This window comes from Populus trichocarpa, chromosome 9 (genome assembly GCF_000002775.5).
Source record: "Populus trichocarpa isolate Nisqually-1 chromosome 9, P.trichocarpa_v4.1, whole genome shotgun sequence".
NCBI classification, from domain to species: domain Eukaryota; kingdom Viridiplantae; phylum Streptophyta; class Magnoliopsida; order Malpighiales; family Salicaceae; genus Populus; species Populus trichocarpa.
The window spans coordinates 9,802,726-9,936,225 of record NC_037293.2 but is presented as its reverse complement, the minus strand read 5'-3'; the positions used below and the strand labels follow the sequence as shown (position 1 = coordinate 9,936,225).

The 133,500-nt window shown below is 34.6% G+C and overlaps 18 protein-coding genes and 1 non-coding gene across 27 annotated transcripts; 7 read left to right on the top strand and 12 right to left on the bottom strand.

Annotated features, from left to right (window-relative positions):
• Nucleotides 1-654: 654 nt before the first annotated feature.
• On the bottom strand, nt 655-3,085 carry LOC7464022 (phenylcoumaran benzylic ether reductase POP1-like). Its single transcript, XM_002313752.4, has 5 exons — nt 2,817-3,085; nt 2,246-2,380; nt 1,917-2,154; nt 1,336-1,539; nt 655-1,064 (listed from the first exon to the last, which is right to left on the bottom strand). Exons 1-5 carry the CDS (start codon nt 2,991-2,993, stop codon nt 898-900), a joined length of 921 nt encoding a protein of 306 aa, XP_002313788.2. The 5' UTR covers nt 2,994-3,085; the 3' UTR covers nt 655-897.
• A 3,582-nt stretch (nt 3,086-6,667) lies between these two features.
• LOC7464023 (probable pinoresinol-lariciresinol reductase 3) lies at nt 6,668-9,061 on the bottom strand. The gene is made up of 5 exons (XM_002313753.4): nt 8,789-9,061; nt 8,561-8,695; nt 7,729-7,966; nt 7,421-7,624; nt 6,668-6,979 (listed from the first exon to the last, which is right to left on the bottom strand). Exons 1-5 carry the CDS (start codon nt 8,972-8,974, stop codon nt 6,813-6,815), a joined length of 930 nt encoding a protein of 309 aa, XP_002313789.1. The 5' UTR covers nt 8,975-9,061; the 3' UTR covers nt 6,668-6,812.
• Nucleotides 9,062-10,463: 1,402 nt separating this feature from the next.
• On the top strand, nt 10,464-15,318 carry LOC7464024 (syntaxin-112). Its single transcript, XM_052455833.1, has 2 exons — nt 10,464-10,682; nt 14,692-15,318. The coding sequence occupies exons 1-2, from the start codon at nt 10,464-10,466 to the stop codon at nt 15,316-15,318; spliced, it is 846 nt and encodes a 281-aa protein (XP_052311793.1).
• A 475-nt stretch (nt 15,319-15,793) lies between these two features.
• On the top strand, nt 15,794-16,811 carry LOC7456369 (uncharacterized). Its single transcript, XM_002313005.4, has 2 exons — nt 15,794-16,360; nt 16,464-16,811. The coding sequence occupies exons 1-2, from the start codon at nt 16,031-16,033 to the stop codon at nt 16,650-16,652; spliced, it is 519 nt and encodes a 172-aa protein (XP_002313041.3). The 5' UTR covers nt 15,794-16,030; the 3' UTR covers nt 16,653-16,811.
• Nucleotides 16,812-17,978: 1,167 nt separating this feature from the next.
• LOC7456370 (putative pectinesterase 11) lies at nt 17,979-19,226 on the bottom strand. The gene is made up of 3 exons (XM_052455832.1): nt 19,101-19,226; nt 18,370-18,691; nt 17,979-18,280 (listed from the first exon to the last, which is right to left on the bottom strand). Exons 1-3 carry the CDS (start codon nt 19,224-19,226, stop codon nt 18,222-18,224), a joined length of 507 nt encoding a protein of 168 aa, XP_052311792.1. The 3' UTR covers nt 17,979-18,221.
• A 1,393-nt stretch (nt 19,227-20,619) lies between these two features.
• Nucleotides 20,620-20,694, top strand: LOC112328710 (small nucleolar RNA U30). The gene has a single exon (XR_002983899.1). It is a non-coding gene; the product is annotated as a small nucleolar RNA U30 (small nucleolar RNA).
• A 645-nt stretch (nt 20,695-21,339) lies between these two features.
• LOC7464025 (uncharacterized) lies at nt 21,340-23,291 on the top strand. Its single transcript, XM_002313006.4, has 5 exons — nt 21,340-21,983; nt 22,066-22,145; nt 22,658-22,776; nt 22,856-22,932; nt 23,020-23,291. The coding sequence occupies exons 1-5, from the start codon at nt 21,752-21,754 to the stop codon at nt 23,043-23,045; spliced, it is 534 nt and encodes a 177-aa protein (XP_002313042.1). The 5' UTR covers nt 21,340-21,751; the 3' UTR covers nt 23,046-23,291.
• Nucleotides 23,292-29,759: 6,468 nt separating this feature from the next.
• On the bottom strand, nt 29,760-32,686 carry LOC7456372 (transcription factor bHLH63). Of its 2 annotated transcripts, none has more exons than XM_002313461.4 (7): nt 32,001-32,686; nt 31,494-31,748; nt 31,238-31,372; nt 31,075-31,146; nt 30,749-30,964; nt 30,554-30,656; nt 29,760-29,948 (listed from the first exon to the last, which is right to left on the bottom strand). In XM_002313461.4, the coding sequence occupies exons 1-7, from the start codon at nt 32,502-32,504 to the stop codon at nt 29,911-29,913; spliced, it is 1,323 nt and encodes a 440-aa protein (XP_002313497.2). In that variant the 5' UTR covers nt 32,505-32,686; the 3' UTR covers nt 29,760-29,910. The 2 variants fall into 2 exon arrangements, with proteins under 2 accessions (XP_002313497.2, XP_002313791.1); XM_002313755.4 differs by having other exon boundaries at nt 30,749-30,961.
• A 16,235-nt stretch (nt 32,687-48,921) lies between these two features.
• On the top strand, nt 48,922-50,740 carry LOC7464026 (protein RADIALIS-like 4). 2 transcript variants are annotated; one of them, XM_002313008.4, is made up of 2 exons: nt 48,922-49,813; nt 50,547-50,740. In XM_002313008.4, exons 1-2 carry the CDS (start codon nt 49,539-49,541, stop codon nt 50,662-50,664), a joined length of 393 nt encoding a protein of 130 aa, XP_002313044.3. In that variant the 5' UTR covers nt 48,922-49,538; the 3' UTR covers nt 50,665-50,740. The 2 variants fall into 2 exon arrangements, with proteins under 2 accessions (XP_002313044.3, XP_024464935.1); XM_024609167.2 differs by having other exon boundaries at nt 48,947-49,813; nt 50,522-50,740.
• A 453-nt stretch (nt 50,741-51,193) lies between these two features.
• On the bottom strand, nt 51,194-53,638 carry LOC18102141 (uncharacterized). Its single transcript, XM_006379185.3, has 3 exons — nt 52,828-53,638; nt 52,293-52,459; nt 51,194-51,573 (listed from the first exon to the last, which is right to left on the bottom strand). Exons 1-3 carry the CDS (start codon nt 53,461-53,463, stop codon nt 51,447-51,449), a joined length of 930 nt encoding a protein of 309 aa, XP_006379247.3. The 5' UTR covers nt 53,464-53,638; the 3' UTR covers nt 51,194-51,446.
• Nucleotides 53,639-56,172: 2,534 nt separating this feature from the next.
• Nucleotides 56,173-58,555, bottom strand: LOC7456373 (uncharacterized). The gene is made up of 4 exons (XM_002313756.4): nt 57,777-58,555; nt 56,931-57,023; nt 56,615-56,694; nt 56,173-56,447 (listed from the first exon to the last, which is right to left on the bottom strand). The coding sequence occupies exons 1-4, from the start codon at nt 58,419-58,421 to the stop codon at nt 56,321-56,323; spliced, it is 945 nt and encodes a 314-aa protein (XP_002313792.2). The 5' UTR covers nt 58,422-58,555; the 3' UTR covers nt 56,173-56,320.
• Nucleotides 58,556-64,303: 5,748 nt separating this feature from the next.
• Nucleotides 64,304-66,552, bottom strand: LOC18102140 (uncharacterized). Its single transcript, XM_006379181.3, has 4 exons — nt 65,843-66,552; nt 65,376-65,468; nt 65,046-65,113; nt 64,304-64,664 (listed from the first exon to the last, which is right to left on the bottom strand). Exons 1-4 carry the CDS (start codon nt 66,452-66,454, stop codon nt 64,529-64,531), a joined length of 909 nt encoding a protein of 302 aa, XP_006379243.3. The 5' UTR covers nt 66,455-66,552; the 3' UTR covers nt 64,304-64,528.
• A 7,055-nt stretch (nt 66,553-73,607) lies between these two features.
• On the bottom strand, nt 73,608-75,668 carry LOC18102139 (uncharacterized). 4 transcript variants are annotated; one of them, XM_052455948.1, is made up of 4 exons: nt 74,969-75,668; nt 74,487-74,582; nt 74,170-74,237; nt 73,608-73,932 (listed from the first exon to the last, which is right to left on the bottom strand). In XM_052455948.1, the coding sequence occupies exons 1-4, from the start codon at nt 75,656-75,658 to the stop codon at nt 73,797-73,799; spliced, it is 990 nt and encodes a 329-aa protein (XP_052311908.1). In that variant the 5' UTR covers nt 75,659-75,668; the 3' UTR covers nt 73,608-73,796. The 4 variants fall into 4 exon arrangements, with proteins under 4 accessions (XP_052311908.1, XP_006379242.1, XP_052311909.1 ...); XM_006379180.3 differs by having other exon boundaries at nt 74,487-74,579; XM_052455949.1 differs by lacking the exon at nt 74,170-74,237.
• Nucleotides 75,669-83,531: 7,863 nt separating this feature from the next.
• Nucleotides 83,532-85,655, bottom strand: LOC7464027 (3-ketoacyl-CoA synthase 4). Its single transcript, XM_002313757.4, has one exon. It carries the CDS (start codon nt 85,343-85,345, stop codon nt 83,813-83,815), a length of 1,533 nt encoding a protein of 510 aa, XP_002313793.1. The 5' UTR covers nt 85,346-85,655; the 3' UTR covers nt 83,532-83,812.
• A 7,417-nt stretch (nt 85,656-93,072) lies between these two features.
• On the bottom strand, nt 93,073-94,645 carry LOC7464028 (protein RADIALIS-like 2). Its single transcript, XM_002313758.4, has 2 exons — nt 94,203-94,645; nt 93,073-93,462 (listed from the first exon to the last, which is right to left on the bottom strand). Exons 1-2 carry the CDS (start codon nt 94,459-94,461, stop codon nt 93,458-93,460), a joined length of 264 nt encoding a protein of 87 aa, XP_002313794.1. The 5' UTR covers nt 94,462-94,645; the 3' UTR covers nt 93,073-93,457.
• A 9,006-nt stretch (nt 94,646-103,651) lies between these two features.
• LOC18102138 (glycine-rich RNA-binding protein 7) lies at nt 103,652-104,684 on the bottom strand. Its single transcript, XM_006379179.3, has 2 exons — nt 104,495-104,684; nt 103,652-104,243 (listed from the first exon to the last, which is right to left on the bottom strand). The coding sequence occupies exons 1-2, from the start codon at nt 104,603-104,605 to the stop codon at nt 103,842-103,844; spliced, it is 513 nt and encodes a 170-aa protein (XP_006379241.1). The 5' UTR covers nt 104,606-104,684; the 3' UTR covers nt 103,652-103,841.
• Nucleotides 104,685-114,970: 10,286 nt separating this feature from the next.
• LOC7464030 (probable LRR receptor-like serine/threonine-protein kinase At2g16250) lies at nt 114,971-121,098 on the top strand. 2 transcript variants are annotated; one of them, XM_024608116.2, is made up of 5 exons: nt 114,971-116,845; nt 116,960-117,800; nt 118,253-118,381; nt 119,456-119,478; nt 120,124-121,098. In XM_024608116.2, the coding sequence occupies exons 1-5, from the start codon at nt 115,843-115,845 to the stop codon at nt 120,726-120,728; spliced, it is 2,601 nt and encodes an 866-aa protein (XP_024463884.2). In that variant the 5' UTR covers nt 114,971-115,842; the 3' UTR covers nt 120,729-121,098. The 2 variants fall into 2 exon arrangements, with proteins under 2 accessions (XP_024463884.2, XP_024463883.2); XM_024608115.2 differs by having other exon boundaries at nt 114,974-117,800.
• A 244-nt stretch (nt 121,099-121,342) lies between these two features.
• LOC7456374 (transcription termination factor MTERF2, chloroplastic) lies at nt 121,343-124,751 on the top strand. 3 transcript variants are annotated; one of them, XM_002313010.4, is made up of 6 exons: nt 121,350-122,209; nt 122,491-122,899; nt 123,086-123,301; nt 123,528-123,635; nt 123,829-124,103; nt 124,350-124,751. In XM_002313010.4, exons 1-6 carry the CDS (start codon nt 121,515-121,517, stop codon nt 124,666-124,668), a joined length of 2,022 nt encoding a protein of 673 aa, XP_002313046.4. In that variant the 5' UTR covers nt 121,350-121,514; the 3' UTR covers nt 124,669-124,751. The 3 variants fall into 3 exon arrangements, with proteins under 3 accessions (XP_052311662.1, XP_002313046.4, XP_052311661.1); XM_052455702.1 differs by lacking the exon at nt 124,350-124,751 and having other exon boundaries at nt 121,343-122,209; nt 123,528-123,714; nt 123,829-123,957; XM_052455701.1 differs by lacking the exon at nt 124,350-124,751 and having other exon boundaries at nt 123,829-124,107.
• Nucleotides 124,752-125,886: 1,135 nt separating this feature from the next.
• LOC7456375 (phenylalanine--tRNA ligase alpha subunit, cytoplasmic) lies at nt 125,887-133,123 on the bottom strand. Its single transcript, XM_024609062.2, has 18 exons — nt 132,860-133,123; nt 132,555-132,680; nt 132,365-132,454; nt 131,923-131,979; nt 131,581-131,636; nt 131,371-131,463; nt 130,184-130,274; nt 129,073-129,110; nt 128,948-128,986; nt 128,405-128,481; nt 128,241-128,325; nt 128,060-128,156; nt 127,468-127,576; nt 127,059-127,130; nt 126,608-126,674; nt 126,404-126,529; nt 126,220-126,274; nt 125,887-126,133 (listed from the first exon to the last, which is right to left on the bottom strand). Exons 1-18 carry the CDS (start codon nt 133,004-133,006, stop codon nt 126,080-126,082), a joined length of 1,479 nt encoding a protein of 492 aa, XP_024464830.1. The 5' UTR covers nt 133,007-133,123; the 3' UTR covers nt 125,887-126,079.
• Between the last annotated feature and the right edge of the window lie 377 nt (nt 133,124-133,500).

The following is a 133,500-nucleotide window of genomic DNA, read 5'->3' as shown; positions in this document are numbered from 1 at the left end:
ATCTGAACCATTCGTGACCCATTAGCAACTGCAGGAAATATAACCCTAAACGGGCCACTATCTTGTTAAAACTAAGGAATATAACCCATTATCTAAATATGACCCGCACTTTCCTTTGGGCCGTGGATAGTATATTAACAATTTTGGGCTGGCCCATAAGCACCAGTGGACAAAGTACAGCCCACTGCCGCAGATTACTTGCACCGAAACTGCACTTTGCACTTCTCATAAAACTAATGCAGCGACTACATCTTAATCCATGAACAGTGAACAATTCGTCACACAGTAACTGCTACCGATATTTTGTACTCTTTGTATAGCATTCCTGAAAGGTGGGTGATGCTAAACTCAATAGTCTATAAATCGACAGGGGATGATGGAGGGCTGAGACTCGGCGGTGCTGTGTTAGTCCCCATGATGATGGATCTTAGCAATGTTCCTGTATTATTGAGTGTTTGAAGAAGGGACAGCGAATTCACAAATTCCTGCGATCCAATATTTGCTTGAACTTGCAACACTTCCTAACATGGAAAAGCAAGAGGAAGGCACCGCTATTCTGGAGCACCACTTTATCTTTACGATTAAATGTGTCGAGTGGCATACTAAAAGAAAGTGAAACGTGAAAGTTTCCATGACAGATTAATACTCCTCCAATGGCCGAAACATGACTTCAATTTCGTGTAACTTAATAGGCGAAAGGGTGCTATTATGTAGAGAAACTTGATACATCACTGAGATCTAAACATGTCTCCAAGATGTCGAGTTCACAGATATTTTGATCAATTATTGAAGTGCAAAAGCATTACAAGCAACTAAATTCTCCCATGTAGTACTGTGAAGCATAATATGGGATCTGCTTGATTATTTATTTAGGTAATGCTGATTGGTGTAGAAGACTCAGACAAACTGCTTCAGGTATTCATCCACAGTAGTGTATTTGACATCAGGGTAAAGCTCCGAAGCCTCTACACCAAATGATGGTTCAATCTCGAAGTTGGTGTGATCTCCCTTTACGAACACCGAGTGCCCAATTGACAAAACCACGTTGACTGGAACCGAAGCTTCTGAAAAACAGAGAGACAAGCAATGTCAAACTTGCTAACTTTGCCATGCTACCTCTTAACAATTCAAACTCAGATCTGCTAACAATTATTTAAACTCGTTAAATATATTTAAACTATGTCAAGGGCAGAGATTTTTCTCGAAATTGTTTCTTGGAAAATCGACAGTACCCCCAGCTGACAGAGTTCTAAATAGATGCTTATAAACTGAAGAGATTTTCCTCTGTCAGTATTAAGGCTGTTTGCATAAAAGCTAATGAAATGATTTTCTTACCTTGGATATTTTTCAGAAGTTGCTCCTCTGGAACATAGATCCTTTCAAGGGTTTTCCCAATCTTCTTCTCCCACAAGGACACAAGATCATTGAATGAGATGGTGTTGGCTGGGGGTTTAATGTAGAGAATTTTGTTCAAGGTTCTGGGATCATCCACTGCTTTGATAGTATAGGTGGCAATGTCATCTTCTTTGTTGAAAACAGCTGTAGATCAAAACATGAAACTGTAAGATTCATGCAATTCAGTCAGCATCAAGCTACAAGCACCATCCTATTTGCGCATGCTTAAATATTGGAGTCCTTCTTGCTACAGAGAACACCTAACAGGCTAGTGAATACTTGCCTAAAACAGTCACATGTTTTTTTACAGTTTTAGCAGATAAAGACCGATAATGCTTGTGATAAAATCCAGATCATCATTCAAAATCCATGGAGGGTGTGCTCAAATAAACAGGATACTGAGCCTACTTAAACATTTGCAGTTCTAAACCACTGCAGTTGAATAGCACATAAATATATGAAAGTTATCAGGAATTTATTCCATAACAGGAAAATCTTCAACAGAATCTGTGAAACATTACCTTTAGGATTTCCATCACCCAAGATGACAACTTTATCTCTTGGAGGAGCTGTGGCTCCAGGCTGGTTAAAAGAAAGAAGGAAATAGCCAGAAAAAAAATTGGAAGATACATAGGTGTATGGAATCCCTTCAGCCTCAATAGCCCTTCTTACGTTCGCCTTCGTTGCAAACGCTGATTTTGCTGGTTCAACAGCATTCACTCTATCCACATCATTTCCAAACTCTGATGGGAAAAATCTCTGCAATAAAACAAACAATTTGCATTAACAAGCCTATGATTGCTAAAATTAGTAATTCTCAAACCCCAAACAAAATTAACTACATGTATACCTTAACATTTCCAGCTTCTTTAATTGCAGCAATGATCCTGTCTTGCTCAACTAACTGAGCATGACCAACTGTAGAGATAACAACATCCACTTGCTTTATAGCCTTCACCAAACTTTCATGATCAAACAAATCTCCCTTCAAAACAAAAAACACAAAAGCAAGTATAAAGAAATATTAAATCTTCTCCATTCACCTGTTTTTAAAGAAATCAACAAGGACCACATACTTGCGAGGAGCAAAACAGTTTAACTGCAGTTGATGCAATGAACCCTGTTATTATAACTAGCTAAGGTAATAACTAATAAATCAAGACAACGTTATTAGTTGATTAGCTCCAATGTCTTAAAAATCTGCCATTCACAACATGGATTTTTCTGAGATTTATCTCCAGGATACATAAATTTTCTTGTGCCACTCACTGCCTGTTCATGAATCAACGGTCCAACAACTAGTTAAAAAATGGGATAACTAACTGCTGGCACATGCCCTAATCCACGTCAAGAAAACCCTTGTACCATTTGTGTTTTCACTTTTTTAACCCCGAAAAAAAAGGGAAAAGAAAAGGACTTACAATAAGGAAATTGACCCCAAGATTCTTGAAGTTATCGATCACAACGGATTTAGCAGGATTAGAGAGAGTGGACTCTCTAACAAGAACAAAAGTAGGATGGCCTGCCTTTGCGCTAGCTTCCACTATGAATTTTCCTATGTATCCTGTTCCTCCAATGAACAGAATCTTACTTGCCATTGCTAATTAAACTTTCCGTCTAGAGTATACTAAAGAATGTCTGTTTTTTAGGGTAGAAAATAACAATCCAAAGCTGTGAAGGAGATTGAGTCACTTGATCACCATTTATAGTCAGAAATGCAGGTGTGAAATTACAGAAATACACTTTCCACTGTGAGGAGATTGTGACGTATGCATGATGGTGTTTCTGTATGGAGGCCAAGAATCTGTCTAGGGTTGTTTTGTCCTTGATGGGCGTTTATGGGGATTCCAAGAAAATTCTCTTACAAGGCAAGTTCGTAACCATGATCATCCATGGTCAATGATATTTATTAATAGGTTACGGAATTGCTGTTCCTAAGTTATGGGCATTTGGTCTGTTAATAGGTCTCGGTGCATTTGTAATCATGCACCTACCTTTGTTTTGAGAAGAATTATCTTTCCTTCTTCAGGACAAAATGTTAATTGAGGAATTATCTTGCAAATAATTAGATTTATTTAAATCATGTCCTTTTTATTTTGTTTTCTTTTCATTGCAAAGCTTTTTTTTTTTAACCATGGCTATCTAATTAATTTTAATTTAAATAATTAATGATACCAGCGTATGATAACATATGTATCTGTTAGAAAATTTCATTATATTTTTATTAAATATGAAATTATGTTATTGAATCTACTTTTTTTTTTTTTTTTAATTATTATGGATGGAAGGATAAGGTGGTCCAGTGGAGGGCCTGGTGATTTGCTATCTCCAAGTTTTAATTTCGAATCCTCCTGTTGATAAAAATAACTTTTGGGATCACGGGCCGGTAGGGGTAAAGCACACTTTGAATGAAAGTTGATTTGGACCTGCATATATATTTTTAATTTTTTTTTTATTAATATGGATATTTGAACCAGCTTGCGTGTATATTGATTAATTCTACGGATCCTAAAATTAACAATCATGTAAGCTTCCAGTGACCCTAAAGTTTGTGAGATTTAAATTAATGATTTTTAGAGAATAAACTCAGAGCCTGACTAATTAATTTGATGCGTGAAAGCTAACCAAGAATAATTTATGTCTATTATAATATAATAAAACAGTTTGGTTTTATTGACCGGATGAATGCTCCTAGCGTTAATTCCTCCTTTTCTTTTCATTGATGTTTGGTTTTATTGATTAGATCCTATTTTTATTTAATTATTTATTTGGTTCTATCCCAGTGGGAGTTCAGATTTTCTAGTTCTGGTTAAAGAATAAACATTAGTGTGAAAGAATAAAAAAGATTACGCGTCACCCTAAAGGCCTGCAACTGCTAAAGACACCAAAGAAAGAACAGACAGAACAAAGAGATTCCGATCATCAGAATAAATTAGATGTATAGAATGAACAATTCCAAGCATCAAAATATTAATCACCTAGTTTAAAAGCACACGTACAAATTAATATCTGGACAGTTGCCGATATGTATTTGATATATGGTGTTTTTAATTAAAAATACATTCAGATGATGATTTTTTTTTAAAAGCACACGTACAAATTAATATCTGGACAGTTGCCGATATGTATTTGATATATGGTGTTTTTAATTAAAAATACATTCAGATGATGATTTTTTTTTTTTAAAAAGATTTTCTGATATTAATATATTAAATTCATTTAAAAATATATTAATCTAATGTTTTTCTAAATTAAAAAAAAAATTAAAATCAGGTTGTAATGCATCATTCATTCACCTCGAGTGAGTCTACCACAATTAACATAATAAATTAATCTTCAAATTAATAATTACCTTGCATGGTGGGTCTGCCGAGTCCTACCAATCTATAGCCTAATCCAGGTAAGGTTGACTTTTAAATAGTTTAGGAAGTTGACTCAGTAAAAAATCAATTCATAATCAAAGTGATCTGGTTTTTAATTTTTCTTGTTTTAAATAATTTTTTTATATATTTTTGATATGTTGATATTAAAATAAATTTTAAAAAATTAAAATAATATTTTTTTAATATTTTTTTCAAATAAAAAATATTTTGAAAACCAATTACTACTACAATTTCAAACATAATCTTAGTTTTATCAATAACCTGACTTTATAAATTGCAACCATTTGAGATATTAATGTACCGGATTTTAGTTTCATTTTTTAGATTTATTTTTAGTTTTCATTATTTTTTATATTTCTAATTACAAATTTGAGATTTCATGTCGAAATATTCATACGTAATGAAATATTTTTGGTTGTGTTGCCACAGCTTTGCCGCCGGCCCATTCATAATCCATTGCTAGTTCGACTTGAATTTTAAGTCTCGGGCCCAAGACTTTCTTACAGGAGGCTGGAGATCAAGGGGTCCAGTAGACTGGTCTACCCAAATCACTGTAGTTTTTCTAGGCAAGGGAGAGGGAGATCAATGCCTTTGTGTGAACATGATGATTGACTTGGCAACAAGACCCCTAGAACTAGCAGGGCAATTTCTGGGAAGATGCATGGCTTATGGCTAGCTAGCTAGCTTGATGAAGAGAATTTTTAGCAATTCCTCATGGAACTAGTTGCTGGGCTAAAATGGCTAATTAGCTATATCCTCGCACCTCTATTAATAAGTACTCTCATGGCTAACTGGCTGATAATTATGGCTACTGTGAAGATGCATAATGCTAACCGTGAAGCTAGCTAGCTAACTAACTCGGTGACTGGACTGCCAATTATGTTCTTCATTTGGCTGCAGCAGGTCTGCATATTTGGAACAACAACCACACCTGAGTACGTACTGACACCAGTGTCTGTCTTGGTCTCCTTAATTTCGGGTGCTCTAAGAGGACAGACAGCGGTGTTTTTGTTGAGAAATGGCTCGACATTTCTGATTAAATAGCAGCAATGAGCGGTTGGCATGTCAAGAAAGACAACGTTCTGATGAGCTAGCCTTTCTTTTGCAAGCATCAAGTATCGATGTTAGGCAACATTTTCTGCTACCATCCTCCCCCAAAAGGCTAGCTAGCTAGACATGCATCATATTTGTTGATCGAGGTGCGCACGTGCTGGAATAGCCATGCATATGGAAAACGATTTCTTTTATTAATGCAGCAAAAATGACCAAAGAGCGCTTGGTCATTTGCAGGGACTCCAGGGAGCATTAGCAGCTAGCATGAGAGGGAAAATCAGAGTGAAGCAACAAATTACAAAACAAGAAGGACGCAAAAGAATAACCAAGACCCCTCCTGAAGAAAAGAGACAGCCTCAAGTCAAGCAGCAAAGGCAAGAGGTGAGAACCCACGAAATTCATAGCATGGGAGTCAATTACTCTAACTAGGCCAGGCAAACAATATTTGAATGTGTCCATATGTACTTAAATAAAGGTACTCAACAGCTAGCATGGTTTTATTTTCTTGTTACATGAATGATGAATGCAAACCATACTTTAAACCAAAGCACATCGGAAATTGGAAATAACAAGTCTAAGTACTACTGTAAAGAGAATCTGATCTCAACAACGTAGCTAGATTTTGACCACCCACAATAAAATTTCAACTCATCTTTCATGCCCTTCATTTCACAAAGCAAAGTACAACCGGTTTGTCCATATCAATTGAGCTCACAAGCGATCAATGAATCAGACATACTTGTGCGTTTGAATGACTGCTCAAAATATTTTTGTACGTATCACTCTAAGGTCTGAGCAATTAATGCAGTAGTGGAAAATGTGAATCGTCCTTCAGCTTTACCAAACAGAGCTAATATTTCCATTATGCAAATGATTCTTGTTAATATTTCAATCTGTTTCAAACAAAATACAAGCTGTGCGTGCCGAGATCAATAAGGGATCTAGCATGGAAAAAAACTATTAGTCAGATATACTTGCATGTTACAACAAGGTCTCCAAAAACTCGCTGATTGTAGCGTATTTCACATTTGGATATAGTTGTGTCCCTTCTGCTCCACTGTGAGAATCAATGTCAAAGTATGTGTGATCTCCTTTTACAAATGCAGAGTATATGAAAATCATCTGCATGTTGTCCGGATATGGAGTCTCTGAAACGAGAAAACATCACATACTTTTGTATCATCTTAATTTAAAGCAAGGTAAATCAAATAAACCAGACATGGGTTAAAGCAGAGGAACATAAAGAGAAAGCAAAGCAACAAGAACATTCTATTCTATCTCTTCATCCAAAAACGAAAAAGAAATTTTCTGCATGTTAAACTGGGAGCCAGTCCTACATGCGTCCACCAGAATTATAAAAAGATCCCAGCACAATTTCAAGCGTAGGCAAAGTTTCCAGACCAGGGAGATTGAAATTTGAATAAATATATGAAAAGCATATATGGATTTGATGATTTCAATAATTTATGTTCAAGCAACAAGAACGGTTCTTATCACATCTAAGTTTTATGGAATTTTAACTCAAGTTAAAGGTAATTAGTCTTCTAAATGGAAGCCCCAGGCATAAATAATGTAACCAGCTAACATACCTTTGATTTTCATAAGCAGCTCATCTTCTGGTACATAAATCTTCTCAAGCTTCTTCCCAATCTTACTCTCCCAAATCTCAACCAGCTCGTTCATCGAGTAAACATTTCCTGGAGGCCTCAAATATAGCACCTTGTTCAATGTACGTGGGTCATCCATTGAACATATTGTGAAGGCAGCAACATCCTGTTCCTTGACAAAGACAGCTGCAGACAAACCACAAGAAAAGAACTGCAAGTTACCACAATTCTGGCTTCCTATTTGGCTAAATAAAACATATACAAATAATTAAGGATCTTGGCCAGCAGACCTTTAACATTCCCATCTCCAAACACTCTGATCTTGTCTCTGGGTGGAGTCTTTAACCCCGGTTGAACTAACGATGGAAGTAAATAGCTTGTCAAGAAATTGCAGGAGATGTAAGTATAGGGAATGCCTTCAGCTTCGACAAGACGCCGAATCTCAGCTTTCCGCAAGTAGAAGTTGTAGTCCATGTCAGATATTTGAATTCTATCTGGATCGGCTCCAAATTCAGAAGGAATAAACCTCTGCAATGATTAACACATTCATCTATTTAATTCAACAAAAGAATCAGCTTTTCACAATGGTTCACGCATTTCTTTGTCTTTCGGTCCACACATTCTTCTTCTTAGCATACTTATCATTTCATATACCAGGATGCTAAAATACAAAATTCTTATTTAATTTCTTAATTGGTCACACTTGCTTCATTTTTGCAGTATTTTGCCACTTGGTGAACTGTACCTGTGAACTTGACAAACACCTTTTGTACAATCAAAAGGAACAATTTAGGAAACAAGAGCTATTCCAGTTTAGACTGAAAACAGAAAGCAGGTGAGGAAATTATCAATGTCTAGTACTAGCAACTTATACTGCAAATTCTGTCCACGGATGAAAAATACCAAAAGTTTCCTTATCCCTTCATTCTGGTTTCGTCACATGAAATTTATTACTACTACGGATGTGTAATCTTCCTATTTTAATTAACATTCCAAGGTCTCCAGTTTCCATTTCCAATGCACTATTAGTACAATCAAACCACAATTGAAGGGAATTAAGATGGAACAAAACCAATAAAAGCCCATCTAAACAGAAACAAATAGAAGTGAAAAATACACAACCTTGATGCACCCAGCTTCTTTAATAACTCTAATAAGTACCATCTGTTCAAGAACATGTTTTGATGGGATTGAACATATCACCACTTCTACTTGCTTCACTGCCCCCACAAGACTCTTCTCATCCTCCAATGACCCCTGGAGAAAATCCCAAACAAAAATTCAAAAACAGCCCAAAAAGAAAAGAAGAAATATTTACACCAACAAAACAAAACAAGAAGAAGAAGTAACCTTTATGAGTGTGGCACCACAATTGGACAAAGACTGAAGCTTTTGTGCTTTAACAGGGTCATTAGGAGCAGAGTCTCTAACAAGAACAAAAGTGGGGTGTGAGAATTTCAGGCTAAATTGTGCTAAATGGTATCCTAAATTTCCTGTTGCTCCTATTATTAGTACTTTGCTCTTCTTCTCATCCATGTTTTTCTTTTTCCCTTAAAAAATAGTGGCTGTGTCGTTTCAGTTTTTAAGATCTCGAAACTTTCGTTTTGAGTTCAGTATTTTTTGCGTCTAAAAAAAAAAAATAGCGTGTTTGGTAGTGTGGTTGTGGTTGCTTTTCAAATAACTTTTCGTGTTAAAATATATGTCAATGATATTTTTTCATTTTTTAAAAATCATTTTTGACATCAGCACATCAAAACGATCCAAAACATACAAATCATATTAAATTTTAACCAAAAAAAAATTCAAATTTTTTGATAACGCAGCCACAGCCACGTTCCCAAACATATTCAATGGAGAGACTTCACGTTCCTGGAAGTTGGGAGTGGCGTTTTGTGTTCAGCGCGTTGTCGTTTTTCAATCGATAGGAAGTCAATCGACAAATAGGCTTTTTTATTGGAGGGTTAATGGTGTTGTTGTTCGCTCTACTTTCAATTTGGTCCTTGAAATATTCTTCTACACAATTTGGTCCTTAATTGGTTCTTCTACCATTTGTTTCCCCTTTATCATCCTCCTCTTCCTTAACAACAACCCATGAAAAATACTATATCAATAAAAAATAGAAAATAATGGGATGAATCCATAAAAAAAAGATTGAATTCCATAATCTTTGCATTGTCAACAACAATATTCGACATCAATCGACAAAAAGATAATATCAATGGAAAATATTAAGAAATCTTTAAGTGCTACACTAATCTTGAATTTACAACTTAGCAATTATACATTTATATGTAAGACAAAATAATTATATCCCTAAATGGTTACAAAATATTTTAGTTAAATCCATCATCTTGTATGATTTGAGGATAAACAATAGAAGAGGGACTAAAGCAAGAAGAAATTAATAGAATAGAGACCAAATCCATCACCAACCCAGCCCCCAAACGACTCCAAATTGTAGAAACCTTTAAATTTGAAATTTGACAGGAAATCGTAACAGAAACCAAGCCATTGATGACCTTTATCTCTCTCTTGTATGATTTATCTTTATAAGCTGCAAACATTCTACCTTTCTCTCAAAACCCTTCAAACTTTCAATATTTTCTCTTCAATTTTGAAGTCTCTTCAGGGTTCTTTGTCTAAGTTATTCTAGGATTCTTTCTTTGTTCATTTCTAGTCCTTTTCTTTTATTATGTGTCTGTTTGTTAGATGCTGGATTATATAGTTAGAAAAACATAGTGCATCGTTTTATTTTTCAGATTAGCATTCAAGAAATCTCTGCCTCGTTAGGTCCTTCACTCTAAAGTTAGACCGAAGCCTGATTTTTCCTTTTGTGTTCAAGATTCTATTGTTCTTTATTTTTCAGAAAAATGAAAGAATTCAAAGTTGTTGAAGTTCAGATACACAGTGTTGTTTAATTAACTTATTCTGTTATTAGTGAGTTTTTTTTTCTTTGTGATTTTTCTTAGAGAGATCTATTTGATCTTGTTCTTCGCAGGTGGGTTATTTACAAAACATTGAAAAGATGAATGATTTAATGACCAAGTCGTTTCTCGATTACGTAGACCTCAAAAAACAAGCCATTGAGAACATCCAACCCGAACCAGACCTTGAGATGGGGAAATTAGACTCCACTGATGAGCGAAACCTCTCCAAATTCTTTGAAGAAGTGAAGGCTATCAAGATTGACATGGAAGAGATCACCAATCTCCTTATCGATCTTCAGGACTTGAAAGAAGAGTCTGTTGGGGATTCCGGCTCCCTCATGCACGGATCGGTGGTGTACTGATAGTTGCTCAAAGGAGGCTAAGCACACTGAGACACAATATTTAACGTGGTTCGGCAAAACCGCCTACATCCACGGGAGAGTCCATATTATTAGAGACATATAGAGAAAGGATTACAACACACACGGAGGAGGAGGATCACTTCACTCAATCTCAACTCCCAGCTCTCTTGCTGCACTTGCAGCTGCTGCCATTGCAGCCCTTCACTTTCACTCTACTCTCTTCACATTCTCACAGCTTTCTCTATCATTTTGCTCTCTCACGTATGCCTATAAATAGGCAAGTATGGTGGCTTCTCTTCTTCAACAACAGCAGCTGCACATGGGTTGATACATTTGTCAATGGTGGGTGCAACTACCATTGACAAATGGTAACCCTACTCCTTAGGGTAGGTTGCCCAATAATGGCAAATCCCAACAATCACCCCCTTTGACATTTATATGGGCAATTGTCCTCTTGCTTCTTCAACACAAACTTGTATCTTGCAGCTCTTCCAAGCTTACCATTCCGAGAGCGTCTGTGGCCAAGTTTACAGGTACTCGCCAAACCTTTCAATCACCAGAGTCACCAAAGCACACCTTTTCTCACACAAAAGGATCACTACAACCAGATGGTCTGCCACTTCACATCTGAAGAGTGTTAACGCTTGTCTCTGGGACACACTGCATTCCCCTTCGAGCGTATCAACCATGCTCGGTCCGGAATGATTCATCAAGCCTCACACCAAGGCTTACAACACCCCCTCAAACGGAAATTTCTATTTCCAAGTGCAACAGTCATTATCTGAGTATCTCAATATGATCACGAGCTCACCACTCTTCCAAGAGTCTACTCATTCAGGAGTTGCGCCTGCCCTCTGTTCCACCCTAGGAACCACGCCTTACTTCTCCGTGAGTCTCTCGCTCTTAGTCGTAAGAGTCTAGGTAGCTCTCCACCTTTAACCATGGGGGCAGCCCATTAAAGGTTGATCCATATCTGTCTTCATACTCTGAGTATTACAATGCCATTACCGAGCTCACCACCTTGACAAGAGTCAACTCGTTCCCGGAACCTGCGCATGCCCTCTGCTCCTTCATAGCAGCCACGTCTTAATGCTCCACAAGTCACACACTTATTGTCCAAGGCAAATGTCTTCTAGCTCATTGATCTTTAGCATGGGGGCAATATCCATGAAAGTCAATCCTGCATCTGTCTCCATACTCATCATAGCCACTTCATTGGCTATACACCTGTCCACTTATATCCAACCATCATTTTGGCTCTGGGGCGTTCTGAACTGGGCTCCTATCACGGCCCACACACCTTCTCCTTAGGTGTTTTCACTCGTCGTCATGCGGCGGTCTGAAATGGGGCTCTTATCGCGGCCCTCACACCTTCTCTAAGGCGTCTTCGCCCGTTGTCGTGGGGCGGTCTGATCTTGGGCTCATATCAAGGCCCTCACACACCTTCCATATAAAGTGTCTTCGCCTTTCATAGGCGGTCGCATCCTCCTTCAGTTGAGATTCTTCAAAGTGGCTCCAAAAATTCTCTACCACCATGTGCACTATGAGAGAGATTACTGCCACTGATTACATAGAAAGAGAAACTTGCGGTATACTCCTCGCAATCCTCCACCTCGATTTCTATGTTTGGAGCTTCTATGCCTTTTTGTTTGACAACTCCACCTACACCAACTCTCTTTGGTGTTTTCGCCTTTCATCATAGGCGATTGCCTTGTATCACAGGCATTTGCACCCCCTCAATTAGGTGCCTCTGCAACAGCTCTCTTTCCATCCTTGCATGCATTGGAAAGGTCTTCGCATGTTGTCTTCATCAAGAGCATAAGAGACTTCCTGTTGTATAAACTTTAACAGTCTCTGCTCTGAGCTTCATCTAGGAACACTTCTTCTCCTTGCACCTGTTGTCTCATTACAGTACCTCGTTGGATCCTACGGGTACTCTGCACAATCTCCGTGTGCCCTCGTGCAATTTTTGTTCTCCAGATTTTTCCCCTATTCCTTGCTTATGTTTGACAGCAGCTCATCCTGTCATAAACACCTATCCAAGTCAAAATAGGGTGCCAATCTTTATCCCCTTATTGTATTCCTCTTCCATTATCAGGGTCTTCATCAATTCTCCCCTCGAGAAATCACAGTCACCGAATCTAACTTCTTTGGAGAAATCACCACTTCATCAGATCCTTGATCATACGGAACCCAACTGTTCCCTTGTGCCGTCATCCTGCTAGTCTTCAACCGTTTCATTACAAACTGCTATATATACGAAAATAGTACCGTATGGATAATCCTTCCACTAAGCAAGTTCCCAGGAAAGATTGGAGGGGTCATGACCACTGGTCCCGCTTAAAACCCAATCTCCTAGACAGAACTTCTTAGGCCATATCTATCCATCGTACTGTCTTTCCGTATATACAACCATTTGCTAGCTTTGTTGCGGCTTTCCTTTACAAGTGATCTGGAATATACTGGTTTAATACATGATTTCTCAACATCTGGCGAGACTACCAGTTCTTAGACTCGTCAAGATTGGTCTTCATCAATTTCCACTCTTCACCTCAAATTGTCCACATGATCGGGTGTCCAGAGTGTCCCAATTTTGCCTTCCCTCAAGGCAATTAACATTTTCCCCACTTAGCAGTTCAGCACATGTAATTGGGTAAACATGTGCACCTTCTTCTTCTTCTTTTCAACGACCACCATGATGACCATCATATGCTTCCTAATCGGGCAATCTCTTTTTGTTAATTCACCACCGCCTTTTTGGTCTCAAATCTCAACGATCGGACCGTACCATTGCATCCGGAACGATCAAATTAGCTGGAAACAAGTCTGAAATCGTTCAAATCGCATTTCAGACGGCTAATATTTGATCAAAACAATTCTGGCCTGATGAGCGGCCCAGATTCAATCTCAGATCCGGTTGCACGTAGGATCAGCTACACTGGATCCTTTCCCTCGGCTCACGGCTCGGCTCGGCTCCACAACGGCTCGGCTCGAGGCTGGTGACGTGACAGGTGGACCCAATGTGATGACGTGTCAGCTGACTGGTCGCTGACATGGCACGCTGACTGTGCATGAGATGTCACACTTACATCATGCTGACGTCATCTGGGCATGCCTACTGTGCATGATGACGTCACTATTACATCATGTTGATGTCATCCTGGGCATGCCTACTGTGCATGCTGATGTCATTATTACGTTATGATGACGTCATCATTATCCGGGTCAGTCAAATGGGTCGGGTCAACTGGTATTCGGGTCGGGTCAACCCATCCGGGTGAAGAAGACGCGTGGGGCGCGTCTGTGCGCGTGGGCAAAACGCCTTGCCGGAGAGTGATGGAGAGTGCGGCCATGTCCGACGTCCGATTTTGACGCCGTTTTCACCAGTGGCTTCGTCTCTTCCTCCTCTACACGGTGGTATGGTCAAAACACAATTTTGACAACTTTTATTTTTGAGCAAAAATCAAACACCACTTTAAACCAGGCTCTGATACCAATTGTTGGGGATTCCGGCTCCCCCATGCGCGGATCGGTGGTGTACTGATAGTTGCTCAAAGGAGGCTAAGCACACTGAGACACAATATTTAACGTGGTTCGGCAAAACCGCCTACATCCACGGGAGAGTCCATATTATTAGAGACATATAGATAAAGGATTACAACACATATGGAGGAGGAGGATCACTTCACTCAATCTCAACTCCCAGCTCTCTTGCTGCACTTGCAGCTGCTGCCATTGCAGCCCTTCACTTTCACTCTACTCTCTTCACATTCTCACAACTTTCTCTATCATTTTGCTCTCTCACGTATGCCTATAAATAGGCAAGTATGGTGGCTTCTCTTCTTCAACAACAGCAGCTGCACATGGGTTGATACATTTGTCAATGGTGGGTGCAACTACCATTGACAAATGGTAACCCTACTTCTTAGGGTAGGTTGCCCGATAATGGCAAATCCCAACAGAGTCAAGATCCACCCACAGTGCAAAATTTTTGAAAGGAATTAGAGACAGAATAAACTCAGATATGGTTACTATTCTTCGAAAAGCCAAGAAGATTAAGTCAAGATTGGAATCGCTTGACCAGTCTAATGTTGCTAATCGTAGATTGTCGAAGGCTTATAAAGAAGGTAGCTCTGTTGATCGAACTCGGGTTTCAGTGACTAATGGCTTGAGAGTCAAGTTAAGAGACATGATGCATGATTTTCAAGCGTTGAGAGAAAACATTTTGAAAGATCACAAAGAGGGTCTTAAAAGGAGGTACTATAATGCGACCGGTGAGCACCCAACCGAGGAAATGATAGAGAGGATGATTTTAAGAGGTGAGAAAGAGAGAGTTTTTGAAGGGAAAGCAGAATTGGTGATGGAGAATCTAGAGAGGCATGAGGCCTTGAAGAAGATACAGAGGAGCTTGACTGAGTTGCATCAAGTGTTTCTTGATATGGCTATCTTGGTAGAGATTCAAGGTGATGAGATTAATGTTATTGAAGAGAATGTGGCTGGTGCTGCGAATCATATCAGTGGTGGGACTAATGGACTCTACTACGCTGACCAAATGAAGAGAAGGGGAAGCCATTGGGCTTGCTGCGGATAATATTTTTTTTATTTTTTAAAAATTATTTTTGATATTAATATATTAAAATAATTTAAAAATATAAAAAAATATTAATTTAAAATTAAAATTAAAATTAAAAAAATTAAATTTTTTTTAAAACAGAAAAAAAACATAACTTTAATATTAAAAAGTTTCCTAGCTTAAAAATTAAAAGTAAAGTTTGAAAACAAAATTAATTTAGCGTTTAGAATACGGATCTGAATCTAAAGATAACATGTTTTTTTTAAATAATTAAAATAATATTATTTTAATCAAAAAAAATTATAAATAGATCAATAAATTAAAAACTGGGTTTTACCGAGACCAATTTAATTATAAGTCGAATCTAATAAGAAATCAACCAAGTTTTTGATCACCAAGTAAAATTTTTGCTCTATTTTTTTAAACTCGAACTTGTTCAGTGGTTGAATGAGTTAAACTCCAGGTCAATTTTTAACCAGGCATAAAAGCAACAACCAATGTCAAAAGGATTCAAAACCTGCTAGGTTTTTTTTTTCCTTTCTACCGAGAGATTTTTATTGTTGTTGCCATCGCAGCTGTTTATTTTTATCCCTTTGACCCGGTTGGTCTCAGATCCATTCACGATCCGAAAGCATAGAAAGTCAGAAACCAAACACGATTGAACAAGACAAGATAGATCCCCATTTCTTACAAAGCAAAGCGAAACCTTCAGCTCTCAAAAACAACAACAATGGGTATGAGTGTTTTTTTGAAGCTTATAGACTTTATACTTTTCTTCTTCTTTCTGGTGATAGCAGTGGCTGCGCCATTAATTGATGCTCAGACTTGTCTGCCTCTCACTTTCTTCCCTGATTTCTTGATCAATCTTAAGCAATGGTACGGCCACCATTATGGTGACTATCTAATCATCGAGAAGCCCCATTTCTTCGTTGGTCTTGTCTGGCTCGAGCTTCTCTTTCAGTGGCCTCTTTCTCTCCTCAATTTGTACGCTTTTTTGGCTTCCAAATCCTGGTTTAACACCACTTGCTTGATCTATGGTTCCTCTGCTCTCACCTCCATGGTAATTTTAAAAGAAAACCCCAATATATATTATTAATTTGATTACTGGTATTTGTTTTCTTAAATTTATTTCTCGTTATGTAAATGAGTGTTTTACATGACAGGTTGCTATATTAGCAGAGCTATTGGGGTCTGGCAAGGCATCTGATGATTTACTGATGATGTACTCCCCCTTCCTGGGTCTTGGTGTGCTGTGCATTTTGCGTGGGCTAATTCAAAATTCTTCTAAGACTAGTGGTTCACGGTCTAAAAGTAGCAGGATACCTGCATTGGCTAGGAAAAAGAAAGCTTGATTTACTTTTTTTTTCTTTTATTGGCAATGTTGCTGAGCTTTTGATTGACTCTTCATGTTAGAGGTGCCATGTGAGGTAATGTGCACGATTTGACCTTTTTGTACTCTTGTTTTTTCAAATATTTGATGCCATTGATGAGTAATTCATTCATTGTTTCCAGATCCTCGTCAATTATAGATATTTTTTTCTTACCTGTTTGAATTATGTGGCCTTGAGCTTTCCTTTCATCGGTCTGATTCTATATTGGTTGTGTCAATCTTGTGTGCGTGTAGATAAAGGTGAGGGGTAGAGGAGAGGAGTTAGGGCCTGTTTTTATGAGTTTTTGGGACAGTTTTGGATAGCCTTCTATAATTATAGCTACCGAATTTTTCATTTGCCCATTATTTTCTGACAGGCCCCTGTGTTGTTAGACACCTGAAATGTTTTCTTTATACCATGAACTCGGCCTCATCTGTTAAATTATCCCCATGTTTTCGGAAAATCAAGTAAGAATAGGCCAGAAGATGATCACCCCCATCCCAGATAAACCTGTCTTTCCCAGGGATTGAGAGTGATTACTGCTATCACATACATTATACTAGGTTCTTTCAGGTGCATGGCTGGGGCCTTGGATTCAGCTATAAAGAAATTGTAACACGAAATTGTTAACTTGAAAGACTGTTTAGCCATCCTTTTCAAACATTCCAAATTGAGATGGTTGGTTCTAAATGCTAGCAGGGAGGGAGGTCTTTAGGTGGAGGCTAGATAAATTGATCTGGGCCTTGTCCATTCTCGATGACAAATGCTGTTTCAATCCCCAAATGACAGTGCATGAACCATAACCCTGAAAAGTAAGAAACCACTTTAGATGACTAAAACAAGAAGAAAAACCATATTGAAGTCCATATGGTTATGTCTGTGGTAAGTGGTGCATCCATGGAAGGCCTAGCAGACATGAAATATCAGTTTGGTGATTGTGTTGCTTGAACAACATTTGCGGTCTGTCCTGGGCAATTAGTATTGCTTGAATTGTAAAGGGCTTGATGTAAACCGCATCAATGTTTACCAGTTATGTTGTAAAGGGTTTAGAAAATTGTTTGATGCTAGACTGGGTTCTGGTAAAACTGTCTTTTTTATATACCCCATATCTGTGAGAATTTTAGAAGTCAATCCATTGATCTTAACATAGGACTATAAGATCAAAATATTTGCTCACGTTTCTCGGAACATGGGAAAAGTGGCCCTGGCTTCCTGTTAATTGTATGCGCGTCAGACATACTAGATGGCAATCCCAGTTTGTTCCCTTGTTTTCAATCTTATCAACATCATTGTTTCACCATTCTCCTACAAATTTTCAAGAATTGTACCAAAATCATCTGTATCAGAAGTGTAAACATCATAGATAATACAAGTTCATTTATCCAGTTAATTTTTGTCCCACCTAAAATTTTGTTTTCTTACCTGAGTCTGGGGGAAAGGAATTGGGGTCCCTGGTTTAGGCATGATAACAATGGCACCATATACAGTAGCCCCTAGCCAAAGATATGTGCACGCCACCATAATGTTCCTCTTTGCCCTGTTGCATTAAAATCATAGTTGTATCAGCAGGTCCATCTGCCCAGCCATTACGAAATTGCCTTGCTCCATGCCTGCAAAAACCAGCATTCATTCCATTAGCAAAATAAAATCTCACACAAATTCATAAGGTCACAAACACACATCTGTCTATTGATCATACCAATGAATATAAACGTTGTATTTTCGCATTGTTGGTGACATTCACTAGAACCGTCTCCTTCTCTAACATACACACTTGGCCCTGGTATAATTTTTTCACAAGAAAGCAGAAGTACATAAAATGTTGCGCTCACTTCAAAGAGTGAAGCAGCGTTTCCACATATGAAATCAGTGGCTCCTTCAATGTAACAAGTGCTGCAATAATGTGATCCAGTGCCGTCCAGGAGAGTATCCCGAAAAGAAAGAATCCCGCAACCATAGAACGCGGCTCTATCTCCTGACACCCTTTGCGCAGCAGCTTTGCCACCACTTGCAAATGTATTCTATTGACAATGATCAAGATAAAAAGAAATCAGTCAAAATTCCTTAAACATAACAATCTGAAGCTTTGTCAAGTTCTACCACGCAAAGAAAATAAAACATAAGACGAAGCAATTAAGTACCTGATTAGTAAGATATGGACCAACAAAATTAGAGGCTAATACAGTTAGTGGGGGGGTTCCGTCGTGTCCCCACCATCATTCCATGTAATTATAGTGCTTGAAGCTGTGTGCCACTCCATGTTACGAAGGGCTTGTCGGCAGGCACAGCAATATTTTCTCTGCTCAAGCACAAATTAACAGAAATTAAAAACTAATACAAAGACAGTTCATTAGAAATATACAGTATATATTTATCACATTTTAAGTACTACATGACTATAAAAGATCAATAAGCACATAAAACAAGCACTTCAGCAGAAACCCAAATGAAAACCAATTCAGGGTTATTAGAAGGAACAGAATCGATGGCATCTTGTATTTTCTTAAAATCTCCTTGACCGGACCGATCTACCCTTATCAGAATAGCAGTTGACATGTCTAATGATCCTGCGGTGGCGGTAGCGATGAAGGAAACTGGGCTAATATCACAACAATATAAGCATGAGCCTTCATGGTAGCAGAACCCATGGGCGCATGTGATTGATAACTTTTTTTTTTTTTGGTGTCCGGCTCAGCTTGCGCGTACCTCAATTAATTTCATGGACCCTAAAGTTAACGATCATGTAAATCTCCAGTGGCCATCATATTAGCAACCACATGACTCGAACCTGAGATCACAAGAAAAACAAACCTTTTAATCCCAAATTTTTATCATTAGACCACTTACTAGATGATTGTCTGGTGATGGTGAAGACAATTAAAATCTTACTAAACAATGGTTTAATTAGTTTAAGAATCACTTAATTTATATACTGTTTAGAGAATTTCAATGGTTCTTATCATATGTGTTATCCAAATGAAGGTAAATGAAACCGGTGGCCTGCTGCCGATTTCTTACTAAAATGCAGCTTAAAGAAGATGAACTTGACGTAAATGTGCTTGGAATGCGCGGATTATTTGTTCATGAAGTTGTACTCTAGCGTGTTACATGGCGGCCTAAATCAATGTTCAAATAATCCATCCAGTTTAGCAAGTTATTATTATATTTTTGAAGAATAAATTTCTCGCCTAAAAAGCAAGTTATTTGCCTAAAACTCAACCAGAAAGATTTTTAGTCCAATGAAAAAGAGCTGAAATTTAACAATTTCAAATTTTTAGTGTTTTAAAACTTAAGCTGAATCAATCTAGTAAGTTAACTGATAGGTTTGATTTTAATAAAGATAAAAAAGAATTAATCTAATATCACACAGTAAAAAACCTAAGTTGACTTGTAATCCGGTCAAGCTAAAATAAAAACAAATAAAAAACAATTAATTTGGTTTTTTTTTATTTTTTTAAAATAATATTATTTTTACTTTTAAAATAAAAAACAATCAAGCTTGAATCAACTCATCGGGCTGGGACTTGCCCTAGTTAACTTAGGGTACGGTTTCAAAATTATGAAGAATTCTAATTCCAATTAAAAAAGAAAAAGGAAAAGCATTAACACGCGTTGAATGGTGGGTTTTAGTAAGGCCCGAGTAAACTGCTTTTGCAAGCTCATTTGTCTGGGCTAGATAACGAGGGGCCTCTTTAACTAGATAGAGAGCTACGAAGGGCATTTCAGTAATTATGTCATGTCATCATCACTATAAATCAAAGTCAGGGTTCATTGTCAGCGAACCCTAAACCCTTCATCTTCAAGTATTGCTTTGAAAACGAAAGCAGGGAATTAGAGCCGTTTAAATCTCTCTCTCTTTCTGCAAAAGCATTGTAGTTTTTATCTTTCACATTTATGGGTTTTTCATTACATGTTTACACAGATCTGAGATTTTTCGAGAAAGAGAAGGTGCTGTGATGATGATATTATAATCTCGTTAATCTGATATTAACCATGAGGAAAAACCCTCTAATCCTTTCTGAGCACCTCCTCTTTGTTTATATATATATATATATATATTGTTCTTTTTTTTGGTAAAAACCATTTGATCTATTACATTTTTTTTGTTTAAAGTCCTTTCGAAGAAAATGGTTTGATGTATTATTTGATGGCACTTGCAGTAGTCCTTTCGAGTTCATGAAAAATAATTTGGCATGGAAGTCGGCGTCTACATTCGAGCCTATTACAAGGTTCGGAAGAAAAAGGCTCCATCGAGAAGCGCACGATATAAAAAGAAAACACTATTTTTGCTGTTCCCCCGTCAATTGTGCTTCTGGAAAGAAGAAAAAGTAGGAATGCGGTCGACATGCACAATTCAGACACGCAACTAGAGAAAGATCATAGTTGTCGGTTCGGGATTTAGCTTGGTTAAGTGTACGGATTATTAGGCAAATTTTCGTTTGCCAACGTTAAAAATGATTTAGGATAGGGTAGTGGTGATAGTTTAAAATATATTAAAATAAAAAAAATTATTTTTAATATTAATATATTAAAATAATATAAATTATATATATAAAAAAAATTAAATTTTTTTTTAATTTTAAAAAATACGGTTTCCACGTGTTTCCAACTGGGCCTTAAAATAACCCTGTTTCGGGTGAACAGATCGCCAAATTAATCGGTTGTGCCGAGCAGTGTTTTTATAAAGTATGAGAAAAATACAAGAAATCAACTCAGAAAGGAAAGACAAAACAACCTTTGAATTGTCAAAAACCAGCAAATTCTGCGTATAGAAACCGAACCAGAAAACAAAACTAATAACCCTGTTTTGGGTGAACAGATCGCCAAATTAATCGGTTGTGCCGAGCAGTGTTTATATAAAGTATGAGAAAAATACAAGAAATCAACTCAGAAACGAAAGACAAAACAACCTTTGAATTGTCAAAAACCAGCAAATTCTGCTTATAGAAACCGAACCAGAAAACAAAACTAGAAAGATAAAGAGTTGTAGCAAATTTGTACACAAGAAGATACAGAGAAAACTGTAGCCCCCCCCCCCCCCCCCCCCCCCCAACCAGAAGGAAAAAACGGCAGATAAAACAATGGAGGTACTGGAAGAAGATGAAGAGTACAACTGGAGAGAAGTGAGACTGCCTTCAATGACACGAATAGAACCCGAACCAGAGCTTGAAAGAGAGAAAGGGGAAAGAAGAAGAGGCAGAGACATACTTATAGCGATTGATCATGGGCCAAATAGCAAGCATGCTTTTGATTGGGCTTTGATTCACCTCTGCAGGCTGGCTGACACCATCCATCTTGTCCATGCTGTCTCTAGTATGTTGTGGATATCATAGTTGTATGTTTTGCATAATCGAGTTTTGGAATTTGGCTTGATTTCTTTTATGGGTTTTTTCAGGTGTGCAAAATACTGTTGTTTACGAGACAAGCCAGCAGCTCTTGGAGAAGCTTGCTGTGGAGGCTTTGCAGGTTGCCATGGTTAGTGATCCGCCTTTTATTTTTGTTTAAAATTTTGTTACTCCATTGTTATCATTCAAGAAAGTAATTATTGATTGCGAAATTAGAATAATTAGTATTTTAAGGAAATGTTTTGTTAATCAACTGTTAATTATCTTGATTTTGAATGATCATAAACATTGCGATTGGTTCATGATACATCTATGCATAAATTGCACCTAATATATGATCTGTGTGTTTAATTGCGCGCTCCCTTGATTTTAGTTATGACTTTGGCAATCAAACCATTTTTGCTTTTGTGTTTTGCTTAATGAGTAATGACTGACCAGACATCAAGCTTTTAAATACATAAGCTTTAGTTTAAAACGTTTTGATTCTTGTACTTGTCTTTAATTCGTACTCTTGAAGTGATATGTATAGTATCTCATTATTTTAAGTTCTAAAGTTCTTCAACTATTATCTAGGGGACAACAATCTGCGTTAAATCAATGTTTTCCGCCAATTTATTTTGAATGTTGATTGTTTTTTATTAGGTGAGTACTGTGGCTCGGATTGTGGAAGGGGATGCTGGTAAGATAATTTGCAAGGAAGCAGTAAGGCTAAAGCCTGCAGCAGTGGTGATGGGTACCAGAGGCAGAGGCTTAGTTCAAAGGTTTTTTTTTTTTTTTGCCCCCCACTTACTCCCACTCATCTTCTCTACTTGTGTGCTCATGTCTATCTTTTTTCTGCAGTTTTCTTCAGGGTAGTGCGAGTGAATATTGCTTTCACCACTGTAAAGTAGCACCTGTTATAATTGTTCCTGGGAAAGGTACTCCTACAAAAATGAAATCTTTTTGTTTAATTCACATCGTCATGGAATTTTTATCAAGTTAATCAATTTATTTATTTTTTCCAGAAGCTGGAGATGAATCATTGATATAACAGATTCAGCACTTGAAGGTCATGAAAATCGTTCGAGTGGTTGCATAGGCTAGCAAGGTTCCGAAGAAGTTGATTTTCAATATGTAACAAGAATGTTCTGTAATGCATGATGATAATTATCTGTGCTGTTTTATATGTAATAAGGTTGTGTATTATAGGTATAATAACTACACATTAGAATTTTGATTGATTATTTCAGGATTGCTGTATTATATGCGTGATGATAACTATTTGGTGGATACCTTACACGGCCGCTCTATTCCCAGAATTTTTCAATTTCTGTGGGACTGCATCAGTTAATGTCTAGTGTAAATTTTCAAGATTGCTCTTGGAATTGCATAACATGCTCGCTTCAGCTCTTCGGGCAGTCAAATTTTGAAAAATCGACAAAAATCTCAAAATCTCACCTTAACCTGTTTGAAATCTACTATAGAAGTTCCATAATTAATAGTAGTAGTTCACTGGGCCCAGAATTATCTGGCTGGTTGGTGGAATGGATCCTGATTCCAAATACGGGCCTAGCTGAGTCGGGCTAGGCCATAAAGGAGAAAGAGCTTTAAAAACCCAAACCAGCACTGGACTAGTGGCTCATGGTTGTTTGCAGCCTTGTCTACTATTAAATCTATAATGGGCCCTTCTGAATCAGGCTAATAGCCTATCAAGAAGAAGAAAGAAAAGCCTAAAATAGCAAAAGGCAAAGCCCCACTTCTTTTATACGCGTGGAAATTTTCGAACTTGAGGCACAAACTTCTCAACTGCCAAAAACAGAAACCAAAACCAATTTTACTCTTAACAATTTCTGTTTCATGCTTCTATTGGGTTTTGTTTCGTTCTTCTGTTGGGTAAGAAGACAAAAACATACGACGAAAGCGTTAGGAAACCCTTGAAGAGGGCGAAGAGTACAACTGGAAGGAAGTAAAGCTGCCTTCATTTATTCCTGTGGTACCAAAACCTGAACTTGATAGAGAAACAGGTCAAAGGAGGAGAGGCAGGGGCATTCTTGTAGCCATTGATCATGGGCCTAACAGAAAACATGCATTTGATGCGGCTTGGCTGACACCATTCATCTTGTACATGCAATTCCAGGTATAATGTAATCGAAAAACTATTACACCATTCATCTTGTACATGCAATTCCAGGTATAATGTAATCGAAAAACTATTCTTTCATCAGAATTTGATTATGTAAATGTAAGTAGTTTGCATAAGTGCATTTCATTTTGGGTTTGTAGATATATAAATTGTCTTGTTTATGAAACTACTGAAGGGCTCTGGAGAAGCTTGCCGTTGAGGCATTGCAAGTAGGGATTGAATCCTACTCTTTTTCCTTGATCAAGTAATTGTATACTTCAGATACAATCAAAATCACAGTCTGTATGTTACGTGGTTCTAATCTTAGAAGAGAGAACTCAGAATTGTATGCATAAAATCATTAAATCATTCCTTTTGCCCCCCCCACAAAATTCAGTAGCTTCTTGCCTGTATTTCTGATTTGATATTGTTGAGGAGTTCGACACTATCTAACCTTTTGTGAGATGGTGTTCAGGACTCACTCTTGCCCAGTGGTTATACTCTCTCTAGCTATTTTGTATGTGATAATTTATTGTATCGTTAATAACTCTAGTTTTAGTGTATTGCATTCAGTTTATTATAATCTCATTAACAAAATTTGTGTGGTTTATGTGTAACTAGGTTAAAACTGCGGCTCGGATTGTAGAAGGGGATCCAGGTAAAGTAATTTGCCAGGAAGCAGACAGGTTAAAGCCAGTAGCTGTTGTCTTCGGCACAGGAGGCTCTGGTTTGCTTTCAAAGGTTCTCTACAGTGTTAATATTATCCTCGTTTGGTGTTCTCTTGTTTATTTTTATTTTTTTCCCTCTATTAGATTGTTTCATTGGTTTATTTTTATTTTTTTCCCTCTATTATAATTGTTCCTGGGAAAGGTATTATTGTTTCATTGTTATTTTATTCTGTCATTTCTATTACATTGAATTTCAAATGTTGGGGACTTAAATATGATTTTTCTTTTGTTCTGTGGGCACTTTTTTTCTGAAGCCGAGGACTCACCATTGATGCAGCGGAATTAGCAAGAAACTGCAACTCATGTGAAGGAAAAACATGTTACTATATCAAATATGCAACTATTAACAATAATTTATGCATGTCATTCCTTATTAGCCTACACTATAGACCTGTAACCCGTGCTTCGCCACGGGACTATTAATTTTTTTTTAATGTATAACATAGATGTTTAGGTAACAGTAATATTTTGTAAAAAAACAAGAAAAGCCCAATGTTTGAGTTATTACCTTGATTGGATCCAGTAATATTGAGTAATATAATAGTCTGATTTAATCATAGGCAACGATAGCATACAAGCCGTACAAAAAAATATTTGATTACAATTATCTAAAATAAATAAGCTGTCAATATCTTACCCAAAAAAAAAAAAGATCGTTGGAAACTCACCGTTATTGTCATTCCACTACGAACAATACCCACCACCAGAGAAGACTTTGTTGAGACGGTTCAAACCCAACTACAAAAGAGTAAATGTCGACATTAAAAGAAGCCGCATGGGTCGCTAGAACAACGCCGCAAAAAAAAGAAGTGATCATTTGCCTATATTCAACCAATCAATTCTATTTAATTCAAGAATAACATTTATCTATAAAAATAAACTTAATAAAAAACAATAAATAAAAACACTCGAGAGAACCCGATCAAATTATATAAAAAAAGAATAAAACAAAGGACACAAAAGGTTGGAAAAAAATAGATTTCAATCTCTAATTAAATAAATACCAAAAGATAAAACCGAAAAAACATTAATTTGCTTTAAAAAATATTAAATAAAACAAATAAGTCCCGAGCGAACCCTCTAAAGCTGAGTTAATTTGGAAACTTGCAACTTGTCAAATCTTAGACACAAGCTTAAAAAGTAACTAAAATCCAAACAAATTAAAAGTTGAAGGATGAAATTGAGTAAAAAATAATAATTTGAAAAACTTTGAAAAGAAAAAAAAAACAACAATCAAGATAATGATTATGGAATCTAATAGGAAAAAAATAATGGAGGGTGAAATCGAAAAAAAATCAAATAAAAAATTATCTTAAATTCTATAAATAACAATCAAAAAAATAAAAATTAAGTCTAACAAAGCAAGAACTTGAATGAGGATGAGATTGAAATTTTAATTTCATAAATTATTTAAAATAAAGTAAACAATAAAAAAAAAAAAACATGGACTAAATCCAAAAAAAAAGTTTAATGGTTGATCTGAAAAATTGTAGGGTAGGTGTAAAGACCGCGGAAAAGAGAGAAAATAAAGAAGAATAAAAATCAAATGGCTGCAACGATAAACCGAAGAACTTTTCTATTCACATACTATTTTTTCATAGAGAACATGCCAAGACGCATTGGAAGCAATCTTGAAACATCAATTTTGGCCTCTTGAATCAGTCGCCACGCCCTTCTAAGACGAAAGAGTGGCTGACATGCTGCAACAACATTCATCCGTGTATTTTTTTTAATTTTTTTGATTTATTAAAATACTTAAATAACATCACCCCTATTCATTAATTACAAAAAAAAAAGCAAAAAAAGACACAAATACCCTTCAATCCAAGGGTTAAATTATTTGAAATCAAAAGCGTCAATGTCCTTTCACTGTGAAACAAAAATTAAAATAACAAAAAACCACATCATTAGTTAGTTTTTTTTTATTTGAAAGTAAAAATTTTATTGTGTATTTTTTATATGAAAATACAAAAGTAACCCAGAAGTTAACAAAATTATTTCTGGCAGTGATGTAAATTTATTATTCAATTAAAACACAAAATACACGTCCTGTATCCACAATAAATTTCAAAAAACCTAAATTGTCCTAATTCAAATACTATTTTACTCTTAAACAGTTACCGAAGAGTTTTTTCAAAAAAAAAGTCAAGAAAGAGAGAACACTATTCTTGTCCAAAGTGTGTCATGTTTTCTCCTTCCCTTACAGTTTTTTTCAAAAAAAAAAAAGTCAAGAAGGAGAAAACACTATTCTTTTCCACGGTGTGTGAACAGTGTTTTCTCCTTCTCTTAGAGTTTTTTTTTTTTTTTTAATGACTTGCTGGTTCAGGGAATGCAAGTCGAATTGTGGTTTGGATTCAAAGTTAGCATCAGAAAGTATTTAGTTCTTCATCCTGTTCTAACTGTTCTGTTCGAGCTAGTTGATTCAACTAACGAGCTGTTGCAAATTTGTGGTCCTTAATTATTTGACTGTAGAAACTAGTTCATGCGGAAAAGTATGCTTTACAAGGATTATCATTTTTAGTCTTCGTAATTTTAGCAACTTGGCCTGTTGTTCAAACTAGCGTTGCCCTTTTACAACTTTAAGATCCTACACACAGCTTGGCTTGTCTCAGGGATGGCGATTGCTAGCCTAGTTATGATTCCTACACTGCAGGCTTGGATGGATAGGACTCCTGGACATTGTGTTCCTAATTTTTGTGCTTTTGTTGTCCTTGGCTTAATTCTATTTAACATGTTATGTAGATTCCCTTCCATTAGTATTTTCCATTCAACTTCGAGCGCTAATCTCGCTTGCTTATGCAAAATATATCATGTTACTTTGTCCAAAGAGATCAGATATTAGATTTGTCTTGACTACTTGCAGGATTCTTGTTACAAGGTAAGGACACTGACATGGGAGAATACTAGCTCCAAGAAAAAAAAAATCTCCAGTGACAAACTAAAATACACACATAGCCAAGAGAATCTTTGTGGGTGTTAGCTTTATATACCTTGGAATTGCACTATGTGAAAGGTGGAGAGAAAAACCTCAAATATTAGGAAGAGAAAAATTCACAGAAAGCAAAAATGGGACCAAGAAAGAGAGGGCTATATCATCTTTCGCCATCCATAGAAAACAAAGAGAATCAAAGAGATCTTGCCTTTGGATGAGGCCAGGTCCACCCATTTCACTATTCTATATGGCTTGAAAACGAAGGCAGCCTGAGGCTCTTGATAATCCAAGAACAGGAGGATGCTGTGAAGGTGTAGCAGCCTCTAGTGGTCCCCGGCATGTTGCCAAAACCAACAATGAAAGGCTCCTTTCTTATTAATTAAGATTTGACTATTGGGAGGTATGTCTGTTAATAATGTACATGCAAGACATAAACTCTTCATAGGCACAGAACACACAACTGCATGTGAAAATTCAAGCTTACTGTTTCACATTTTGGTCACCTAAACCTTTCAAATGATGTCAAGATTGTAACTTGTTACCAAGAGAAGAAACAAGATGATAAACCAATTTGAACACCCTACATTGCAAGTCTCCAAAGGATATTTTTCTAGGCCATTTTACCAGTTTGGTGACCAAATGATACTTTCATAAAGATGGTTCTGGTTTGTTATCTAAAACAACACAAAACAATAGAAATACTTGAAAGAAACCTAAAGCTTAAGTTCGTGCCTAGTCCTTTTCTTTTTCTCTGAAACGAGTAGTTAATGTACTTCTGTATCTGAATAGCATTCTTGTCATCTTATCTGGAATTGTCCATACTGGTATTGGGTTCATAGAGCTCTTGTAGTTAATGCATGGACTTGGTAAAGCACCGAAGCCGTTACAGCTTTGGTAATGGTACATATCTCACATGTCACCCACTTTTGTTTTCAAAAACATAGAAAATTTCTTACTCTGTATCATTTTATCAGATATCTACAAAAGGGAATTAAGGTAAGCAACTTGAATTAGGGTCATTATCATACTAGATCATTGCCTTTTTCGTTGCCTGGAAAGAAGAAACTTGTCAAATGGTTAGGAATTGATGGTTAATGGGAGTATTTAGTAATTTAAATGATCTCATACGGGGGATTAACTTCGTAGTTAATGAGGTGTGTTTCTTCCTTGATTGCATTGTAAACGACATATCTTGGATCAGGATGAAAGAGGTGGGCTTTGTCCTCCCCAGAATTCCACCTAATCGTGAGAGAGAGAGAGAGAGAGGCATAATGATCCATCATAAATGCAATATATTAATGTACGTTAGGACATGAAAACCACTCTAACGAATTCATGCTTCTTATTCTCAATTTATTGCCTAATTATCAAAGTATCAATCAATCTTATATATTGTTCTGCTCTAAAGGAAGCTGAGAAGGTCCGCCGTAGGCTCATGTCCGCTGGTCTTAATTAAACCTGTCACTCATGTTCATCCAACAGAGGGACAACTTGCGCCACAGGACTAACCAGGACAGGTTTTGGTGTAAATTACAAGCAACTTGTGGCCTTTCTAAACATGTTTTGAGTGATGAATATAGTGCAAGTTATAATTGATAAGTTAAAAGTTAAAATTTTTAATTAAATCAAGATTTTTATAACTATATATATTTATAACTTTCTTTAGTCAAGAGTAAAAAATACAGCTTGAATCATTTTGTAGAAGTTATAAGAGTTCGCAACTATAATTACAACTTTCTTCAGCCAAAAGTAAAAAATTAGGAGAAACTAGTCGATGTAAAGGCCACGCGTTTCTAGTAAATCCGTGAAGCAGGACCTTAGGTTTCTATCCCTTCATTCAGTCCAAGTTTCATTGCCCTACCAATGCTTAAATTGCCTTCAACCCTAATTCTTTGGTCCCCCCCTCTATCGCGATCGACCATTACGGTGCAAGGAAATCATTATGGCGTGATTGCTATGTATACATTGCGAGAAAGAGAAGGCTTTGATGTTAATAGATATCGATTTTATTCATACTATGTCGAAAGTATACATACAACTATATACGTCATGTACTTAGAGAAGTAAAAGAATCAGGACCAAAGGCAATGTGAATAAAATCTTCTTCAGGAATTGTATAAATTGATATTCTGATTCACATCTCCATCTTCAGATTGCTAGCTTCAATAGAACCTGTAAAAGTTAGACAACATTTAGAATCCATTGCCAATCTTGGTAGAATACGAGTCATCACATTGTGCGATTTGAAAATGGGAGGCAGGGGAATTTAGGAACAGGAAAACCCAGACTCGTTATCCAATGGTTTCTCTTTCATCCAACTAGTAAATTAAATTCCAACATGATAAACAATCATAAGTAGCAAGAACTATTTTATTGTAAGAATTATAGACTTCGCCATGTATTTACCAAGGGACCCATTTTTGTGCCATCAATTGGCAAGAGAGAGATGGCCATGATTCTTTACACAGCCAAAATGCTTTGCAACTTTGAGTGGTTTTCCTTTATAAAGAAAGAATTGTGTGAAACTTAATAGTCATAGAAAAGAATCAGCGGCTTCGATCATTTGGAAGAATTGATAGGAAGTTCCCTGTGACCAACTTTCTCCATCTCTATCACGAAGACTCATTTCAGTCCCAAAGCAAAATCATTAACTTTTGTGGGGTTCTCTATGCTCTCCATCATTGGTACTTAAAACTCACTTTGCTTTGTTTTTTAGCCTTATGGATTTATCAGATTAATAAAGTGAAGATAAAAAAGACATGATAATTTTATCTTGCCTGTAAATGGCTGAGTTGGGAAGGATGTTTGTCTTCCTTGATCAAAAGCTACATTGTAAAGATTTTGTAGATCAGCATCCCAGGCTGGTGGGGGATGGGCTTGCTGCAAGATAAGTAGGATAAGATTAGAAGAAACTAAACCATAAGAAATTACAGATAAATGGACAGAAATAAAAAAGTGAACAAAGGCATTACAGTGAAGCAGGATGAGTCAAGAAATGTTTCAGGAATAGATTCAGGAGAACTGGTGGTCCTTTTAAGCCCCATATCAGGAGGATCTGTCCCCATATCCAATCCACAGCATGTAACTAATTGTTGTTGTGCTGGATTAAACTGAAGGTATGCAGGATTAGTCATATCTGATGACATCCCAATGGTGGGAAAATTGACTGAACAAGCAGGAAAGGCCTGCTGATTGAAACAAAAAGGAGTTCATCAGTAACAAATATATAAACTACTAACAAACACTTGAAGTATTTGTTTGGTTGCTAAATATACCACTCTGAGAAAAGATACTTTACCTCTCTGGCAAATAAGTTGTCAAAGTTGAAGTCAAGCCTTGGATTTACAGCAGCTAGTTTCATTGACAAGAACTGTTCCAGAATTTGGGACAAATAAATATTTTTGAAGAACAATAACCACACAAATATTATCATTAGAGAATTACCATTGATTACTAATTACCTCTACTTGTCTCTGAAGTGATTGAACATAGTTAATGATCTCATCAAGCATGCCTGCCTTACCAGTGATTTTGTTACACCCTGGTACCAAATCTTGAAGATACTTCATTCTTTCACTGATTTTTTCCCTCCTCACCTGCATAACACACACCACAATATATGCTACATATTAGACAGGATTTCTAAATAAAATCTGCAGAGCAGAGGAAAAAGGGGTTGATCAAAACAGTAAAGAAAATATTAAAATCCCTACTCACTCTTTCAGCTAAGCTGTGGCTATCAGTAGCTTGACCGCGACGTGCCCTGACATGAATGTAATCCGGCTTTTGAACCTCAGTTACTTTGGAATTGTCCTTCGAATTCCCAGCAGAACTTTCTTTGTTACTGTTATTGTTTTTGTTGGTGTTATTGTTGCGACTGTTTTTGTTGTTATTTTTCTCTGTGATCTTTGACTCTCCTTCCTCTGCACATCCTTTGATCCTTTTGTCCCTGGTGTCTTCTTCTGCATCAACCTACAGTACCATACCCCAAAAAAAAAAAAAGTTTCATTAATTATTCCAAGAAAATCAATCAAACAATTGAATTCCTTGAGATACTTTGCTTGATGTTTTCATTTCAGCTTGAACAAAATTGTAAGCAGAACAGAATAAAAACAACATACATAACAATTCTGCAGTGAGAAATCAAGATTTTGTACAACGTTTCAAAGAAACGATGATCAAACACACACCAAAAAAGAAATAAAGAGAAAAAATAAAACAGACCTTTGAGTTGTTTTGTTTATTATCAACCTTTCTCTTCTTGGAACTCTCTCTTCCAACCCCGGAACTAATCTTATCTGACACAACAGACTCTGAGCCTTTCACTGTAGCCGCTGCCACAGCAGCGACCGCCGCCGGCGGGCAGCTAGAAATCCTAGAAATGGCACCATAATTCAACTCAAAACCTGACCCATTATCATACAGCGGGCCAACACCAAGCCCCACAACATGGTCATTATTCCAACCATTATCCACCAAACCCGGGTCAGGTTTCACAGACCGGGTCACCACCTCACTTAAACCACCCTCATGAAACCCAGCTTGTTGAAACACACCGGTCAGTTCAGTAAAATAACTAATCTCTTGCTGTTGTAGTTGAACCTGTTGCTGCTGCTGCTGTTCTTGTTGCCATTTGATACAAGCTCTTTGTCTCTCGAGCACTGTTATGTCAGTACAGTGCAACATATTCTCTCCACCACCAGCTGGTAACAATGCTCTATTGATCATCAGTTCCCCAAGAAACCAATTCAAGAAAAAAAACAAAGAAAGAAAGCTTAAAAATCTATAATAATGGGAACCGTAAATATAGTATAGAGGTAGAGTAGTAGTGTGGCACAGCAAATGTATAATATTGAATGAAGGGTACGTGTATATTTATTGTTGGGGGTGGGGTGGGGGGGTGGGGTGGGGGGGTGGGGGGGGGGGAAGTGAAGGGGAAAGAGAAGAATGAGGTAAAAGAAGGGAAAGGGAGGGTGGGGTATATATAAATGGTAGAGAAAAAGGAGGGTGTGGTGGCCGGAATCTGAAAGTCTACTGGGCTGGAGCTGGAGGGTTAATTAAGAGAGAGAGGTGGAAATGTTGGGGCAGAGAGCCATCGAATGTATCCATAACCAGAGGCCGTGGGCAGTGGGGTCCACTGACATGACTGCCACGTGGTGGTGTCCGAAGAAAGAAAGAAAACGGCGATGGGGGTAGATTGATGGATATTGTCTGATCAAAGATTAGATTAGAAAAGTCTGTTCCGTTGTGGATACACGGGAACACTGTAATGGGGTTCGAGCACGTAATACACTATGCTTAATTAAGGAAGTTTGAGTCAAAGGTTGTTTATGGATGATGTGAGTGTTTAATGTTTAAACTTGATCACTGGTACTGTTTAGTGGATACACGGGAAAAACTGTTTAATGTTTAAACACTGTAATGTGGATACATATGAGGTGTAAGAGTGGTTGTGTATTTATATATATACTAGGATATTAGCATGTGCAGATAAATAATAATTTTTTAAAAATATAAAATAAATATAAAAAGTATAATATTTTAATTATTTTGAATCTATTGATCGTGACAGATTCAAGAACCTTAAATTTAGCTACAAAGCGGCACCTAATAGCATTAGGTCTGACGACCATGCCAGACCCAATAGCTATTGGGTCTGGCGGGAATATCGGACCCAAAAGTATTGGGTTTGCTGCCGAGCCAGATCCAATATGTTTGGGTCTAGTGGCCGAGCTAGTCCAATATCATTGGGTATAGCTGCAGAGCCAGACTCAATAGCATTGAGTTTGAAATTGTAATGCAAAATATTTTTAAGAGTATTTTTTACTAGAAAATAATTTAAATAAGTTTTTTATTATTATTTTTAACAAGAGCACTTCAAATTATATATACATAAAAACACACACACACTAAAACAATGCATCAATATAATATTGTTTCAAGGTAAATATACCTTTAAAATACAAAAACAAACAAGTTTTAAAGAAAGTATGACAAAAAAAAATGTGATTAAGTTTAGTGTGTGTGTAAAACCCATATGAATTAAAACAAATATTCATTGGGTCAAAAAAAAATGCAAAGATTATAAATATAAAAATGTCATTGGGTCTGGCTAGGCAACCAGGCCCAACTAGATCCAAAAACATTAGGTCTGGCTGTCGAGCCCGACTTAATAGCACTAGGTCTGGCTGCGGAGCCAGGCCTAATATCCGTGGATTTAACTGAGAAACCAGACCCAATAGCATTAATTTTTGCTATTTAGCTAGACCCAATATATATGAGTTTGGCTGGAGTTTGGCTGTGAAGCAAGACCCAATATCTATGGATTTGATAGCCAAGCCAAACTCAACAATACTTTTTGACTAAAAAAACAAAAAAAGACAACATCTCCGGTGCTATAGTGTCATCTACAATGCCAACACTTTATGACAACTAAGCTAGACCCGAATGCTATTAGGCCTAACTTGACTGCTAGACCCAACATTTTTGACTAAAAAATAGAAACCCAACAGCACTTTTAGACTAAAAAACAGAAAAGACAACGCCCTTTGGTTCTATAATGTCATCCACAATGCAAACACTCTATATCTACAGTGCAGTTCACGGTGCAACGAGTCTATGTACATAGTACTTGCATAATGTTTTTCCCATGCATTTTCCGTGGGTCTGGCAGCCAAGCCAGACACAGTACTTTTTGACTAAAAAAACATAAACTCAGCAACATTTTTTGACTAAAAAACAAAAAAGTCAACACCCCCTTGTGCTACAGTGCAAATGCTCTATGTATGCAGCGTGGTTTACAATGCAATGAGTCCATGTATATAGTACACGCACAATATTTTTTCCACACGTTTTAAAATATAGTATAATATACATACCCTTGACGAGCAACATTCACAATTAATATTAATAATTAATAAATTATAACTCAATTGTTATTGTAATCGTTTTATTATTATTGTTGACAGCATCTTAAAAAAAAAATAGTTCGAATCATTTTTTATAGTAAGGAAAAAAAAAACATCTTCATGCATGGCTTCATTGGAATGTTAACTAATTAAATTTATTTTTTTAAATTCAAAATTTTAGTAAAACTACAAAAAACAATCAACGATACACTATCTCTAGTATATGAACTTGTCCAAAATTTTGCAGGGAAAAAAAAGTTAAAAATAGCGTTGTAAGTTAAAAGTTTTGATAAAATAACATCGTTTTAAAAAAAATTTAGCGAAATAACACGTTTTTATATTATCGTGCTTTTAAAGTGCACCATTTACTAAACATAGATATTCCTAAGCGCAACAATTTAACATGTAGCTTTATTTACAATCATTTTACTCAACCGATCACCCGATTGGATCTAGTTATATAAATTGGTTGACCGTTTCATGCAAAAAAACATAATTTTATAAACTTTTGCTTCCAAATATGTCTTATGCGTTAAAATATATATTTTTATCAAACTTGTAGACCCAGATTGAAATCTTAAAAGCTTTTGTTTATTTAGTAGTTGTCTTGTATTTTTCATTTTCAATGATTTAGTCAGGCTTGTAATTATGAGTGATTTTGAGCGGTCAGGTATGAGTTTTTCATAACTAGATAAGAATCTACCCGAGATGTGTTACGTGAATGGCCTAACAGATACATTAATGGATTAGTGAGACAGGTCCAGGTCCAAGATGAGATGTGGTCGCACGAGGTCAGGTATGAGTTTTTCATAATTAGATAATAATCTACTCGAGATGTGTTACGTAAATGGCCTAACAAATATATTTATGGATAAGTGAAACATCAATTAATATTTTATTGTGGTTCTCAGTCATAATATTTAACTGATATTGCAATTCAGAATTACAATGTCTAAAAATATGTTATTTAGTTAAAACTTTACTATTATATTAACTTTCTATTTGTTATTTTGTATGTTAATCGAACGAATTTATCCGTCTATGTGTGGGTAGCATGCACGCATTACAACAAAATTTACTTTCATCAAGTACAAGACGAGCAATTTATCCTTGAGCAGGAGCAAGGGTGTCGGTGTTCCTTCCGGCTTTCAATTAAAAATGCTTAAACTCGTGTCATTCATGCATCCACATGTAAAACGTGTTTTCCTTTCAATTAACCTCTCGATATTTCTTTCATCAAATTGGGATCTATGCCATGCCAGGTCTCAATTAAATACTAGCAACTCTCACATTATTTGAAAGCTCGAGGGAGTTTTAAATTCAGGATTAATGATAATATCTTTAATTTAGTTATTTTTTTTATATATATTTTTTTAATTTAACCTGACCGGGTTTGATTTTAAAAGTGATCTATTATATCTTTAAATTTCTTAATAATTGTGTTGAGTTATTATATAGTATTTGATTTTACAGTAATGATGATTTTTAAAAATATTTAATTTTTTTTATATCAATACATTAAAATAATAAAAAAATTAAAATATTAATTTAAAATAAAAAAATTATTATTTTTCAAAAACATGCCAAACACTACTTATCTAGCTGTATGCTATGATGTGAATGGTTAGCTAACTAGCACTAAGTGTTGTTTGCAGTAGCAAGCGGGTGCTGTTCGCGAGTTTTTACATATATAGCTATTTTTATTTTGTAGAGTGCGGTAAATGTGGTTTTGTAAACAATTATTTATTTTTTTTAAAAAGATTATTATATATATATATTTATTTATTTTTGATACACTAGTATCAAAATTAATTTTTTTTAAAATATGTTTTTAAAACAAATTAATACTACCACACTCTTAATATCCCCATTGAAAAAAGAGAGTAGTTGCGTTACAGACAAGCAAGAGATCGATGTTACTCAACATCAATAAAGAAGAAGAAATCAGAGTACAAAAACACGCATGACTAGGGAAAAAGAATGAAAAGACAGAGAGAGGGAGAGAGAACATCTTTTTCTGGCCATGTTTTTCTCATTTAATTTTTGCCCACACCTCGTTCAATAGGAAGATATTGTGAGTGCTATTTATAAAATTAATTCATAAAATCATTAGTATAATAGATGTGGTTTTGAATATTAGATCAAATCCCATGCATTTTATTCATATATATAAATAATTCAGAAAATATAAATTGTGTGATTTTGTTTTATTCAATAGACAATAAAGGAAAATACATGGTATTAAAAAATACTACTACTATATAAGTGAGCTGGTTTGATGGTTAAGAGATTTTACTATTTAATTTTGATTATCATACTTGCATTTTTTATTTTTTATTTTTTTAAAAGAAAAAGCTCGATCACCTCATAATGGCATTATGGGCTCTACATGTTTAACTTTGGGTTCTATTGGGCCCGTGAAGGATGGCGGTCAACTAGGCCCGGGTTACGTCTCGACCCACATGCACGCTTACACTTGTTGATTAACCAGTGCATTCTGACCTGACATGGAAGATGACGTGGAGAAACGGGGTGTTTGATTTTTCTCATGGGCAGCTGGTAAAGGAAATCACGTGTAAGAGATTGCGGAGGAGATAGAGAGAGAGTAAAGGCAATGCCCAGTGAAAGCTTAAATAACCACTCGTGAGAATCACGTGTCTTATGTATTGGTTGTTTGAAGGTTGTTTTTGTGTGAGAAGCCTTCTGGAGACTCAATTACGTCATTGCATGCTATGTCACCTCAATTACCTTCAACTAATTTTAGCTATTAATTTAATATAAATTGATTTTTAAATATTTTAATTTCTATTTTATTTTATGATAAAAATAATCTACATGGAATAAGAAGCTAGCTCGCTCTTATCTTCTATTTATTTTTAAAAATATAAAACACGTGGAAAATGATTTCGTTTTTTAAAAACATAAAAATAATTTAGTTTTTTTAAATATTTATATCAAGCTAAAGAATATAAAAATCAGAACAACCAGAGCGGATAAAACAGGAGTTTCCGTCCCTAACTTGCATTAGCCAGCAAGTTAGACCGATACAAGTTCAAGATCTAGAGTAACACTTACCAGGTTAAACTGTATGGTCAAGAAAGACGGTTGAATTAGACACCAATCCTAGGTTAGAACAGTGATATATATATATATGAAATATGTAACAGCGTACCAGATATATTATGGTTGTGTTTTTTGTCACAGATCCACACCTAATAAAAGCTTCGAGGATTTGAAATATTGTTGTGTACGTATAATATATATGTCAAGGGATCGCTATCACATCCTTGTATAATCGATCGTTTGGTCATTGTAACGAGAGGTAACAAAAAAACCTTTCAGTGAAACGACACGGGGCTGCGTTTACATGGGCTAGTTGTCTCGACATTAGAGCTGTCTCTCGTATCATTGTTCTAAAGTAAACATCACATACTGTGCCATAACATGTCACTTGCATGGCGAGACCTTAACAAATTTAACACGAACAATCATGTGCTTTATAATAATTATTATTATTATTCTTTTTTGGTCAATATATTAACAGTATATTGGAGCCCAAATCAAGCTTGAAGCGATATTGGGAGGTAAGGGTTTACAAGATATAATTTGGCTAGGTGATCAGAACAATTCCAGAGAGGATGAAGGCAACTTCCATTATAACCTACCGGGTCCCCTCGCTCCATATTTCTCCTCCTTCGACTTTATTATTAAGCAGCAAGTCTCTCCTTATCCCCTAGCTAGTTGCTTAAACTTACACATGGACGTCTTGTATTATACCACAACTAAAGGCAATTAATGGGACCTATCTTTGTCACTCTCATTTCTCCCATCACTTTCTTCCTTGCCTGGATCGATAGAAAACTACTGTTTTGTTGCCCATTAAGTTTTTGGTGGCTTTCTTTACCTCAATCAAGCTGTTTCTACTTTATATTTGGGGGTTTGGGTTTGACTTATACAGCCACAACTACAGTGTATTTTATCCGAAAATGCTTTTCCTTTAGGGTGCAACATAGCTCTGCATGATCACATGAATACTCCTGATCATACGATATTAAATATTAATTTAATTAAGGGTTTTTTCTTGCTGATTTATGAAACGACAATATTTAGCTAGAAGTGGGATTTTGTTCTTTTCTAGCAAATTCCACAGGCAAACAACGTACATTGAAAATGGAAAATAATTTATCTTACGGTCATTTTTTAATTTCTTTAAACAGATCGGTTGTGATCTTATGATATATAATAATTGATAAATATGCAATTGTATTGACCTTATCAAGAATCATGGATTCTACAAATGATTACACATCCTCTCAAAACATCATTTTTTCTGCATTTAATTACATGGCATATTTCTTAGTTGCCGGCCCTAATTTTCTTTCACTGTATATATACTCAAAATAAAATAAAATGTCTCGTTTTTAATTAAAGATAATCCGATTATGGCTCCGGATTAAGGTTTTTCAATGGGTGCTCCCCGCCTTCATTTCTCGTTCCGAATACTCTTGTCCTTCCCTCCTTCCCTGCCTTGACTTAAAAGACCTCCAAAAAATGAGAGTGAGTTCTCTGCTCACCCTTGTTTGTAAAAGGATATCCCGTTCTGGCATAGAATATGGATTTTCTTTATTTTTAGTCTTTCAACTTTAGGAATTACCGGATACTATAAATTTCATAAAAGAGATGAGATGGGAACGTGAAACCTTTTTTTTTCTCCGTTTTAATAATTATTCTCTTTCACAATAAAAAAATAATTTATTTTCAATCAAGTATGAAGTAGGCTTTGTTTGTGGGTATATATACATTCTCTATATCTGAACCTCAATAAAAAAATCATCCTCGATTACAATTAGCAAGCTAACCCACGTACGTACTGCTGCCTTGGACTAAACCCTCGAAAGAGGTGAACCATGGATTATACAATGCAACCAAACTGATCGAGTTCACGTTGCCACTATAGAATTTATAGATGTCTGACCTTCGAGTAAGGTAACAGGCATCGATCCCACTTTTTCCATGGACAGTTTCATCAGGTTAATTGCCACAATAGAATTTATAGATGTCTGACCTGGGAGTAAGGTAACTGACATCCCACTTTTTCCATGCACAGTTTTATCAGCTAATTGAAAAATACAAGCACCATTACTAATTGACACTCGAGAGATAATATTGAAGGTCCTCCTATACTATCTTTGAATCGAAACAATAATGGAGGGGAGAGATACATATATAATGGGATGGGTAAGGAAACATTGAGGCAATGAAAGATTGCAGAAGATCCGATGTAAAGGAAATCCTAGCTCTTGCAGATCCTCTCGTCTCTATTATAATTAAGGTCTCGAGGTGTATGTGTGGGTGTGAGAGAGAAATGTTGGGCTCTTTGGAAACTGTTCTGTCTTTTGCTCCATTACCAATCATATACAGACGAATACCATGGGCCTGGTATTTTTTTAATGAATCAGTGTGTTCTATTTTTTAATCTGTTTATTTTTTTTTTGGTTTTTGAGGCCAGAAGATGGGAGTTGTGATTCAATGTGGTTGTGGAAAAAAGAAGAAGAAGAAAGAAGATGCACGGGCTTCCCAATTACCCAAAATAACTAAACATTATGGAACATATTCGACTTTGTTATAGATCCGATTCTCAAAAATAAATATATTTGTGGTTCCTGGTTATAATTACATTAATTATAACTTCCGCTAAATATAACTTGAAATATTTATTTTTTATCATAATACGAAAGATTCAAATTCGAAATTTTTTGAGAAAAATATGAATATTCGTTAAGTAATATGTTGAGCAAATTATAAAATATTTAGAGTAAATATGAGTTCTTGCAAACGTAGACACCGAGTGCTTATTAAAAATCTATACATCCATCTTTCAAAGTGCTCAAATAATATATATATATATATATATATATATATATATATATATATATATATATATATATATAGCATAATTTATAGGCAAATTTGCCTAGTTATATATTCACACTGCTGCAAGCTTTCTCTTTCATATCTCATCTGGTGTCAATTTGCCTCTCTCGAACACTACCTAATCTTGAAGAAACACCAACAAACCATGGACACGCCTCTATAAGATGTTCAACTTTTTGTGCATTTCATGAGATAATCAAGTGCTAAGCAAGAAAGATGACGCATTGCAACATTTCTTCCTTGCCTCTTACCATTATAAAGATTCTATATTTAAAGCTGCATGTCCAGAACAAACGATATGTTTACATCATTTTTTGTACTCTATAAAAGAATGGAACTCGAAACTTTGTTGGAAAGCAATCTTTCTCAGCGACGACAAGGTTTCAATCTTCCTTCTAAATAAATAACAATATATTGCCAAAAATAATTAGAATTAGGTTACATTAACAGTAAGCGATCCACCCAAAAATAATACATTTATAGTTATCATGGTCGCGATCAGAGTAATATCTACCTAGCAGAAAACAGAATCACCAGTTTGGCAAAGAAACCAGCTTCAAGCTGCATAGTCAGCTTGGAAAAGCATCTATATATATGGAATTTGTGAGTATATGCATAAGTTTGGTTCCTAATTCCTTGATCAATCCAACAACCTGACGTACGTGTGATGCCAATATGTACAGAAAGCTCAATCTTTTGTTGTGCCAGTTGCGTGTTCTTAGATGTATGCCCTTCCAAAATCTTCTCTTCTAGGACACGATCGAGCAAGATTAAAATAAATACATCACTCTTTGACATGAGCAAGATTAAATGTATCGATGTACTAGATGTATATCCTTCTTCATTTTAACATATTGAACACTAGAGATGATGATAATATTGTACAAGTTTTTATGAAGGTTCGGCTCTATTTACTTGAATAGAAGTGGGTATGAAGGAATTTGCTTAATTAAAGGATTTATCATTGCTTAATTAGATCATTTATTTTCTTCCATTAGAAAAAGTTCTTCGTAATTAAATCGTAATTATTTGCACGTCATGATCAACCTTATCGAACATGGGGTTCCCCAAAATTTTCGTATCTTCCTCCTCCTTAATAGTCTCCGGGATCTTATTGTTACCATTACTCCTGAACTTTGGTCAATGGGACACAAAAAATGAGAAATAAAACGAAGTGATTGAACATTTGAACCTCAATTTCAATTCTCCTACCATTACCTTGTTCCAAGTCAAGAATTATTGCTTACCTGAAAACAAAGAAAGTCATCATGTACATGAATCCTGTTTCTTTTCCCCATTCATTGTATGATCCAAACAGGTTATAAATGGGGTGCGGGAACAGAGAAAAAGTTAGGTCCTATTATTAGCTTTCACAGCTCACACCAGCATCTTCCTCTCTTTTCACCTATAATAATATAATGAAAACTATTTATGTACCCTAAGAAACAAACGTGGCTCTCCATTTCAAATGACATGTACATGTAATAACTTGGAAATATCTTTGTAGGTTGTGTGTTTTTTTTATCATTATATTAATTATTTTTATATCAATTTTTATGTTAATCATATATCGTTTTTATTTAATTAAAAATAACTATCAATTTTAATATTAAAAATATTCATGAAAAGTTGTTTCTTTAACCTGATTAAGGTGGTGATTTTTACTTAATTTTTTTAAAAAAAACACACTGCCCCTTTAACCATAAAACAAATTGATGGTTATACTTTAATTAATTCAGAGATAATATAGTCTTTTCATTGTAATATAAATATTTTTTAAAGATTGTACAAGGTTATTTTGGTAATTAGATTTTTTAATACACAGTAAAATTACTAAGTAACCCTTAAATGCTTTCTGCACAAGTGTATTTTTGTATATAGCAATATAATTACTACATTATCCTTATCATTTAAATTTTTTAACCTTATTTTTAGGGACTTGATTTTAATTTTATCATGGTTTATTTTGTCATGGTTTATTATCCGAAATTACTTTAATTTGGCCGCGGCAACGCGCGGCAAGATATCTAGTTTTATACTAGTTCATTCCTTTTCTCTGTGGCGGAGGGAAAGTAAGTGGGTCTCACCAAAATGAGACCATCAGATGGGCCCAAACGGACCCAGATAGATTGTACATCTGGGCCTAGAAGAGTGTGGTTTTCTTTTTGTGATGGCAGACATTCAAGTAGAAAGAGGGTGAAAGCAACTTATCAAGACTCAGAATTCGTTGTCCAATGTCTACCTTTTGGCCCCATTATTTGTGGAATGTCTGTGGCAGTCTCAGTCTGTGCTTCCAAGATTAGCCGTAGCTCGAATTTTCACCTTTCAGGTTTTCTCTTACAGTATGTGAATTTTATCTTTACCTTTTTTAAAAAAAAGAAAAAAAAATTGAATCCGAAATGATAATGTGCATAAGTATACAATGTCATTTAGCATTTTTATTACACAATCTCTCGTTTAAAATTGCTGGGATTTGTCAAATCTATAAAAAGACTTCGAAGCTCACGATGAATTTCTCATAAATTTGACTTTCCTGACATCTTAGAATTTACCTGCATTGTTCTTTTTACTATGAAAATAAAAGGTTTATGGTTGTTATATGAAATGTCAGTGTATTTTTTATGATGCAGAGATAGGGTGCGGTGTTTGTTTGTCACTGTGGTATAATTTTGTTTTTGAAAATTTTTATTTTTTTAATTTTAAATTATTTATTTTAGTGTTTTTTAGATTGTTTTGATATACTAATATTAAAAATATTTTTTAAAAAACATATTTTTTTAATCTATTTTTAAATAAAAAATATTTTAAAAATCAACCTTACTTCTACTCTCAAACGAACTCCAACTATCTCTTGGTTAGAAAGGTTAAAGATTCGTTCCTGTTCCATCAAGAGATGCTCTTGTCTATATAAATTACGGGAAAACAAATTCTTGAAAATTTCATAAAGAAGGAAGTATTTTTTATAGCAAATTCTTGTAAAAAATATGCTTCACTTTCTTGAACCGAAAAAATGTGTTTTCAGGAAAGTGAAAGGAATTGAACAGTATTAGGATATCTACGAGTAGAGATAGAACACAAATGAAAGGCTATTGTTTCTTCTTTCTTCTTCTTCTTCCTCTTCTTCTTCTTGTTTTTTTTTTTTTTGGAAGAAGTCATAGATAAATGGAAGGGATGCATGTATGCAAACAAGTCTAGTCAAACATCAAAGGGTCGGTCAAAGACAGTAAATGCCAGTTGCAGTATCAAAAGACAAGTGTAGAGACAAGCCCCATGTTCCAAATCTGTTTCACATGAAACCAAACCCACATGCCACAAGCACGCTCTGTGGATTGGGTCAAGACATGCCTGGACCAAGTTTTCAGAGTTTCAGATGATCATAAAGCCAATTCTATCCTACTATAATCTGACTTCACTTCCAGTCCTGGCTATCTAGCCTCTTTAGAGAAGAACAATGTGGACACCATTAGCTAGCTACAGCTGGGCGTTCATGATTGCATATATATTCACGACAAGAACACCAGAGCTAAATTTTATCCAAGATGCGGCCGTCACGTGTTTAGGCAATTTTATCAAAGATTCCAGCCACCTTGGAAATTTATCTACCAAGCTAAAATGTCTTGTATGTGCTTTAGCTGGCTGTTACATATGTGGAACCATACCAGAAGCATGGACCAAGTACAAGAATATCTAATGGTTTCAACAACTGGTGATCAAAATTCTCCATCATCGCCCCATTTGAAGCGTTATTGCAAGCAGTAGGTTCTGTATGATTGTTAAGCAATATCATTGCTTGAAACTAATTATTAGTCAATCTTAAAATGAATTGAGATATTACTATGAATAGAAGTACTGTCTCTGTCAAGATATACTAAAAGGATTAGATCCATTAGTATTTAAATAGGAATGCTAAGAGAAACCTTAATTATTTGTTCCCAGGATCGAAGACAAAAGGAAAAGGAAACCCATTTTGTTAGAAGAGCTGGGTGGTACAACAAAATAGCTAGAAGCAAGAGAGACAATATCACATGAGAGATCCTGGGTTTCCATAAAGAACAAGCAACATGAAGGGCCTGAGTTTATATATATATTCTATCGTTGAAGAGAGATCTTTGTAGTTGGGATATTGGGGCATCTTAAAGAATGTTTTAGGGTGAGAAAAGGACAAGTGACTGGTGATGAGGATGGCCATAAGGACTAAGCAAGAACTTGGAGGATCTTTGCCACTATTACAAGGCCATATGGGCGTGTTCCCATTATTTTTAGGCAAATATTAAATCAAATAATCTCTAAATAACACAGCTATATTTTCCTTGCATGCACTAACTCACGCCTTGTCTATATATGTCCCCTTCCAATCTCCTTCAATACCTACCAATTATTCGTAGAATTCCAACTTGATATATAAAATTGAAAGTCATGCAACTTGCTTCTATGTATACCTTTGATTAGACTATTAGAGAGTTCTTGACAAGCCTTAAAACTGATCAAGATTCCGGGGCTCAGTTGCAGTCATTAAGATAAGAAAAAGAAAGGTCCTCGAAATATATAGTGCACATTCTGTAGTAGCTAGCTCTGAATCGACAACTCTACTGAAAGGAAATCAATTAATGTTCAAGGTTTTACCACAAGAAACACCAAAATTTCGCCTCAAAACATTATCGCTAAGATATTAAATCACAGACAACTTAGCATGATCTAGACCGCCCTTCACCGATTTGTCTTCAAGTACAATTAATACATGGAGGTCATTCCTCAGCAACATTAATCTTGATGTCACATCCATGGGTTCGCATCATTATGGGACAGTGGGTAATGAAGAACAGAAGGAGGCCATGCAAAAGAGGTGCTGTGTTACAGCATCGTTTCAGGATTTTACATGGGGACAGATGTCGTACCAAATGAATAATTGCTTGATTTAGTTCTCCAGCTGTTTGCAAATGCAGCTCATGTTTCTCACTCTCATTATTTTCAGCTCACATTATATAATGAGGTTTGACATTTTTCCAGCTTAATGCTGCTTAATTCTTATGAAATACTAGCTAGAAGCAATAAATTTTAAAACAAAATAATGGGAAAGTCAATATTCTATTAATTCACTCAACCGTCTTTTAATTTTTCCCCCTTTCTATGAGCAACATTCAACAATCCTTAGCTACGTGAGGCACTTGAGAGGGCAATAATTGCCATTGGAATTTGTTGTGTTAGAGTTGCTATGAGCATTAAGATTTAAGACAAATTTTGCCCAGTGGCCCCATGAGCACATAATATATGCGCCAATTAGCCATTAATACAACTCTGTAGCTGCATAGAACAGGAGCATAATGGCCTGGTATTAATCTGTCCATACAAGCTAGACCCGTTGTACACCTAGTGGACTTTCGATGGATATTGTATTTGATTTTGAACCTTCTTGAGTAATTTCTTTCTATCACTTCAAGCATTATAATACTGATGTTGATGGCATTGAGGCCCATGAGAAAGTGTGGACTCATTACCTAGACAGCAGAAAGGCCTTTAGACGAAGATTGGGCAATTAAAACTGTGGGTTCCTCCAACCGGAAAGCTGGTGAGGAAACGAGAGTCCTTCAAGATTATGATGGGTGTAGGCAAAGTCAATATGATTTTGAGAGATCCAGCTGTATGGAGTTGTTATTAGAATATGATGATAAGTTTGAGCTATTAGATTATTGCTATTATTACCACCATTATTGTAACTTTTTGTGTGTCTTTTTGAGCATTCATGTGTGGGGAAAGTACACTTTAGGAATGGTCTTTGGTTACATGATGGTTTTGAAGGACTGCCCAAAAGGAATAAAGATTTTGAGAGTGTGAAATGGTTTCTTAAAGAATCAAAAGCCGCAGGATTTCAAAGACAAAATGAAGAAATTTTGTTATTGACGTCATGGAAATGATTTATACTCCTTTAGGCAAAAGCTGTAGAGAAAACATGGAGTCCATGATGATGGCAAGTCTAACAACTTGACAGTTAAACTTTTATCATTCTTCTGCTCAATTCACCTCAATTAACATTTGATGATATAACTTTTTTGGATGCTACTCTTTCCACAATTGAAGTGCTTTAGTTCTACATTAATTCATCAAAATCTTCTGGGACTCCCTCTTTTTTTTCTTTCAAAAGTGTATTGATTGTAAACCAGATTTCATTTAATAACTTTGCTTTGAGAATTTACTGTCTTGTTTGTAGAAAAATTCCATCTCTGTCACAAAGAAAAGGATTAAACATTAAAAAGAAAAGAGAATACTGTTTCATTTTACTTTAGAAAAGAGTTTTGACCCGATTATTCGTTTGCTAGTTTTTCACTGTACAGGAGGCCAGAGTAGCAAAGAACTAGGGAACGAAAGACAGGGCATAGATACCACCAATTAAGGCTGTTCCAGGCCCCGTTCATCTCTACTAGCTTAATTGGTCTAGGCGAACAATGTTCTCCTTTAAGCCCATTGTAGGAAACCCAGGTTTTGATTTAGCCCGTAGAGATGTTTTAAATAGATATATCCCCAGTCTGCTACCCGAGTCACACTGCTCTTGCGAACAAGGAACTGGTGACATAGGACTTTTTCAATGTTGTGGAGGAGCTGATTACTGATAGAGAGGATGTTCCAATTAACGAGGAAATAGAGACAACAACAACAACAAAAGGTGGTTTTTCTCAATCATATAGAATACTGATATTGATATAGAACTTGGGTTTTTGTGACTTCTGAAATGAAGCCATTAAGCGAGGTTAACTTTAAGATTTGGAACTAGGGGCATTCCAGCCGAGGGTGATGAACTTGTTGAAATAATCCTTCCCTTTTCACATGTACTAGGATTCTTTATGTGCAGAACAGCATTACCTAATTTATCTTGACAACGACAGAGCAACCCACTGCAAGAATTGAGAAAAGCGAATGAACTGGGCCAGCAGTTTAGAGTGTTTAATAGAAATATTTTCCTTTTTATTCAACACCGACAATAACTAGCTTGACAACCTGTTCATCAGGCTTTGGGAATGATATTTATGTGCTAAGCATGGCTAGCCCCTCTAGCTTGATGTGAATTGTTAGCACAAAATATGAATTTACGAATTCAATTATACAAACAGAAGTGCCAAGTTCTTATTTGGATATGCATGAATCATCAGAGGAATGTTATGGCCTTCTGTTTCTAACCTAAGCAAAGTAATAACATTTTGCCCCTGAGCCACATGAACCACTGGGGCTGTTCCTTGCTCAATTAAAATTGCACTTCTATGAACTCTCTCTATCATGTAACGAATGATGTTGAAGTTTCTCCATCATGAGACGAATGATTAATGGCATGGACCAAGACATGGATCAAACTTTCTTTCTCTTTTTTTATTTTCAAGAATATGACCTAACAATCATTTGTATGGCCCTCGTTGAAGACACATCAATGTTGCCTTTGTTCATGGTAACACACGATAACCACATTTAGATCCCCGAATATTTTGGTTTTGATAAAAGCTACATGTGTGATCACTCCAAGGGAACCTTCTGTTAATTATCTTGAAAATTAATTGAAAAAAAGAGAGAGTAAAACACAAGTAAAATTGTTAACAAGACAAAATATGAAGAAATGAATTGCCAACTGGGCAAAATCCCCTTGGAAACCAGCAGCACCTGAAGGGATCCAGCAGCGAAACAATGAGAGTGATCACACACATACATGTCATGGTTCGGTGTCAAGTAGCCACCCAGAACCTTGTGGTATGCTGTTCACCAGCAAAAATCCGAAACTCCAATTCCAAAGGTCTGAAACGAATCAAAACTGAATGAATATAAATCCAGCAGGGTACCTCTAGCTAGCTGCTCTCTTAAAATCTTGGCAGTAAGTCATCAGTGATACAAAAGATTATGCCAGGTTCCTGCCATCTGATGCCAAGAGTTCGAGCCTGACACGATAAAAGATTGCTATCCATTTTCTTCATAGAAATCAATTGCAGTATTTGATAGCATGCCATTACTGGATTGCTATTTTTCACACTTCTTGTTATGTCATCATCATCACTGTTAAAAAGATCTCATCTTTTACTCTTATAGGATAAAGATATGGCCAGTTATGTCCATCAGAAATCACCAATGGGTAAATATAAGGTAACGATATGGCCAGTTATTCCAAATAGTGAAATTGACCGATAAAGTTTTGCATAGCTCTTCCCTTCTTTGTTTCTTTTGCTTTCTTTCTTGTCTCAGATTTGGCTTTTCCATGTTTTGTTGCTTTCCTCTAAAACTGTCACATCTCGCCATTTCTTGTACTACTTGGTGTTATGTCCTGAACACTAATTTTTTTACCCTCAATCCCTTTTCTACTTTCGGATTTTCTGCATTTTGCCTTCCTTTTATCTATGCTTCAACATTAATACCACCTATATATGTCCATGAAAGTGCATTTTCAGCTACACAGTTATGAAATGCAACTTAAACATCAAGGAGATGGGTTTGCTTCTTCTTATATGCTTTTAGTTAATAGCTAGGTAGTAGTTACATGGTTGTTTGTAATGAAACTAGTTTGTTCATAACCTAGGAAAGCTTCTGTGGATATTATAAAAGAAAGGAAAAGCATCGGGAAAAGTTTAAATTGAAATTGAAACCGATTCCTCTCTCCCCTGTCTGTATCTTGTCCTGCTTCATCTAGTGGTTCCAAAGAAGACTTGTCACTCCTTACGCCACCTCTTGGCAACATAGATTCTCCAACTGGCTCCAACCAACCACCACTACCACCTCTTTCTCCGCCATTTATAAGCACTGCACCCTAGTCAATCAGAATCACAAATCACCTCTTCATTTAAAACCTGCTCTCTTATATTCACTTGTTTGGTGATCAGCACTCCTATTTTTGTATTTGCAAAGAGTCCCACCCTCTCTTTCCATCAAAATTTTAGACTTGGCATTCAAGAACATGTCTTCAAGCTATCAAGCTTCCAGAAATTCTAGATCCGCTTGGACACCAAGGGAAAACAAACTGTTTGAAAAGGCACTAGCCTTGTTTGATAAGGACACACCGGACAGGTGGCAAAATATAGCCAAAGCTGTTGGTGGTGTGAAATCTGCCGAGGAAGTGAAGAAACACTATGAAATCCTTATTGAAGATCTTCAACATATCGAGTCTGGCCGCATTCCTATTCCTAAGTACAAGTCTAGTGGAAGCTGCAACAACACAAACGAAGAGGAAAGGTAATGCATTGTTTTCTTAAGCATATGCACTGTTATATTAAAGAACGCCTACAATGTGTCAGGCACTGTAGATAGTGGATCCAACATGTGTTCATTACCAAAATCACACCAAGAACCATAATTCTAAAACTTAAAGTCTCAATGTCGAAATCTTTATGCCCATTTAGTGAAGTTAATAAGAACAAACTGCAGATGGCAACTGGCAATCTCCATATTGACTCATTGAGAGTCCTCCAGGATTTCATGGCAGGGTAGGTCCATGTGCTAAGAGTGAAAAGGGAAACTTTAGCTCTAAAGGGGTCCATCAGTGTGTCTTCGTTCCCAAAAGCCAACCTCCTCAAACTCCTTTCTTCAATAACTTCTTATCCTGTTCCTAGTTAAAAATCAAGCACAAATAGGATTTTGTGTTAATCCTTTGACTTTTTTTTCATATTTTGTAGGTGTAATCAACATTAAGAAATTATTCCAATATAATAATAATTCTAGTTTTTAAAAAATCTTATGTTGTATATAAATTTTATAGGTGTATTTTTTGTTAATTCTTTATGTTGATATTTACTTATTTTTGTGATCATAAAAAAGGAGGAAAAAACTAGGAGAAAAATAATAGTTTTTTTTTTTTAATGAAAAGGTCACTTCGAATATAGAGTCCTATTTCTAAGAGGAGAATAAATAAAATCAAGTTAACCATGTTTGCTTTATATATAGGCTTCTGAAGTATCTCAACCTGCAGTGAAGTCCAAGACTCCGACAGGCTACCTATTTATCATCCTGAAGGCAAGTTTGTGGAAAGTGGATGCTCCTATCATCATGAGATGAACTCTGTTTCTTTGTCCTTCTCTGCACTATGATTCATTTCATATCATCTTCCATTAGCTCCATTGTGATGAAACTATCCATGCTAGTAAGATGTTCTTCATTGCTCCACCATCGCTCTTCTGATTAACAAGAAAATAAAATGAACACTAATAGACTGATGACACAGGCTGCAAACTTAATCTTTACCAGTAATTCAGGGATGCGGTCCTATGTTCTTCCTTCCAGATCTGGTTCATGTTTTGTGCACGTATACACTTAAGGTTGCCTGGAAGAGAGGTTATCAAAGAAAACCTCGGCAAGAAATTGAGTCCTGTTCGAGGTTCGAGTGATGTCCGATTACCAGAAAGGTGACCTTGTCTTTGGACTTCTCAACATAAAACAGTTCGTTGAAGAGCCCAACCACCGCCTAATTCCACTTAGATCAAGATTTCCGAATCATTTAGAGGCCTCTTGAAATGGGCCGTCATTACAATTTGGGCCCACTTCGTTAAATAGGCCTAAAAAAATAATAATCATTGAGGGTTTTTTTATCAACCAAGTTTTTTTTTTAAAGATTAATCATTATTTCAACTATGTTTTATTAAATTTAAAAATTACAAATATTTTCAACCCAACATTTTAATGTAAAAAAACTAAATTACTTAGGGATCGAGTCCTTAATAAAACATACACGAAATTCATTTTTGCAACTCCTTTTTATTTATTTATTTATCCAAACCAGTTATAAACCATTGATTTCGATGCAGAGCTCCATTTTATTCCGTTCAAACAACAATTGATGGACGGAATCAGATCTCCCTGTTTTTGCTTTCCGTCAATTTGCATACAAAGAGGCAAGGATTTTCTTGAGTTGCCTGTTGTAAGCGCACGGTCGTTCCGATTGAACCACGTGCCCTGCCTTCTCTACGTAATGCAACGTCGCTTTGCCCCCTAGTAGTCTCCTGTAATCATTTTTCATCATATAATTAATCTAGTGTGCAGCTTAAGAAATTATATTTACGTGTAATTATTTAATTGCTTCTGAACATAAATGAAAAGCAACAAGCATAGTTTTTAGACCCGGTCATATCTAAGACATGGGTTTCGAGTTTTGACCGAGTCACCGGGTCGATCCGGGTCAATTATTATTTTTTTAAAAAAATCAAAACAACGTCGTTTTAGTAGAAAAACAAAAGTTAACGGGTTGTAACCGGATTTTTGATCGGGTCAGCCGGGTCACGCCAGACTTTTTCTTTCCTTATTTTTTCTTCAATCCGGCCCGGTTCTAGTCCCGGGCTCCGGGTCAACCCGTCGGGCCGGGCTGAGTTTTAAAACTATGGCAACAAGTGATTGCATGAGTATGACTTGTGCATGTTTCAAAATAATTTTTATTTGAAAATAAATTAAAATGATTTTTTTTTCATTTTTGCATTTCAAGACTACCTGTTTACATCTTATTATCTTGGGGGGGGGGGGGGGGGGGGGGCCACGGTCCCCATAAGTTATTTGAAAAGTAAGACTTCATCCCTATATCTGAGGAATTTCAATTAGGATCCTTTAATTCCATCCTTGTATTTAAAATAATTTCAATTAAACCCCTTTAAAAAGTTTTCCAATTACACTTGTGACCTCGCCAAGAAATTAATTGTATAAATGTCTCGCTGTGTAATAGACTACTTACTCTTTCAAGTTGCGTGCGATTTCCATGGTGAAAAATACGTCCTCCTCGCCCCATAAGAGATGTATCCTCTGTGCTTGTGGGTAATGAGGGATGTAGAAGTCCTTGTCCTTCACTTGAAGTGCCTCCAGAAGTTCAGCTCTCTCCTTCTTGTGATTTATAAACATATCCTGCAGCATGAGTTTTCAAGTAATTTATAATTTGATTCCTGTGTTTTTTTTATATATATAATTTTGTATATTAGTTTCTTTTGTTTTGAAAAGCATAAGTTAGTAATTACATGTCATGTTAGACTGTTAGTTGATTTATATCTAAAAAAAATGTACTGTTAGTTGAATCTAGGATAGCATTGCATTGCTAAACTCCCCAGGGACTGGGAACAAAAATGTTTTACATAGTTCAGTGGAAAGACAAAAACTCGAGGGAAGTTGAATGCAATCGACTGGGCAATGATAGAAAGATTGTCCTCTAGCTCAGAGATTTTATCAAGTGAAAAACTAGTTGTTGGTATTAGAAGAAGTACGACAGAGGATATTACCTGGAAAATGTCTCTGTAGAAAAAATCAGGCATCGCTAAGGACTTGTAGGTACAAAGTTCTGCAATTTTTTTCACACCTTCAAATGTTTCAGGAATTAAGACTTCTGCCCATGATGAGAAGCCGATTCTTTCTAGGGCGGCACGAGTGATGGACTCAGTCAAGGCCATAACAGAGCAAGTCACAACCATTGAATCAACCAAGTCAGGGTACATCTCAGCCATCTTGAAGCCAACCATTCCTCCATAGCTTAACCCAACCAAAGTACACTTCTCCACGCCAAGCTTCTTTAGACCCTTGGCCATACATTCTGCTTGAAAAGCCGGTGACCGCTCGGTTTTATCAGTGAATGAGCCCCCAAAGAAGAGGAAATCTGGAACATAAATAGCATAGTCCTTGGCCAGAGCTAGCATCTGAAATTGCCATGTTGAAATCCCATTAAATCCAAAACCATGAAGAAACACCACAGCAGGTTTTCTCTTGGCTTGGTTGTGGATTTTGGTCTTATTTGGGTTTTCAGCTGGCGCCCAAAAGTGGACGAGCGTCCCTGGTTCGATCTCTACTACTTGGGATCTCACGCCGACTAGCCTCAATAGGACACGCAACAAGGACATGTACATTGCTAAGCTTTTCCCCATTTTTCTCTTTCCTTGCTCGAGGTCGAGGGTGTGTGTGTGATTTGCTGATTTTGGCTTTGCTGCAGCAAGAAAGAAGGAATGGTGGCCTCATATATTGGATCAAATAAACTCTAATCGGTCCACCTGCATTATAGTTTTGGGGGCTACTTTCATTTGCGTTGTTGACTTGACCTTCTGTTAGAAACAATTACTTAATTAACTCGTGAATCACGCGAAATAAATTTGATTTTTTTTTTAAAAAGAACTTTTTTGAAAATGCACTTTTTTAAATAATAATAACAAAATAACATAATTTAAAAAATATATATATAATAAAATAGTCTGTTCATAACATAATTAAAAAATACAAAATTTAAGTTTGTTCGAGACATTAAAAAAAATACGAAATGAGCTGCATAAAAAAAAGAGAAGAGAGAAAATAAAAAATAAAAAAAATGATTTTAAAAGTATATCAAAGAATTGACTATGACACCATTGATGTTATTATAACTATCTTTACTAGATAAATCCACTAATTCAAAGAAAGGTTAACAAACAATGAATGAAATGAGTCACAGTAGATGCTTATTGTTTTTTTAGTTATTTTTTAAAAATATATATATTATTTTAATAATACTTTTAAAAAGAAATGCTAATTTAAAAAAATTTCCAATAAATTTATTTGTCAAAACCAGATGATAAGATTGTATTTTCTTACTTTCACATAAAAACAACTAATATTATCGATCAATTTTTGTAGTAGCGTTTGGTTACTATCCCGAAATAAAAGAGACAAAGATAGTGGAGATCATAGTTTTTAAACCCGACCCGGTAATCGACCCGGTATAATGATTGGGTCACGGGTCAGATGGGTTGACCCGGGTTAACCCGGGTCAACCCAAAAAAAAAAGAATTTCTTGCTTGCCCTATAATAATAATAATAAGCGTCGTTGAAAGAAAGAAAAGTTTACAGAGAACAACCCTGCTTGCCATTCATGTTTTGACAGATCTAAAACCAAACATTGCTTGTCCTTATAAAATTAGCACAATTACCCTCACAACACAGTACACACAAATCCCTATCTCGCTTTTTACAAACCACCTCCACAGCCACCACAAGCCCACCATCACCTCCTCAATTTTAGGATTCAAAGTTCCTTCTCAAAGGCGTAGAAGAGATTACAAAATACAAGAGCAATGCCTCCCTTCACAACCACAACTATTATGTCATCTTAAAGCAGCAACCTTAGTGGAAGGTGTCCACTGAGGTTGTTGGAGGACAGATCTAGCTCATGTAAGCTACACATTCCTCTAAAGGATCTTGGAATTCCACCTTCAAGTTGATTATCGGCAAGATGAAGATTCATGAGAGAAGTCATTTTCCCGAAAGAATCTGGAATAGAACCTTGTAACTGGTTGGCAGATAGGTCAAGATCAACAAGGCTATCACTGGAGTTGGACAACCAGGGGACTATTGATGAAGAAAGATGGTTGAATGAAAGATCAAGGATAGCAAGAGATCTTGAAGAATTGATGAAAGAAAGAGCTGAAGGAACGATGATATATAAATCAGCCGGGTCTCACCCGGGTTTGACCGGGTGGACCGGGTCCCGGGTCGACCCGTCGGGTCGACCGAGTTTCGCCGGGCCAATTCCCAAGCGGGTTTTTGCCTCCACCCGGACCGGTCCCAGGCCCGGGTCGGTCGGGTCCCGGGTCGGCCCGTCGGGCCGGTCCGGGTTTTAAAACTCTGGTGGAGATAGAGAAGACAATACAAAAAAATAAGATTGTGATAAAATTATGTTTAGTAGTGATATTCAAAATAAAATAATTGTCTCTATATCTTATTCGATTATGGTGGACAAGATAGAATAAAATATTAAAAAAATAATATTTTATTTTTTTCACTTTAGTTTTATATCAAGTGTTGAAATTAATAGTATTATAAGAACCATAGTTATGAAACCATGACTAACTTGACGAGTTGATCAGGGGCCCGAACTGGTCCAAATTTAAGAAAAAATAGAGGAAGAATTGACTCGACCTAGCTCAGTCAAAGACTCAGGTCAACTCGAGATAAAACACAGGTCAAAACCCTATTGACTTTTTTGGGAAAAAAAACCAGGTCAGCCAATTTGACCCTCTCGACCCATAACCTGAACTTTTTCTCGGGTCAACTCTCATGTCGGTTTTTAAAACTATGATAATAACTATTTTTATCCATATATTCTAGTTAACTCGACTTGTGACCCGAGCTTTGACCAGTGACCCGAGTTTCATCCTGAATCGACTCCCGAGTTGAGTTTTAAAACTATTATATTAATCATTTTTATGTTTACATGTCTTAGTTGGAAAAATTAGAAATTGAGAGTTTTTTACAATAATACTTTAGAAATAAAAAATAAAAAAATATTATTTTTAAAAACATGTCTCATTTGTAACTCATGTTTTCTACATATAAAATTTTACTTTAAAATTATTATAGAGAAAAATTTATTTTATATCTCTATTTATCTGTTTAACCAAATACTTTTCTATTTATACTGTCTTTATCCCAACCAAACGCTACCGGGAGACAGACTAATACAGCTTCAATTATAAGTTTAACTTGGACGTATTTTTAGATTGTACAATTCGAGCAGACTCTTAAGCAGTCAAGGTTCAAATTAATTCTTAATTATCAATCTAATTGTGTAGTTTTGACAATAATTGGTTAATAATTGCCTGGAAAACTTGTTCAAACTTTCAACCTTCACTTAAAACTCGTCATGTAATGACTTACATAATTTATGGCAATCAAATCTCCATACCCAACTCGAAAATAAACAAGACAGACAATAATTGCGAGACGGGTATAAGGCCGTCGCACTGTTTTTTGTTTTTATTCTCCATGCAAAGAGACAAGAATTTTCTTGAGTTGCCTGTTGTAGGCAAATGGGCGTTCCAATGGAACCGCATGGCCTGCCTTCTCTATGTAATGCAATGGTGCTTTCCCAGCTAGTAATTTCCTGCGAGCATGGTTCAATTTTCAAAATATAATTAACTAATTAATGCAAGGATAAGATTTGCCTCTGGTTGGATTAGCGAAAAGAATTTTGTCTTATTAATTCTATCTAGTCGGATTTAATGCCAAGTAAGATTAATTAAATAATTAAATGGTGTCATCTATACTCACTCTTGCAAATTGCGAGCGACTTCCATGTTGAAAATTATGTCTTCCTCTCCCCATAAGAGATGTATCCTCTTCGCCGTATTCTGCATAAATCAAGAATATTAAATGAATAATGAGTGGTGAAGAAGAGGGGCCATGGAAGCTACATTTTTTTTTGTCCTTCAGCAGATGCTTCGGCATGAATTACACTTGCACAATGTGATTGGATATGCTCCTTCAGCAGATGCGAGATGCCATGTTTTCAGGCCACCTTGGCAGAGCAAAGGTCAAGAGTTTCTAATTATGATGTGGTGTGTGTGTGTGTGTAGTTAATTGTGACCTGAGGGTAAGAAGTGAGGCTGAAGTCCTCGTCCTTTACGATGAGGGCGTCCAGAAGCTCTACTCTTTCCTTCCTGTTGATATTATATGCGGTCTGTCGGCATTGAAAATTATCAAAAAGTAATTAATGAGCTATTTAATTTCTGGAATAAAAGAAAAATGAGGATGGATGGCAAAAATCAAGAAAGGAAAAGGTTGCTTAGTCCGATGTTATATATATTTTTTTCCTTCTCCATGAGATACCTTCTAAACTTACATTGCAATCACCACCGGATCCACCACTAATCCAAAGGCCATTAGTGCCCACAGCCTTTCCTCACCGTTATTATTTATCAGGTTCTCAAAAGGAAATAAAAATAAGCATACCATTATTAGAATTTTATAACCTCCAATCAAAGGACATAGACATTAAAGAGTGCCCTTGATTTCAAATGTCATGTAAAATATTAGTTGATAGTTTAAGTTTTTGAATTGAATTAATTTTTTAATATAATATCAAAACTTTAATGATTAATTAATCATAAATTTAAATTTTATTATTTTTATTTATTTGATAAAAAATAAACATAAAATAATTTGAATTTATATAAATTTTATACTTAGAAAACTTTCACTCAAAAATATATATTAAATAATAATATAAATCCTATGCATATCCTAGTGCCCCCGTGAAAAGTTTATTATGCGTTCCTATCAGCATCTAAAGACGACTGACAGCAACATAAAGCACCCATAGAAAGGATGTGGGGCAGTTCTTTCTTCCTTCGACCTTCACTTATGTTTTATAGATCAAAAGTTAATTAGCACATGATATAAATATTTTAAGAAGGAGCATAAGATAGATTACCTCGAAAACATCTTTGTATAAAAAGTGAGGCATCCACAGAGATTTGTAGGTGGAAACGTCTACAATTTTTTTCACACCTTCGACTGTGTCAGGAACCAAATGTTTTACCCACGATGGGAAGCCAATTCTCTCAAGGCTAGCACGACTAATGGACTCTGTCAAGGCCATAACAGAGCAGCTCACAACGAAGGAATCGACCAAGTCAGGGAACATCTCAGCCATCTTGAACCCCACCATCCCTCCATAGCTCAATCCAACCAAGGTACACTTCTCTACACCGAGCTTCCTTAGACACTTAGCCATGCATTCTGCTTGAAAAGCTGGTGACCGCTCAGTTCTATCGGTGATCGAGCCTCCAAAGAAGAGGAAATCTGGCACGTAAACTGAGTACTCTTTAGCCAAGGCTAGCACCTGAAATTGCCAACTTAGAATGCCATTAAATCCAAAACCATGAAGAAACACCACAGCAGGTTTGCTCGGTTTGTTCTCGGCTTGTTTGAGGTTGTTGGTAGTCTTCTTTGCAGTTTCACTTGGAGCCCATATGTGCACGATTGTTCCTGGCTCAATCTCCACTGACTGGGGTCTCACTCCGACTAGCCCTAATATGGCACGCAAGAAGGACGTGTAAATGGCTATACTGCTCATCTTTCTCTGATCTTCCTAATTTGTCTAGGTTTCTGTGTACACAGAAGGGAAGGTGGAGGAATTTATGGTATGTTGGGTGATACTTTTCTTCGTGAGGGACCCTTGTGGTTATATATACTGCATTGCAGGTGTATTATTGCCTTTCCGCCAAGGGAAAAAGTTTAAGATGTTATATAATATATATATTTACTTGCATACAATTTATATTATTTTTTAATATATATTTTTATAAAAGGTTTTTAAAAATTAAAATTTATACAATTTTATTATTGTTTTATGTTTAATTTTATCAAATAAAATAAAAAATCATATAACTCAAAATTGCAATTACTTAAACAATAAAATTTTAATATCATATCTCTTTTATTCGAATCCAATTTGAAAGGACATAGTAGAGTCTCCGGTCTTATCATCTGGAAAACTTGTTCCCGAAACTGTGGTCGCGCAAAATAATTCACCAACCTAAAATTTGTCGTCTCGGGAGCTTCCCAGCCAAAAAACTGTTGCATGTTTTATTAATGTTGCTCACATGCACATGATAATGATAGCTTAGTTCTTATCAAAGTGAGAGGACTACCTTTCCTTTTGCGAGTTGGACCCAGAAACTTCTCATGATAATGATCGCCGGCTAGTTTTTCAGTTTATTTAAATTTGAACTGATTATAAATATATAAGTTATATTATTTTATGTTTAATTTTTATTAAATAAATAAAAATATTAAAATTTAAATTTGTGGCCATTTAGTCATTAAAATTCTAATAATATATTAAAAAACTATTTTACTTATTATTATATGAGTTTTTAATATATAAATTATATTATTATTACGCTCTATCATCCATTCTTCATTACCAACCATTTTTATATCTTCTCTTTGATTTTCTGAATTTTCACAACTCTTGGATCTAAAGTTGATCCCAATCACTTGAAACCTCTTCTTGTCATATCAATACATTCAGCCAAGGTCTCTTTTGTTTAATAAAAAGTGATGTTTGGAAAATTATTTTTTAAATTTTTTTATAATTATTTATTATTAAAAAAGTTAATCAATAAAAAAAATTATTATTATCTGCAAATTAAGGTTTTAGGCCACACCCACTTCCTAGTCTGATCATTCTTGCTTGCATTTTTTTAAGTCTAGATGCCAAACGTTAATCTCAATCCAGAACGGGAAGAGACACCTTGAAAGAAACAGCAAACGCGAATTTTTTGTCGGCAACGGGAAGGAGGGATCAGAAAGGATGTGAAATGAATAGATGGAGACCAGCTGTCGTTCTATAATTGGAAATATATAATAATATTAAAGGAGGAAGGAAGGAGTTTAAGTGATGGTGGGTGGATCCTCCATTTTCTCAAGGAGAAGTCCAACGATAAATTTGATTTCATAAAAGGTTATTTTAGTCACTATACTTATAAAAAGTTTTTTTTTTATCAACGTGGGTATCCGGACCAGCTTGCGCGCTCCTCGACTAATCTCATGGGCTCTCAAGTTAACGACCATGTAAACCTCCAGTAACCATCATATTAGCAACCATAAGACTCAAACCTGAGATCACAGGAGGAGCAAACCTCTTAACCTCAAGCTCTTACCACTAGGTCACCTACTAGACGAATTACAAAAAGTATTTTAATTGACAAAGATCTTTGTATGTCCATGGTTACAAGGTTACAAGGAACTAAGTAATCAACACGTGCTCATTCGGCATCGTTGTTTGTTAAAATTTCTCGTAGAGCACTGCTTTTATATTCGAATGTATTTTAAAATTGTGTGTGAGTTAAAAAAATTATTAAATTTATATTTTTATAGTATTCACTTGCTATTATAAAAAACAATAAAAAAATGAAAAAAAAATATTTTAATATTTTAAAAAAATACTTTTGAAAACCAAAGATAAACAAGCCACATGTGCCACCTGGGACAAGAGGGGCTCCCAACCTTCTAGTCCTGGTTAATTTTTCAAACTAGCAACTAGTGAAATTCAAGATCTGGGTTCAACTAAAAATCTCAATTCTTATTTAATTTAATGTTGAATGATGAAATCAGAAAAAAAAAATCTAAAAATTTGCCAATGTTAAAAAATAGCAACAAAAAAATAAGGATTTAATTTAACATAAAAATAAAATAAAATATTAATGAATGAAATTGAAAAAAAAATTAATTCAAAATAAATAACAATTAAAAGAATGAGAGTAAAATCTAATAGACAAAAAACTTAAAAAGTAAGAAATCATAAAAAAAACAAATTCAATCTAAAATCTATCTCAAATAAGATAAATGGTAATCAAAACAATATGAACCAAAATTGAATGATGAAGAATTGAAGGAAAATAAGATTGAAAATAAATTTTAATTTTGTTGATTATTTCAAATAAAAAAAAAATAAAGATTAAATATAAGTGCATTGGATTTTTTTAATTATAATAAATAATTGATAACAGTATGATCGTAATTATCTTATAAAAATCCCTTAACTTAGATAATAGTATAAGTGCATTGGATTTTTTTTAAATAAAAGAGTAGTGTTACGTAGATGTTATGTTCCATGTCAAGAAGTGTGGATAATTTATTGTCCTTTATATCTCGATCAAGAGGTCTAGGATTTTTTACCGTATTTTTTTTTGTTACCGTATTTTTTTTACCGTATCAAAATAGTCAAATACAGTGAGGGGATTTTTTTTCAGAATTTTTTAAAGTCATTTGTGGTTTGTTTGATAAAAAAAAATGTATTTTCTTTGTAAAATTTTGTCACAACCAAACATAGCCTTAAGCTTTAAAGTGCTTAGCCCAAACACATGGACCGGGCCTCATGGACACAGCAAAACTCAAAAGAAAACAAAACAGCCCATAAAGTTTATTCAATTATTTAATATTGAAAGCTAGCCCGTCCAAAACAACAAAGAGAATACATGCTTATAATCCTCTTATCCACCGAGTGTAACACATCATATCTGGAGTTCACGGTTCTTTTTGCTTCCAGGTGCTGCTGCTCATGGCTGACGGTGGCTGGTGTGGAGGAGCTGACCCACAGTGGCAGCTTGCTGTGGAGGGGAGCTAATTATTTCGGTGTTTTCTGCTTGAGAGGTCACGGGTTTTTCTGTGTGAGAATGTGGGGAACAGTTGTTTTTTTTTCCTGTGTTTTCTTCTCCCCAGGCTACTTCTCTCTCCAGCTGCTTGGGTTACACGACAAACGAGAACGACCTAGAGCCTATGATCTATGCTATCTTAAATGATTGATGTTTAGGAATTGATACTGGCCATTGGTTGAAGCTATGAAGTAGTATGAACATATACTTGTCTAGCTATGCAGCTGGAAAATGGAGCACACAAGAATATTTTTACATTTTGAGCAGTATCAGCTGGTCTTTTTGGAAAATATTTGGAGGTGTTTTTGGTACAATCGAAGCTGGAACTTTGTCTTAGCATGCAGTACAAGTATTGGGGTGTAAATTGGCATAAGATTTTTGTGGCACGGTAAAGAAACGAGGGAGAAATTATGGCTGAAATGTGGTGGACATTTTTTTTTTTTTTTGGTGTGGTGGACATTTGTTTATTTTTTTTAGGTTAACGTGGGTGTCCAGGCCAGCTTGCGTGCACCTCGACTAATCCCACGGGCCCTGAAGTTAACGACCATGTAAGCCTCCGGTGGCCATCATATGAGCAACCACAGGGCTCGAACCTGAGACCACACAGGGAGCAAACCTCTTGGTCCCAAGCTCTTACCACTGGGCCACCACCTAGATGGTTACATTTGTTTATTTTGTTTAAATGGGAGTAAGACAGTGAATATTGAAATTTTAGCTGGTTTTAATTTGATTCCTAAATCTTTAAAACTTTTTAAGAACCCAATCAACCTTAATTTTTTGAAAAAAAAATTTTAATTTCACATTTATATTTTCAATTGGATCCTCACATTTATGTGCTTTTTACAAAAAAAAAGGTTTTAATTGCTGAAATTATTTAATTTGACCCTCAATCAAACTTCAATCTTTAAATTGTTTTCAATTGAACCCTTGATTGCATCAATTTAGCTTTTTTTGAGTTTCAATTGTGTCCCTAATCTTTCAATCTTTGTGAATTAATCTGAACTAGGCCTTAAAACTTGGTTTTTCTTCAGCCAAGTCCTTAATTAAATCAATTAAACCCATCAAAGGTTTTAGTTAAGTCCTTGAACTTAATTAATTGTTCTAAGTTTAGTCAAATTGACTTTCTTACTTAATTTTGCTTTTGACTAAGCCCTTTGTTAAATCAATTAGGATAAAAAAGTTTAATTAAGTCCTTGAACTTAATTATTTTGCAAGTTTGCACAACTCTTCAATATCTTTTTTTAATTTGATCCTAAATTCTCATTGTTTTCTTTAATCAGACACTCAATTTGAAATGTGTTCATACCTAATTGGTTTTAAGATATTATTTTAAACATGCTATTAAAAATGATAAAACTTGAGTTTGCTTGCTTGTGTTGACTCACGCGTATTATTTTAAAAATAATTATTTTCGACATGTTTTATGTTTTCTAAGTTAAAAAAATCCAAACTTTTACAAAAATAAAATTTTTATATGGTTTACTGTAAAAAAATGAAAAAAAGGAAATGAAATAGAAAAATAGAGTAGAAAAAAAATTGAGTTCAAAAAATTAGAACAATATACAATTCATTAACCACGTTTAAGGGAAGAGATTCTGAAATCACTACACCCTTGTTTTGAAGTCTAAAGTGTCGATGTTACTGGTATACCTTAAGAAATTCTTAAATTACTATATAGTATATCCCGTTTGAGAGTGTTGTGATTTTGGCCGTTGCTTCTAAAATGTGCTTGTTTTAAAAATATTAAATTGATTTTTTAATATTTTTTATAATTAATTTTTATATTTTAAAATTATATATATATATATTTAAAAAAATTATTTTAACAAAAAAACACTTTTAAAATGGAATATACAGCACAACATCAAACATGCTAGAAGTGAAGTCTTGGGTACATTCATACTCTCGTTCCTCTAAGGGATAGTTTGTTTTGGCTGCATGTTCCTGCTTTTCAAATAATTTGATTTTTAAAAAACAAAATTATATGTTTCTATATTATTTTGATACTCTAATGATAAAAATAATTATTTTAAAAAAAATATATTTTAATATATTTCTAAAAAAAAAACAAGATTCGGTCAAAAATCTGGTTGACCTAACAAGACCCAGTGAAGAACTCAGTTATTTTTTTAACAAAAATATCATCGTTTTGTTTTATTAAAAAAATAAAAATTAAGGGTCGATCCGGGATAATCCGATAATCCAATAAAAAACCTGATAACCTGGTCAAAATCAATAAAAATAGAATCCTCGTAATTTTAATTTCCTCAATTATTATTATACAATGAAAAATATCATTTACATTAGTTACCCGATTACCCATTTAACTTTCTGATATATAAAATCATAATACAATAACATGTTTGCCCATTTTTGTGATTTGATCTAGGAACCCGTATCGATTATGAATATTCATATACCTTATGCATTCTTTAATTATACGCATGTATATATAATAGGAATTCATAATCCGTTATTAAAATAACGTGGAGCGTCATACGTTGTAAAGTTGAAATAAAATATTAACGACGCGTAAGGTCCCCGTAATTAACGAAGGACGTGATTATTATTTCCAGAGCTTCTAATCTTATTGAAAATGTCACAATCTAACTGTATATTCAAGTGGTTTTACAGTGTGTTTATTACTGTAATGTTTGGTGATTTAAAAAAATATATATTAAAAAATATTAATTTAATATTTTTTTGTTGGTAATAAATATATTTTTAAAACACGGTTGTCGAAAATGTGATCTTAGATATCTAGATGCTTGTGATACCCTTGAGTTCTAGTAGGAGGTGGTCCTTAAAAGGCATTAATTATTATTTGTATTATCTAGGGTTCAAATCTGTATAGTCGTGGATTTTTTTAACATCGCATATGATTCAAAATGCAAAATATTCAATAAGATACAACGGTACTGATTCCGCGGATCGGTAGATGAGATGAGATTTCCTTATGATCATGCTGAAGTCAAACTAACACAAACAACAACGGCCAAGAGTGGAGAGATGATGAGTTCCACTAATTTTCCTTCCCATCTTCATACAAAGAAGCAAGAATTTGCTTGAGTTGCCTATTGTAGGCAAAGGGTCGCTCCAATTCCACCAAGTGACCTGCCCTCTCTATGCAGTGCACCGTTGCTTTGCCTTCTAGTAGCCTGCGGTGACAATTCCGAGACAAACATTAGTACTAAAGTGGTGAACAACATGTATAAAAAGCTAATTATATATATAAAGTGGCCATATTGACACATACTAAAGGCAAACCATATCGACTAGTAAAAGTATCGTGTGAAATTCACATTCTAATGAAGAGGGGTCAAGCTTATCATTCATATATAGACGAGGGAAAAGACAAATTATCCTTGATTTAGACTCCCATGAAAACGATTATCAAACATTTAGGGGCAGTTTTACCATTCGAATATCTTAAGTACTAGTTGCGTTCTATCTATTGCCGCAATGGCTGTGCCGATCGATGGATGAAAGTCAACAAAATCAATTAGTAAATCGATGAATTGACGGAGAAAAAGGCGTACTCTTTCAAGTTGCGAACTTCTTCCTTGTCGAAAATGATGTCATCTACTCCCCACAATAGATATATCCTCTGCGATTGGAATAAAAAGTAAAGATAAGATTTATCGTGCTAGTTAGACCTTTGAGGCAGAAGAATGGAATAAATAAATAGCGAATGGCTGCAGAGTTTTGTTTCTTTTCTTCTCCTTGACAACAATCAACTTTGACACTCATTTGAACAAGTGCAAGTATACAACCACTAACCATGCCATTGGTTACAAGTTAAATCCCATTAATCTGGACCCGTAAGTCGAGTGATTAACAACAATCTTAAATGTTAGTTCCTTTCTGACCTGTGTAAAACTAGGGACTGTGAAATCCTTGTCCTTCACAATTAACGCCTCTAAAAGTTCATGCCTTTCCTTCTTGTGGTCGAAATACAAAGCCTGCCACCAATGTCAAGAATTTATTACGGTCAAAAATCAATTCCGAAAGTTTAAATATGACTTCCATTAATGATATGTAGAATTCTACTTGTCAACTAAAGATCCCCGTTTGATGGAGAACTACTATATTCATGAATTGCTCCTCTCGACTGTTAGGTCAATTCTAGCACTGCTTTGCCAATATGTGGTTGCTTGCTAAGATAGAAGGATTTGATAGTTGGAGCATTGATGTCTGGGTACTTGCATGCTAATTCTAAACAAGTAGGAAGGATTGATTAGACTGGGAGATTCGGTGTCATGATTTGTGTACAAACACCATGAATCGAGGAGAAAATTAAAATTAAAAATGGGATAGTTTAGCTAACGAAGCTTACCTCCAAAATGTGTCTGTAGACAAAATCAGGTATCCATGGCAGCTTGTAGAATGCAACGTCTAGCAGTTTCTTCACGCCCTCGACAGTTTCAGGAATCAAATAATCTGCCCACGATGAGAAGCCAATTCTTTGCAGGCCAGCACAAGTGATGGACTCAGTCAAGGCCATAACTGAACAAGTTATCACCATTGAATCAACCAAATTAGGGAACATCTCAGCCATCTTGAAACCAACAATCCCTCCATAGCTCAATCCAACCAAGGTGCACTTCTCGACGCGAAGCTTCCTTAGACCCTTAGCCATGCATTCTGCTTGAAAAGCCGGTGACCGTTCAGTTTTATCGGTGATTGAATCTCCAAAGAAGAGGAGATCCGGAACATAAACTGCGTACTTCTTGGCCAAAGCTAGCACCTGAAATTGCCATGTCAAAATCCCATCTAAACCAAAACCATGAAGAAACACCACTGCAGGTTTATTCGTGGTAGTGGTTTCACTCGGGACCCAGAAACGTATGACTGTCCCTGGCTCAATCTCTACTGCTCGGGGTGTGACCCCAGCTAGCTTCATTAAGCCTTGCAACAAGGGCTTGTACAATGACAAAGTGTTCACCATCTCTCCTTCTCTAGAAAGGCAGGCCTTCCAAGCCTTGTATGAATTAACTGTAGGAGTCGTGTTATTTGTAATCGCCTTGATGGCTTAATCCCGGGAATCAGGGCTTCTTAGTAAGGAAGTACAAGTAATAGATTACAAGTGTGATTATAACTCGCTGGCATGTCTCCTTTCTTCTTTTATTTTTCTTTTTTTTTATTAACATAATATTTGAAATAATTTATACATATCTTAACTAATTTTATGGATCTTAAATAATTATTATATTAACAACAACACGAAACAAACTTAAAATAAAATAAATAAAATTCTTTATTTTCAAGCTATTACACCACTACTAGATGATTTCCTTATTTTCATACTTAGGAAACGTGCGGTTGATATTTTAAAAAAATTATTTAAGTCTACTTTCAATGACGACGACAACTTTTTCATTATGTTTTGTTTTTGTAAGTTTTTAGATGGGAAGCATTTGACGATTTTTTTAAGAAAATCCTCACCACACACATATTTTTTATTAAAAAATTTAAATGTTTTTATAGAAGGAGGGAATAAAACGTAGAGTTCAAAAGACTATTTTTCCTTTGGAATTATGGCTCGCCAAAGGTAAACCACTGAATTATCATGCACAGAATGGTATGATGATTCATATAATTATATGCCAAGTTGCGGGTGAGCTGGGTATTTTTAATTTCTTTACATCCATTTATTAAGCAATGTTACAGGTTTGAAGTTAAAATAATATACAATATTAAGAGTAAATTTGATGATCCAGGAGGTTTGCTATCTTTTCCTTATTTTCTTAAGTTTAGAAATTAGAATCAATTGGTATTTTAAGAATTTATTTTTAAAATATATCTAATCAATATATGGGATACATCTTTAAAATTATTAAAAAAAAAAAATTTTGATTAATATATACATTAAAGAAAATCATTAATCATCATAAGAAATTTCTATCAAAAAAATATGTCAACCCAATAATTTAAACCATTAGATAAAATCTCAAGATATGATTTATATTATTCTCTAACACACTCCCAAATAAAAACCCTTTGAACTTGAAACATACACTAGCTCATATTACTTTATGTTTATTTTTTATGAAATAAATAGGGATAATGAGATTCGAACTTATGACCGCTTAGCTATTAAAACTTTTAAATCATGTCAAAAAACTATCTTAATTTAATAATTTAAATTATTAAATGAGATAATTTATATTATTCTTTATTGATTTTAATACTAAAATTACATGGATTTTACAGTAAAAGGCATGTGTTTATGAAGTATCTCATCTCCTCAGAATCTTCAATTATGTCGGCCCAAAGTGGTAATATCGCCATGGTTGAATTTAAAAAAATAAAAAAAATGTCAATGCTCGTCAGATCTATTAATACGAGTAATTTTATGGTATTACATACATCACATGCATTTTTCTTATTTTCTGCTATTAAATCCATGCGGTAGCAGATTCGCTAGGCAAGATCTTGATCCCACGTTAACAGAGATACAGAATGATTTCTATTTCAACATTTAGGTTGTTGACTTTTGAACGTTTCGTGTTTGCCTTCCCCAGAACATTTAATTAACATTATTTATTTGGATTTGATATAAAAAAACAAAGCGAAAATTTAACACACGTCTCCATCAGCATGATGCCATGATGATGTGTTTGGCGTCAATACCGATTTAATTATATTATTTTTTTATCTTTTTTCCAATCAAGAAAATAATTCTTTATATTATACTGATTTTTTCAAGATTATCAATAAAGTATTTCCATCCAACTTGCATCAATGACGATGTCATTGGATGATGCGTGGTTGCTCTATACTAATAAACTACGATATTGCCTTTTTATTCTTGAATGAAACTTTCATTTTCATTTTATTTTGTGATTTTCTATATTTTAAATATAAAAAAATTATTATACAAAGAGTTATAAAGAGAAAAATAAGTTTCCTCTGGAAGGATAAAATCATAATTTAGTAATTTAGAGTGAAGAACATGTCATGTAATGAAACAATTGATAAAATTAAATGAAAAACACTCGATCAACAGTTTTGAAATAATTAAAATATTAAGAGTCCGTGTACATTAGCGCACAATAATGGGTTTGGAAAAGGACTAATCTCCTAAATGCATCATAGCTGCATATAAGAGTTTTGAAATAAGAGTTTTTTTTTTAAAAAAAAATAATTTAGGTGTTCATGCTAGTTTATGTGCATCTCGACTAATCTCATGGGTCCTAAAGTTAACGATTATATAAATCTTTAATGATCTGAAATTTATGAAACTCGAATTAGTAATTTTTTTTAATATAAATTTAAAATCTAATCAATTAAATATTTTTTTATGATTTTGAAATAAAAGTTTTTTTTTAGGGAATGTTTGCTTTTTTGGCACTACAAATTGGCGTCGCAAAATGACTAATCAACATGTCCAAAATAGCTGATCTAGCCACTTTGAAAACCAAGTCATGGTGTTGAAAGTGGAAGTTGGAGACATCCTCCGTACCTAAATCTAATGTAAAAGGGGATTTTCACTTGTTGCGGTCGCTTTCTTACCATTAAAATCTTAAAGTAAATTAAAAAAAATAAAAGTCTTCGTACTTTGACGGTAAGCTTTTACTCTAATCACCGTGCATTGGAACAATATTATGATATTTATGCGATTTGTGGCAAAACTGAAAATTATTGCTTTTACGATATTTTTATCTTTTCATGATGGTTCACGTGGCATTGCTGGACTAATTGAGACAGATTAGTCTTCACACATTTCCTGCACTAGATTTAGAGTAATTTTGATACTGTGGTAGCTGTTATGGTTATAATTTAAAATAAAATTGTTTTATAAAAAGTAATTTTAGTTGAAGTTGGTTTGGAAAAATACATGTTTGGTTAAAACTGTGATTAAAATTGAGGTTGAACAGAAAGTAGTTTAATGTGTTTGGTTAAAAAAATACTTTTTAAATTGAGGTTATAAAATAATTAATATATATTAATATTGATGGTTTTTAATTTAAATATTATAGATTTAACTATCACTATTATATCATTAAATAAATCATATTTTATATCAAATATTTTTAATTGTTCCATTAACTTATCTACAATTTCATCACGTATGAAATTCATCCGATAAGGACTACAATTTTCATGGTTTTTTGAGCGTGCAACAAAATCAGGTAAAATATCATCAGAAATAAAATTGGAATTGCGATCAAATTCCACAAATGTTACGTCATCATGCAATCTCCTTCCAATTTATATAGTGTTATTAAATAATATTAAACACTAGTTTTTCGAGTAAAACACAATTTTAAAAAAATTAAATTTTTTTGGGTCGGACGCGGTTCAATAAACACGGTTCACATAAATAGAACAATAACCCATGAATTAATTCACCCGGTTCAATGCATTTAGGTTTGGGACGGACCCAAGTCAATAAATTTAGGTTTGGACCGGACCCGGTCCGACCCATATGGACTGGACCCGGTCCGACCCATATGGACTGGGCTAAACCTAGCCAGCCCAGCCGGTCACTGGCCCAAGCCAGTGACCCCGCTAGGCAAAGCAACACGCGTGTTGCTACACTGTTCAAGTGAATTAAAATTCACTTGAACAGTGTAATGTTGATAAAAGCAAAGCGGGAGGGAATGAAGATGAAAGTCGAGCACTTTTCTAACTATTCCTCTGTTCTGCTCCTCCTCTCATGCTATTCCTCTGTTCTGTTCCTCCGTGTCTGTATGCTGGAGTTGGGTGACAAAGCTAGCTACTTTTTCCCTGTTTTCCCCAGCCCCTCATTCTCCTTCTTCTTCTTCTACACTTCCATTTCTCCACTGTTCACATGAACAGTGGAGACATGGAAGTGCAGAAGAAGAAAAAGTTGCGCGCCTCTGGTTACTGGAAGAGGAAAGTTGTGCGCCTCTTGTTACTGTGCTGTAAAAGTTGCTTCTTCTCCCCCTACGTTGCAAACGCAGTAATCAATAGGGCCCATGAACAGTAAATTCTGTTTTTTACTTAACTTAAAATGCTGCGGTAGCCGCGTAAACAAATGAATTCTAAAAACTTACCCTGGAATTCAAAAAAAAAAAAACTAGTTTTTTTTTTTATAATTATCGAATTCAAAGAGGAGTTGTTGCAATAATATAATAATTAACCTAGAGGGTGCAAGGGGTCCAAAAATTTTGTGGTGGCTTATGTGGCTAATTTATGGGGCTCGAAGGTAGCTTTCAAGGCGGTGATGGAATCCTTTTAACGATCCCTACTTATCAGGCGGCGCGTGTTTTTTCTGCACCTTTGGATCACTGTGAACGATCGTTTGTTTTTTTTCTCTCGTCATAGAAAAGTGTGTTGTCCCTTAAAAATATTCAATGCAACCCTTTAATTAGTTTTGTCATCAGATTTAGTCATTGGTCTTTAATTTATTTAATTTTTGAAATAATTAATAAAAAAAATTATTTTCAATTTCATACCCTGTGAAATTTTTTATCTTTTAAATTTGATCCTTAAAAAATTCAATGCAACCCTTCTGTTAGTTTTTTTTCCTCGATTTGGTTCATTGTTTTTTATTACTATTTGTTTTATTTGAAATAATTCATAGAATTAATTTTTTATTTTCAATTTCACCCCATGGATTTTCTCATGTGTTTAATTCGGTTCCTATTATTTTAATTTCTTTTTATTTTGTTTAAAATGGTTTAAATAATTAGTTCACTTTTCAATTTCATTCTCCTTGAGTTTTTTTTCCTATCAATTTTTTTAACTTTAAAAGTTATTTTAGTTTGTGATTGCATTCTTCAATATTAATTTTTTTTAATATTAAATTTGTTAGGTGTTGAACTTCTTATTTTAGCTCGAGTTTAAAGCTTAACGAGTTATGATTTTAAAATATAAATGCAGTTGAATCTTACTTTTTTTTATCTAAAAGATATGTTATTTTATTTTTAAAAAAGATTTGGTATAAGCAATAAGCATGCTTTTATCTAGGGACATAAACTTGGTCAACACTTATATAATAAGCTAGATCATAAATATCATTTAATAAACGACGTACCACACTTCTTAATTTAAAAATGAAGGTCCATGCTAACCAGTTTATAACGTATTTTGCATGTGATGCGTGTTTCCGACTGCGGTTGTTAAATCACGGCAGGTCTTGATCAAATTATGCAGCAGCTCTTGCTGACAGAAAATTTCAACTTTTAGGTCACAAATGTCGAATTCCTTAAGCAGCGTGGCGTGCTTTACAAATTATTTATTTTTTTAAATTTTTTTTAATATATTAATATCATAATTAAATTTTAAAAAATAAAAAAAAATTATCTTAATATATTTTAAGGTAAAAAAATAAAAGCCAGTAAAAAATTCAATTGACTCATTCAAAAAGTACTTTGAAAAAATAATTTTTTTTTTGCCGTGTCAATGTTACCGGTTTATTACCTTTTAAAGTTGAATAGATGTACTGTTTGATACATTTATGAATAGTGGCCTAAGAATAATGTACTGCTAAAATCATTAAACAAATATTGCGTCCTGTGGCTACTCGTAGATATTTTTAAGTTACAAACCATGTTAGAACATGATCAATATTTATAACTAGACTCGAATTTATAGCTTCAGCCAGCAGCGGAACCGGAGGGTTGGGCCTGGGCCACTGATTTTTTTATTTGTTTTATAGCCCAGCTTAAATATACGTGCTAGAAAAAAAAAATTGATCAGAAAAATAAAAAATAAAACACCCAGTTCTCTCTCTCTTCGAACGCCTACACTAAAAATTCTTTGCCCCAACCATCTAGGTGGTGGTCCAGTGATAAAAGCTTGGGATCAAAAGGTTTGCTTTCTCTGTAGTTTCAGGTTCGAGTCCTGTGGTTGCTCATATGATGGCCACTGGAGGCTTACATGGTCGTTAACTTCAGGGCCCGTGGGATTAGTCGAGGTGCGCGCAAACTGGCCCGGACACCCACATTAAACTAAAAAAAAAAAAAATCCTCTGCCCCTCTCTCTCTCTCTCTTCGTAAGTCTCTTCTTGCTTTTACGTTATTCTATTGGCATCATATTTTGTTTTTGCATCTAGTGGATTGTCATCAATTTTTAATTTTGATTAAGTTTTTGTGAATTTAAGTAGAATTAAGGTTGCCCGCTTCATCAATTTGTGGTCTTGATCTTTGTTGTTCCTAATTTTGAATTCTTTTAATCAAGGCCATCCACCATTAGATTTAAGTTTTTTTTTTGGATTTTGATGGTGATCTCAGTGCTGCCAAGCTTGAGATAGAGTGGAGGTGGAGAAGATACGGCCGGGGTTTCAGGTTTGTGTGGTGGCGCGCGGTAAATGGAGAGTAAAGGGAACCTTGAGTTTGTCCGTCTTCGGAACTTTATCATTCGAACCACCTCTTTAGAGATTATTACTTGAATATTTGAGACAAATATTAGTAAAATATAGAGTTGTCTTTAAAAAATGTTTTAGATTGTATGTAGACTCGACAGGGTCTAACTAGAAATTCAATGATTCTATTATCTAATTGATTTTCTATTTTATTAAGTATTTTTTATTTAAAAATATATTATAATAATAATTTATTATTTTTTAAAAAATATATTTAATATTAAGACATCAAAAGAAACACGTTCTTGCTCCAGTCTTCCATCCTACCTCAATTAAGTTCCTATAAGTTGTTTTGTTCCCCATAATAAACAATTGTTGCAACAGAAATTCCGCTAACTGAATTTATTAACGCAAATATTCTTGGTATTAGAAGCACTATTTTCGGTTCTAAACCATACTTTAACATACACAATTGTAAGAAATTAGATTCTTGGATTAATCCTTGTGAAAGAGAATAATAAATATCGAATGAGAGTTTGCGGAGTTGTTAGAATTTGTTCTCTGTTCATTTATTTTTTCACCATGCTATTTTTTTAACATGGTAAATGAATAAAAAAGTAGAATAAGTTTTGCATTCCTAAAATATTTTTGAAAAAATTATATTTTTTTTAATTTTTTATTTTAAATTAATATTTTTTATGATTTCAAATTATTTTAATATGTTGATGTTAAAAATAATTTTTAAAAAATAAAATAATATTATTTTAATATATTTTTGAGATAAAAACATTTTAAAAAACAATCATCACATTAAACGCAGTGATACTGATTTCACAAATCGGTCAGATGAGATGAGATTTCATTTGACTTGAGGAGGCTGGCCGGTATCATGAAACAGAAAATTAGCACGTCGGAAAATTCACAACACAGCTTGATTAGGCACAATTGCTTATGATCATACTGAAGACAAACTAATACAAACAACAATGGCCAAAACCTGAGAGGATGAGTTCCACTATTTTTCCTTCCCATCTTCGTACAAAGAAGCAAGAATTTGCTTGAGTGTCCTATTGTAGGCCAAGGGGCACTCCAATTCCACCAAGTGACCTGCCCTCTCTATGCAGTGCACCGTTGCTTTGCCTTCTAGTAGCCTGTGATCACAGTTTCAAGTACCGTAACATTACTAATGATGAACAACATAAAAGCTCATTAAATCTATTTATTTAATCGGTAATATTTGTATAATTATTAATTGGGGTAGATGCAATTCTTCCTCGAAAGTTGGTGTGTTCTACGCCTCTACGGTATCCTTTGTGAGTTTTCACTGAATCTAATTTACGATTTGGTAATATCATTCCTGAATGAATACAATATCCAATTAGACGTACTCTTTCAAGTTGCGAACTTCTTCCTTGTCGAAAATTATGTCATCCCCTCCCCCCAAGAGATATATCCTCTGCACTTGGAATCATAAATAAAGAAAAAATTTCCCGAACTAGTTAGAACTTTGAGGAAGAATGGAATGGCTGCAATACAATTAAGGCCTGTGTAAAACGATCAACTTCGACTCTCATATTTGAACAAGTGAAAGTATATATGTGACAAAATAAAGAGCATCTTCCATGCTGTCGGTTACAGGTTAAATCCCATTAATCTGGACTAGCAAGTTTAGTAATAACAATCTTTATGTTAGTTCCTTTCTGACCTGGGTAAAACGAGGGACAGTGAAATCCTTGTCCTTCACAATTGACGCCTCTAAAAGTTCATGCCTCTCCTTCTTGTGGTCGAAATACAAGGCCTGCTACCCATGTCAAGAATTTATTACGGTCAAAAATCAATTCCGAAAGTTTAAATATGACTTCCATTAATGATATGTAGAAATATTCTACTTGTCAACTGAAGATCCCCGTTTGACGGGGAACTACTATATTCATGAATTGCTCCTCTCGACTGTGAAGTCAAATCTAGCACTGCTTTGCCAATATGTGGTTGCTTGCTAAGATAGAAGGATTTGATAGTTGGAGCATTGATGTCTGGGTACTTGCATGCTAATTCTAAACAAGTAGGAAGGATTGATTAGACTGGGAGATTCGGTGTCATGATTTGTGTACAAACACCATGAATCGAGGAGAAAATTAAAATTAAAAATGGGATGTACAGTGTGATAGTTTAGCTAACGAAGCTTACCTCCAAAATGTGTCTGTAGACAAAATCAGGTATCCATGGCAGCTTGTAGAAAGCAACTTCTAGCAGTTTCTTCACGCCCTCGACAGTTTCAGGAATCAAATAATCTGCCCACGATGAGAAGCCAATTCTTTGCAGGCCAGCACAAGTGATGGACTCAGTCAAGGCCATAACTGAACAAGTTATCACCATTGAATCAACCAAATTAGGGAACATCTCAGCCATCCTGAAACCAACAATCCCTCCATAGCTCAATCCAACCAAGGTGCACTTCTCGACGCGAAGCTTCCTTAGACCCTTAGCCATGCATTCTGCTTGAAAAGCCGGTGACCGTTCAGTTTTATCGGTGATTGAATCTCCAAAGAAGAGGAGATCGGGAACATAAACTGCGTATTTCTTGGCCAAAGCTAGCGCCTGAAATTGCCATGTCAAAATCCCATCACAACCAAAACCATGAAGAAACACCACTGCAGGTTTATTCGTGGTAGTGGTTTCACTCGGGATCCAGAAATGGATGACTGTCCCTGGCTCGATCTCTACTGCTCGGGGTGTGACCCCAGCTAGCTTCATTAAGCCTTGCAACAAGGGCTTGTACAATGACAAAGTGTTCACCATCTCTCCTTCTCTAGAAAGGTAGGCTCTTCCAAACCTTGTATGAATGATAACCACAGGAGTCGTGTTATTTGTTTTCATTGAATGACATGTTGTTGATCTGTAATAGTATATATTGCTGTCATTCATGAATGACAATTTATGATGGGTAGTTGGTTAGATAGAAAATTACTTTTTAAAAGTTATTTTAAATATTTCTTTTTGTATTTGTTTATTATTAGAAAAATTAGTTAAGAAAAAAATTTTCAAGTCTAAAAAAAATTTGGTTTAGTTTTTAGAAAAATATTTTCTTTTTATTTTGGGTGGAAAATACTTTTTAAAAATTTTAAAAAATTTTAAAATATCATATTATTTGTTGATTATAATAAATTTGATCCTCAAACTTTTAATTGCTGTACATTTTGTTTTGAATTTTTTTTTTAATTTCACCACTTAAAATTTAATTTAATTTAATTTTTATATTAACTTCGATCCTCATTTTTAGGATTATTTTTTGTTTTTCTCTTATTATTTTTTTAATTAAAATTTTTTATTTATCAAATTTAATAATAATTTTTTATTATTATTATTTTTATTTTAAATAATTTATGAAATTAAACAGATTTAATTAACGTTATTTATTTAGATTTGATATACAACAACAAAGCGAAAATTTAACACACGTCTCCATCAGCATGATGATGTGTTTGGCATCAATACCGATTTAATTATATTTATTTTTATCTATTTTTCAATCAAGAAAATAATACTTTATATTATACTGATTTTTTCAAGATTATCAATAAAGTATTTCCATCCAACTTGCATCAATTACGATGTCATTGAATGATGTGGGGTTGCTCTATACTAATAAATTACGATATTGCTTTTTTATTCTTGAATGAAACTTTCATTTCCATTTTATTTTGTGATTTTCTATCTTTTAAATATAAAAACAATTATTATACAAAGAGTTATAGAGAGAAAAATAAGTTTTCTCTGGAAGGATAAAATCATAATTTAGTAATTTAGAATGAAGAATGAAGAACATGTCATGCAATGAAACAATTGATAAAATTAAATGGAACAATATTATGATATTTATACATTTTGTGGCAAAACTAAAAATTATTGCTTTTAGGATATTTTTATCTTTCCATGATGGTTGACTTGGCATTGCTGAGCTAATTGAGACAAATTAGTCTTCACATATTTTTTGTACTGCACTTAAAAGCAAAATAGCATATAACAATCCTTGAGGATATTTTTGGCATTTCATATTTAATTGCATACTGAATTATAGAACTTACCTCTGAAACCCAAAAAAAAAATATTAATTTTTTGGGTAATTATATAATTGAGAAAAGAGTTGTTACATCTGGATACAATATATTATTTAAATAATTAATCTAGAGACGCGCCGGGGGTCCAAAAAGTTTGTGATGGTGTGTGCGGCTAATTTACGTGGCTAAAAGATAGCTTTCAAGGCAGTGGTGGAATCCTCTTGACGATCCCATCCTGATCAGGCGGCGCGTGTTTTATTTGCGCATGTGGATCGTTGTGAACGAGTGTTTTTTTCTCTCTCTCATACTAGGAAAGCGTTTTGTTCCTTTAAAAAATTCAATGCATCCCTTTAATTAGTTTTGTTATCAGATTTGATAACTGGTCTTTAAATTTTTTTTTTAATAATTTATAAAAAAATTGTTTTCAATTTAATCCCCTGTGAATTTTTTTATCCTTTAAATTTGGTTCTTAAAAAATTCAATACAACCCTTCTCTTAGCTTTTTTTTCTCCAGATTTGGTTCCTAGTTTTTTATTAGTATTTTTTATTTGAAATAATTTATAGAATTAGATTTGTTTTTCAATTTCACCATGTGATTTTTTTCATGTATTTAATTTAATTCCTCTTTATTTTATTTAAAATGATTTATATAATTTATTTTGTTTTTCGATTTCATCGTTATTGATTTTTTTTTCCTATCAATTTTTTCAACTTTAAAAGTTATTTTAGTTTGATTTTATTTTGTGATTTAATAATTTGTTAGGTGTTGAATTTCTTGATTGAGCTTAAATTCTTGATTGAGCTTGAATTTAGAGTTTAACGGATTGTAAGTTTGAAATATCTTGCTCTTGTTACCTAAAAGATATGTTCTTTTATTTTATTTAAAAAAAAAAGATTTGGTACAAGAAATAAGCATGCTTTTATCTAGGGACATTTTATCTAGGGACATAAACTTGGTCAACGCTTATATACTAAGCTAGATCATAAATATCATTTAATAAATGACGTATCACACTTCTTAATTTAAAAATGAAGGTCCATGCTAACCATATTATGCCATATCTCGCATATACATGCACTTATAAAGAATGCATAAGATATGTGAATGCTCATAATTGATATGGGCTCTAAGCCAACTTGTGTGCACCTTAATTAATTTTTATAGGTCCTGAAGTTAACAATCAGGTAAGCCTCCAGTAGCCATCAATATTAATAATAACATTGTTTGAACTTGAAACCATAAAAAATACAAACCTTTTAATCTCAAATTATTACCACCTAACCAGGGACGGAGCTAAAATTATTTATTAGGGGGGGGCAAAATTAATATAATAAGATATAATATTTGTTTTAATGTATTATACATGAGTTGTAAAATAAAACTTGTATAATTTAGTTTTATTCAAATAACTTATTACAAATATATAATGACCTTATTATAATGTAAAAGGTTTGGAGCAATATCAAATTGAGTCAAAGTAATGAAGTTAATTTCATCTTCATAATGTATCCATCACTTTAATGTTGTTGGTCTTTATATCTATCAAATATAAACATACAAAGTATATAATAAACATTAGCTAAAACGAAGCATTATTTATGTTAGATAAACTTTGAAATAAAGCAAAAAATAATAAAGAATGATTCTTATATATTTTATTTTAATTGTGCTCGTCGTTCTTTTATAAAATAAAAATCATCGATTATCATATCAATTGTGAATCTTTCAACAATTTCTTTTTCTATATAGACAATCAAATAATTTACAAGAAAATCATCCTCCATCCGATTGCAAAGTCTTGTTTTAACAATCTTTATCGCTGAAAAAGCTCGTTCGGTAGTTGTTGTCGAAACAAGAAGAGTCAAAATAAGTCGAATCAAGCTGTCAACTAGCGAATAAATTGTTGATTTTTCTGTTTCAACCAATCCTTGACATAAATCAGCAATCGATGACATGTTCTTTAACTTTGGATGATTGGGTACATGATTGGATGACATGTTCTAAAATCAAAACATATATCTTAAGAAAAAATTGATAATTTTGGTGGCTCTGCTTAAAACAAAACATAAAAAAAATCTAAGTATAATCAAAACAAACCAATAAAATATATCTAATTAATTAGAAAAAAAAATCACCATAACAAGAATTCAAAAAACAATTGGTAGAACTAGCAGATTTGAGAAAAAAAATGAGCAAAAATGATAGAATTATAAAAAAAACCTCATCAAATTATTAACAAACATCTCAAAATAAAACAAAAAATAGATTTAAATTTAATTTACCTTGTTTTATTTCACCTTAACAAGAATTCAAAAAACAATTGGTAGAACTAGCAGATTTGAGAAAACAAATAAGCAAAAATAGTAGAATTATAAAAAAACCTCATCAAATTATTAACAAACATCTCAAAATAAAATAAAAAATAGATTTAAATTTAATTTACCTTATTTTATTTGATGAAAGTTAAATTAATTGGTGGCTCTGCTTCAATTTTTTTGTAGAAAATTTTTACTCATGATTTGTGTTTTTATCGGCTGCAAGATTTATATTAGGGCTACACAAGGTAATGACCTTATATTTTTTTCTTTTCACGTCGATCAAGAGTAAATAAAAAATCAAAAGTAAAGTTACATTTAATTACTGTTAATAAGGCCACTTTTTTAAAATAAAAAAAATTCTATCAGTCAAATTTTGCCATGTTATTTTTATTTTATTTTTACATAAAAATAAAGTAAAATTATTATAAATAACTTGTAAAATAATTTGTGTGTGTGTGTGTATCTTGGTCAATGAAAGGAAACATACATGGAATGCAACTACCTAGAACACAGAACAAACACAAAAATAAAAACTAAAAGGCAGACCTGTTTGGCAAGTTTGCAAGCAGGCCCGGGCCCCTACTTGCCGCCCCTGCACCTAACCACCTATTTGATGGTCACATTAACCGTATTTTAATAATTGGAGTTAATCACATGGGAGGTCCCCGTAATTAATGAAGGACACTAAACAGCTGGTGCATCACTGTACGAAAAGTGAGAAAAATTTGTTTCAGAGGTCTTTAAAACGTGTGGAGGTACGAGGTGGGTTAGAGTTTTTTTTTTGGAAGTTGTTTTTATTTAAAAATATATTAAAATAATTTTTTTTATTTTTAAAAAATTATTTTTAACATTAACATTTTAAAATTTGAATATTTTTTTTTATTATTAATATTTTTTTAGTGTTTTTATATCATTTTGATGCGATGATATCAAAAGTAATTTTTAAAAAATAAAAAATATTATTTTAATGTATTTATAAATGAAAAGTACTTTAAAAAAATAATTTTTTTTTTGCCATGCACGTGTCAATGTTACCGGTTTATTACCTTTTAAAGTTGAATATATGTACTGTTTTATACATTTATGAATAGAGGCCTAAGAATAATGTACTGCTAAAATCATAAAACAAATATTGCGTACTGTGGTTGCTCGTAGATATTTAAGTTACAAACCATGTTAGAACATGATCAAAATTTATAACTAGACTCGAATTTAGAGCTTCAGCCAGCGGCGGAACCGGAGGGTTGGGCCTGGGCCACTGATTTTTTTATTTGTTTTATAGCCCAGCTTAAATATATGTGCTAGAAAAATAAAATTGATCAGAAAAATAAAAATAAAAATAAAAGACCCAGTTCTCTCTCTCTTTGAACGCCCACACTAAAAATCCTCTAGCCAGTGGTTCAGTAGGTGACCCAATAATAAAAATTTAGGATCAAGAGATTTGTTTCTTCTGTGATTTAAAGTTCAAACCATATGGTTGTTAACATGATGGTCACCGGAGATTTACTTGGTTGTTAACTTCAGGATCTGTGGGATTAGTCGAAGTACGCGTAAGCTGACTCAGACATCTACATTAATAATAATAATAAAAATCCTCTGCCCCTCTCTCTCTTCATAAGTCTCTTCTTGCTTTTGTGTTATTCTATGGGGCATCATATTTTGTTTTTGCATCTAGTGGATTGTCATCATTTTTTAACCTGAGAGGATGAGTTCCACTATTTTTGCTTCCCATCTTCGTACAAAGAAGCAAGAATTTGCGTGAGTGTCCTATTGTAGGCCGAGGGGCACTCCAATTCCACCAAGTGACCTGCATTCTCTATTCAATTTGGCTTGGTTTTTTCAGTTTAACTTAATTTTAGCTTGATTTTTTTTTTCTGTTTTTTTTAGTTTGGTTCGAGTTTTTCAGTTTTAGGTTTATAAAACCGAACCGAACCAGTCTATTTTTTCAAAATTTTAATCGGTTTTTTTTCACTGTTCGGTTTTTTTGGTTATTTTTTTTTCCAGTTTTTTTGGTTTGATCGGTTTTCAGTTTTTTTGATCACCCCTAAAATAGATCAAGTCCATCACTTGGAGAATAGTGTGATAAAAACCCAACACCTACAAAACATTTCTTTTTAGTGGGGTTTAGGGACCCTCAAATGATAAAGTTAATGAATTTTTAGTAAGGAACCGGAATAAATGAGAAAATGAGCTTTAAATTTCAAAAATAAAAGTGTTTGTTCTTGGTTTTATATGATAAATACTATGAGAATTAAAGTATAAATACTTAGAGAATATAAATTGTGAACATGAGGTTTGAAAGATTCATAAAATATTTATAACTCATAAATCTTGTCTTTTTATGTAGTGGGGGAGCTAAAAAGTCATTTTGCCGTTACAAATACGTTAATGAGGGATAAATATCTCTTACAAAAATATTAACAATATAGAAATATGATAGAATTTTAAAAAGAATTTTTATATATCTAAGAGTGTAGGAAAAATAAGATCTAAGATGTGTTTGATCAGTAACTATAATGACTGAGTTCTTTCTCTAGAATAAGTCCACGAGAACTAGATTATTTTTTTTAGACAGAATCCATGAGGGTTGACATCTTCCTCAAAGCTAAACTCATAGAAATTGAGTTTACATATATTACATATATCGCCGGAAACCATGAGTTTTTAGGTTTTTAATAATTGTTTAGACTTGTTAAATTTAGTTCCAAAACATATAAAAGTTATCTTCCAGTACACTTTGAGAAGAACAGTAGTCCGCAAAATTTCTAACTAGAAAAACGCAGAAACTTACACAAGGATTTGTTCCTTTCAGAAATTTTTTTTTTATTATTGTCTATATCTCATTCACAGTAAATATTTCTCATCATCTACCCTTGTCATTTTCAATTTCTTCTGAAATAGCATCACTGGTTAAAGAAATTGTAAAAGCTGACACATCAAGGTGCTATTGTGACAGATTAGTCTTCACATGGCCTGCTGCTAGTGACTCGTGAGCAAATCAAAAACCTGTTTCGTATTCCTTTCAAAAGTTTTGGATTTGATAGTAAACTTGCAAAGTGGGGCATCATCAAGATTGATTTAATTTGTTTTCAAGCATCACCCCTTGTTATAAGATGAATGTTCTGTTCCTATACATTGATGTGAGTACCATCCTGGACTTACTTCTTTCAAGAATTGCAATCAAGTGGTCGCAACTATGATTAACTGTGGAATTTGTTAGTTTTTGAAGGAAAGCATTCCAACTTTCCTGGTCAATCTAGAATAATAGGCTCACTGTCTCAAACACAGATTGAAGAAACCTGCCGAGCTTTCTGTATTTCCCACTTGGAAAGGATGTTAATTGTTTAACCAATATTATTCTCCAGTATTTTGGAAATCAGACCACCGTGTACGTGTTAATAAAGGGAAGCCAAGATTCTGCAATGTATAGGAATACTTGTCATGGAAAAGCTATCAATCAATCAAGCTAGGAAAGTTCACTAGTTATTGCGCATGACACATACATTGATCCGTTTCACTCCAAGCTAGGAAGATGTCCAAGATAGTGAAATGTGTAAGAAAACAGCATCAAACACAAAGAAATGCTTCCATGAATGATGAATCATCACTTTTCAGAAACAGCTAGGAAAGTTCGTAGTTGTAAGTGTTACCTAATTTGTAAAATTGTAGTTCAAGTTTCAAGCATAGTTCTGTGCTACAGATCTATGAATTAGACGCACAAGACTTTCATAGATCATTAACACTGTGGAATCCTGATAGATAACGAAAGAAAGGGAAAACTATATCAAAACTCATCGGTGCTGGGAAAACACATTGCGATTTCATCCGGTTCAAAGCCAAAAACCAAACAGCCTGAGAAAGTCTGGTAACACTACTTAACAAGGGGGGAAATGATAAATTCAAAAAGATAATTGAGGAGAATTAAAGTACACGTATTTGGAATTGCAATTTTCTGTTTTAAGGAAAATAGGGGGGCATGAAACAAGCAAAAAAAAAACTTAAGAAGCAACCGATACTAGGATGAAACTAAATTTCGTTCTGTATTAGAGATCATGTCTTCACGGGCGGCACAGAATTCGCATCCAAAACGTCAAGCTTGCTATGCAATGTTCGGAAGACTCGAACTGCGTGGTGGCAATAAGATTTGCACAGAAAGTGAGGTTTGAAAGCAAGTATCAGGAGACCATGAGCAAATGAAGCTCCCTGTATGTTCCCTCAACCTTGTTTTCTTATGGTTATGCTTGAGAAACTAGAAATGAGTTCGACGGAATGGAATTGTATGTATAAATCTTGTTGCAAGCTACAACTTCTTCTGAATATGGGTCTTGAATTCTAAGAAAAAAGGGGGATGAAAAAAAAACTAGATAAACAAGTTCATCTAAAGTTAGGATTTTATATGCCTTTAAATCAAACCAAACACTACATAATGTTTTGACTACATTCAGAACAAAATCCATCAAAGCATTGAAGTACAAGAACTAAGACGAAGTACAAGAACACTAGAAAAGACTCCATAATGTTATGACTACATTCCTCACACATGACCTGACCCAATAAATTAACAAAAAGAAGAAAAAATAGTAGAGTGATTCCCTTGTCTGTCTATCAAGGTAACTCCTCCAAATTAAGAATCTATAACCAAGTTGTTGGCAAGCTACATGACTATCTGCACTGGATACCTGTCAATGCAATCCTGCCATGGATTATTAGAAGATGGCTTAATATGCCTCAGAGCCTCCCAAATTGCACTGTTGCACTTGAAACCACTGCCAAAAGCAATCTGCCAAATACGGTCCCCCCTCCGTACTCTTTCCTTTGCCTCAGTGTAAGCCAACTCGTACCAAATTGAGCTTGACGAAGTGTTACCAAACCGATGAAGAGTCATCCTGGAAGCTTCAACATGAATAGGCAAAAGCTGCAGATTCTTCTCAAGCTCATCAATCACGGCTCTACCCCCGGCATGAATACAGAAATGATCGAACGCAAGCTTAAAATCAGGGATGTACGGCTTCACTTTTGCATTGAACAATTTCTTAGCAACTAAAGTTGAAAAGAACAAAAGTTGCTCACTGATGGGAAGAACCAAAGGACCCAAGGTTGTGATATTAGTCTTAAGTGCACCACCAGCAATTGCCATGAGCTCTTTTGACAAAGAAACCCCTGTTTTCCCAGCATCATCCTGCTCCTGATAGACACACTTGAACGCCTTGTCATCAGCTCCTTTATGAGTTCTAACCACATGAACAAGCTTATACTTGGCTCTTCTCTTATCTTTAGCTTTATTTGACAACAAAACAGCAGAACCTCCGACTCTAAACAAGCAATTCGGTATCAACATTGACTTCTTGTTCCCAAAATACCAATTCTGTGTAATGTTCTCAGTACTTACAACAACAGCATAAGTATTCCTATGAACTTGCAACATATCTTTAGCAAGGTCAACAGCAATAACCCCAGCACTACACCCCATTCCCCCAAGATTAAAAGATCTAATATTCCCTCTCAATTTATACTTGTTAACAATCATTGCAGATAACGAGGGTGTAGGATTAAACAAACTACAATTCACAACAAGAATACCAATATCTTTAGGCTTGATATTAGTATTTGCAAATAAAACATCCAGTGCACCAAACATCACCTGCTGTGCCTCTTCTCTAGCTGCTGCCATTGATGGTCTTGGTGGAATATAATGCATAGCTTCAGGGACATAAGTTTCTTCACCAAGACCTGATCTTTCCAAAATCTTCCTTTGAAATTCCAACGAAGAATCATCAAAATCACCAGTCAGACTTGAATGCTCCATGAATTGCTCAAATTTGACTTGTAAGTTTGATGGAGGCTTGTAACAAGCATAATCAACAAGAAAAAGGGATCTGGGCCTGGTCATAATATAAACCGTGGCTCCAAAAACAAGAAAAGCAGAACAAATAATGACACTAACAAGATTATACTGAAGATGAAGCCAAAGTTGGTGAATGTCATTTGGGTTCAATTGAAAAGCTTGAAAAATAACAAAAGCCATTAAAGGGACCAAACAAAGAGTCAACAAATGAGTTATCAAATAATGATAACCGAGCTTGACATGCTTAAGATTCACACTATGCAAGAAATCTGGCAATCTTCTTGATTGTCGGATCTGGACTCCATTGGTAGTGGTGGATTCGGATTCCCGTTGGTTGTTCATATTGTCTTCTCTAAGTTTTCAAGATAGGTTCTTTTGGGTTTCTTGAATGGTGAATATAAGACTAAAAAACAGAGTAAGTGACTATTATGGTGTGTAAGAAATGAATGTCCGTTTACAATACGGATCTTTGAGAAGCAATAAAGAAAAAGAAATGAAGGTTGTTAGGTAACGATGTAACTGCAAAACGGCCCCGACCCAGTAACAATTATTAAAGACTGCGTAGATTTTGACTTGATAATTGCTGATAATGATACATGAAATCTGTATTTTGATTTCCTGAATCTGTTTTTTCTTAGGGGGGGGCAGGTTCAAAGATGATGCCGTTGACTTTGGCAGATTATGTGAAAATGAAGAAACAAAAGGCATTCTTCTTTTTCTTTCGAGTTAGAAGTAGTCAAATTTAATTCATATTTAGCAATTGATCTCTATATTTTTATATTTTTTAATTTTATTCTTCAATGTATTAGGTATTATGTTTTATTATTTATTATGATTTATTTTTCATGATATCATTTTAATCTCATGACCCGTGTTATGAATTTGATGAGTTAGCTTGGTTGAACCAAGTTTTTTTTAAAAAATTATTGTTTTTTTTTAATTTTATCATTTAATACTGGGTGGATTAAAAATCAAGCTTCATGACTTATTTCGGTTTAAGTTCTATAGGGTTATATGTCATAACGCGAGTTTTGCTGGTTAATCTAAGTAGACTCGTATTGTTTTATTATGTCCTTTTTCTATATATTTTTTTTTCAATTTCACCATCAAACTATAGTTTGATTAGGAATTGAGTTGTATAATTTGTTTTAATTTGCTTTTTGTAGGGTTATCTCGGTCTAATGGATTGGTGATGTGAGCTTGGTAGGTTAACTAGCCGATTCAAGTCATTTTTTTAATTTATTTTCTATGAGGTTATCACGGTCTCATGACCTGTGTCGTGAGTTTGGCGAGTTAACTCGTGTTGACTCGGATTATTTTATTTGTATCATTTTTGTAATTATTATTTTTTAATTTCATTATTCAATATTGGATTGATTAAGAATTATGCTTCATATTTATTTCAACTTACTTTCTATAAGATTATTTTGGTAACAGATTGTGAGTTTAACAAATTAACTTTTTATCTTATTTTTTTATCCTTAAATATTGGATTGATTGAAGATTAAACTTCGTAGTTTATTTTGATTTGTTTTATATTGGGTCATCGTGGTTTTATGACCCAGGTAACAGATTTGCTTTGTTAATCCGGTTCGATCCAATATATTTATGTCTCAATATTTTTTTTTCTTAAAAAATATATCTTGAATTTTTTAAGTCAAACTATCTTTTTACTAGTTGTTTAGATTGCACTTAGACATGTCAAGTGGATCGAGTTACATTGGGTCAACCATCATATAGTTTAATCTTTTTACTAAAAATTAGTTAAAATATTTTGTTTTTCAATAATTAAATATTTTTTTTCTACATTAAAAAAATGATTCAATCTGTTGCATAACACGGGTGAATAATCTAATTATACTTGTTATATTGTAATTAAACTGACATTGATACCCTTCCTCTTCAAGAAATTTATGAGTTCAAATCCTTTTTCTTTAATGAAAAGCTACATATATTATTACAAATATTATTCAATGTAATAATTCTATAAATCACCCATATACAAGTATATCACTTATAAATTGTTACATATATATTAAATAGTAGCACACATATACACAACCAAACATTTAGAGCCCGTTTGGCAACGAGGTAGAGGTTGCGTTTCTTCAAAAACGCACTGGCTCAGTGTTTGGTTAAGGAAAAAAAGTTGTTCACTGTGTATGGGTCCCACAATGAATTGCGTGCGAAACGCAGACAATTTGAAAGCAGAAAAATGCTGCTTTTTTGCGCGGCTCTTTGAGAACAACCATGCTACACTGTTCATTGAACAGTGTATCATGCCTCCACTGTTCACTGAACAGTGGAGCATGTGAACAGTGCGAATTGCACTGTTCACGTGAAATTCCTTTTTTTTTTTCAGTGTGTTAATTTTTTTAACATTTGTTTTTTAAAAAAAAACACTAGTATAAAATGAATTAATTAAATTCACTTGCATTGTAATATCAATTTTATACCTGATAATATTTATCTACGCTAAAAAAATTATGAAAACTGTAATTCTTATCGGATGAATTTTGTACGTAATGAAATTATAAATAGTTTAATGAAATAATAAAAAGTATTTTTTATTTCATGATGTAATAGGAGTAATTAATTCTACAATATTTAAATTTAAAACCATCAATATTAATATATATTTTTTTAAATTATTTTATAACCTCAATTTCAAAAGCATTTTTAACCAAACACATTAAACTACTTTTTCTTCAACCTCAATTTCAACCATGGTTTTAACCAAACACCTATTTTTTTCAAACCAACCTCAACTAAAAGTATTTTTTATAAAACAATTTTTTTCAAAGCACAACCATAACAGCTACCGCAATACCAAACACACTCTTAGCGTAGAAGAAATCCCAAAAACGAGGATTTGCTGCCGTCATTGCAAGCAATTATTGAACTGTTCTGTTACAATTTTAGGGCATGGATGGAAAATGGAGACTCAATCAAACCATGAAAGGTCAAACTATAGCACCGTTATTTTCCATATTTTTCTATAAACGAAATCCACGTGTTATGATTTCCATTCACGATCACGCCTCCCCGTTATTGAAAATCGCTTGTGGTAAAAATTAGTTTTTTTTATATAGTTTCAAACAAAAAAATATATATTTTAAAAAGCATATAATAGTAAAGTACCAAACATTGTCTTGATGGATATACCAGAGGCAAAGAAACTGCCAAATTCCGGGGAAGTTCTGCACAGACCAATCAGGAGACATCAAGACACTGAATGGACAGGCTGAGGAGTGGATGACGAGCTGGCTTTTACGCTGCTGACAGAGTGGAAAGGATTCTGTAAACTCCGCCGTGTGCCTATTTTACCTATCATTCTTTTAATTTTAATTTTTAGATTTTGTTGATGTAGTTTATATATATATATTTTTTATTTGATATTTGGTTTGTTAGGGTTTGAATTTTGTATTTTTCTATCTGTAATGCTTTTAATTTAATAACCCGGATTATAAGTTTGAAAAGTTAATATTATTCGATATTTTTTTTTAATTATTTTCTTTTACGATCTTATACATTAGTTTCTTTTTCTAAAAAAAACTAATTTTGTAATTATTTTTATAAGTTTAACCTAGTTTCATGATCCAAGTCACGGGTTTTTCTGGGTCCTTTTCGAATAAAAACTATTTTTTTAATTGTTTTGTTATATTTGATTCTTGAAGATATTATTCTAATTAATCTATATTTTTTCTTTGTTTTTAACAAATGAACTTATTTTTTCAAAATTAAAAAATATTAAATTTAAATAATTTTTTGATATGTTTAACTTTGTGTGATATTTTTTTAGAGTGTAAGTTTATTTAATTAGTTTCACTTGTGTTTATATTTTTATTGATTTAAATAAACAGGTCTAATAAACACAATAGGATAAATGTCTAATTTTGTATAATTAAATATCTTGATTTACACTTATTTCTTAATTTTTCTAATGTTTTAATTATTTTTAATGATTTGTTTTTGTTTATTTAAATAAATGATTATTAATTTATTTAATTAGATTTTTTCATTCGCATTTTAATTTATATTTTAAATTTTTTATGTAAAAAAATTAAAATAACCTATATAGCTGATTTTTTTACAAAAAAAATAAAATTATAACCGGCGAAAAAGTGTTAAATATCTAGTGTATTATATAAAATGTGGTCGTTTTTATCTCTGAACTAATATAAGACCTTTTTAATGGGGAGACTCAGCCCAAACAAATATCTGGAAGGGCGCACGCCCAATCAATCCTTCACCTTTTTTGTACGATAATGTTTGAGCTGGGCTGAAACCAAATTTAATTATCAGGGGCCTGAATTATACAGCGCCTTGACTTCGAGCGGCTGCATTTGCACCGAAGTTTTTGAAAATTTTGAAAGTGAAAAACTTTCCATGGATCCTGCCCACACTTTGATGATGATGGCATGTTTTCGGAGGATTTGAAGGATCGCTTTGATGAGTTCATTCATGCATCTATGGAAGAGCACAGGGATTGTTTGACGAAACATATCAAGAACTTTAATTCCCACTTTTATGTTCAACGATTGATTGCTAATTGCCAGCTGACAATTTTCTTCTTTGTTTTCTAATTGAACAAGTTTTGGTATCATAAAGTAATGGAATGAGTGTGGTTTTGCTAAGTGTCTGATGCTCGTCCTCGTCTTTTAAATCCACACCGCAGGATGCATTTCACTGGCAAGTTTCCTGTCTAGTTTTGTGGTCGTTGGGCCGTTGGTTCGCGTTTAAATTTACTCTCGGCCTTGGTGTAACATTAAGAATTACTCTTAAAAAAAATGAGTTTTTTTTTTGAAAGGTTCTATTATTCATCTCATCATATATTATTAGATTAACAATACAAAATTTTATGTTTTTTTTTAATTTAATTCTCAAATTTTTTTTTTGGTGATTTAATCCTAATTGAAGACTAATTGATTTTGATTTCTTATAAAAAAAAATAAGATTGAAAAAAAAGAGACCAAAATGAAAAAGACATCAAACATGGATGGCATGCTATAAGTTTTGCAAAGGATGCACTTTGATCCTTACACTTTAAAAATCTCGCAAATCACACAATTTGAGTACCTCAATATTTTTCCAATTTAATTTTGGTACAAAATTTTATTTTTTTAGTCCCTGATTGAGAGATGAGAGAGAGAGGGGTCCCCGAATTTCAGTAATAGAGAGAGAAAAGTGTTATTGATACCAATTTAGGCCACCAAATTATCGAATGATTTCATTTGACGAGGAAAGTTCAACTTGTTACATTTTTTACCTTTAAAGTCGTGGAAAAATATATCCGAGTTTGGGTTGATTTTGGTTTTTTGGGTGGTTTTTTGATACCATAAATAGGTTTATCACGGTTTCTAAGGTGTTTTACAGGTATTTTGAGTCAAAAACAGATTGAAAATGAGTTTTTGGGTAAAAAACTTAAACCCTAATTTCTAGCCACTAAAATGGTCGGAATCTGGGTAAATCAGACAATGTATTGTCTAATTTTTTTTCAAAATAATTTGGGGCGGACGACAAGTTGGAAACAAAAAAAATTAAGGGCACAATCACGCGGCCCCCCCAAATAAGCCAGGCGAGCTGGCCTGGATTACCAAACCTAATAATGTCTGGCATTTACTTTTTTATTTTCTTTTAAATTTCTTTCTAATTAATTTTTTTAAATTAAGGATTTTTTATTGTTTTTTCTCTAAATTTTTTAGATTTATATTTAAATTAGTATTTTTTTTCTTTTATTTTATTTGGATAGCATGATAATTATTTTTTTAATTATACATTTAAATTTTAAAAGTTTTACTGATTCATTTATAATTCTGGACAGAGTCTTGGGTAACGACATCTCAACATGACCAACGGTCAGGCAATTCACCGGGCTTTTCATGAAGAGAAGATAGAGGACCTTCACATTTAATCTGGCAAACCACCAACCAAAGAAATAAATAGCCGTATGCAAGCTCGCCGATCAGCTTTCCAGCACGTTTCTTACACAAATCGCCCATCCAAAAGCCATTCTTTGGCTCTCAACATTCTTACGGGCATCACTTTACAAGTACCAGGCAGGAATAGGTACTGTAATGGTACTCTGCAATAAATGGAACTTCTTTCTGGCAATACTACGCCTGGCCTAGCTCCATTTTTCTGTAGCGGGGCTGGTTCTCTCTGTTTGTCAGTATCCCATTAGCAAGCAAACATGTGCCAACTCGAATTTGAAGCCATCTTCAGATGGTTTTCTATTGGGCATGAAGCGAGGAACTGAGCATCAAATCCATGAACTTCATGATTTTTTATCTTGTCAAAATTGATCCAAAACCATGTATTATCGCCCCAATGGCTCATCACAATTAGTATAGTCACTTCCAAGGCCTAACCCACCAGGTCTATATATGAATCTATTGGCACTATCAAGCTAAAATAACTCCCAGAACCATTAATAAGTTATTTTATGACAGAATTTTAAGTAGGTCGTATACATACAACATACATACGTATATCTATCTATACATATACGCATAGACTGTTCATGAGAAATTAATTTGTTTCTTGCATCTTGTTTTAAGACTTGAACTGAAGTGACATGATAATGTAGAAAATAAAATCCATTTTCTAACCGGACTGCTTTTCCTTCACAGGAAAAACAATGTACTGGGATGAAACTAGAATTTTAGACGGTAATTGTTTTTTGAAGTGTTTTTTATTAAGATATATATTAAAATAACATATATTTTTTAAAAAATATTATTTTTAACATTAATATATCAAAACGATTTGAAAACATAAAAAAATTAATTAAAAATATAAAATATAATTTTTTTTAAAAATACTTTTAAAATATAAAAATAAACAAATTCTTAAACCCCAACATAAATATAGACACAATGCCTTATAAGCTACAGGGCACATGCGTCTCGTACACTGAGAAAGTTGTTGAACGAACCAACCTAACATCAAACCTTGATATTGCTCGTTCTTGTCCAAAGATGGCAAACAGTCCTACCATTAACCTTCTAATTAAAGTCTTAGCTTAGGCCTAAAAATATGGCAAATCATCTTCGAGACTTGGCTTAGAATCATTTCTTGAAGCAGTAAAATTAAATCGAGAACTTATTTGGCATTATATGAGTAAAAACAGCAAGTGCGGCATATATTGAGCACACAGTTGCCTTGTTTTTATCGAGCCTGGCTGTATAGGACTGCTTTTTGCAAGATTAAATTAATAGTTAATTAATCATGTTCTCAATGCTTAAAAACAATGGTACTACTGTATAACTAGAAAGATCCAGAGTTCCTTCTTCCAAAAAAAGAAAGATCCAGAGTTTAATGAGCCAATACGGCGATTACCTTAAAATAATTTGTCGCTAATAAGGGTACACATCGGTCCTTACAGGAATTTATGATCATTTCTTCTTGTTCTTCATTTGATTAACTGTCTTAGCAGGCATCGGATTCCTAGTCGAGCTAGCCAAATATTCTAAAGGTACGTACATGCCATAATCTACATCATGTGGATTTTTCTATACTTCGACCAGGCAGCAGAATCCGATATCAATCTGGATAAATTCTGCAAATATACCAAGTACAATATTACCACGCTTCAGCTGAAAATCACGAATATATACTAGTGGTAGGCTTGCCAAGACATTTTTATATTTATATTCCACAAAATCAGCATTTTTTTTAATTATTATTATTCGTCTCTTCAACTTCTAATGCCCTTGACATGTCTCTCCGTTATCTATTAAAGAAGCTGTTTTTTTAATTGCTATGGGCTAGGAAATATCAAAACATGAAAAGATGCAAAGCATTTTTTAAAGTAGGTAACTCTACCGCCTCTTCATTTGCTACCCCTCTTCTCTATGTGCTCCAGGCCTCTTGACACGACAAGTCCGCAGCTCTCATTCTCGTATTATCTTTATTTTATTGGTTGGTTTTATATTGAGTCCCCCAATTATGCAAGAATTAGAGTTAGGGCCATTAGATCCTGTATTCAGTTAATTTAGATCTCAATCTTTCGTCCATATAGTACAAGAAGAGTAAATGCAAGCACTGATCATGAAAAACACTCACAGTAAGAGCACAGAATAAATATATTTCATTGCTTGGAAACTTAGGAACATCGGAAATTAAGGGATTAGAATCATAAAAAGATTCAAGATGCCTTCCTTGATACATTAATTATGTGCTTATATTAGCAGCACGGCAATAACATAAAATAGATGAGAACTAGAATAATATATAAAAGAAAGGGAAAAAGAATACAAGAGTAGAATCACTGATTTTGATCCTTTCAATCAAAACCAGTTTTTCAAGTTAACTAATATATGACAAATAGAGCTGGCTCATGAGTGAGGCCCTGGTAGGAAAAGGAGCAGCATAAAGCGGTGAATCTTTATTGCTGCTGATCATCATACATGAAGTGCACAGAGCTAGCTCACTACTGGAGCTTCGTATTTTTCATCCTGCATGTCGGGGAAAAAAAAAAGATCAACATATTTGTCATCAGTTATTATTATTATTATTCATTATTTATTCTTTTGATTTTTTTTTTTTTGGTTCAGAAATTATGTTTTGCTGTGGCTGAAACTCCTGAAAGAGATATACCACTAAACTGCAACTTCTTAAGTTTGAAAGCTATATGTTTGCTTGTTAAATTCATAATTTAGTTGTCAATATCACTATTCATTGAAGCCACGTGAAAAGCACTTGTGGGGTTAAAAAAAAAAGGAAATTAAAAAATTAATCTGCAATAATTTTCCACAACACGTAACTTATTATTTTCTTATAGGACTAAACTCTCTGCATGTTATTTGGGCCATTTAAAGTCAGTCTTCACGAGGGCATATTCTTGTTGATGAGAGCTTGGATTTTAGTTTGGATTGTAGATGCACAGTTTTTGCCATATGAGAGTCAATATGTGGCTCTCAAGAAATAAATAAACTAAACAATCCCGTCTGTAAAGCACACCACAGAAAAAGAGTTGTGAAAATCCATGTAAAGTTACAGAGTTAGACAGTAGCAGTGACTCCATGACACCCCACTTGATTAGATTTAGCTACCTTTAATTGTGGCATGATATGGTTAGCTATAAAGTCAAGTCTTGTAAGTGACCATATAGTTAGGTAGCTAAATATGCATGTGTGACTGTGATTTTATCTTGGTTATTATTTAGGTGAAGGAGTGAGACTTATAACTGCTATACCTCTTGCGTGGCCATTTGCCCCGGTAGTCCTGTAATTAGGGAAGGGAACATGGCCCGACTCAATATGCTTCACATCCTCCACAAGCAGTTCATAGTGCCTTTTCACTTCTTCTGCGGTTTTTCCACCGACTGCCCTGGCTACATTGTACCAGCGATCGGGCGTGTCTCTGTCATACACAGCCAAAGCCCTTTCAAAGGCTTTGTTCTGCTGAACAGTCCACGAGCCCGAACCGCGAGAGGACATTGAGCTTGATGCCATTTGTTTGAATGGTGTTTTGCTGTGAGAAATTAGCTAGACAAGTAAATAAAGAGAGAAAGAGACTATGAAAGGTTGTTGTGTATGGTTATGGAGAGGCTTGCTGCGAGGGCAAAGGATGATTGATGAGAAGGGTGGTGAAGTTAAAGATAAGAGATTTCAAGTCAAGGAGAAGATATGTGCAATAGAGGTGGCAGTGCCTGGTCTTTATAGGCAGAGGTGGAGCGGAGGGGGTGATGAGGTGGGGTAGGGTAGAAAAGAAATCTTGCAAATGCAGTAGAATTTTTAATGATTTGTCTCCTTAGGAACCACAAAATATGAATCAGAACAACAATGTAGGAGAATCAGTATCTTCACTTAATTAACAACACAGTTTATATTTTCTATAGTTTTAATAACTTAAACCGGCCTAAATCCTTATCTGTCTTAAATTCATATACTAAAAAAAGCAAACACTAGTAATTACCAAAACAAATAGAACCAATCCTTCCATATTTGTAAATTAACTTAGTTCCGTCAACATTCACTTGGCTTAGTTCAGTTAACTTTCTTATCTCCTCGGGACACAGGGTAACTTTATTAAGTGCTTTTTGATACATAAAATGAGTGGTCGGCAGGGAAGCCATATCAAACTTCTAGAATGGCATATTGCCTCCGAAATACCCCCGTTTCCATTACAGCAACTTCAGGAGAGCTAAAGCTTGGGATGCCTTTTTAAGTAGTGCCATAAAAGCTGCAACCCTGACTCTCTTGGCACGTACGGTGATCGAGCTTCAACAACCGGACCAACTCCATGTAAGAAATTGTATTGAGTTGGAACCTTCAAAGATAAATTTCATTGGTAAAAACAACGAAGTAGAAATCCCTGGGTATAGGATTCTGCACTTGTTGAGATTTTATGCAGATTATTACTCCTTTGCTGTTTTTTTCTCTGCTTCAACTGCACAGAGGGCTCTGATCAGTTAGGTGGTCCAAGCTAAAACCATAACCAGACCTTATAATTTTAACCTTCACGTGTGCACCACAACCCCGTGTTTTTTTTTTCCTTTCAGAAAGGATTTTTTGCAGCAAAAAATCCTTCATGTTCTGTTTCATTATCATTGAGATTATCTTACAAGCGTACTAGGTCCTCAACAACATTCCAAGCAAAACTAGCTGGCTTCCTGATTCCGTACAATGATTATATTATATGTTCTTTTCTGGGATAGAAGTTCAGCATATGTTACCTACCTTTTCATAGCTTTTGGGACCCTCCCTTCAGAATGTTGGGTTTTCTCTTTGGGACTGTTGTTTTAATTATCAAGAATGTTTCAGACACTTAACTGGCTAACGAAGTGTGCTATCAAACCTTTTCTTCCCTTCTTGGATATTGAAATGTTTTCTAGCCTACTTTGATTAATGTTCAATGAACAACATCTTACCAGTCCCATCAATAAGTGTTTATGGTCCTAATTAGCCCATCTTATCACAATTTACTCCAGTGAATATTAATTTGTTGATTTTCATTATGAAATCATCAACATTTGTGAAAACAAAACATGATTAACAGATGCATTATAAGGTCAGAAGAAAATAATGCCGGCGCCGGTCAGTAATATTGATATTGAAGTGTTTATGGAGAAGTTACCGGAAAGGCACAGTAAAACGTGAAAAAGGGGGCATCAGGCGCTGATGCAACTATGGAAGATATTAGTCCTTTCAGGCTCCAAACAGGTTCAAAGTATTATAAGAATAATACAAGCTTCTATACCATCATATATAACAAGGTTATGATCAATATGGCTTCTCTGCTTTGTTGTTACCTCAGGATGGTGTGCTGCAGTCACAAAGATTGGTTTCAGAATCTGCCCACTTGCTTAATTTTATCCTATTTTGGAGTAGATATTACTGGCCCGCCATTTGATCTAATCTTTACTCGAATCTGATATTTACATTTAAAGCAAGATTTTGAATACAACAAATATTTTTTTTAAAAAAAATGAATGATAGATTCTATGAATATTCAAATTCTGGATCTGGATCGATAATTGGACAAAAAAATGATTCAAATTCATAAAAATCTTATCCATTTATTAAATAAATCAAATACGATTTATATATTTTAATCCGATCCAAATCCGACTCTCGTTTACAGCCCTAAATTGTTTCTAAAGTTATCCCTCTTGTGAAAGGATAACTGATTACGTACAGGGTTTACTTCTTTGATGGTGAACAAATGCTTTTTATCTATGCTGGCCCATATATATATGTGCCTGTTTCACCTTTGAATTTGTCAATGATGAACATCTCTTGCAATATTTTGAACAGATATCTGGTCAGTAAAGGGCAACCGAAAGGCAACAATGTTGCAGAATCTTTTTGCTGGCCAAGATGTTGGGAGCCTTACGCCTCAGCGGTGCTATTTGACTCTTGTCAGCGGCCCTTTATTCATCTTAGGAACATTTAACGAAAATTCGAGTGATTGTATTAGAGAAACTTATCTTATCCACAAGGTTTTTCATGTTGTTTGATACTGTGATGGATTGATTGAAGATAATTAGCTCATTTGCTAAAAAAGTTTCCATCATGATGCAATGATATTACCATTCATTTGGAGGTTTTCAGAAAATCAACAGGCAAGCCCTTATCTTCAAGTGCTTGTACATCTTATGACCATTCTATTTTCATCCCTTAATTTGATATATACAGCAACTCTCAATTAATTGTCTTGTCAACTTACAATCAATATTTACAAGCCATACATTTAGTGATTAGATTATCTGCTTGATATACGATGTGACTGTCAGAGCCATAGAATTATGAGTCTGGTTAGGTTTCTGAAGTCATGTTAGATGTTACTGTAACAATAGTCTAAGAATATCTGCTTAGTCATAGAGTTCTCAATCAAGAAAAGGACACAACTTCTCGGGGGAAACTAAATATCTGTTTGGAATAAAAGGTTAGGTTTCGAGGAAGAATCAGAATTGTGAGGCTGGCGGTGTGATTCTGGCTCTAGGTTGCAAGTTGGCTAGAGAAGCCCCAACCTACAAGTCTATGTATGCTGAAATCAATAAGGGAGACTTAAGTTTAGCCTTAAACATCCAGGAATTGGAAAGGAACAGAAGACAAGATTAGAAAAACTTGGGTAGTCAATGAATGGCACAGTGCATATGGTTCCTTCAAATACTCATGAGACTCTGGTGATAGAATCATCGGTCTATCAAAATATGAAACATAGAACTTCATACCTATAGCAAACTGTTTTCCTGGTAGAATTCGTTCTCACCAGACGTCATGCTGTGCGTTTAATTAGCTTTCCTAGTTAAACTGTTGATTAGTGTTGTTTCTTGGATAACAATGCATCAAGTCTTGAAGCGGTTGAAATGAATGAGGAAGGCCCCAGAGTTAATTTGAAGGAGTCATGATCATAGGATTCTGGCCACACACTAGTGGGGCTGTCGGTGATGATTAGTTGAAAATAACGTGAGCAACTGTGTGGGAATCTGTACGAAGAAAAAGGGATTAGAGATACACCTTGCTGATATTGGAGATCCACATCATCAATTCCATCCCAATTGGACCAATATCTGTGGATTCCTCTCCCCTACCGAGACTAATTTTCCTCTGCCAGTGGTCCTTCCCTACTAGTTGAAGACGTTTTATTACCATGGACTGTGTCTTCATCAACTATAACTGATCAAGAGTACTGTAAACTTTGCTAACAAATAGTTAAGCGACTTCCAGAGAGTTGAGACAACTAGTAGGGGTGTTCAAAAAAACCGACCAACCGATTAAACTGAAAAAACGGAACCGATAGAAAAAACCGAATAAACCGATTAAAAAATAAAAAACCACCCGGTCTGATTCGATTCCGGTTTAAAAAAGCTTAAACCGATTGAATCGGACCAAACCAAACCGGTTTTAAAAAAATATATAAAAAGAACCATCCCTAACCCTAAATCACTTTCCTCCTTTCCAGCCGCCACCCCCCATCCCCCTCCAGCCTTCCCCTTTTCCCTTTCCCAGCCTTCCCCTTCCCCTTCCAAGAACCCTAAATCACTTTCCCCCTTTCCAGTCGCCACCCCTCTCCCCCTCCAGCCTTCCCCTTTTCCCTTTCCCAACCTTCCCCTTCCCCTTCCCCTTCACAGAACCCTTAATCACTTTTTCCTTTTCCAGTCGCCACCCCCCCTCTAGCCTTCCCCTTCCTCTTTCCAGCCCCCATGTGAAAGACTTTGATTATTGGTTGCTTTTTCTGGTTGTTTTTCTTGAATTTCTAAATGGTTGCTATGATTAATAGCTCATATTGATATTTGACATCAAATTTTTCTTTGATTTAGCTCAATGATGAAGATGAGCTTATCCAAATACCACAGTCCGGTTTTTCTGGTTTTTATGCTAAAAAACCGACCCGAACCGAACAAAACCAGTTTGGTTTGAATTGATTCTCGGTTCGGTCTGGGTTATATTAATAAGAAATACTATTTTCCGGTTAGGTTGAATTTTTAGGTTAAAACCGAACCGAACCGGACTGTGAACACTCCTAACAACAAGTATTGCGTATTATTGTTTAGTTCAAGAAAGGTCTTGTGGCCTTTTATCATCGACAGCCTACAGAACCAGGAATCCACAACTTTGTGGGGAAGAAAACACTCCACCTAGCCTTGGCTGGCTGGTCCTGAGGTGGCCGTAAAGCAACTCTTTTATTGCTTGTCTTCGCCGAATCTTTGAATAAAGAGAGAAAATTCGGAATAAGGCAATTGTAACTGGCACATTTAAGTCGTTGAAAGGAAGAGTGTGAGGGGAATATACAGAGGGAAATGCCTATTGTGTGAATGAGATTTGTACAGCCCTACACTCAATGATGATAAGCATTTGTTTGTGTATGTGATTGGATCAATTTTTTCTTTACTTGTGATTCTAGTTGTAAGCGTGTTCAAGCCATATAGAGAAGCGGGCTAGCTTTCTGAATTGATAATACACTTGTGGCTTGTATAAGCTGGATAGGATATGATGTAAATGTATTTATAGGCCATGGACCATGCTATTGCTATGAATTTAAAGAAAAGAAAAACCATAGCTAAAAAACTAAGAATAAACCGACCCCTTTTTTATCATAACCAATCAGCATTTTAGCAATTTTGTATGCACCAATCACAATTTCTCTTCTAGTCATTAAGGATCATGTCTGTATTTGGACTAGAGAACTTGGATGTGGTTGAGCCGTGAGGCCTTCTCTTTCGTTTATTTATTACATTTCTATAATTTCTAAATGTTAAGATAATTTTCGTACGCTGATTCTGTAGAAGATTCGTTTCGAACAGACCAAGATATTGTGGGGCATGGATTCTTCTATCCCTCATGATGATCTTGTGTTGTCATTCTCGCAAAAGTGCAGCAACTAGTCAATGCTGATGCCTCAAGTATCCTTTGATGATATGCCACCAGCAGTACACTTTATGAGTCAGATTGGTGTTCTTCAGCGTTTTAGATTTTCTTGCTGTCAGGAAAAAATGCTACCTTTCACCCTGGGATTGGATGATGAAGCATTTATCTAGTCACGTTGGCAGTGGGAGAATTATTACATTCTAGAAATATTTTCTCCAAGATTACTGTCATTTCAAGCTTCTGTTTTCCTTCTGTTGAAAGTTGACGGTTTCAAGCACGGTCTATCATGATTAATTCTAAATCATATACTGCATGCCATTTAAATTGATAATTGCCGAGGTTGGTGAAAATTGCAATCATGGAATTCATGCTAGAGTAAGAATTCTGCCCCTACATGACATTAGGGTTGGTCTGGTTAAATCAAGAGATTGTGATTCACAGAAATATGGTATAAGTCGTTTTTTTTAACTATATTAAAATAATATTTTTTTAATTTTTGATATCAAAACGATAAAAAAAAAACTATAAAAACTACTAATTCAAAGCTTTTAAAAAAGATTAAAAAATCTTGAAAAACACAGTTTAATCACAATGTTAAGTGGTGTCTTTGTCGAGCATCCAAGCACTAATAATATCTTCTACTAAATATTGCAAACCATTTAGATTGATAGAATGGGATAAATGCAAGCCATTTTTTTTTTAATTTTTTGCTGGACAGAATAAGAGATAAATCATAGCATGGCTCACAGAATCTGTACTAATGTTCAGAAGATATGTCGGTCTAATAGTTGTTTTAATTCAATGATACTCTTCCCTGTGAAACAGAGAGGTGGGGTAGGATTAAAGTCCTAGCAAAACGCCTCGTTGCTTTAAGAACAACACAAGGTTTGGCCAGGCAACGTGGTAAATGTAACTTTCAAATCCTACCAGAGCACGGCTATGTTCGGTATTGCAGTAACCCTAATGGGTAGGTCAGCTGTTCAAAGAGGTTTTCTTGTTCTTTGTTTCTTGAATTCTAATCTTGACGTTTTCAGTATAATTTATTCCTTTAAATGCAACATTCTTTTCTGGGTTCTGGACTGCAGCAAGACTGTTTGCTGGTTCTGGAAATGCTTTGTACAGATCATGAACTCTGTTTTCATTGAACGAAGAATCAATTTCATTTACTTGCAGAGCCTTGACTTGATTATATAGACTTGTGAACAGATCGAAGCAACATTCAGATAAAGCTTCAAACTAGTTAGCCAAACCCGGTGAAGCAGTAAATGCAATACAAACCCAACAGTAAGATCATACAAACAAAAGGAATATTAAATTAAATACAAAAAAAGACCAAATTAAATACAATACAAGATTCATGAAAAAGGTATTTGGTATTGCCGTTCCAGCAGTGTAATAGAACCGAACACAACTTGAGCGCATTGATCTATTAGCAGCATCCACCGTAATAGATATTTCGGCCAAGGGGAAAGCTAAACAGCAAAAATTCATGTACAGTAGCATGTCCTCATAGAAATGAGGAGATTTTGCCAGCCAGCCAGGGTTTTTTAAAGTTTTTTTTTATTTTAAAATATATTAAAAAAAAAATTTTATTCTTAATATTAATATATTAAAATTATTAATTTAATATTTATTCAAGCAAAACAATTATTTTTTATCCTCGATGTTCCAAATAGCCTGCTAAGGGATTTATTAAATTGAAATGGGCCTTTTTCATACTAGCTTCTCCAATTGGATGGGCCAGCTTCGAATGTGGCCTGCGCCAAGATCTGGCCCATCACCCAAAGGAATGCTTGCCTGCCCAGAGCCTATCAGCAATCAGCACTCTCTCACGCCGTCACGTCACGCTCCACTCACCATGACACCATCACTTGGTTACAAAAGCTCTGCTGAAGGTCAATCAAAGCTCTCAGTGTAAATATATCTGTTCTTATAAAAAAATATTTTAATAACTTATTTTTATTTTAATATATTTAATATTAATGCTCTTGACTTTTTAATAAAAAATTATTGATAAAGGATTAATTAATAAAAGAAATAATTTTTAAATAACTTATTTTAATATTTTAGATTATTTATAAATACGAATGAATGACTTTTGTTAACAGAAAAGTCATTTTGGCTCTTCATTTGACTCTCTCCGAGCTATAAAATTAACAAATAAAAATTTTAAAAAATATTATTTATTTTTAACCATATCATTAGAGATGATCGTAGAAGCACATGGTAGCTATACCAATAAACTAAAAAAAAGATTAATATGGAATGAGGTTAATTTATTAAATATTATTTATAAATTATGAGGTCAAAATAAATTAATAAAAAGTAAATAAAACAAATAGTAAAATTTAATCCTTAATCAATCTAATATTAAAATATAAGATTGAAAAAAAAATTAAATCAAACAAATTAACCTGTGAAACCCACACATTTATAACTTAATAAAAAATAAATATAATATTAAAACATAAAATTAAAAACAAACCATTATTCAGTTAAGAGTGCTTTGTCATATGCAATAAAACACCTCCTCTTTATATATATTTGTTAATATCGATGAAAGGTAACATTTAAAACAGTTTGGTGATGTTGAGTGGAATAATTCAATAATGGGGGGCAACATTGAAACTAGCAACTAGGTCAAGGACATTGTTGTCCTTGAACCAAATCCGTGGTTAACATAAGGTAACTTCAGTCTTCAGTTAAAGACACGCCGAATGCTTCCGTGCCTGATAACATGATGTGTGGAAAATATCTTATATATACCAAAGTACAATTTTGCCCCTGGAAACTTGTCGTTATTTAAAAAAACTAAAACGCCTAGAAATTTTGCTGTTGCTTTCACCGATCAATGTTCTTTTTTTATCCTCGATTTTTTTTTCTTTCCTGGTCGTCGATTTTTTTTTCAATCACAGTTTTTAATACCCAAATTATGGAGGACAGAAAAATGTTTTGAAAAAAGAACTAAAGTGTAAAATAATGAGAAATAACATGGTAAATCTAAAAATCATAATTCTTAATTGGTCTGAAAAGTTTTTGTGGATTTTTGATCCTTGAGATGGAGAAAAAAGAGTCATTTAATAATTAATAATGATGATAGAAAAATTTATCAGTTATTGGTGTAGACATGTTATATTCTACAAGAGCAGTTTGATATGATGATTTTTTGTCTTTATACTTGCATGATAAGGTAGATATAGGTTTGGAAAGTTTTTTTTTGTAATCTGGGTTGAATTTTGGTTTTTGATTTCTGGATGCTGAAGAGGACCGAAGAAATCAAACTGAAGCCTCCCTGCAAAAGATGAACTCTTAGAAGCCCAATGCGGCAATCTTGCTAAAATTTTATCCAATAGGGCTTTGCAGTAACCAATACTTTTAACCTTCCCGTAATCAAAGGCATCGCGAGATATTTGACTGGTAAAGTACCCAGCTTGAAACCACTCAACTCCCGAATACTTTTAGAGAGACCAGCGGTAATTCCAGTACAACATATATAACTATCAGCAAGGATTACCAGCCGTGGGAGTAGCCTTTTGCACACCTGATGTAGAGTGAGAAATCGCTTAAAGTAGCAGATCCATATTAAGCAGACAGGAAAGCATCTCCGTTGCTAGCTCAAACACAGCGGTAAAGCTAGATATACTGGATGTTTGAAAATATCTGTTGGGTCAAATTATAGTAGCCTACCAAAATACTTTAGTGGTCTCCCAAAGTTTCAAGCTTCGACTACATTGATAGTGTTTGTTTCTTTAGAGAAACAAAAGAACGATTTTGGATAATTAACAGATTGACAATGAAAACAAACAAATCAATCCCACAAAACCATATATTTGCGAACGAAGAACTATACTTCATTTCATTAATTCCAATTTTTTCAGCAAAAGACCAATGTAACCATCGGTAAAGGTCAAAAAAGCAACAACGATAACATCATAACCATAACGAGAGAACCGGGAACCAAACAAGCTTGACTAGAAACTAAAGTCTTAATATCATAACCAACCAGCAACCAAATAAACCTAACTCCTCCAGCTACCACCTTCGGATTCACCCCTTGAAGAGTACCTAGATCCACCGTCACCATAACCACGGTCACGGCCACCGCCATAACCACCGCCGCCGCCACCACTACCATATCCGCTTCCACCGCCTCCGTAGCCGCCTCCGCCACGGCTGTAACCACCGCCGCCTTCACGGCGTCCACCTCCTCCATAACCGCCACCACCGCTGTTGCGGTTGTAACCACCGCCGCCACCACCACCTCCACCACTTCCGCGGGATTGAGCTTCGTTCACGGTGATGTTACGGCCATCGAGGTCCTGACCGTTCATTCCATCAATAGCATCTCTCATTGCCTTCTCATTGCCGAAGGTCACAAATCCAAAACCACGAGATCTTCCGGTTTCACGGTCATTTATAATCTGTAGACAAAAAAAATACAATCAGATATAAAAGCATTAAAATTAAACTAAAAAAACTTAACAAATCGATCGATCTTCGAGCCAGAGAGACACTGAAGATGAACGTACCGATTGTTGGTTAGTGACAGTAACATAAAACAGAACAGTGAACAGTAACAAATAGTAACACAAACAGATCAAACAGATTATGGATCGCCAGAACCGAATCGGATCGGGCTAGGTCAGATCCGTCTCTGCGAAGGCAAACGGACCTTCGAATCGATGATTTCACCGTACTGGCTAAAAGCCTCTTGGAGGACTTGGTCAGTGGTGGCCCAAGCGAGGCCGCCAACAAAGCACCTGTACTCAACCTCGGCAGACATTGCTAAACCCTAGAAAATTATAGAGAGGAAGAGTAGTGGTCTTTTGGGAATTAAGCAGGATGAGTAAATTATGAGGGGCTGAATGATGAATTTATAGCTGAGAGCTAGTGCGTATTGCGCATCGGGAGTTAACTAGGGTTAAATTTTTAAGCGGTGAGTGTGCGAGCTTGTTTGGCTACGAGGGAATCGTCGGTTTCTGATCTGAATAGATGTGAATGGGGGCGTTTGGTCAGGGGGGCAAGCTCACAACTAGTGGACGTGGGTTACAGTAATGAGATGGATAAAATTTTGCTTGTAAAGAAACATGTTAAAACGACGCAGATCACTATCGTTTCCGTTGTTAATTTTGGTGAATTTCACCTTCTTCCAGTGTTTATAGTTTAGCTGGATAAATTTGAGTCATCTTCATTTGAGAGCTACCAGTAAATTCGAGGAAAGATTTATATTCAAAAAAAATAATCTCAAATTTAACATAATTCAAAACTAATTTTAAAATTTTTATTTTGATAGATCAAGCTATACAAATTATTGATAACTTGCTTAAGTTCTAATAAAAAAAAAATTGAACTTTGGCATGCAAAAACTATATCGAATTATCATTGAAAATCAAATTAATTAGTGAATCAAATTGGTCATTTTAAAGTTGTTAAAAAATATTTAAATTCCTCCTAAAAAAATAAAATAAAATACAAAGAATTAATTAAATTAAGAATTATTTTATCGCTTTCCATATTATTTATGAAAAAACATGCTTGCGTTAAAGATATTAGTTTTTTTTGTTTTTCTTGATGTAAAAAACTGTAATATCTCACATCGGCAGGTTGGGAATTGTTTGCTCAACTTACTAATAGTGCTGGTTGCTAATTTGTCAGACATGTTTTAGGACCATGCATGGTCATCAAGAACAAATTCACGAGGACGATAAGATCCAAAACAAATAATATATGATACAAAAACTATATATTTTAACATCTACATCTCATATCATTGTAACGTGTATTCAACATTTCAAAGTTGACATCCAAAATGAAATTTTTAAAAAAAAAAGGAGAAAAAAAACAGGGATCGCGAGGGCAGGGTTATAGCAACAGCCGAATTGGGTGCCAAAAACAGGATGTAGCTATTCTATCCAGGTTTTGCTTACCCTGCCCTAGTCGCAAGCATGTTCAAATAAATAAATATATAACCTAATCATTTGCCTTATTCGGCACGGTAAACCATGGTTGGCAATTTACTTGAGTTAAGACACGCAGAAAGTGTGGTCAAGCGGGTCCATAGTCACGTGCCTGCTAGGATGGTGGATAGATAAACACAAAATACCGACTGGCGTTTGCAGGCTTCAAATATTTTAAATATCTAGAGTACAATTTCATTTTTGTCCCTATACTTTACAAGCTTGTCATTTATGTTCTCACAGTCTTGAAAATTTTCTCTTTTTTTACTTTTAACCTCCGAACTATATGAATTATATTGTGTTTCTAATGCTTCTATGTTTTGCATTAATAATATTTATTTTTTCGACTCCATAGTATAATTTTCTAATGTTCCATCTATCCTTCATCATCCTTCCACATGAATCGGATTTTAGAGAGAAACGGATATAAAAACATGAGAATGAAAGAAATATGAAGGAAAATTGGGCATCTTTTATCAATTTCATGATTTTGAAACTATATAATAAATATTATAAAATATCAAACAAAGCGATCGAGATTAAGCACTACAAAATTTACAAGGATTGAGATGTAGTTTACCTAAATATCTAACACAGCATAAGTACAACTGTGCCCCTCTACGCTTGCCATAATTTCTTTTTTTTACCGGGAGTTATACGGGTCTGTTTGGATTTTTTGGGATATACTTAAAGAGCACCTGACCTACTTATCGTTTCGTATCTTTTGTTGTGGCCCCTGTTTTTACGAAAGAGAAATATGCGATGAATCATTGTTTTGAGTTCCGCCGCGGTAGGGTTTGTCATTGAATGAGGGATTATTTTAAAATATTTTTTATTTTTAACATTTTTTTATTTCTATTTTTCTCGAAATATATTAACATTTTTTACAGTAAAAATATCAGTAATATCTGCAAACGCGGATTTGAAGGATCCAAGAAAATCATAATTGTGCTTTTTATATGTATTTTGCTTCTAACAAGGAACTAAATCTAAGCAACCCAAAAAGCCTTTGATTTCTTTCTATTTTTTCGAAATATATTAACATGTTTTTACAATAAAAATATTAGGAATATCTTCAAATGCGCATTCGAATGACCTAAGAAAATATAATTGAGATTTATATTTTTCTTCTATTTTAAAAAAAACTAAAATCTAGTGGAGCAACCCAGAATGCCTTTGAAAAAACAAGTTACGATTTTTGCAGTTGCTGCACCCAAAGGCAAGATGTTGATTATTTGGGCTAACCAAATAACCCTGCACAACTAATGGACTGCTACAGCATTTGCTAGTATCAAGGGCCCAGTTGACTATCAGGTAAAACAGCCATGAATAAGCTATTAGCTAGTCAACGGAGCCCGCTGTCCAATCACTAGCCCACGTAGGTTTTCTAGATTTGGGCTCATGAGCTATTCATCGTAATCATAAGGCTTGTTTTAGTGATCTTCGAGGTGTGTTAACCTTGATCCATGCTGTGGATCATAATTGGTAATCCAAGATGTTCCGTATTATTCATGGTGTCATTTTCTTTTAATGTATGGTTTGGGGATAATTATTTTGCGAAATAATAAAGCAATATTTTGTATCTTTTCCGTGATTCTATAAAATTACCATGTTCTTTAAAGTTTATAGTCTGTTTAGTATTGTGATAGTAGTTGTTTGTCAAAGTGTATGTGGGTGTATATATATATTTTTTAAAATACATTTAAATAATATTTTATTATTATTTTTTAAAATTTATTTTTAACATCAATACATCAAAATAATATAAAAATAATATAAAAAAATTCAAATGAAATGAAACACCATTCAGGTCGTGTTCCAAAACGACGTCTTAAACTATATATCATTATATCTCATATCATAGATTAAATCAACATTAAATTTAAGAATACATTTTTTAGGTGCTTATTTAAAAGTCTACACCGAAAATTTCAAATTTAATAACTATGTTTTGCCTTTGGGTAACTCTGTAGCTGTAATATTCCATATCGGAAGCGAGCATCTAGAGCCAAGACTTTATGAGTAAAGCCGATTGTTGACATGTTGTACGTGTTTTGAGGTGTCAGTCGCAAAAGTGGGCTCGCGTCACCAAAAACAAAACCATGAGGACAATAAGATCCAAAGCGGACAATATATGGCATGTTGAGCTGAGCTATTACATTTGATATCAGAGCCGGGAACAATTCGTCTTGAGGTGGTGGGATTGTAATATCCCACATCGGAAACAAGTGTCAAAGCCAGAGCTTTATGAGTAGAGTCAGTTGCTGACATGTATGTATTTTGGGGTTTAAGGCTTAGAAATGAGCTCGCGTAACCAAGAATAAAATCGTGAGAACAGTAAAATCAAAAGCGGACAATATATATCATGTTAGGTTGGGCAATTATAGTGGCCATCAATTTGAGTATATTTTAGTAGTGGGATGATTGTCGAGGGTCGACATTGAAATTCAAAGTCCCAAGTTATTAATTTATCTTCGCTAATGAAATCTGGAGTGGCTGTAAGTGAACATTTCGCAAACTTTTTGATAATCAAATAGCTTGACTAGCCATGATGAAAACACAAATAAAAGTTTTTGTTTAGTTTTGAGTAGTTCTAAAAAATGGTGGTGTGTCGCCATTTTCTTCTTTCATTGTCAACAAAATTCGTAGAAGCTAAAGTTTTTTTTTTTTACCAACATTTTCTCTCTCTTGAATTTGGGTAGAACTGGATAGCATGATTGCAAGTTTGCCTTGCAAGCAATTTTTGTAATGGATCCAGGTAGCATCATGAAGAAATTGTCGTTTTTTTCCACACCAAAACTAAAATATTTTTATATAGAAATTTAGATAAATAATCATTTCACTACAGTGCTAGAAGTAAACCCACTTTAGCATCCAATGGAAGTTTTCAATAATTCAACAAGAAATTTTTTTAAAAAAACTAAATAAGCTTAATTTAAATATATTTTTTTATGTTAGCACATTAAAATTATTTAAAAACACTAAAAAATTTATATTAATTTAATAATTTTTTAACCTAAATATATTTTTAAAATACACTCAAATTAAATTTTAAACATAAAAATAAACACACGAAGAGAGGAACCATTTTCGCCTCGCAAGGAAATTTCTTCGCTGCAAAATGAAGGATAAAATTGTAACCGTGTAAACTTTTCTCTACTTTCGTTCCTCTTGAACGCCCTTCCATCAAAACAACACCTCGTAAAAGTTTTTTTTTATTAACGCGGGTATTCGGATCAACTTATATGTGTCAAAGAACCATCTCAACCCAATAGCTTAAGCTGTTAGGTGAGGTCCCAAGATATGATTTATATTATTCTCTAACACACCCCCTCAAGTGAAAGCCCTTTAGGCTTGAAACTTGCACAGGCCCACATTACCTTGTGCTTAATTTTTATCAAATAAATGAGGATGGTGAGATTCGAACTCGAGACCACTTGGTCATCAAGGCTCTGATACCATGTCAAATAACCAGCTCAACCTAATAGCTTAAGCTATTGGGTTGAGTTGATTCTTTGACAGTATGCACCTCGACTAATTCTACAGGTCCTGAAATTAACGACAATGCAAACCTCCAATAGGCCAATATAAAGTTAGTGTATCATTGATGCTCTATTTGATAATGAATTTCCATTTGGTTTAAAAATGTTTTTATCTGAAAAAAACTATTTTTTAAAACTATTTTTCTATGACAATTTATACTATATTGTCAAATACACATCTATAAACATCCAAGTATTGTATATTGTATTGTCCGGTAACCATACTTTCCCTACTGATTTGCAGAGGAAAATACTGATGTCCGGTAAGCATCCTTTTCTCAACCTGGCTTACTCGAGACTTTTTTCGTTCTTACAGGCTTACTTGGAAACTTTTAATTAAGGTTGTTCGTCTTCCAGGCACGAGAAGTCTTGGCTCTGAACAGTGGTGCTCTTCATTGACACGATGATATATAGTTCATCACAAGTAGAGAGTGGCCAGTGAAAATGTCAACAAAGAGTCTAGCTAACTCAGGCACGATGAGCCCTACAAGACATCACTTTCCCTCTCACTTCAAGTAAAACCATCGTTTATGTGTTTAAAATCTCTGATGATAAAATCTCAGCTGAAGTCGAAGCCAAGAAAGAAGAGGAAAACGAGAGCATGAAACTATTAGAAGCAAATTCACTGGATAATGTCATAATAATTTTTAAAAATATCCGCATATTAAAATGATAAAAAAAAAAACATAAAAAATAAACTAAAATAATAAATAAAATTTAAAATATAATTGAATCACAATATAAACACGTCTAAATTACTGCTATTTTAATAAATAAATAGAACCGCTAACTCTCATGAAAGATTATTACCATTATTAGTTGGAAAAAAAAGGTATCGTTGTTGAGATTTTAAAATGAAGGGTATCTAGATAAAATATTTTAAACCACTTGGATTGATGTGTTGAATTTTTTTTTTTTTGGATCCAAGTTTAGGAGGGGAAAAAAAACAATTGTGTAGCAAATTTGAATACGTGGGTCTCACATGGTGGTGTCAAAAAAGGTTCGTTCATCAATCATTAGATCTAATATTTAGATGTACAGCCTGGGATCTCATTTAAAAGCACAGAGATATTGAAATTTATGATACTAAAGACCTGCCCTATCTCCCGTGGTCACACACCCAGACACGTCATCATCATGTCCTAATCGACAAAGTACCTTATTGGCTTATTTTATTAAGAAGAAGAAGGCGAAGCACCAGAATATATACACTACAGTCCACAGTATGATAACCCATTAAATTAATATCGGGGCTAGTTAAAATTACTAGTCCACGGGTGCCCAGCGAGGCATGCCGTTGAGCGGTCATTAGTCATCCATCAAGTAGATAGTTGCCACTTGAATCTAATTGTCTCGATTAGTTGTTGATTTATGCGATTAAAGGGGGTCCTAGTAAGTTTGTTAATGATTGATTTTTAAATTATTTTTTAATTTAAAAATATATTAAAATAATATTTTTTATTTTTTAAAAATTATTTTTAATATTATTACATCGAAATGTTTTTAAAGTTAATTTATTTCTAAAAAACTGCTAACCAAACCGGATCGCCTAATGTGTTGTCTATGAAAGGGTTTTGGGATCTGCTTTGCGTATGGATTTGGGATTCCTTTCAAGGGACGAAACGAGGAGTATTTATTATTGTTTGCTTACTTTTCTTTCATTTTGAATCAAACAAAAATCAAAGGACTAGAATGACATGGAAAACACAGGAATGTCAACAGAAAAATGGGGAGACTCTGTCGAAATGACATGGCAGCCGACATTGAGATAGAATGCAAGCAGCGAGCCTAAAGACCAGGTCGTGGTTGACTGGCTTGGTGTTTTGTAGTAAATATGCCAATAAGGTGGGTGTCAATCAACATTAATACGTGATGGTTTCAGACCCGGAAGTTAGAGAGTTTAGTAACGCCGTGAAGACTAATTTTTTAAGGTGTTTTTTTATTAAAATAATATTTTTAAAGATTTTTAATCACTACATCAAGGCCATAAAAATTATATATTTAATACATTTTTAGAAGAAAAAAAATCATAGATTTTTTAATTAATTAATAAACAAATTTATCGAATCAAGGGCTTGTCTTACTTTTTAAGAAGAGGTTTTGCATTTAGTATCCATGACTCTTTTTTTTCAAAAAATAAAAGGGAGGACTCGAATGTATAATTTTCCCGTAATATTCTAAAGCCAAACCAATCTTAATCGCTTGCCTAACCTCGTGGGTTGATGACACGACTTAACGCAGAAGGCTGCTTCGTATTCGTGGCATGAATCTTTTGAACTTAGATTTGCAAAATGGGTTTCATGTGCACAAGTTCTGGTTTTTTCCCTTCTTCCTTCCTTTTCCTCCTGATCAAGAATCGCTTGCCCTTTTACACTGCAACTATTTCCCCCCCCCAGCCGCTCGATTATGTTTAATGGAGAAGATAAAGTGCTGAACAGTGGAAACATGTGGCAACATTAGTACTTCCATTAATAATTTCTTGAAAATCTCTGTTACAAGCTTTTATTTTCATGTGGTTGCTGTTTTAAACAGTAGCTGCTGTCACATGCCAATGTTCTGTATACGACCAGTGTATGACATGACAAGCTATCCATAACCTCAATACAGCAAAAAATAAATAGATAGAGTTGACCACTGAACGTGCTTGACTCTCCACTGTCCCTCTTTGCCTCCCAGTGCACCAAGATACTGCAAGAAACTTTATCTGTAATTGCTTCTCCCATTTGCGCAGTGACCGGCAAATATGGAGTATCAGTTAAAAATGCCAAAATCTAATATATATATATATATATAGTTTTGATGCTCATAGACCTGGTTGGTGTGATTTTTTCTTGGCCGGTGATTATCATATCGCTTCACAAATCACTTATCAAATGGTGCATTTTTTTTTCCTGAGGCGTGGTAAGATGTTTTAAGAGCTTGTTTAGTATTTGTGTTAATGGTTTTTTATTAAAGTATTTTTAAAAAAATATATATATTAAAATATATTTTTTAATTATATTTAATATCAATACATTAAAATTATCTTAAAAAAATAATTTTTTAAAAAGATGTAATAAGACAACATGGGTGACTTTTGTTTTTTGGTCTTCTTCTTGGTTAAACTCCCTCCCCCGTTGCAAAAATTTCCTCGCACGTGTCAATTTTCAAGCCTGCTTGCTACATTTCAAAATTCAGATAGCTAAATGTAAGAAAAAATAAAAAATTCAAAGTGATGGATGAGAAAAGATAAGATAGCAAACAACTCATTAAACGACGAGGAAAATATATGATTCCACACGTTGAAGCCCGACAGAGTACAATAGCTCACATCAGAGATAAATTCAACAATCCTAATAAGGTTAAAATTGTTATGGATTTTTTTGACATTTTTTTCTGGTGTTGGGTGAAATTCATGATCATTTTGATGCGCAAGAAAACTTCATTTGAACGTGTGATTCTGGCAACGTACGTGAAACGCAAGGAACTGGATGAAGAGATTACATAATAATAAAATTTAAATTTAGTTCCGTTTCTTTTTATGTTTTAAAAATGTTTTTAAAAAAATTTGAATTTTTTTTATTTTTTTCTTTACTTTAAATTAATATTTTTTAATGTTTTCAAATTATTTTTAAAAATAATTTTTTTTTTTAAAAAAACATTATTTGATGCATTTCCAAGTAAAAAATATTTTAAAAAGTAACCGCAATTACACTTCTAAACAAATAAAACTGCTTGAATTCTTTTTTTCTATGGATATAATCTTGAGGTTTTTTTTATTAATTACATGATGGGAAATGAATGCACAGTAAACACGTAATATAAAGTAAACATCAATCCACAAATTTTTTTATGGTGTTAAAAGTGTAATTAATAACATTTTATTATTTATTCTTTGAACTCACTTAAAAAATAGAGATAAAAAAAGGAATTTTAAATTGATATATTTTTATAATTTTTTATGGGTCAGGAGTTTTTTTTTTATGTTTTCTTTCTTCAAGGTTAGCACAGTAAATGTTTTCCATCTATTTCCTTTTAAAATATTTTAATACTTTTATATATGTTTAAAAGAACGCACAAATAAGAATAATTATTCATAAATAGAACATAATGAAATGTTAAATGAAATCCAAGGGCTAATAAGATGTGATAAAAGGGGGGGACAAAATTTGAGAACTAACCTAATAAATCTGGAGCCGTTCGTTTAATTTGAAAGGCCAGGATTAATCAAACATGATATATTATAATTACATCAACTAACAGGTTTAATTTACCAAAAATCCTAAAGCCACCCCAAGCAATATAGTCGCAGCAGCGTACACGCACGAGTATACATGGAAATATGAAGAACTTACCCTACAACACGCCTTTCAATTTTGTCCCTTACACGTACCAAACTACCCCTGGGCAACAATTGCTGCAACGCTGCTGCACAGACCAACCCCGCTTTTGCAACAATTGCTGCCACGCCAGCACAGCTACTTCAACTGCCACCTAATTAGATTGAAAAAAATAAAATAAAATCCGTTGTTGTTAGGATTAAAAATCATACGGGGATCAAGTCAAGAGATAATAATAATAAAAAAACTGCTTCGTGAAATTCATTATGGTGTGGAGTATTTTTTTTTTAAATATTTTTATATTGATAAATTAAAATAATTTAAAAATACATATAAAATAATAATTTAACAACCAAACAATCAGGTTGATTTGAGTTATGAAAGGTGTATTTGAAAATGTAGTATCAGTTGTGATTTAAAATGATTTTTATTTAGAAATGCATCAAAATAATATATATTTTTTAAAAAATTATTTTTAAAATTATAATATTAAAACGATATGAAAATATATAAAAAAATAATTTTAAACAAAAAAATATTTTAAGAAATTATGATGGCGTGGAGTAATTTTTTAAATATTTTTTAGTTAAAAAATGTTGAAATAATACTTTTTTTATATTAATACATTAAAATTATGTAAAACTACATATAAAAATAATAATTTAATAAACAAAAACTCAGAGGATGATGGGAGTTACGAAATACAATTCTTTTAACTCAACGATGACTTTTAGAGCGAGAAGATGAAATCAAACTGTGTGATTATGTCCGGGTGAGCAGCATCAACATCATATCATTATTATTTTTATTTTTTATTCACCCACTGCCACAATAAAACCATCAACATCCCGAAATTTATGTTTGGTTTGACTATTGAATCATTGACCAATGACCGCTTACACTGTACTCTGATCATCTCTCTCTCCAATATTAATTGACACAGCATACTTGTATTCGAATCATTGTATGCATGATTTTTTTTCTCTTCAATAATACTGAAAAAAAGCAAATAATAACTTTACTCCTTTTATTTTTCTAATTTTTTCTTAAAAAATAATACTTTGAAAAGAAAAAATCCCATAGATTAGAACAATAAATCCCATAAATCATTTAAATTCTTTGAAAATAAAGTTTGAAAAAATTGCGTTTCTGGGCCCACAAGTTTTCTTTCTAATTATGGAAAAGTATCTTTGGTTAAATGGCACACATCCCCACCACCATCTATACCAAGTTTCTCTAAAAAAAAAAAAGTTTCTCTGCTAAACTTTCCTTGAGCAGTTGAGTGACATAAATTCATCGTTTATTTTCTCCCTTAAATTAGAAAAAATAAAATAAATAATTACATGCACCTGTATACTTATAGAGAGAGAAAATCTTGACAGAGAAAATGAAACACATTACTAATACTGCATTAGTGTACTTGTGGTATAAATAACAGGGGATGAGGGGAGTGCCAGGAAGGGTAGTTTGAACTTAGCTGGCAAGCGCATGATTACCGGAGGTCAAACACAACAACACCAATCCAACATAACCTCGGCACCACCGGAACATTTACCTGAAACACTGGTCCATAACCCCTGACCCATGAGCTCAGCCCTGGCTCATGCCTCTTTTTCACAAAGCTCAAGCCGCTATCAAATATCAATCTTTTGCTTTATGAATTGTCAAAGCTTGCACACTCAAAACACCAGAAGCCTTTTAAGCCCTCCCTTTTTATATTTTCCTTCTTCACTGCTCCTATATAGAGTGTTTTGAGAGAGATACTGTGATAGTCCACACACAATATCTTTCTGGCCAGCCATTTTTAATTTTCTAATTATTTTTTAAAGAAATATTATATCTACATGATTGTTTCTTTTTTCTTTTTTTAATCTTTTGTTTCTCTCGTCAACTGAAGAAGCTGGAATTTAGAAAGAGAAAGAGAGAGTAGGTAGAGAGATAGCGCGATTCAGATTGGTTACCAACAAATCTTGAATCAAAACCTTCTGATTGCGGTAAGAGTCTGTGTCTGCAGTTTAGTCACCTTTTGATGTTTCTTTCTAATGAGGAGAAAACTAAAAAGAAACAAACTTTACAGTGAGAGAAAGCCAAATAAAAAACCCACATTTTTGTTTGTACCAATTTATGCTTATTACATGCAAAGCTTGAATCTTTGATATGAAGAAGAGAGTATTTGTGTTAGAAATTCAATCCCCATAAGCCATGGCGGATCAAAGGATTGTATTAGCATTAAAGTTTTTACTTCTGGTGTTGTTTTTTGAGTCTACATTTGAGCAACAACAGCAAGAGAGGCTTACCTCACCAATAGAGAGAGCAGCTTTACTCGGACTAAGATCTTCTTTGGGGTTAAGAAGCAGGGACTGGCCAATAAAGGCAGACCCTTGTTCAATTTGGAATGGTATCAAATGTGAGAATGGTAGTGTTAGTGAAATTAACATTTCAGGGTTTAAAAGGACTAGACTTGGTTCTCAAAACCCACAATTTAGAGTTGATTCTCTTGTTAATTTAACAAGACTTAAATCTTTTAATGCTTCTGGTTTTTATCTTCCTGGTTCAATTCCTGATTGGTTTGGTCAAAGGCTTGTTTCCCTTCAAGCTCTTGATCTTTCTTCTTGCTTGATAAGCAATGCTATTCCGGGGAGTTTAGGGAATTTGACCAGTTTGACTGTTCTTTATTTGCATGATAATAACTTGACGGGTATGATTCCGTCGAGTTTGGGACAATTGGTGGGACTTTCAGTACTTGATCTTTCGTCAAATATGTTTACTGGATCTATTCCTGTATCATTTGGTTCGCTTCAGAATTTGACAAGGCTTGATATTTCTATGAATTTCTTGTTCGGTTCGGTTCCACCTGGCATTGGGATGCTTTCAAAGCTTCAGTATTTGAATCTTTCCATCAATGACTTGTCTTCTTCGATACCTGCTCAGCTTGGTGACCTTAGGAACTTGGTTGACCTTGATCTGAGCTTCAATTCATTATCTGGGTCATTGCCAGCAGAGTTGAGAGGCTTGAGGAATTTGCAGAGAATGCTGATTGGGATCAATTTGCTTGGTGGGTCTTTGCCAGTCAATTTGTTTCCTGTTCCAAGTCAGTTGCAGACTGTGGTGTTGAAGAGCAATGGTTTTATTGGTGCGGTCCCTGATGTGCTGTGGTCAATGCCTCGATTGCGCTTGCTTGATATCTCCGGCAACAATTTCACTGGTATGCTGTCAAATGCTAGTTTGAATACTAACACTACCACTGCAGAATTGAATGTATCCCAGAATTTGTTTTATGGAGGTCTTACACCTGTGTTGAGAAGGTTCAGCTTTGTAGACTTGTCAGGTAATTATTTTGAAGGCAGGGTTCCAGATTATGTGAGTGACAATGCTTCTCTTGTTAGCAACTGTCTCCAAAATTTGTCAAATCAGAGGAGTTTGCTTGGCTGTACATCTTTCTATACTGAAAAGGGCTTGATTTTTGATAATTTTGGACTCCCGAACTCCACACAGCCTCCTGCAAGGGAAAATTCAGGGAAGAGCAAAAGAAAGGTCATCATATTGGTAAGTGTTTTGGGAGGATTTGGGCTTATTCTGCTTTTGGTGATATTGATAGTGCTGCTGCTCTTTTTCATCCGTAAGACGGGAAATAAAACTCAAAGAGGGGTTGGGGTTGGTCCAGCAACTCCAGTTCCTTCTGGGAGCAGTCCACCACCTCCCGGTGTATCAATTGACTTTTCAAGTTTAGGAGACATATACACATATCAGCAGCTTCTCCTAGCAACTGGTGACTTTGGCGATGTGAACCTCATCAAATATGGCCATTCAGGGGATCTCTACAAGGGAATCTCGGAAAGTGGGATCCCTGTGGTTATAAAAAAGATTGATCTGCAGTCCCATAGGAAGGAAGCGTACTTATTGGAATTGGATTTTTTTAGTAAAGTTTCAAATCCCAGATTGGTTCCCCTTTTGGGACATTGCCTGGAGAAAGAAAATGAGAAATTCCTGATATACAAACATATGCCAAATGGAGACTTGTCAAGTTCCTTATACAGGAAAACCAATTCAGAAGATGGTTTGAAATCATTAGATTGGATAACAAGACTGAAAATTGCGATAGGAGCTGCTGAGGGTTTATCATATCTTCATCATGAATGCACTCCGCCCATTGTGCACAGGTACTCTGAAGATATGCTTCTTATTGTTGCCTTGTTCACTTTCCTTTTTGTGATTTCCTTTTGTTGTCAATCACAGTAAGTTCACTTAACTTCCTCTTTGTTCCAGTGAGTGAGTTTCCATGCATTATGTAGGAAGACACCTAGTTATGTGCCCAATATAGTCGTTGAAGTTCAATAAAATATGGACAAATCGTAGCACATCTCAAATCCTATTAAATGAATGTCATAAGATAGCCGTATGTTCAATGCCAAGGTTAATCATGTGGCACAATTGATTGGTAAACTATACATCTGCTTTTATGTCAATCCTGAGTTCACTGTTGTGAAGCTAATGCCCTGGGCCTGTGTGATAGTTCAGGTGCTTAATAGGGTCTGAGTTGGTGTGATGGAGGGTATTGCAAGTGCATCTTATTGCTGTAATTACTGAACTGTTTTCTTTTGGTTTCTTGAAGAGATGTTCAAGCAAGCAGTATACTCCTTGATGATAAATTTGAAGTACGGTTAGGGAGCCTGAGTGAAGTCTGCACTCAAGAAGGAGATACACATCATAGCAGGATTACCAGGTTTCTGCGTTTGCCTCAGTAAGTATTGTATTAAAAGTTTTCACTGTACACTGTCCGGACATTTTGAATCTGCTACCTTGCCTGGATAAATATCATGTTTTTTTATTACTTGCTATCTTCACTTGCATATAACATGTAAACTTTTAGTTATCTACATGAAAGTTTCTTGCAATGGGTTTGGTTATCTCATTTTGTGGTCTGCATGGTGAACGAGTCTGTGTATTTTATTTTTCCACCTAGCTGTTAACCATAACTGGCCTTGTTGAATTACTTATAATTTTTATTTTTCAAGAGTACCTGTTGCGTGAGACATTCCTGGCTTTAATGACATTAATTTTGGTTGTTTATAGTCTCAAACGTAGCATTGCTGTTACTGTTCTGCCTATAATAACTTCCTCTAGTTCTCGCTTTTATTTGATATATGCAGCTGGAAAATCCTTGTGACTATTTGATGTAATAAATTTTCTTGCCACCAGCATGTGGGTGATTTTATTGATCTTTTTTCTTTCTCGATGGAAAAGTTTCAGAAACTGCGCTGCTAAGTTTTTCTGCAGCATCCCCTTTAATCAGCTTGGGTTTCATGAACTATAAGATGTTCCATAGTTATGATCTAGTTATTTGAAACTTAGGAGATTGGATCTTGTGATTTTTTCTGTCCTTTTGGGAAGCTCTTCAATTTGTAGACCAGGGGATAATTGCCAAGGTTAGAAGTAAACACTTGAGAGTTCTTTCATTGCGTTCACCTTGTATAGTCAAGAAAAAGAGTGTAAAGTGTGAAAACACTAGCATAGTGTAGTTTACTATACACGTGGTCTTGAACATGACATGGTCATATGGTTCAAGTTCAACTACTGTCTTGGTATCTAATGTATGAAAAACACGAGCAAGATTATTCATGATATAACACTTTTGAAATTCACGATGATGCACTAATAGCATATAATCTTCTTTTGTTAATTTTTTGTTATTTGTGGTTGGACTATACCTGGTAATGCCTAATTGTTGCCTCAATAAGCTGAAATGAGGGATTATATTGCATGCTTGTTTTTGCATATCAAGGTAGTGATTTCAGTGTTTCTTTATCATGTGCAGGTCATTGGAGCAAGGTACTTCTGGTACGTAAAGATTTAGTTGGAAAACATCACCAAAATTTGATTATGTTACCTGGCTTCATTATGTTATCTAGCTAGAAGAAATTATATGCTCTAGGGTTTGTCATACACACCAAAATTAAATATCTTGTTATGGTGTTATAGTACATATGGTTACTAAAAACTTTAGGTTGAGGCGTCGATAACATGAAATATTAAATCCATTCTTAAGACAATATAAATCTTCCATCCAGAACCTTTTTAACCATGCTGAATTATGAGATGGGTGGTTTTTATCACTGTAAAATAGTATTTCAGTTGTTGATGTAGTTCATTGTTAACTCTGGTTAACAAGGTGCTGCCTTGCCTTGGAACAGGGGATAAAATAACCTGCCATATCATAGTTTACCCAATTTGCTCATGCAGAATTGCTGTTCATACAGCATTGCTCCTGAACTGGTTGATGCTATTTGGCCCTAGATAAATCATGATATAGTTTCAGAATCGTAATGTACTGACTCACTGTCAATTTTTTTCGATACATAATCTTTGCAAGGAGGATTGAAATATCGTTTCTTGATTCTGACTCTCCATAATATTATATAATTTAAAGTTGATTAATATTTCTGGTGTAGTTTCTGAACTCAATTTTTTCTTGAATATGGACAGGTTCATTGACAACCACGTGTGCCTATGATGTTTATTGCTTTGGGAAGGTATTACTCGAGTTAGTTACAGGAAAGCTGGGCATCAGTGCATCTAGTGATGCTCAGCTGAAGGAATTTTCAGAACAGATTCTACCCTTCATTAGTATCTACGACAAGGAACTTGTAATAAAAATTGTGGATCCATCCCTGATCATTGATGAGGATCTGTTGGAGGAAGTTTGGGCAATGGCCATTGTTGCGAGGTCTTGCCTCAATCCAAAGCCTTCAAGGCGCCCTCTTATGAGATACATCCTCAAGGCTTTGGAAAATCCTTTGAAGGTAGTGAGGGAAGAAAATTCTGGTTCTGCAAGGCTTAGAACAACATCTTCTAGATCTTGGAATGGTTCTCTATTTGGGAGTTGGCGTCACAGCTCATCTGATGTAGCAGTCATTCCAGCAGCCTCCAGTGCCAGGCCAGGAGGAAGTAGTTTTAAACAGTCAGGAACTTCGAACTCTCAGGGTAGTGGCCAAAATGGTGGTGGCGACCATTCCTCATCACATAGACGGCATTCTAGAGAGATTTTCCCTGAACCATATGATGAGCAGGATGTAGAGAAACAGGATTAAAATTAACAGAGATGTTTATTTTTCTTAATTCTTTGTCAATAATACAGCAGGCTTCCTATTTGAATGCCTGTTTGTTGCTGCCCCCAGTGCACTGTCCATGGTTCATGGAGTTGATTGCGGTCTCAAGCCCATTTTGGTATATTTTGGGTGTTAAAGGTGCGTATCTACTTCCACAGGAAGCAAGCAAGGCTTACATAATGATTATTGGATAGAGAAGATTGAGAAGAGTCAGAGGACCCATTTTTATCTGTAATTGATATTTTGTTCATGGTCTTTTTTTGTGCAATGTAAATTGTAATTGCTAAGAGTTTCATCATTCAAAACCTTCCCGTTTTCAAAAAGAAAAGACAGGCAAGGTAAATACCTTAAACCCTATTGTTCTGTGTCTCATATTGAGATTGGTCCAGCCTCTTTAGTTTGGTTGTGTAAAAGAAGTCGACTAATGCCTGGATGTTAGAACAAACAAACGAAGCATCCAAATACCACTGCCAGTCAGCTTCTTTTTTTTTTTTTTTTTTTTTCTGTTTCTATGTTCAGGCTACTAATCACCATTACTGTTAATACAGTCTCAAGGCGCCACCTTAGAAAACTCGGAAGACAAAGTTCAAAAAAAGGTCCTGCCGAGATCTGAATTCGGGTTGCTGGATTCAATGCCCTGACCACTAAACCAAGGGACCGTTTGTGTTAGATATTTCGCTTTATTAATACTTGAGAAAAAACTAGCCAAATTTTCATTATATTTTTGCCACCCTATCCATTACACACTCCAATTCAACACCCGAAAACATGCTCTCTTGTCCACATCATCACCATCCCCTCCACTTCTACCACCACAGAAACCGCAATTCTACCACCATTCTCCAGCTCTCCTCTTCCCACCACCACCACCACCCCGACCAAACCCCTCAAAACCATGTCACCACCACAACGATAACGACCAATGACAAACCGATCCTCAGGACCCATAACTCCAAATCCACCTCTCTCCTCATCCATCACCTAAAATCACCAAATCAGACCCAAAACAAGATTGAAACTTCACAGGATGTAATTACACCAGAAGAGAGAGTTAAACTTCAAGAACTAACTCTCGTAACTAAAAAAAGAATCCCACGATTCCCAGGTTCAGTTTTTCAAACAAAAGCAGAATCTTTAGACTCTCCCTTGCAAACCCTATTCAGAAACCAAAGTGAAGATGAATATAACAGTGAAAACGATGATGATTTTGACGAAGAAATGGTGGTGAAAGCTATTGAGATACGTAGGAAGGTGACAGCTGAGATTTTCAAACAAGCAATGAGGAAGAAAGGGAAGTTTGGGATTACGTATTCGACGAATTTGGTTAATAGATTGGATGATTTTGTTGATTTTGTCATGATTAAGGCTGCTGCAATGAAGAGAATGGATGAATTTGAGTTTTTGAGTTTTAATGACAGAGCTAGAAGGGTTATTGAGGAGTTGAATGTCGTACCACTGATAAGGTATATTGAGATTTCAATGGTTGTGAAGCATTGGTTTTATTGAGTTTAGAGTTGGTTACTATGTGTTTGATTAGTTGTTTTTGTGAATTACTTGGTTTTTATCTGTCGGTTTATGAGAAAGTTTACTTTTTTATTAAATTCTTTTCACTTCATTATCGTGGATTTCAGTAGGTTGCATCTCACTTTGTGCTTGGATAATTTTCCTAGTTCATTTTTATAAATTTGTGGTCTTTGTTCAATGTGGTTTTAAATGTGTTAATTGTGATTGCTGAATTATATAGGTGGTTGAAACACAATGCAGTGTCATATCCTAGGATTGCTAAGCTTATTTACATGTCAAGAGGAAATGTTGATTCCATTAGACGTGTTACTGAGTGGTTGAAATCAATTCATGTGAAGGGGGAATTTCTTGGTTCGGTGCTCACAAAGGCAGGAGAAAATATTTTGGAACGATCTATTGAAGAATTGGATGAAATTGTTTGGTATTTAGAGAGCAATGGAGTGAGAATGGATTGGATGGGTTATGTAATGAGTCGATGTCCTCAATTGTTGTGTTGTAGCATGGAAGAAGTGAAAACTCGAGTGGGGTTCTTCTTGGATATGGGCATGAATGAGAAGGATTTCGGCACAATGGTCTTTGATTATCCCAGGGTACTTGGATACTTTACCTTGGAAGAGATGAACCAAAAGGTAACTGAATTATTATGCAATTTATAATATTGCAGGATTTTAGGATCTCGCTTCTTGAAACAGCTCAACTTGATTGCCAATGAGTTAACTATTGAGATGCAACAAGCACTGCCTCAATGATGTATTTTTTGAAAAATCCTTCTAGCAATAAATATTATGATATAGTGGATGATGTTGTTCATTCAGGTTAATTATCTGAAGGAGTTTGGCCTCAGCAATGAAGATGTTGGGAGATTACTAGCATTTAAGCCACAGTTGATGGGTTGTTCCATTGAAGAAAGATGGAAGCCTCTTGTTAAGTATTTATACTACCTTGGAATTTCACGTGATGGTATGAAGAGAATGCTTGTCATTAAACCAATGGTTTTCTGTGTTGATTTGGAGCAAACGATAGTGCCTAAGGTATACAACTACCCATTCTTTCATGCTCATTTATTCCAGTTGAGTTCCTTTGATTCGGATTTCATCCTGCTAATCTCATTTTTCTCCTCGTGCTAATGTGTAGTAATTGTTTCTGGATTGCCTGAAAGATAAACTTTTGAACATGAAGTGAGATGTTAATGAAATTATGCTAGTCTTGCTGCTGCTGTTTCTAATGAATTGACATGATTTGCTGTTCATTGTGAAGGTACGATTTTTTCAGGATATAGGCATTAGAGATGATGCTATCGGCAACATGCTTGTAAAGTTTCCTCCGTTGTTAACATACAGCCTTTACAAGAAAATCCGGCCAGTGGTTTGTTCTATTTCTTATCATATCCTGCGTGAAGTATATCATTATTTAAGAACCCCACCCTTTTCCCCTTAAAGAGATGGTCTGTTTTTCATTGTACAAATGTATCTCCATTTCTTTTTGTCTAGTTATCATCTCACTTTTCAATGCAAGTAAAGCTGGACTTTATTTTACTGAAAGTTGGAGTAACATGCAGGTCATATTCTTGATGACAAAAGCCGGAGTTAGTGAGAGAAATATCGCGAAGGCTATAGCTTTGGGACCTGAGCTCTTGGGATGCAGCATAGTGAATAAGCTTGAGATCAATCTGAAATACCTCCTCTCACTTGGCATACGCCATCGACAGTTGGGTGAGATGATTGCTGATTTTCCCATGCTACTGCGGTACAATATAGATCTCCTCCGTCCGAAGTACAAGTACTTGAGGCGAACTATGGTGCGGCCTTTGCAGGATCTCATTGAGTTTCCAAGGTAAATACCTCTACCAAAACTAACTAGTTTCATTTAGAGGCATGTTGTAAGTCAAGATCAACTACTCAGTAGAGGCTCTCAACTCTACAAAGACTAGTCCAAGTTATTGCTGCAGTGCCCTTTACGTATGAGTAACTGGATGGATTATCTAGAAAACTTTTTCGCTGAATAAAAATTTGCTGGTCCTTTATTTCATTCCTCTTCCTGTGCGCCTTTGGTGCTGATGGCTAGTTATGCAATCTTCAGGTTCTTCAGCTATTCTCTCGATGACCGAATAATTCCAAGGCACAAGGTTCTGGTAGAGAATCGAATTAATTTTAAACTGCGGTACATGCTAGCTTCCACAGACGAAGAATTTCAGAAGAAGGTTGAGGCTGCTGTGGAAAGGCGTCGAAAATTTGAATCTGGTTTGATGGGTGATAATTCTCAAGCATCTGATGCCGACTCTTCAGAAGAGGAGACAGATGTTCAGTTTCCTGAAACTGAGATTATCGTTTCCAGTTCTCCAAAAACACGGTTTAATTTCAATTCTCTTGGAAGTGGGGATTCTGAAGACTTAAATTAACTTCAGTTGCTCATTGCATGCATACCCCATTTGTACCCTGATGTGTATATACATGTGTGTCTCAGCGCTGTGTTTCTGTGAAATCCTTTGGAAAGTCCCACAATCTACAACAGTTCCAAATAAATTGAATCACCAAAATTGTTCATAATTTCAACACGAAGCTTAAAAAGTTGTTTCAGCTAGGGACGTCTAAATGGGTAGGGCTAGGAGTAATGCTTTTCCTATTATCATTTATGACCTATTTATTTTTTAAAATGGTACTCATCCCCATTTAATCCGTATCCTATCCATAATAAATGTTTGACCAAGTTTACCTGTATCCAGTTAAATGAATGGGACACAGGGATTTGATTGTAAAAACGTTTTTCATTGAGGGAGTGAATGTATTTACATAAAAGTATGAAAACCAAAAACTTTCAACTAATTACTTATTTGTAATAAGAAGATAAAATATAGGAACTAAATAAATTTTAAAAATATATTAGGGACTAAAATGAGCATGCGAGAAAACTTCACTTTCTTTTCTAATGTTACACGAGGTCTATTATTGGATGCAGCTACCTCAAAAAAAAGACAGGAGTTGTAATATTATTCAATTTTTGGATTATGTATTTCATCTGTGTATAAAATTCGTTAAGATTTACTAATTATATTCATATTTATCCATTATTAAATGAGTTAAATGGGTTGCCTGTGTCTGCTGAGTTTCTTTTCATTTGTTTTTATGTTTTAAAAATATTTAATAAAAAAACTAAATTTTTTTTCTTCAAATTAATATTTTTTAATATTTTTAAATTATTTTGATATATTGATATCTAAAATAAATTTTAAAAAAATAAAAAACAACAACACGAAACAAACTGGCTATTAAAAATGCTCCTTGTGGTATGATTACAAATAGTACAGGTGCGAATCTCAGAAGAACCAAGTTGGCTTCCATTTAGAACCGAAATACAGTATCACTTGTTTTGGCTATCATTTAGAACCTCCCCATTTAACAAACGGTCGTTTTGGATGATCACACGGCACTCTTGTAATGGACGATAAGGTGCTTAAACCTCTGATCCATCATCCAATCTCTGCCGCAACCCTTCAAAGATCTTACCCCATGAATGACTGTCTATTTGAATTCCACGCCCAATAAAAGAGAGACAAGCTATTTGAAATGGCTGGGCTCGTTATCGATGGGAAAACAAGCTTATAAAAGAGAGACCAATCTGGGAAAGTTTACTACCACGCTAGCACAGCGGGATAGGTTCAAAACGCAGAATTTATTGCTGCTATTTCTGATAAAGAGTACAAAACAATTGAAGACTAGCCCGTAATTGGCGATGCCAAATGAATACAGCCTCAGCCGTCGTCAGTGAAAAACTTAAGATACAACACAGGAAAGACAGAAGCATTTCATAATCTACTGAATCCCAATAAGGCAGAGAGGGTTTCTCTTGACGAGGGCAAGATCCACCTGCAAGGCAACAATAATGAATGCTTGGACGTCAAATTGTTATATGATAGCATGATGTTTTAAATAGCAGGGGCATAAGGCAGTACCTTGTGTCCAAAAAGCTCCCTGATATTATCGATCCCGTATAATATCATGGTTGGTCTGTTCAAACCATTGGAAGATTAATATGAATATATTTAAGTGATTCATGATATCTATTATTTCTCAAAGATGAGAATGAACAGGAAGTTTATTCTTTTATTTCTCAAAAGCGAGGATAAAAATTCTCACCTTTCAAGCGAAAGGCCCCATGCAATAACATTAACATCTTCTGAGAATCCCATAGGACGCAACATTTCAGGTCTAAACATGCCAGAATTACCAATCTCCACCCATTTCCCAAGGCCTTCGTGATAACTGAAATATATAGGATACATCAAATTTCCAATTACTTTACAAGCAGTACATGCATAACAGGAATTCATGATTTTGTACCTGAAAATCTCCATGCTAGGCTCAGTATATGGATTATATGCAGGCTTGAATTTCAGCTTGTCCATGCCTGAGAACAAAATGTGCATTTAGAATTTTTTCTGATGGTGATAACCATTCTCCTCCAGCATCAATTGTATACTATGAGTAGTATAAACAGCCTTGTTCTTTCAAATTAACAATGCAAACACATAGCATCCAAGTACTGGGCACTCATACCAAGATCAATCTATCTATCCACTTATATATATGGTGATGATTCATTGGGATCCCATCAAACCTCCAACTGCTTCCTTCCTAGTATGAGCAGGATTTCGATCCCAAGTCACTTGGCATCACGCTAGGTAACCAATAAAATTTTACACGGGACAACCAAACTTTAATTCTTTTTATGCATATTTGAAGGAAAGAAGAGTGTTAAAGAAAATTCCTTAACGACACTTCATTTAATTACCTAAACGTGAAAAGAAGTCCTGCAACACTCCAATCAAGTGACCTAGAGTAAGCCCTCGATCACACACCAGACCTGAAACCAAAGGCAGGATTTTTTAAACTGTTAAGTGATTGACAAAAATCCCAATAACATGACATTAATCAAGCAGTTGAAAGTCAGCATCCAAGTCGTCAGTGTCCACACTTGACAATATTCTATAGCTCAACATTTGTAACATGACCAGCAGTACACCATCCGAATCACAAACCATGCACTTGTCCAAAAATGGGATCAATGTATCAACACCAAAATCCAAATTAGTATTGTTTTAGCACTTCATAACAGACAAGTATGATATGAGCAGGCATAAAAAATGCTAAAGAACAGCAAGAAAAAAGGCTCCGTTGTATAGTGAATTGGCACAACGTACCTTCTATCTGGTGGAATTCTGCTAGATGAGTTCGATCTACTGCTTCATTTCTGAAAACTCGATCTATGGAGAAGTACCTTTTGGGGGTAAACGATTGCTGTTTTGCAAGCTATCAAGAAAAACTTAATAAGTAACAAAATACGGACTACATTTAAGTTAAAAAGATGGCTAATTTCACATAACAAAATATCCCAATATTATAATAAACCCAGAACATATTAGTTGAGAATACTTCAGATCGATAGCATGTTTATCTTAGATGTAGATCATGGCACACTCATTTTTGTAAGCTGCTATATTCGATCTTAAGAGAAAAGAAGTGGTAAAGAAATACAAGAGGCAAGACACCGAGATTGAAACTTCTGTGTTTGCCTTCATAAAATCAGTGTCAAATATTTTTTATGACACCAGTTTGGCTCCCTCGAGAATTGTGTTTGCATAAATCAATGTAGAGAGGTAAACTAGATCAGAGCATAAAAGAAAGAAAGCAGACCATAATAACACATGCATGAGCACAAAATAATATTTTGAAAACCATTCCACAAAGTCAAGAAGATGGATACATAATGAGAAACTTAGAATGCATTAATACCTGTGCTACCGCATAAAGCATCCGAGAAGAAATTGCAGTCGTATGAGTTCGCAAAAGGTTTTTGTTTGCTTCTTCTCTTTTCCAATCATATCCATATCTGACAGCGGAGTACAGGTATTTCATAGTTGTGAGAATAAGACTCATGTGACAGTGAAAAAAAGGTTAAAAGATAACATTGTACCCCCTTGACCCATAGCCACCAGACTCATGCACACGTTTCACCAGCTCAACATAATCTTCAGGCAGTTGCTTTGTTGTTTCAGGAGCTACAGATTTATATGCCATGGATATCAGAATCTTACCAATTATAACCGAGTAACAAATAAGAAATCAAGTCAAACATACCTTTAAGAAAGAAGGTATCATGCGAATCACGGGCAGGATGTTGTTGTGGCTGGAACAGTGCATCAAAATTCCAGAAGCTGCAGGTTGAAATGGTAATGCATCGGAATGTTAAAAAAATATCACTATAATAATAATTACTGTATTGCATGAAAGAAAAATACAAGAGAAAATTCAGGAAACCATATTTTTTTAGCTTAAAAGACCCATAGAAGAAGAACAAACAAGTTATGAACTCACCATCTCATTTTTCAGCTAAATTACCTTCTTCTAAATGAAACCATTTTCCCCTAACTACATCATTACAGAATCAACTTTCTTTGGTATGGAATAATATGAGAATCATGAATAAGAAAATTTAGCAATAAACCCAGAAAATGAAAAAATAATAAAAAATATGTTCAAACATGTGTAAGAAGACAAGTTATCATTTTGTGAACTGCATAGTTAGATTTATTTTGATGAGGTAAAGCTTCGAGTGCTAAAGAATCAACAATTGATAAAATGGAATCATGCTGTTTATAAAGAATGAGCAGAAACAGCTACCTGCTCTCTACATATCTATTTGTAGGCATTTCCTCAAAGCTGCAGCCAAATAGAAGACCAATACACAAATGTCAAACTAAAAAAAGATCACTGACAGTAAAATCAGAAGACAGAGCAGGTCTTACTTCATTAGACGAAAAATGTCCTTCAGTCGCTCTTTCACCTAAAATAGAAAGAAAACAAAAGGCAATGCTTGGGTGAGAATTTGCAACAATGTAGCAAAACTTTTATCATGTGTTTAGGGAAAAATAAACTCTATAGCATCAATCAGTTCTAAATGAAACTGAAATACCACCAAGAAAGCTAAATTCCAACAATAATAGAACCATCACATATTTTTCCAGTTCAATGAATGTATACATATGATTGATACATTATTCCTTCAACTGAAATTCAGTCCCAATGCCTTTTGAAAATCTGATTGCCTGGATCAGTATGAGCAACAAACAGCATCCAATAAAACCCTTTATTTGACAGTAAAAAATTAACAGATGTGAACCCACGTGTCAACAGTTGACTCAGATATAAAACTTTAGATCTGAAACATGAGAAGGTTTAACCCAGTTATGAGAATATTTCAGCATTAGACTTATGAACAATGCTGAAACCAAAGCACACCCACCCAAACTTCTAGCCTGGTAAAAATAAACTTATGAGCAAGAAATGCTGTTTATGATGGTAATGTTTCAACTTAAAATGACAAGATGATGAAAATGGCAGTCTCAATCAGTCTAGAAACTCAGCCCGGCCTTTATTTACAGGACAAACTGTTGTCAGTATCAATTCACCAATCAAATTACTCTCTAAAAGAAATCCTTGAGAACACCGTGTTGCAATTCACACCAATAAGCCTCTTTACACAATCTTTTTCGGTGAAATGATGACATTTGTCAATGCGGTGACAATCCAAATAGTTGTTTGAAAATTAAAGGTCAAATTTCAGCATTTCAGAACACTGAATGTGATTGTGCTAAGAGCTTTTTGGTGTCTAAAAATAGCAACCCATTCTACAATTGGCTGCCCTTTTATACTGTATAGCAATTAAGAGTATAAGATGGTTGTTTGAAAATTATAGGTCAAATTTCAGCACAATGAAAATGATTGTATTAAGAGACTTTTTGGCCCATTCTACAATTGGCTGCCCCTATAACTTGTATGGAAATTAAGAGTATAAGATTCATTTAAAATATATAAAAAAAGAGAAAATAGGTTAAAAAAGAATAATGTTATTCTTGCCTTGTTGAGTGGGTGAAGATGGCCACCTTCAGGTGGTGGACCTTTGGCACTGAAGTTATACTCTTTGAACTCTATATTCCTCCAATCACCCCTAAACATTAGATAAATTTGTCAACAATATAAAGTAAATGGAGCAATTAAATGCAATGAATATGCAAAACCAGGTGAACAGTCAACTCAACACTGCCCCAATATGTTATCATTACTATGCCCAATACACCCAAGTACATGTAATTGTTTACATTATTGATGCAGGATAACTTCGGGAGGCTGTTCTGGGTCTGACTTTAGAGGCTGTTTATGTCTGTTTGGTATTTATTGATGAGGATTTCTACTAAGAATTGTAGAAACTACTAAAGTCACACTAATAGGGTTTCTAGGATTTACACCTTGAGGATAGAAAAACCTAAGATTCACACCTAGGGTTCTTAGGAGTCACACCTAAGGGAGATTGAATCATGCTATAAAAAGCAAATTGCTGGAATTTTATTCCTAAACTTCAATTAAAATATTGAAAGACTACAGAGTTTTAGCAGTCCAAATCCAATAAGGACATGGATTCCTAAACCTCAGTGCTCCAAAATCACAATTTCTATTTAGAATAAGAAAACCTAAGAACGACCAGTAAAATAAAATACTAAACAGAAATAAAGCCTAGTCCGGGACGATTTCCAGATTTTCCAGCAAACGTAGAAATTACTAAGTACCCCTGCACTCTAGAATTTAAATAAAATGCATAGGTCTTATTCTCTCTCTTTTTTTGTTCGCGTCAATTATATAAAGAAATTGTATGAAGTTGCATGCTGCAGAAAGAAATGAAAAGATCTAGGTGGCATCCAGAAAAATTTCATTAACGCACTTAAGAGGTCTGGAAATTAGTTAAAGCATGCTTAATCATTACGATGTTCCCATGCATACCCCATAGCATAAGTGCTTTCTCTAAATGGCATGCATTTTTATCATGTGCTTGCAATCATAGCAGTCTATCTGCACCTTTCCATTCTGCCTTCATCATTGACCCCAAATTGTTCATTAACATGCCCCATGCTTCATAGTTGAGAACAACTATTGGTGTAAAAAAAGCTCCACCAAACACAGGCATGCTTTAGCTTGATGAGAAAATTATTCAAATAGCAGCTAACAATTCAGATTGAAAATGAACACGGTATCTGCATATAAGAGCATACCCCTGTAGATATTCACGAGTCAAATCAGTTGCAGTTCTCCTTCTTATTGGAGCATAATCAGGACCTTTTCTCACCGAGTAGCCCTTCCAGGTTCTAGAGCACAAGTCACAAGTTGTGAATACCAATACCACTAATGAAACCAACCTTGTACTACAGACAATATGAGAACCATAATAGACAACACAAAAAGCGAAAGAAAAGGATCATTACTGCACAGCAATAAGCTTTCTAGCTTTGAGAGACTTCTTATCACCTGTGTCAATTTCCTAATCACAACAAATAACATAAGTAAATCAAGGGACACAATCGAGATAAAATCATGCAAATTGGATTTAGTAAACATGAATAACGAGCAGCTTAAAAATTAAACATGAAAGAGCGGACATAAACTGTCCATACAGGGATGAAATAAGGCCCTCCCCGCAACCCTTAAGAGAGGACCTCTTCTTAACCAGAAACCATGCCCAAGAAAACAATGCCAATCTCACCTACTGTTTAATTTGATGCCCTCAAAAAGCATATGAAAAAAAAACATTAAATACAATAATGCACCTGTCCATCTCGTATCTGTAAAAGAAGATCCTTTATTCTGTCTTCCACATGTTGAACCTATGACATAGATGAAAAAGAACTATAATTACACCAGAACAATATGCAAGACTGAACAAAAGTCACAAGGTGGGTACTAGGTTTCTTCTTTTGAAAAGATAAAACCCAGTTCATGATATTTGGGATATTTGGGTGTAGACATGGAATTCTGAAAGAATGAAGAGGTATCATGTTGAGATTTGAAATAAGATAGCGTGTTTTGACTTGAGAGCAAGGGAAGATATTCTTAGTTATTTATTCGTCTAAGCTTAATTTTACTTTTACCAGCAAAATATTTTCCTTAATAAAAACACAATGCTTAATAATACCCAAAAAAAACATTATCGGACTAATCACAAGGACCATTAAGACGAATTTCATGTTAAGAAAAAGAAATTCCCGTTACCTTCCTAGATATTTGATTTCCCATTTGAACCCATTTATTTTTTGCAGCCTGAGAACATCCTATTTTGAAAACTGCAGGATCCACCAGTTTCTGCATTAAGAAAATCCAGCAGCCAAAATTCAAATATAACACTGAAAAACAAAAGGCATAGACAGAAAAAAAAAATGTAGGAGCAATCAATTACGACAACCTGCAATTCTTCTTTCAATATGCTACCCTCCGCTGGTACAGCCAAGAAAAGCTGAACTTCAGGTGATCCTTGTTCAGCATATTTTTCACCCTCTTCGGTAAGCACATCTGTCTCTCTCTTAATATCCTACACAACATCATCGAATCCCTGATTAATCAACTAATCCATCACTATTAACATTCATAACCACACTGATCCTCTTTATTATAGTCATATCTAAATCCTTCAAAATCACATTAATCTTCACTTTCTCTAGTCTACAGTTAGGGCATGATTTTTTTTTTTTTTTAAATAATTTTAGGAACCTGAGCATCGACGTAGCGGAAGCCATGGAGGCTTTTGATGACATTAACGACGTCGCTGTGGTCGAGTCCATGATCAGTAGCGAACTGGCCGGAATCGGAGATTCCTTCGTGGTTCTGTAAGTAACCTAAAATCGCTTCCTCTGCCATTATCGCTATTTGCTTCAATTTTTCTGTTGCGATGTGGGTTTTAGGGGGGCTTGGAAATTTTTATTAACCCACCACCACGCATTCCATTTCCTCCTCGTTTTGTTTTGTTTTTTTGCTCTTTTTTTATTTAGTTTATTAGGTGGAGGAACCAGTAAGGTCCTAGAGCCGATATGCTATGGTAAGGAGATCGGGCTTCGTAAGTTTTGGTTTTGGGCCTTGATGATGGATTTTTTCCGAGACCCGCTGATGGGTTCTTACTCCTTCTTTTTCATTAATTCAATTAATTTTGACAGAAAAACTGAAAACGAGATGTATCTATGTAGAGGAGGTTCGGCATGGATTGTCATGAATGACAAATGAAAGATGGTCTTTTACTTTGAGTAATAATTTAGAGGTTATTTTTTTATAAATAATGTATGATAATAATAATAATTCAAGTTAAAAATATATTTTTCATAAAAAATTATCTAATATTTTTTTTATTTGAAGAGTGG

Excerpts from the sequence above, each read along its gene's own strand:
- LOC7464022 (XM_002313752.4), bottom strand. The coding sequence starts at position 2,993 with ATGGCAAGTAAGATTCTGTTCATTGGAGGAACAGGATACATAGGAAAA. Across the intron at positions 2,155-2,245 it reads AAGAAGCTGGAAATGTTAAG|AGATTTTTCCCATCAGAGTT; the intron begins GTATACATGTAG and ends GTTTTATTGCAG. Across the intron at positions 1,065-1,335 it reads ACTTCTGAAAAATATCCAAG|AAGCTTCGGTTCCAGTCAAC; the intron begins GTAAGAAAATCA and ends TCTGTTTTTCAG.
- LOC7464023 (XM_002313753.4), bottom strand. The coding sequence starts at position 8,974 with ATGGATGAGAAGAAGAGCAAAGTACTAATAATAGGAGCAACAGGAAAT. Across the intron at positions 7,967-8,560 it reads AAGAAGCTGGGTGCATCAAG|AGGTTTATTCCTTCTGAATT; the intron begins GTTGTGTATTTT and ends TAATCATTGCAG. Across the intron at positions 7,625-7,728 it reads TGGAGATGGGAATGTTAAAG|CTGTCTTTGTCAAGGAACAG; the intron begins GTCTGCTGGCCA and ends GTTTGTCTGCAG.
- LOC7464024 (XM_052455833.1), top strand. The coding sequence starts at position 10,464 with ATGAATGATTTAATGACCAAGTCGTTTCTCGATTACGTAGACCTCAAA. Across the intron at positions 10,683-14,691 it reads AGGACTTGAAAGAAGAGTCT|TCAAGATCCACCCACAGTGC; the intron begins GTTGGGGATTCC and ends ATCCCAACAGAG.
- LOC7456369 (XM_002313005.4), top strand. The coding sequence starts at position 16,031 with ATGGGTATGAGTGTTTTTTTGAAGCTTATAGACTTTATACTTTTCTTC. Across the intron at positions 16,361-16,463 it reads CCTCTGCTCTCACCTCCATG|GTTGCTATATTAGCAGAGCT; the intron begins GTAATTTTAAAA and ends TTTACATGACAG.
- LOC7456370 (XM_052455832.1), bottom strand. The coding sequence starts at position 19,226 with ATGTCAACTGCTATTCTGATAAGGGTAGATCGGTCCGGTCAAGGAGAT. Across the intron at positions 18,692-19,100 it reads TCATTTGGGTTTCTGCTGAA|AATACATTTGCAAGTGGTGG; the intron begins GTGCTTGTTTTA and ends CATTGTCAATAG. Across the intron at positions 18,281-18,369 it reads TACAACGTTTATATTCATTG|GCATGGAGCAAGGCAATTTC; the intron begins GTATGATCAATA and ends TGGTTTTTGCAG.
- LOC7464025 (XM_002313006.4), top strand. The coding sequence starts at position 21,752 with ATGGAGGTACTGGAAGAAGATGAAGAGTACAACTGGAGAGAAGTGAGA. Across the intron at positions 21,984-22,065 it reads TCTTGTCCATGCTGTCTCTA|GTGTGCAAAATACTGTTGTT; the intron begins GTATGTTGTGGA and ends GGGTTTTTTCAG. Across the intron at positions 22,777-22,855 it reads GGCAGAGGCTTAGTTCAAAG|TTTTCTTCAGGGTAGTGCGA; the intron begins GTTTTTTTTTTT and ends TTTTTTCTGCAG.
- LOC7456372 (XM_002313461.4), bottom strand. The coding sequence starts at position 32,504 with ATGATCAATAGAGCATTGTTACCAGCTGGTGGTGGAGAGAATATGTTG. Across the intron at positions 31,749-32,000 it reads ATAAACAAAACAACTCAAAG|GTTGATGCAGAAGAAGACAC; the intron begins GTCTGTTTTATT and ends ATGGTACTGTAG. Across the intron at positions 31,147-31,237 it reads CACTTCAGAGACAAGTAGAG|TTCTTGTCAATGAAACTAGC; the intron begins GTAATTAGTAAT and ends ATTCTGGAACAG.
- LOC7464026 (XM_002313008.4), top strand. The coding sequence starts at position 49,539 with ATGTCTTCAAGCTATCAAGCTTCCAGAAATTCTAGATCCGCTTGGACA. Across the intron at positions 49,814-50,546 it reads AACACAAACGAAGAGGAAAG|TGAAGTCCAAGACTCCGACA; the intron begins GTAATGCATTGT and ends CTCAACCTGCAG.
- LOC18102141 (XM_006379185.3), bottom strand. The coding sequence starts at position 53,463 with ATGGGGAAAAGCTTAGCAATGTACATGTCCTTGTTGCGTGTCCTATTG. Across the intron at positions 52,460-52,827 it reads TCTACAGAGACATTTTCCAG|GATATGTTTATAAATCACAA; the intron begins GTAATATCCTCT and ends CTCATGCTGCAG. Across the intron at positions 51,574-52,292 it reads ATCGCACGCAACTTGAAAGA|GAGACTACTAGGGGGCAAAG; the intron begins GTAAGTAGTCTA and ends AAATGATTACAG.
- LOC7456373 (XM_002313756.4), bottom strand. The coding sequence starts at position 58,421 with ATGAGCAGTATAGCCATTTACACGTCCTTCTTGCGTGCCATATTAGGG. Across the intron at positions 56,695-56,930 it reads GCCTCACTTCTTACCCTCAG|AATACGGCGAAGAGGATACA; the intron begins GTCACAATTAAC and ends TGATTTATGCAG. Across the intron at positions 56,448-56,614 it reads GTCGCTCGCAATTTGCAAGA|GAAATTACTAGCTGGGAAAG; the intron begins GTGAGTATAGAT and ends CCATGCTCGCAG.
- LOC18102140 (XM_006379181.3), bottom strand. The coding sequence starts at position 66,454 with ATGGTGAACACTTTGTCATTGTACAAGCCCTTGTTGCAAGGCTTAATG. Across the intron at positions 65,114-65,375 it reads CAGTCCCTAGTTTTACACAG|AGGATATATCTATTGTGGGG; the intron begins GTCAGAAAGGAA and ends TTCCAATCGCAG. Across the intron at positions 64,665-65,045 it reads GAAGTTCGCAACTTGAAAGA|GCTACTAGAAGGCAAAGCAA; the intron begins GTACGCCTTTTT and ends TTGTCACCGCAG.
- LOC18102139 (XM_052455948.1), bottom strand. The coding sequence starts at position 75,658 with ATGAAAACAAATAACACGACTCCTGTGGTTATCATTCATACAAGGTTT. Across the intron at positions 74,583-74,968 it reads TCTACAGACACATTTTGGAG|CAGGCCTTGTATTTCGACCA; the intron begins GTAAGCTTCGTT and ends TGACATGGGTAG. Across the intron at positions 74,238-74,486 it reads CTGTCCCTCGTTTTACCCAG|AGGATATATCTCTTGGGGGG; the intron begins GTCAGAAAGGAA and ends TTCCAAGTGCAG.
- LOC7464027 (XM_002313757.4), bottom strand. The coding sequence starts at position 85,345 with ATGAACAACCAACGGGAATCCGAATCCACCACTACCAATGGAGTCCAG.
- LOC7464028 (XM_002313758.4), bottom strand. The coding sequence starts at position 94,461 with ATGGCATCAAGCTCAATGTCCTCTCGCGGTTCGGGCTCGTGGACTGTT.
- LOC18102138 (XM_006379179.3), bottom strand. The coding sequence starts at position 104,605 with ATGTCTGCCGAGGTTGAGTACAGGTGCTTTGTTGGCGGCCTCGCTTGG. Across the intron at positions 104,244-104,494 it reads GTGAAATCATCGATTCGAAG|ATTATAAATGACCGTGAAAC; the intron begins GTCCGTTTGCCT and ends TTTTGTCTACAG.
- LOC7464030 (XM_024608115.2), top strand. The coding sequence starts at position 115,843 with ATGGCGGATCAAAGGATTGTATTAGCATTAAAGTTTTTACTTCTGGTG. Across the intron at positions 117,801-118,252 it reads ACTCCGCCCATTGTGCACAG|AGATGTTCAAGCAAGCAGTA; the intron begins GTACTCTGAAGA and ends GGTTTCTTGAAG. Across the intron at positions 118,382-119,455 it reads AGGTTTCTGCGTTTGCCTCA|GTCATTGGAGCAAGGTACTT; the intron begins GTAAGTATTGTA and ends TATCATGTGCAG.
- LOC7456374 (XM_002313010.4), top strand. The coding sequence starts at position 121,515 with ATGCTCTCTTGTCCACATCATCACCATCCCCTCCACTTCTACCACCAC. Across the intron at positions 123,302-123,527 it reads AGCAAACGATAGTGCCTAAG|GTACGATTTTTTCAGGATAT; the intron begins GTATACAACTAC and ends TTCATTGTGAAG. Across the intron at positions 124,104-124,349 it reads GATCTCATTGAGTTTCCAAG|GTTCTTCAGCTATTCTCTCG; the intron begins GTAAATACCTCT and ends TGCAATCTTCAG.
- LOC7456375 (XM_024609062.2), bottom strand. The coding sequence starts at position 133,006 with ATGGCAGAGGAAGCGATTTTAGGTTACTTACAGAACCACGAAGGAATC. Across the intron at positions 131,464-131,580 it reads AGAAAGCTTATTGCTGTGCA|AACCTGGAAGGGCTACTCGG; the intron begins GTAATGATCCTT and ends CTTGTGCTCTAG. Across the intron at positions 127,577-128,059 it reads TGCTTTATGCGGTAGCACAG|CTTGCAAAACAGCAATCGTT; the intron begins GTATTAATGCAT and ends TTTTCTTGATAG.